The sequence below is a fragment of the Mirounga leonina genome, unplaced genomic scaffold (assembly GCF_011800145.1).
Source record: "Mirounga leonina isolate KUSES-001 unplaced genomic scaffold, KU_Mleo_1.0 Mir_366, whole genome shotgun sequence".
In the NCBI taxonomy this organism is placed as follows: domain Eukaryota; kingdom Metazoa; phylum Chordata; class Mammalia; order Carnivora; family Phocidae; genus Mirounga; species Mirounga leonina.
The window spans coordinates 239,824-384,002 of NW_023270709.1; the positions used below are offsets into that span (position 1 = coordinate 239,824).

Sequence of the window (144,179 nt, forward strand, 5' to 3'; positions counted from 1 at the left end):
TTCAAAACAGAAAATCTAGAATTTTAAAGTTGTAATACAAAATTACATTAAAATAGAACTAATATTTTTTTCTCACACACCAGTGGATTGCTTTGCATATCACTGAATCCCTCTAGCCTTTTGCCTGCAGAGAGTAAGGGATTCAATTGAGGAGGAAATCTGTCACATTTTCCACTCTAAATCAAGAGTGCACAGCAATTGAGGTTCTTAGTATCTGACCAAAAAGACCAACATAAAAAGTGGGCAGGGGAAGGAATGTGGGGACAATAAATGGAGAAAATAAAGGAAGAAAGGAGTTCAGGTAGCAGAAAAGGGGGCAGAGTAGATACATCTATTTGGTGAAAACAGAAAAGAGGTGACCAGAAGTTGTCTCTGATAATGGCCAGGTCTAAATAAGTAGGCCTACAGGTGAGGTTTTGTTGCAGAAATAACTTTGGCTGTCATCCTGACTCTACTGGGACTTGCCATTCTGGCTATTTTATTAACAAGATGGACACGGCGCAAGCAAAATGGTGAGTAACAAGTCAAAATGGAAATTCCCTGGAAAGTCATAGTGGAAGTGATGCCAAGATTTAGTTTCAGTTTGTTTCTACTTATTAGATAACTAGAGACTTTGCCAATATTCTGGGAATCCATTTCAACACATGAATCAAAGAATCTTTGACCTACTAGTGATTTCCCCTGCATTTTTAAACTCCCAAAGCTCACATTACCAATAATGTCAACCCCCCAAAAAAGCAGATTGAGTTTAAAAATAGTAATAACAAGAATACTCTAAAATTATCTGAGTTCCAAGGGAAATTATATAAGGAATAAAAATGGAAAAGAAAAGATACTGTGCTAGTAGACACCACTAGTTAGCATTATATCAAAAGAGTTCAAGAATTTTAGTGACTTAATACTACAGAGATCATAAGAAGAAACAAATATAGAATAGTATTTGTCAATGAAACAGAGATGGGGCTCTTGTAGGCAATGACTTATTTCCATGCCACAGGTCTCTCTTTCCAGGATTTTCCTCAGAATCTTCCCCACTCCCTTCTAGTCAGCTGCATCCCCCCCACCGACTGTCTTTCTCATCTCAGCACCTATGAGCCCTCAGAGAATAAGTGTGGAGGAACAGGTAGAACTGGGCTGGCTGCAGGTGCTGGAAAAAGGTAGGAACCATTAATACATCATATCAAGAGGGCCACTTTGGGAGCACAGAAGCACAGTTTAGAGTGAGGAGAGATGGGTTAGGAGGAAGAACATCTCTCACAAGTAACTAATAGTAATATTTTTGCTTGATTCTTCCACAGAAATTGATGTCTCAAGATACAGTTCAGAACAAAGTAAGTACTTAGACCCAGGAGGAAAGGAAAAATAGAAAGCATAATGGAATTTCTGTAAGTCAGGGACCAAGTCTGTCTTGTTTACCATTGTATTCCCAGCACCTTGCATAATGCATCATTCCATGAACAGAACTTCTAATTTACTGGGAGAAATCCACCGGAGATTTCTATGCAACACTGAGTGTCAAACTGAAATTGGGCAGAATAAATTAATAGGGGGTAGGTCTGCATGATTCTGAGGCTCTCTTCAGATGCCTCCTGTGGAGCAGCAACAGGAATACCAAGTCATGAAAACAGCGATTCCTCGGGCAGTGGAATAGAAGGTCTATTTCTGGTAGTGAAGAGGGCCTCAGCAAGGTGGCTGGGTAGAAGAATCGAATGTAGCAGGAATAATAAAAGAGTAAACACAACTAAGCTGATTATGATTGAGAAGAGCACCAAGTTCAAGATGTGAAGATGTGAAGCAGATTTTCCATGGCAATGTCTAGTGAGATGCCAGAATTGCTGAAAGATAGCCCAGGATTAATAAGAGAAGGAAAACAGGAGCTAAGTGCTGGAGCACCAAGAAGGAAAAGCAATTTGAGGCCCCTCCTGATTACTATTTAGTCTAGTGAAACTGGTGACTGGCACAGTCACTCATCATCTGCTCCAGCTATGCAGTCCCTAGTTCCTGCAAAGTAAATTAATTCCCATCATCATTCATTTTAGGGGTTTTATCTCTACTTTAGCTCTCAGAGTCTTAAAGTCCCACTCTTTTTCAAGAAGCAAAACCATGAAGCACTCTCTCTTTTTTACTCCAGGTGCTGGTCTTCTGGACTATGAGGATGGTAGAGGTAAATAGATTAGGAACTACTACAGAATTAATGGGGGGATGTGTTCTTTAGAGAACAAAATAAACTCATCTCCCTTTGAGCACAATTTGTTAGGTCAGCACATCTTTTACTTATAATATCCAACTGCCAATCCATCTTTATATATATATGTATGTGTGTGTGTGTGTGTATACACATGATTTTGCATTTTTCTCAGAAAAGGCAAGTATGTCCCCTTCCTAAGACATCAAAAAAATTATTTCCAACTCCTGTTTATACCAGGATCTTGGAAAGGCTAAGAAACCTCTCTGAACAACTTCCTAGATGTGTAAAATAGGGATAAAGAACATAATTCATGGGTTGTCATGAAGACTGCATAATATACATGAAAAGACACAGTAAGCTATAAAGCACAATAGGTGAGCACAACTTATATTATTATCTTCATTTTAGAAGATGAAATTGATGATATTCAAAAGTTTAAGAGACTTACCCAAATTCACCTAGCAAAAAAAGGAGTTGGATAGTAAATCCAGGTTCGTGGCCCCGAGTTCAGTACTTATATCCTCACATGACACTATCCCCACTTGGTTAAGACAAAAAAAGCTCATTTTAAACTGAATTTCAGTATTTGTTGTTAGTATTATTAATATTAATCTAATTAATTGATTAATATTAATCAAATCAGGACATGTAATCTGACAATGCAAAAATAATAATAAAGCTTATTTGAAATAAAACATCCAGAAATCTAATGGTTCTAAGTAGATTCCAAGACACCCTACTTTTTTATAAGGACACACACACACACATACACACCATACAAGCATAAAGATTCACATTTCCAAAAGGAGAGAGGAGACAGCTTGGTCAGTCTGCTTGCTGTCATGCCCCACACTTGGCCTCTTGGTCCATGCCTCCTCCTCTTACTTCTATGATTCATCTGTCATGAACAACAGAGTGAGGAACTATGGCATACTCTCTTCCTTTCCTGAAATGGAATCCAAAGGAAATGGGAACATCTAGGAAAGGAGAAAATTCCTACTATTTGGATTTAGACATATGATGAAATATTTCTTGATGAGCTGTTAGTAAACTTAATCTGTTTTTTTCCCCCAAAAGATGCTCCCTCTCGGAGATCTAAAAGAGGAAGAGGCAAACAGATTTTCACCTAGTAAGAAAATAATGTAGACATATTGTCAAGGTAGAATCTCATTATGTTTTCATCTTGTCTTTTAGGATTCCTGCATTTGTATTCAACAGAAAGTGGTAAATAAATTAGATATTGACTTGTTAAGAAATTAATACAGACATCTATTTATGAGAAATTAAGAATCTTATGTTTTTCCTTCAATCCTTTAGACACTTCATATGATGAACAAGGTAAGTATATTTAGAGATTATGGTAAAATTAAAGGAAAATCAATGTTTTCTTCCTGTTATAACATGAGGGGCTGTAAAACCTAGGTAAAAAGAGAGGAAACCAAAGTAATGTATAGAGGATTCTGAGAAGTATTCAGAAATGTTCACCTTCACACCATGAGGTATCTTCCCCCCACCCAGTACTACCCAATTCCTCTTTTATCCACCTCCTAATCAACTAAAAGTAATCTGAATACTCAAGAAAAATTTAATATCCCAGAACTCAGGAATATTAGCTACTCAGTGTGCCTTTTTTTTTTAAAGATTTTATTTATTTATTTGAGAGAGAATGAGATAGAGAGAGAGAGCACATGAGAGGGGGGAGGGTCAGAGGGAGAAGCAGACTCCCTGCTGAGCAGAGAGCCCGATGCAGGACTCGATCCAGGGACTCCAGGATCATGACCTGAGCCGAAGGCAGTCGCTTAACCAAATGAGCCACCCAGGTGCCCCTCAGTGTGCCTTTTTAATATAAATGTTAAGATATGGAAGAATAAATCCCCGAAAATTCATCACATTAAGGTTTGACTTGTGCACTGAAATTCCAGGAGCCCAAGGAAGGGCTCCTCTTGTCTACTGCTGTCATTTACATCTCATGTTTCTTGGGAAACAAACCTCCTCAGAATAGTTAATCATCACAACACTACATTAAATCAGTGCAAGAAGCTACCCAAATGTGAAAAATGTAAGGGTACACAGATAAGTAAAATGCAACTATAAACAAAGGGAGAGAATTAACATGCATTCAGTATCTCCTATGTGCTGGCCACTTTTGTGGACGTTTTTCATTTTATTTTAATATCTACAAATGACACTGTGAACCACAAAGAATGAAGGCCCTGTGGCTGCTCAAGGCCTCTACAGGTTGCTTTAGTACAAATTAGAGAGAATGTTCCTTTCTCTAGGCAGATGCAGCCTCACTCGAGGACACTGCTGGGATTTCAGTCCCCAAATCCCTCTGTGCAGTGAACAATCTATGCAACCATAATATAGTGTCCTGAAGATATAGGAGTGGTATCTCACTCTTAACATGTCCAAAACCCAAGTCCTGATCCTGTCACATACAGGTACCACACCGGCATTCCCTCAATTGCTCAGGCCATCAACGTCTTTAACTTCTTTCTCTCACTCTCCTCAGATAAGCCACCAGCAAATCCCATCCTCATTACTTTCTCATTATATTTCAAATTAGATCACTTTTCACCATGATGAAAATCTTAGCCCAAGCATCAACATCTCTTGCCTCAACTATTTCAGCTGACCCCTAACTGGTTTCTTTCTACTCTTGCCCTCTTATAGTCTATTTTCCTCATCAGAAAGGATACTCCTTAACAAGCAGTTCTTAAATCAATTAACTTACTATACATTGTTATCCCTAATTTGCTATCCCTAATAAGAGAAATGTAAACATGAAAAATGTTAATGACTCGCCCAAAGCCACAGGGCTTGCAAGTGACTCAACCTGATAGAAATATAGAATTGTCTGACTTTAGATTTCATGTACCTTATTTTTACACAATTTAGTAATATCTTACTAATTTCCTGCTATGGATCTTTAGTGTAGAGTCTGCAATCTTAGCTTCTTTCTATTCCAGTCTACCTTTGCATTCTTAGGGAAAACTTGGATCAGTAAGCATTTTATTGTGGTCTAAATAAACCATAATTTAAAATTCATAAAGCCAAATGACAACTTATTTCTTTGATTTCCCAGTCACTCTAAGGTGGCCCTATGAAGCTCAATCATCTTGTTTCTAAATTCCCAAGCTCTACCAGTCTGCCCTCTATCACTTCTGGACATGGAAATATAAATTTGCTGGTCAGCTAGAGACTACAAAAATCTTCTGACAGGAAAATATTGGGCAAAGTCATTATATCAGTTTAGGTGCATGAAATGTAGTACTTAAATTTTGATATTTAAATATATCACAAGTTATATTTTAAAGTTGTCATGATAATTCAAAATTTTGAAATGCACTGAATTTATTTTTAATGTTACTAAGTTTTACAGCAAATGTCAGTGAGGCACATGAAAATGTTCAGCACCCTTGGTATTTTTCTGTTTTCAAAATATCCACAGAACCAGGAGAAACAAGTAATAATAGTGTAAACCAGAAGGTTTCATGTGTCTTGGACTTAATCCCATCACAATAACACCCAAGTATGGCAGGAAAAATTCATTTTCAGAGAAAAAAAAAACACATTGTCATTACATTTCCAGGTAGATCTTTACTTATACTTTAGTAAAATACCAAATTAGACAATTATGCAACATAATTTGTCATTTCCATACTGTATTATTTATTTTTACACTTTCATGAAAACAAGAGTGATAGCATGAGGAGTTTTCATGTAATTTGCTTTGTCTGTCTCCAGATCTTTTAGACAATGTTTCCATGACATTACTAAGTGATAAGTTTTAGGTTATAGGATCCACATCCAATCACAATATATGTGTGTGTGTGTGTGTATTCATTATAATTTGCCATCTCTTCATTAAACTTGAACTCTCAATAAGTTGAGTAAATATTTTGCCATTTTTTCTCTTACTTGACCTCAACTTATTTTATAACTAGTATGTTCTTCTGTTTCAGTGTTTCTTTCCATGTATAGTTTATTATCTCTTCTCCCTACATATTTACCTTTATTAACCTTCACCTGCTTTTTCATGTCATTTGACTCATAAATTAAGTCATGAGAAGATTTTGCCTCTAGTTTCTTGCCTACTTGGATATTTGAGGGCATTGATTGGGTAATTCTCTGTAATGATATTGAAACTACAGAAATAGAAAATCCAAACTGATTTTTCTTGGTTTCATTTGTGTTTTTAGAGGGATCCAAAGGAGATTACAGTAAGTATTCTCTTGTTTTTCAACAAAAATTTGCTTCCCATTAGAAACATTTCCCTAGATTGTAAATGCTTTGAGAAAAGAGAAATGCCATCAGTTCATATGAATACTAAGTAATAAAGTCTCCTAGTGCTGATTTAGGATAGTCTGTCATTAACATACTGTCAGTTTCTAAACTTGGTCTGCTGGTTTCCAAACTGACTGAGAGGAAAGGAAAAAAAAAAGAGGAAATGATGAGTGATGGAAAAGGGAAGTGATAGAAATAAAGGAGGAGAAGAGGAAAGGAGAAGAAAGGAAAGAGGTGGGGAAGAGATGAGGACAAAGAAATGTAAGCCACAAATTTTCATAGGTATAGCATCTGTCTACTAAAAGCTGAAATCCTTTATAGAGTTGGAAGGGATGGAGTTGATGGGAGTGGCCTCCGATACCACCACCGGGTCAGTAAGTTTCCCAAGGCCAGGGCTGCAATTCCTGAGAGGAGGTCACAGTGATTGATATGAAAGGTCAATGATCCAAATTCTGATGATTCACCTCATGTTTCTGTGTGTGTGTTTTAGCACCATCAGCCAACTCCCTAGGTAAGTTCCTTGTGGCTTTTCTACTATCATCTGGTTTGTACGTCCTGTAGTTTGTGTATGTTTTTTTCTTTTTCTATATCTTAAAAGAAGTTTTTAAACTAAAGTACAAAAATAATTGACACTTGTAAATCCATACCCTAGATTTGACAACAGATATTTTGTAATATTTCTCAAATGACAGGTAATATAGAAATCCCTTTTATCCCCATCCCTACACACATTCCACTCTCCCCTTTCCACAAACTCTTATAAATATACCATAAATCTTTTAAGTTTATTTTTGTCTATTTATATAATCTTTATGCATCACTGAACAATAATATTGTTTTGTATATATTTAAAAACTTTACTAAAATGACATCATTCTGAAAGTATCATTACAACTTGCTTTTTTCCCCAAAAATATTGTAATATTGAAAACATACAGAAATCCAGGTTACACATTTTAATTGTTAAATAAATATCCCAACTTACGAACATATTTTTCCTATTCTTTCGCCTACTGATGTGTTCTCAATGTGTTCAATTTCTGCTATCATAAATAATGCTGCAAAATGTCCTTTAATAATTTGAAAAATAGTTTATCCCGGGTACACACCCTGAAATGGGATTAATGACTCTCAGTGTGCATGAACATTTATGTAACTTAAGCACATTTTTACTTTACTAGTTGTTGTTTAATTGAATTCCACATAGGAGGCACTCCAAAATCTGTAAAAGTTTCCCATTTCTCTGCATCAGTAACAACCCCAATTTTGTCATATTTTCACCTTATTGCCACTTGGATAAGTGTAAAATTTTTAATTTGCATTTTACTGCTAACTCCTGAAACTGAGTATCTTATATGTTTACTACCTACTTAGGCTTCACCTTATACGAATTGTTCATTTAGTTTACCCATTTACCCATTAGGTTATTGATTTGTAGAAATTCTTTGTAACTATGAAAGCTAATCTTTTATATTTTGTTAAATATTTGCAAATATCTTCTCCAATACTATCTCTTACTTTTTTTAAATTTTATTATGTTATGTTAGTCACCATACAATACATCATTAGTTTTTCATGTGATCATCCACGATTCATCGTTTTCATATAACACCCAATGTTCGATGCAATACGTGCCCTCCTTAATACCCATCACCAGGCTAACCAATCCACCCTCCCCCCTCCCCTCTAAAACCCTGTGTGTTTCTCAAAGTCCATAGTTGCTCATGGTTCATCTCTCCCTCCGATTTCCCTCTCTTCATTTTTCCCTTCCTTCCCCTAATGTCCTCCATGCTATTCCTTATGTTCCACAAATAAGTGAAACCATATGATAATTGACTTTCTCTGCTTGATTTATTTCATTTAGCATAATCTCCTCCAGTCCCAGCCATGTTGATGTAAAAGTTGGGTATTCATCCTTTCTGATGGCTGAGTAATATTCCATTGTATAAATGGACCACATCTTCTTTATCCATTCATCTGTTGAAGGGCATCTCGGCTCTTTTCACAGTTTGGCTATCGTGGACATTGCTGCTATGAACATTGGGGTGCATATGGCCCTTCTTTTCACTACATCTGTGTCTTTGGGGTAAATACCCAGAAGTGCAATTGCTGAGTCATAGGGTAGCTCTATTTTTAATTTTTTGAGGAACTTCCACACTGTTTTCCAAAGTGGCTGTACCAACTTGCATTCCCACCAACAGTGTAAGAGGTTCCCCTTTCTCCACAACCTCTCCAACATTTGTTGTTTCTTTCCCTGTCCATTTTTGCCATTCTAACTGGTGTAAGGTGGTATCTCAATGTGGTTTTCATTTGAATTTCCCTGATGGCTAATGACGATGAACATTTTTTCATGTGTCTGTTAGCCATTTGTATGTCTTCTTCAGAGAAGTGTCTTTTCATGTCTTCTGCCCACTTTTTGACTTGATTATATGTTTTTTGGGTGTTGAGTTTGAGAAGTTCTTTATAGATCGTGGCTACCAGCCCTTTATCTGTAGTGTCATTTGCAAATATCTTCTCCCATTCTGTGGGTTGTCTCTTTGTTTTGTTCACTGTTTCCTTTGCTGTGCAGAAGATTTTATCTTAATGAAGTCCCAAAAGTTCAGTTTTGCTTTTGTTTCACTAGCTTTTGGTGATGTATCTTGAAAGAAGTTGCTGTGGGCAATGTCAAAGAGGTTACTGCCTATGTTCTCCTCTAGGATTTTGATGGATTCCTGTCTCACATTGAGGTCTTTCATCCATTTTGAGTTTATCTTTGTGTATGGCATTTGAGAATGGCCGAGTTTCATTCCTCTGCATGTGGCTGTCCAATTTTCCCAGCGCCATTTTTTGAAGAGACCATCTGCTTTGTCAAAGATTATTTGACCATAGAGTTGAGGGTCCATATCTGGGTTCTCTATTCTGTTCCATTGGTCTATATGTCTGTCTTTATGCCAGTACCATGCTGTCTTGGTGATCACAGCTTTGTAATATAGCTTGAAATCGGGCAACGTGATGCCCCCAGCTTTGTTTTTCTTTTTCAACATTTCCTTGGTGATTCGGGGTCTTTTCTGATTCCATACAAATTTTAGGATTGTTTGTTCCAGCACTTTGAAAAATGTCATTGGAATTTTGATCGGGATGGCATTGAAGGTATAGATTGCTCTGGGTAGTGTAGACATCTTAACAATGTTTATTCTTCCGATCCATGAGCATGGAATGTTTTTCCATCTTATTGTGCCTTCTTCAATTTCTTTCATGAGTCTTCTATAGTTCCTAGAGTATAGATCCTTTACCTCTTTGGTTAGGTTTATTCCAAGGTATCTTATGGTTTTTGGTGCTATTGTAAATGGAATTGTTTCTCTAATTTCTCTTTCTACAGTTACATTGTTAGTGTATAAGAAAGCAACTGATTGGGCGCCTGGGTGGCTCAGTTGGTTAAGCGACTGCCTTCAGCTCAGGTCATGATCCCGGAGTCCTGGGATCGAGTCCCACATTGGGCTCCCAGCTCGGCGGAGAGCCTGCTTCTCCCTCTGACCCTATCCCCTCTCATGCTGTTTCTCTCTCTCTCTCAAGTAAATAAATAAATAAAATCTTTAAAAAAAAAAAAAGAAAGAAAGAAAGAAACTGATTTCTGTGCAATGATTTTGTATTCTGCCACATAAGTGAATTGCTGTATGACACATAGTAATTTGGGAGGGGAGTCTTTTGGGTTTTCCACATAAAGTATCATGTCGTCTGCAAAAAGAGAGAGTTTGACTTCTTTGAATACCTTTTATTTCTTTTCGGTGTCTGATTGCTGTTGCTAGGTCTTCTAGTTCTATATTGAACAATAGTGGCGAGAGTGGGCATCCTTGACGTGTTCCTGATCTTAAGGGAAAGGCTCTCAGCTTTTCCCCATTGAGGATGATATTCGCTGTGGATTTTTCATAGATGGATTTTATGAACTTGAGGAATGTTCCCTCTATCCCTATAGTCTGAAGTGTTTTAATCAGGAAAGGATGTTGTATTTTGTCAAATGCTTTTTCTGCATCAATTGAGAGGACCATATGGTTCCTCTCTCTCCTCTTATTAATGTGTTCTATCACATTGATTGATTTGCGAATGTTGAACCAGTCTTGCATCCCAGGGATAAATCCCATTTGGTCATGGTAGATGATCCTTTTAATGTATTGTTGGATCCTATTAGCTAGGATTTTGTTGAGGATTTTGGAATCCATATTCATCAGGGATATCAGCCTGATATCATTTGATATCAAGATATCAAAAAGGAAATTCTCCTTTTTGATGGGGTCTTTGCCTGGTTTGGGGATTAAGGTAATGCTGGCCTCATAGAATGAGTTTGGAAGTTTTCTTTCTGTTGCTATTTTTTGAAACAGCTTCAGTAGAATAGGTATTGTGTCTTCTTTGAATGTTTGGTAGAATTCCCCAGGGAATCCATCAGGCTCTAGACTCTTGTTTTTTGGGATGTTTTTGATCACTGCTTCAATCTTGTTACTGCTTATTGGTCTATTCAGGTTGTCAATTTCTTCCTGTTTCAGTCTTGGCAGCTTATAGGTTTCCAGGAAGGCCTCCATTTCACCAGATTGCTCAGTTTATTGGCATATAGTTGTTGATAATAATTTCTAATAATTGTTTCTATTTCCTTGGTGTTAGTCGTGATCTCTCCCCTTTCATTCATACTTTTATTAATTTGGGTCCTTTCTCTTTTCTTTTGGATAAGTCTGGCCAGTGGTTTATCAATCTTATTAATTCTTTCAAAGAACCAACTTCTAGTTTCGTTGATCTGATTTACTGTGTTTCTGGTTTCTAAGTCATTGATCTCTGCTCTAATTTTAATTATTTCTCTTCTAATGCGGGGCTTAGGCATCGTTTGTTGCTTTTTCTCCAGTTCTTTAAGGTGTAGAGTTAGTTGGTGAATTCGGAATTTTTCTATTTTTTTGAGTGAGGCTTGGATGGCTATATATTTCCCCCTTAGGACCGCCTTTGCAGTATCCCATAGGTTTTGGACCGATGTGTTTTCCTTCTCATTGATTTCCATGAATTGTTTAAGTTCTTCTTTGATTTCCTGGCTGACCCAAACATTCTTGAGCCGAGTGGTCTTTAGCTTCCAAGTGTTTGAATTTCTGCCAAATTTTTTCTTGTGATTGAGTTCCAGTTTTAGAGCATTGTGGTCTGAGAATATGCAGGGAATAATCTCAATCTTTTGGTATCGGTGAGACCTGATTTGTGACCCAGTATGTGGTCTATTCTGGAGAAAGTTCCATGTGCGCTCGAGAAGAATGAGTATTCTGTTGTTTTAGGGTGGAATGTTCTGTATATATCTATGAGGTCCATCTGGTCCAGTGTATCATTCAAAGCTCTTGTTTCCTTGTTGGTTGTCTGCTTAGATGATCTGTCCATCGCTGAGAGTGGAGTATTGAGGTCTCCTACAATTAATGTATTGTTATCAGTATGACTCATTATTTTGGTTAACAGTTGGCTTATGTAGTTTGCTGCTCTCATGTTGGGGGGCCTAGATATTTACAATTGTTGATCTTCTTGTTGAATAGACCCTTTAAGAATAATACAGTGTCCTTCTGTGTCTCTACCTACAGTCTTTAGCTTAAAATCTAATTTGTCTGACTGAGGGTTCTAGAGGGGAGGGGAGTGGGAGGATGGGTTAGCCTGGTGGTGGGTATTGAGGAGGGCACATTCTGCATGGAGCACTGGGTGTTATGCACAAACAATGAATCATGGAACACTACATCTAAAACTAATGATGTAATGTATGGGGATTAACATAAGAATTTTAAAAAAATCTAATTTGTCTGATTTAAGAATTGCTACCCCAGCTTTCTTTTGAGGTCCACTGGCATGGAAGATGGATCTCTATCCCTTCATTTTCAATCTCGATGTATCTTTAGTTTCAAAATGAGTCTCTTGTAGACAGCGTATAGAATGGTCCTGTCTTTTTATCCAATCTGCAACCCTGTGCCATTTTATGGGAGCACTTAGGCCATTCACGTTGAGAGTGATTAGTGAAAGATATGAATTAATTGTCATCATGTTGCCTGTGAAGACATTGTTTTTATAGATTGTCCCCATAAATTTCTGTTCTATATCCCTCTTGGGGTCTTTCTCCTTTTATAGAACCCCCCTTAATATTTCTTGCAGGGCCGGCTTAGTGGTCACATATTCTTTCAGTCTGCCGGTCATGGAAGCTCTGCATCTCTCCATCCATTCTAAATGAAAGCCTTGCCAAAAGTATTCTTGGCTGCATGTTCTTCTCATTTAGTACACTGAATATGTCTTGCCAGGCCTTTCTGGCTTGTTAGGTCTCTATGGATAGGTCTGACATTATTCTGATGTTCCTCCCTCTGTACGTAAGGAATCTCTTCCCCCTAACTGCCCTTAAGATGGTTTCCTTGGTTCTAAGATTTGCAAGTTTTACTATTACATGCCGGGGTGTTGGCCTGTTTTCCTTGATCTTGGGAGGGGTCCTCTCTGCCTCTAGGACTCAAATGTGTGTTTCATTCCCCAGATTAGGGAAGTTCTCAGCTATGATTTGCTCAAATACATCTTCTAGTCCTCTCTCTCTCTCCACTCCCTCCAGGATTCCAATTATTCTGACACTGGAACGCCTCATGGTGTCACTTATTTATCTGATTCTATTTTCATGGATTCTGAGTTGTTTTTCCCTGGCCTCCTCTTTTCCCTTTTTATCTATTATCATGTCTTCCAGGTCACTTATTCATTCTTCTGCCTCACTTACCCTAGCTGTTAGATTATCTAGATTGGATTGGATCTCATCGATAGCATTTTTAAATTCTGCCAATTCAGCTTTCATTTCTGCCCTTAGAGATTCTCTGTTGCCATTAATTGATTTCTCCATTCTAGCTATTGTCTTCACAATTGCTAGCCTGAATTCCATCTCCGACATCTTGGTTATATTTGCATCCATTTGTAAATCTGCAGCATAAGTCATAATCTCTGAGTCTTTTCTATTTTGGGGGCTCCTCCTCCTAGTCATTCTGTTGATGGGTGGTTGAGGGAATGTATAGAGTACAAATTATTGACCAGAACCCAAGCAAGATGCACCTGTTTTCTAGGGACCTTAGGGTTGCTGGCCTCTTATTTTCCCAGCCTGTCTTCTGGGGGAGGGGCCTGTTGCGCTGTTACTCAGGCAACCCTGTTTGGGCAGAGTTGCCCTGCGCCCCTGTGGTGGGGGATGGGCTCAGTGGGCATCAGTTTTGGGGGCTTTTGTTCTCTGGCGGCTTTTCCTGGCAGCTTTCTGTGTCTCTTCCGGGAGTCAGAGCAGAAGAGACCGTTTCCAACCTTCTGCCTCAGAACAGAGAGATCGCAGTCTGTTCTTCAGTGAGCTCTCCAGACCATATTGTCTCCGTTTCTGTTTGTGCTTCTATGAACTGCAGTGTCCTGGGTTGTGTGCCCCTCCACAGCACTCCCAGTCCTGCCTCCAGGTCGGGGCATGTCTCTGCCCTTTGTGCCTCTAAAACCGCCAGCCACTCCCAGTTCGCACGCATGACACTCCCGCTCCGGGTTCTGCCCTGGGGGCTGCCCTAAAGTCCTTTCCCTGCCACTACCAGTCTTTGAGTCGTGCCCTGTCCCCAGCGATCGAGGCTGTCACTCGCTGGCTGTGTAGGATCCCCATGGCCAGGCTCCCTCCCGCTGCCGTTTATCCTCCTATATCTGCCCGCAGAATCATGGCTCCCCGCTTCATACCTCGAAACCAACGTCTGCAATATTCTGTTTGTAGAGATCCAGATCTTCTTATGTCTCAGGCTGATTTCGTGGGTGCTCAGAGTGGTCTGGTAGAAATCCAGCTCAATTCCGGGGACCAGTTGAAATAGGGTCCCCTACTCCTCTGCCATCTTTCCTTCCCTCTCTCTACTATCTCTTACTTTTAAATTTTTAAAATTATGTTCAACTAGCCAACATACGGTACATCATTAGTTTTTGATGTAGTGTTCAGTGATTCATTAATTGCATATAACACCCAGTGCTCATCATATCATGTGCCCTCCTTAATACCCATCACCTGGTTACCCCATCCTCCCACCCCCTCCCTTCTGTAACCCTGAGTTTGTTTCCCGGGTCCATAGTCTCTCATGGTTTGTCTCCCTCACCAATTTCTTCCCATTCAGTTTTCCCTCCTTTCCCCTATGATCCTCTGTGCTATTCCTAATTTTTATGGTGTCTCTTGACATTTAGAAGGCCCCATTCTCCCTCCTCCCCACCAAACACACAATTAGTTGTAATAATACTTGTCAATCTCGTTTTCTTTTAGATTTTGTGGGTTTTGGGGTGTTTTTTTGGCCTTTCTGGTCTGGATATCACATAAATGTTATTCTACACCTTCTCTTAATAGTAATAATTTTCTCCTTCCACATATAGGATGTTAATCCAAATGGAGTTTTTTGTATTCGGGATTTTTTTTTTATCTCATGCTTAGTTTTTCTGTGGATTTTCTCTGTTTTAGTGAACCTTTGTCTTTTGTTCAACAGATACTAAATTGCTTCCATTACTAAAGGTTTATGACATATATTATGAGGAATGGCACATTTTTTTCTCTTTGTTGTTCTTTTCAGAAATGCTTTGCCTATTCTTGGACCTTTATTCTTACACAAATTTTAGAATCCATTTCTCAAGTATATGAGTCACAATAGGATTACACTGGAATTTCACTGAGTCTGTAGATTTATAAAATCAATTTTTCCTATGCATTAATATGATAATGTATCGTTACTCAAATCTTATTTTATGCCCTTCAATAATGTCCTATAATTTTCTCTAAAGGGTCTGGAGCATCTTTTGTTAGATTAATTACAAAGCACATATTTGTTTTTGTTTCTGTTGTGAATGATGTTTTTTTCCATTGGATTATACAGACAATTATTGCTGCTATATAAGTTGGATGTTGTATTGTTGAGAGTAGATTTTGTATCTAGCCACCCTGCTGAGCTCTAAGACTTCTAATAATTTAGAGTCTTGGATTTTGTATGTAGAAAATCCTATCTGTAAAAACTAACAATTCTGAGTCTTCTTTTCAGTTCTTAAACTTTTTCCTTATCTTATTGTTTTGTCCAAAATATCCGGCACTAATATCAGCAGTAATCACAGGCATCCTTCTTGGTAACTGACTTTAACAGGAATGCCTCTGGTTTCACCACTAAATGTGATGCTTGCCTCCATTTGGCAGCTCCCTTTTATCTGGCTAAGAAAACTCCTATTTCTAGTTTGCTAACAAAAATCTTCTTAAGTATTGAATGCATTTTAAGTAATGCTTTTTTTTGTACTTAATAGCATACTATTATTTTATGATTCTAAAATTCTAAAAACTGTTCACTCAATCTATGGATATGTCCTATTTTTTTTAAAGATTTTATTATTTATTTGAAAGAGAGATTATGAGAGAGAGAGCACGAGGGGGGAGGGTCAGAAGGAGAAGCTCCCTGCTGACTGGGGAGCCCAACGGGGGCTCGGTCCTGGGACTCCTGAGACTCTGGGATCATGACCAGAGCTGAGGGTAGACCCTTAACCAACTGAGCCACCCCAGGCGCCCCCTAGATATGTCCTATTTTTATTCCTAGTATCACTGGGCTTGTTCTTTCTTTCTTTGGTCATCCATGCCAAAGATAGTTATTATTTATTACTCTATTTGAAAATCAATTTTGGTTTTTTTGAACATCTACTAATTATTTTTTCCTATTTTATTAGTTTCTGTTTTATCTTTAGTATTTCCTTCTATTTTCGTTCCTTTTTCTAGTTTACTATGTGAAACACTTCATTAATTTCCAGACTTTCTTCTTTTCTTTTTTTAAAAATTTTTTATTGTTATGTTAATCACCATACATTACATCATTAGTTTTTGATGTAGTGTTCCATGATTCATTGTTTGTGCATAACATAGAGTGCTCCATGCAGAACGTGCCCTCTTTAATACCCATCACCAGGCTAACCCATCCCCCCACCCCCTTCCCCTCTAGAACCCTCAGATTGTTTTTCAGAGTCCATCGTCTCTCATGGTTCATCTCCCCCTCTGATTTCTCCCCTTCATTCTTCCCCTCCGGCTATCTTCTTCTTCTTTTTTTTCTTAACATATATTGCATTATTTGTTTCAGAGGTACAGATCTGTGATTCAACAGTCTTGCACAATTCACAGTGCTCACCATAGCACATACCCTCCCCAATGTCTATCACCCAGCCAACCCATCTCTCCCAAACCCCCCCACTCCAGCAACCCTCAGTTTGTTTCCTGAGATTAAGAATTCCTCGTATCAGTGAGGTCATATGATACATGTCTTTCTCTGATTGACTTATTTTGCTCAGCATAACACCCTCCAGTTCCATCCAGGTTGTTGCAAATGGCAAGATTTCATTCCTTTTGATGGCTGCATAATATTCCATTGTGTATATATACCACATCTTCTTTATCCATTCATCTGTCAGTGGACATCTTGGCTCTTTCCACAGTTTGGCTATTGTGGACATTGCTGCTATAAACATCGAGGTGCGTGTACCCCTTCAGATCCCTACATTTCTATCTTTGGGGTAAATACCCAGTAGTGCAATTGCTGGATCGTATGGTAGCTCTATTTTCAACTTTTTGAGAAACCTCGATACTGTTTTCCAGAGTGGATGCACCAGTTTGCATTCCCACTAACAGTGTAGGAGGGTTCCCCTTTCTCGGCATCCCTGCCAATATCTGTCATTTCCTGACTTGTTAATTTTAGCCATTCTGACTGGTGTGAAGTGGTATCTCATTGAGGTTTTCCTTCCAATTCTATTTTTTGGAACAGTTTCAGAAAAATGGGTATTAATTCTTCTTTAAATGTTTGGTAGAATTCCCCTGGGAAGCCATCTGGCCCTGGGCTCTTGTTTGTTGGGAGATTTTTGATGACTGATTCAATTTCCTTAGTGGTTATAGGTCTGTTCAGGTTTTCTATTTCTTCCTGGTTCAGTTTTGGTAGTTGATACATCTCTAGGAATGCTTCCATTTCTTCCAGACTATCTAATTTGCTGGCTAGAGTTGCTCATAATGTGTTCTTACAATTGTTTGTATTTCTTTGGTGTTGGTTGTGATAGCTCCTCTTTCATTCATGATTTTGTTGATTTGGGCCATTTCTCTTTTCTTTTGATAACTCTGGCCAGGGTTTATCAATCTTGTTAATTCTTTCAGAGAACCAGCTCCTAGTTTTGTTGATCTGTTCTACTGTTCTTTTGGTTTCTATTTCATTGATTTCTGCTCTGATCTTTATTATTTCTCTTCTCCTGCTGAGTTTAGGCTTTACTTGCTGTTGTTCTCCAGCTCCTTTAGGTGTAGGGTTAGCTTGTGTATTTGAGACCTTTCTTGTTTCTTGAGAAAGGCTTGTATTGCTATATACTTTCCTCTGAGGACTGCCTTTGCTGCATCCCGAAGATTTTGAACAGTTGTGTTTTCATTTTCATTGGTTTCCATGAATTTTTAAAATTCTTCTTTAATTTCCTGGTTGGCCCATTCATTCTTTAGTAGGATGCTCTTTAGCCTCCATGTATGTGAGTTCCTTCCGACTTTCCTCTTATGATTGATTTCTAGTTTCAAAGCATTGTGGTCTGAAAATATGCAGGGAATAATCCCAATCTTTTGGTACCAGTTGAGACCTGATTTGTGACCTAGGATGTGATCTCTTCTGGAGAATGTTCCATGGGCACTAAGGAAGAATATATATTCCGTTGCTTTGGGATGGAATGTTCTGAATATATCTGTGAAGTCCATTTGGTCCAGGGTGTCATTTAAAGTCTTTATTTCCTTGTTGATCTTTTGCTTAGATGATCTGTCCATTTCAGTGAGGGGGGTGTTAAAGTCCCCCACTATTTTTGTATTGTTGTTGATGTGTTTCTTTGCTTTTGTTATTAATTGCTTTTTATAATTGGCTGCTCCCATGTTAGGGGCATAAATGTTTACAATTGTTAGATCTTCTTGTTGGATAGACCCTTTAAGTAGGATATAGTGTCCTTCCTCATCTCTTATTACAGTCCTTGGTTCAAAATCTAATTTGTCTGATATAAGGATTGCCACCCCAGCTTTCTTTTGGTGTCCATTAGCATGGTAAATGGTTTTCCACCCCCTCACTTTCAATCTGGGGTGTCTTTGGGTCTAAAATGAGTCTCTTGAAGACAGCATACCGATGGATCTTGTTTTTTAATCCAATCTGATAGCCTGTGTCTTTTGATTGGGGCATTTAGCCCATTTACATTCAGGGTAACTATTGAAAGAGATGAATTTAGTTCCATTGTATTGCCTGTAAAGTGACTGTTACTGTATATTGTCTGTGTTCCTTTCTGGTCTATGTTGCTTTTAGGCTCTCTCTTTGCTTAGAGGACCCCTTTCAAGATTTCTTGTAGGGCTGGTTTCGTGTTTGCAAATTCCTTTAGTTTTTGTTTGTCCTGGAAGCTTTTTATTTCTCCTTCTATTTTCAATGACAGCCTAGCTGGATAGAGTATTCTTGGCTGCATATTTTTCTCATTTAGTGCTCTGAATATATCCTGCCAGTCCTTTCTGGCCTGCCAGGTCTCTGTGGATAGGTCTGTTGCCAATCTAATGTTTCTACCCTTGTAGGTTACATATCTCTTCTCCCGAGCTGCTTTCATGATTTTCTCTTTGTCTCTGAGACTTGTAAGTTTTACTATTAGATGTCGGGGTGTTGACCTATTTTTATTGATTTTGAGAGGGGTTCTCTGTGCTTCCTGGATTTTGATGCCTGTTTCCTTCCCCAAATTAGAGAAGTTCTCTGCTATAATTTGCTCCATTATATCTTCTGCCCCTCTCTCTCTTTCTTCTTCCTCTGGGATCCCAATTATTCTAATGTTGTTTCATCTTATGGTATCACTTATCTCTCGAATTCTGCCCTCGTGATCCAGTAGTTGTTTATCTCTCTTTTTCTCAGCTTCTTTATTTTCCATCATTTGGTCTTCTACATCACTGATTCTCTCTTCTGCCTCATTTATCCTAGCAGTTAGCGCCCCATATTTGATTGTACCTCATTAATAGCCTTTTTGATTTCGACTTTAGATTTTAGTTCTTTTATTTCTCCAGAAAGGGTTTCTCTAATAACTCCCATGCTTTTTTCAAGCCCAGCTAGTATCTTTAAAGTGATGATTCTGAATTCTAGATCCGACATCGTACTAATGTCTGTATTGAGTAGGTCCCTGGCAGTTGGTACTACCTCTTGTTCTTTTTGTTGAGGTGATATTTTCTGTCTTGTCATCTTGTCCAGAGGAGAATAGATGAATGAGAGAACAAAATGCTAACAGGGTAACAACATCCCCAGAAGATATACTCTAAACAAATCAGAAAAACCTGAAACCAGGGGAAAAGAAAGGGAAAGAAAGAAAAAAGAAAAAGAAAAAGAAAGAAAAAGAAAAAGATAAAAGCAAACAAAAACAGAACAAAATAAAAAAAAAACAATATGATCAAATATGATCAGGCTGGTGCATAGATCAGTGCCACACACTAGATTTTGGGTGTATTTTCGTCTGTTAAAAGAAAGTGCTTCCCAAATTTTAAAGAAAGAAAAATTTATATATGTACAAAAATAGGGGTTGATACAATGACGGGATGGAATATTATATAAAGATGAAAATTATAAAAAATTTTATAAAAGGAATTGATAAGATAAGAAGTTGTTTGAAAAAAGAAAGAAGAGGATTTAAAAAGAAAAAAAAAGGGAGAGAACATGATCAGGCAGGAGACTAGAACAAAGTCATACACTAGAGATTTAGGGTATATTTTGATCTGTTAGAAGAAACTATGTCTCATAATTTTAAAGAGAGAACAACTAATATATATGCCAAAAATAAGGGTAACTACTATGAAGGGATAGAATATGACTCTAAAAATGAAAAATAAAAATGTTTTTTAAAAAAGGGATTGATAAGATGTTGTTGAAAAGGGAAAAAGAAAAATTAAAAAAAAAAAAGACAGTTAAAAAAAATTAACTTTGAAAGACTAAAGAATCATGGTAAAAAAGCCATGGATGCTATGTGCAGTATTCCCCTAGCTCTGGAGATCTGCCGTTCTCATTGATGGGTAGACTTGGTCTTGGCTGGCTGTTCTCCCTGATCCTGTGGGGGAGGGGCCTTTTGCCGTGGTTCCCAAATGTCTTTCCCAGATGCGGAATTGTCCCGCCTTTGCCAGGTCCGGGCTAAGTAATCTGCTCGGGTTTGCTCTCAGGAGCTTTTGTTCCCTGCAAGCTTTCAGTACAGCTTTGGAGGACTAGAGTGAAAATGCCGGCTACCCAATCTCCACCCCAGAGAAGCCAAGAACTCGGGGCCCCGCTCCTTAGTGCACCCCCAGAGAAAAGCAGTCAATCACTCTCATCTCCCTGGTCTCCAGCCGCACTCCGTGCTCACCCGGGCTGTGACCAAGTGTTTCTATCTCTGGCTCCGACCCCATGTGGAGTCTTCAAACCCAGCAGATCCCAGTGGTGTGCTCCTGTGCCACTCCTCCCCGGGGAGGAAGGGGAGTCTCCCTGGATCTTCCACTTGTTGGGTCCCTGCTGGAGGAGCAGTGGCCTGACTGTGCCACAGATCATGGTTTATGGCAACCCCAAGCTGAGAGCCCATGCCTCGGCTCCGTCTCTGCAGCCAGCTTCCCCGCTCCGATACCTGGGAGCTCTGCCACACTTAGGCACCCCCAGTCTTCCTGTGACCCCGAGGGTCCTGAGACCACACTGTCCCATGAGGGTTCCACCCCCCTGCTTAGCCAGTGGAGCGACGTCCCTTAGCAGAGCAACTTCTAAAAGTTCCGATTTTGTGCTCCACTGCTCTATCACTTGCCAGAAGCGGCCAATGGAGGCCCCCTCCCCCGCTGTCTATCCTCCCAAATATCGCCTCGGATTCACTTCTCCTCAGTCCTACCTTCCAGAGAGTGGTCGCTTTTCTGTTCAGAAAGTTGTTGCTCTTCTTTTCTTTGATCTCCTGTTGTGTTTGTAGGTGTTCAGAATGGTTTGATCCCTATCCAGCTGAATTCCTGAGACCAGATGAAATCCAGGTCTCCTACTTCTCTGCCATCTTGCTCCCACCAAAATGGCTTCTCCAGACTTTCTTATTTTCTAATGTAAATATTTAAGTTTATTCTAAGTTCATTTGCTATTTTTATTGTTGATCATAAATTGTATTACGATTTACAAGTGAGATGTGTGTGATTTAGATTCTTTGAAATGTGTTAAGACTTTTGATGCTTTGTAAGTAAACTTACAAAGAATATTTTTTATTGGTTGGGTTCAAGATTTTACCCACAGATGTACTATCAGCCCAAGCTTATTAACTTTATTATTCAAATATTCTCTATCGTTATTCTTTTGCATGACATACTAGCTTCACACAGATATGTTTAAGTCTCCAAATATAATTGCCTCCTTTTGATGTCATTTTTCTTTTTAATACTTCCCATTTTTCTTTTGCATATTTTGGTTTTTATTAGATATATACAAGTTGTAATTGTTCTTTTTTTTAATTTTGCTTTTTTACAATGATATCATGTCCATCCATAGACTCATAGATTTTGGATAAATTTTACATTATCTGATACTAGTATTGCTCCAAAACCTTTGTTGTAATATGTATTTCCCTATTATTTATTTATCCTTTTATTATCAAACTTACAGCTTTTCTCTCATTTTTATCTTTTTAAAATAGCATATTGCTTGACTCTGTTCACATTAACAATTAAAAATTTGTCTCAGATAAATTTAGTCCATTTTACATTTATTGTATATTGCTGATATATTTTACCTAAGTTCTGCCAATTTGTGTTTTCTATTTACCATGTTTTATTCTTTTATTTTTTAAATCTTCTTTCTTACTTTCTATTGGATTGTTAGATTTTCTTGTTCCTTTTGTTTTGCTTTACCTGTTTTGGTAGCTTTTATTTTATTCATTCTTAGATTTATAACATCCATACTGCTTGACTTTTCTAAAAAAAACTAATCAGTATTTTTTTTCTTACTCTAAGACTAGACAATAACCTCTTTTGACTATCTACCCTTTCAACATCTTCCATGTTGTTTTATAATATGATTTTTAAAAACAAAATAATTGTTTACTTTTTTATAGCCAATTGATTTGTAAAAATATGTCACCATTTTCTCTGTTTATAATTATTTGACATATCCTGTGTCTTCTTCTAATTCTTACCCAAGTACAATCCTTTAGTTGTTTTTAAGGCTCCATATATATGTGAACATTTCTCTAACCTTGGTATGACTGAAAATAGCTTTACTTCATCCTCAGCCTTAAATGAGAGTTTAGCTGAGTGTATAATTAACACTTCTTTTCTCTCAAGACTTTGCAGATTTATTTCATTTTCTTCTGGTGTTTCTTATTGTTGATAATAATTTACTACTAGTTTGATGGTTCCTAAGCAAATATGGTTTTAAGATTTTCTCTTTATCCTTGTATTCTTCATTTTAATTATGATGTCTCTGGGTGTGAGATTAACTTCATTTATCTTGCTCAAGACTCAAGATTTTCCATTCTGTGGACTCCTATCTCTCTTTAATTATAGAAAATTCTTGACATTAACTGCTATGAATATATCCCATGTTTATACTTAGGTCTATATCTATCTATCTAACAAACTATAGTCTCTCCTTCTAAGATTGCTATCAAATATATGTAAAGATTCCTCTCTCCTCTTTCAGGTCTGGTAATTTCTCTTTTGTCTATCTCATCTTTATTAATTATGTTAGTCTGTGATCCTGTAATAGATACATCTTAAAATCTCAGTGGTTCTATTCATAAAATTCTATTATGTAAAATGAGGGATGCCTGATTGGTAATTGGCTCTCCTCTCAGCAATGACTTCAGCAAGCAAATTCATCTTATCCTATGTCTCCACCATCTTCAACTAATGGCTTCTGAGTTCATCACATTTGCCTTAAGTGCGTGCAGGAGAAGAAGCTTGGAGATCATGAGTGGGGGGCTTTTATGGGGAAACCTGAGTATTATTCCACATATCTCTTTCAACAACATTAGGCTGGCTAGAACTCAATCATATAGCCCCATCTAACTGAAAGGGAATCTGGGGGAAATAATCAAACCATATTGTATTAGTTTTGTATTGCTACTGTAACAAACCACTACAAACTTAATGGCTTAAAACATTACAAATTTATTATCTTAGTTCTATAAGTCAGAAATCTGACACATGTCTCACTGGGCTAAAATCAGGGTGGCAGTGGGGCTGCGTTCCTTCTGGAAGTTCTGGGAGCAAACCTGTTTCCTTGCTTTTTCAGTTTCTAGATATTCCTTGGCTCATGGTCTCCCATCTTCCATCTTCAAAACTAGCAAAAATTGACTAAGCCCCCCACACATCACTTTGGCCTTCTTCCATTGTCACACCTTTTTCTGTGACTCCTTTCAATCTCCTGCTTCCATTTTTAAAGACCCTTATGATTCCATTGGGCCCATGCACATAATCCAGGATAATATCTCTTTTTAAGGTCAGCTGGTTAACAACCTTAATTCCATCTACAACCTTAAATCCCTTCCCTCACGTAGCCTAACATATTCAGGTTCCAGGACCTAATGGACATGGACATCTCAGGGCGAGATTCTTCTATCATATATGTGCCTTGGAGAAAAAGGAAATTACTTTGGTGAATAGCAAGGCAATCTCTTGTCACACTCGATCCTTATTTCTTGATACTGGGTCCTGGATAATTTCCTTCAGATTTACCATTCATTAATTTTTTCTTCAGTTACATTTATTCTTTTTGTTTACCCCCCAATAATTTTTATAATTTAATGACTGTTTTCAATATCTGCTATTTTCATTTTGTTCTTTGTCAGATATAGTTGCTCCTGATTAATTCTGCTTTTGCTTTGTAGATTCTATTCCTTCTTTCATATCTTTGAATATATGAAACACATTTGTTTGAAAATTCCTTTTGATTTCCTCTTCTTATATATGTAGTCCCATTTGTTGTGGCATCTGTCACAGCAGTAGATTTCCTCAAATGTATTTTAATATTAGTCTGTGAGTTTATTAGTTATCATTTGTTTGAGTTCCTCATAAACTCCCTATTGTGCAATAATCCTATTAGTACATAGATTTCATAGGGCACTTTTTATAACCATTTCTGCACTCATAGTTTCTCCCTTATATGAGTGGTTCAAATGTGGGTCCTATACCTGAACTTGGCTTACACTGAGAGTTCTACCATTGCTGGAGGCTCAATCTCCAGCCATAGCCTGCTGCAAATAGATCACTTCTTGGCAAACCCTGACAAACAGATATGAATTAATGGTGTCCTTTTCACAGATAGTGCTTTTGTGAGCCTTAGATATACACAATGACTAGTCCCAAGTTTTTCCAGAGCATGAGGTCTGTGGCCTTAATTTTTACTCCTGATCATGTGCTGAAAAGCCAACCTCCCACTAAGATATATGGGTGATGAACCTTCTCACTTGCTATCAAAATTATGGGCTTCCTCTTGATATATGGCCCTTGGAGACTTCTCTTTCCAGTTTTCAAGTTCAGCTTTATGGTTTAAAACTTTAAAAATTATCATGCCCAACTTTTCCAAGTGATTAGAGGAGAGGGTGAAATATCCATCTTGACAACAAGTCCCTTTTTCCTGCCTTGACTCTTTATCTTTTAATATCTAGGGACATCCTGATTTTGTTTTCTTGTTATTGAACTTCCCCATAGGACTCAAATGATTTTTGAGAAGTATAAACCCCCTATTGAAACTGTTATGTAGTAATAGTTTGGTGCAAAAGATCTTTCAAACAAAGAGGAAAAAAGAGAAAGAAAAATGAGAGTGAAGAGGAGGAGGAGGAAGATAGGTAGAGAAGGAAAACAGAAAGAACAAAAGCAGCAGGATCGGGAAAGAAGAAAGTCACAGAGGCAGAAAAGTTTCCATGGACTAAGAAACTAGCAATCCTCACAAGCATTGTTATTCTCTTACTAAGAGAACTTAAAAGATAGGCTACAAAGGTGTTATAATCCTACCCTACCAGAAGAGTATTGCTAAGGAAATATACAAAAACCCAAAAAAACAATCCGTAAATGGATATCCATCTGCCCACCACACTGCATTGCACCTGATAACAGAAAATGGGATGTGACCCATTGCTGCCCTCTTTCCCACAACATTTTCCTCATATGTAATCTATGTAGTCTTAGATTCTCCCTGAAACACACAGATCTCATTCTTGTTTGTTTTCTTTTAGCACTGCCTCGATCAAGTATTGGTAAGTTCCTTTACTTTTCTCCAATTCAATTCAAGGTGTCCCCAGGTTTGAATGGCAACAATGGAGGAGATGTCTAATCCCTATCTCCCTGAGCCACGACTGACACTCAGGGGTTGGTGCTCGCAGGGGTTCCCTGTTCTGATACTCCCCAAAATGAAAAACAGCAATAAAAAGGTGCCAGACAACCACATAAATTTTTTTGTGTTTCTTTTTAGGAGAACAAAAGGGTAAGTTCCTTTTCTCTTTCTCAATTCTAATTCCCTCTGTATCACAGACCTGGAGGTCATGCCCTAACTCTGCCTAGCCTCGTCCCTCATCTTTTCTTCCTTCTCTATAATAGAGCATTTAACTGAAGTTAATGAGAGCTTTGGAAAATGAAAAGTCCACTGGTTATGAAGAAAGAGACGATTCAAGTGGTTTTAGCTGGCTGTGATGGTTTCAGCAAAACAAAATATCTTCTTTCACTCAGAAGCAGGAAGAAGGAAGGAAGAAGGTTGTGAAAAGGGCAGGAAATGAGAGTAAAGGGGAGAGTTGTAATTAAATAAGCCATGTTTGTTGAGTCCATATTTACAGATATTGTAGATAAGAAAAGTGAATTTAAGGATATTATCTAACTTACCCAAAGGCACATAGTTCATAGAAGGTAAAACTGAGGTTCTACACACTGAGCTTTTGACTAAATCTTGTGCTTGTCCAACTATCCCCAGGACACCATTAAAAATATTTATATTTAATTTTTCAATTTAAAGTATCTTCCTGAAATAAAAAGTTTCAAGAAATGTAGGACATTATGCATATGTAAAAAATATTACATCCATTTTAATATGTAATTTAACAATGCAAAAAATGTGAATTAATCTAAATCTCAAAATTATTTTGCTAGTCCAATACTGACATAACTGCATCTGATGACTAAGGCTGTTTTATTACATAGATACATAATATGTATATGTAAGAGATATATATGTAAGATATATATATCTTACATAATGACATATTACATATATATCTTACATATAATGACCTTAAAAAACTATCAAGCTCCACATTTTATTACTGTTATAATCAAAACAGATTTTATTTAGTTTTGCTTTGTTTTCATCCAATTAAGTCATAGAAAGGATAATTTACTATAGGAACAAAGTAAAATATCTTCAGGCTGACATGTGCTAAGTAATCAACACAGATCTTTAATTTCTCCTGCAATATTTCTAGGCTCTGTGGTACATGAGTATGGAATCAAAAAATAGTTATTGCTCAGAGGGCTGCAAGAGACAGTACTTTAAAGGACAATTGGGCTTGTCAAAACAAAATAATGAAGAGAACATTTGGAGGAGTTAAAAATATAGGGGAATCTGCTGATATGAATTCCAGACAGCATGGTGTTCTGGGATTTTAGAGAGTAAGAAAGAAAATCAGATTAGGAGTTATACTAATCATTATGATAATATGCTCCTTAAGATGAGAATTATCTTCTGATGGTGAATAAGGTAAATGGATATGTGACACATATTGGGATTGATCTCAGAGGAAAGTGAGTAATTAGTTATTATATATGGTATTTAGCTGAAAGATTCATGAAGCCATTCACCCCTGAAGTTCAATATACTGTGTGGTCCTAGGGGATGAATGAGGCCCTCTTGAGAGGTCATTCTCAGAGACATCTCAGTGGACTACGGTAACTTGGGGAAGGGCTCTCAAACCAGGAGCATAAAGGACTTGATTCTATTATTTCTTTGAAAATCTTAAACCAGCACAGTGCCTGAGGCAGAGGAGGCTACGGTCCATCTGTCCCACACAGGTATATATAGGGATACATAGATAAGGACTGCAATTTGAAACAATATTATAATAATATGTATGGAGTATATGTGTTATATCTTCATAGCAATCCTATGAAGTAGATACTATTATAAATCTTGTGTTTAAAATGAGTAACTTTTAGGCACAAAAAATTAAATAACTTATGCAAGGTCACACAGCTAGTAAGTAGAGGAACTAGGATTCAAATCCAAGCATTCTAGCATCTGATCGCTCTAAAAAGATTTCGATGAGAATCGTATGCTTTTTAGACCATTAATCCAGACTCCTGTGGATTTTTGCTATTATTCCTCAGTGTCAACTCCAGGAAGAGCATTTAAGTCTCTTTTCTATTTCTCAATTCAGGAAAGAGTCATGTGAGTAAGCAAGAGGTAAAAAGGAGTACACAGGACAACTAAAGAAAGTTTAACCAAGACTTAACGTCTTCCACGTTCCCTTATGAGAGTCAACCTTTACAAAGAAGATGTAAATGGCCTCCCTGTTCATCACCAGTCCTTCATGTCTTTCTGGGCCTCTGTCACAGCACCAAAGCACAATATCCTTCCACCATCTGTGACTAAATCACAGGGGAGGGGAGTGGAGAGCTTCTTCCTGAAGCATCTCTTCAAATGGGATTAACTCTGATGCCTTTAAACAGTTGACCTCATGAATTTATCTGTGTGTTCATTTAGCACAGTTTACAAGGGAATTGAGCACGTTTCTGGTTCTTTCTCTGCCATGAATCCTTGGTATCTGGGGACCTTGTTCTGCCTGTCTGCCCTTTTCCTGGGCAGGCCCTAAATTTAGAATGTCAGTCTTTTTGCTTCCCATTGTCCTAGATTTTATTAGCTAAGGCTAAAAGGCCCAGGAATACAGGACTTCAGTTTGTGGATTTAGACTAAAGGAATCATTAAAAGTTGAGCTGAACAGAGCATTGTTAAATCCTGTCTTTTTAGAGACTGGTTAAATAAGGCTCCAAATAGATGACAGAAATGATCTAAGATCAAACTTCACACAGGAATTTAACCTTCAACATAAGGCAAATAAGACAAATGCTCAGCCTTCTTCCACTGAATATAGTGGGGTTCATTCTATAGTAGTTTACATATTACTAATACTGTCATGATTTAATATTAAAATTTCCACAAACCTTCCCTATTATTTAGGTTATTTTATAAGAGGAACACTCCAGAGATTAATAAAAAGAACACACAAAAAAAAGAAAGAGTCTATATATAGGAAAGAAGTTAATTTACTTTTTAAAGGACTATTCCAGAAAGAACAGAAAGAGAAAACTGTATGCAGTACAGAGAAAAATGCATTGAACTTTGAGACAGAAAAATTGGAGGCGAAAACTGCATATATTTTTTAGCATACTCAGGCACAGACCTTCCCCTCTCTCCGCCTCAGTCTTCTTTTTTTTATAAAATTGGAACCTTTCTAAGATTGCCTTTCTTTGGTTCTTTAAGCTATTACTTTATGAAGAGAAGATTCTCCAAACTGAGAAAAGGAAAGAAAGAAAGAAGGCGGAGTAGAAAATAGGGGAAAGGAAAGGTGTTGAATGAAATCAGAATACTGAAACTACAGTAAACCTGGAGACTCTCCTGAGAATTTCACTCCTGGATAGTGTCCAAAGTGGGGGAAGATTCGAAATGCAAGTGTGGTAATCCATCTGCCTACTGGGGAATGGAGGGTACAGTTTCTGGAAAGACTCTTGGGAAATGGTGGATTATTTAAACCATTAACTCTAAACTGATTTGAATATTTGTTATTGTTCTTTAGCGTTACTGCAAGGATCCATGAGTAAGTTTTTCTTCTCCTTTCAAATTCTGGTATTGTAGGGCTCCCACACTAGGCAGAGGCCGTCTCCCTGTCTTATCTGGGGAGATATGCTACATCAGAATGAGAGTGCTTGAGGCTCCTCATTCTCCACCTTCTCCTTCATTAGTTATCGTACCTACACCATGCTCACCTGCCTCACCTTTCCCCTAAGACAATGACACACCCCTTCTTGCTTTTAAGCAAATTCCTGCACTCTTGTCATGTCTTGTCATGGGACCTCATCTCCCAGCCCCACCTTCTCTTCAGCTGTCATAGCTTCTCTCTTCTATATCTTCGTATTTTTCTCTTCCATTAACTCCCTCTTCTTATAGAGCAGGTTTGATTTTCTTCCATCCCAACAGGTCCTCCCTGGACTCTGTGTCCCTTTCTAACTACACGACTCCCCCACCCCCACAAAATGCTGTTTACTTTGGCCATGGACTTGGGAATAAGTTATTGTTTACCCCATTATTGAAAATATGCATTATTCCTCCATGGATTGAGAGTGGTATAATAAGAATTATTAAAAACCACCTTAAAAATGTTTGTTTATTAATTAATGTATTATAAATGTATAGGGAGTCTGCTACTCCAGATGCAGGCTCTGGAGCCAGGCTGCCTGAAGTTGTATGCCAGCTCCCTATTTACTGGTTCTTTGAACATAAGCAAGTTATTTAATTTCTCATTAAGCTTTTATAATTTCAACTACCAGTTGAAAAATTAACAGAAAAGAACAGAAAAGTGAGGGAATATAGAAGACATGAATGGAGAAAGAAGAAAAATTGAGGTGATAAGGCTTAAGTCAGTCTCCTGGAACTGATTTCCATTTATTTCCAAAGCAGAATGAACGCATTTTCTAAACAAAGGGAAGAATGAGAGAGGAATGAGGGGCAGAAAAGTAATGAATTAGGGAAAATGACACAAAAAATTTAAAAATTTAGAAAGAGATAATCCTGGTTGACAAATTTTTTTCTTCTGAGCTATGTGCTTTTGATAAAATTTTTCATATTGAATATTATATTTTTGGTCACACTTAAACCGAGTAAAATTACTTCTTGCTCAAAGATCAAGATCACAACTTCTGGGTGCTTCACAACCTGAACATGTTTGTAAATTACAGGTTTTAATTAAATGTGACCCAACCAATACCTATGATTAAATTAATGAAAAAAGGGAATTCATTTGGTTTATCTCAACTCAGGCCGCAGCCTCTGGTGATGTGGATCTCACACTGTACTGTTGTTGAAATGTGCAGGGTACTCACTTAAACCTTTTCCTTTTCCAAAGTAGAGCTCCCAAACTGGCAACCCACTAGCCCAGTGCCACCTGTACATGTGTTCTGGTTGACCAGCATTGCATTATTTTAAATTTTGAATGTGAATGCTTCTAGATAGAGTGTGCACTTTTCAAATGCCCAAATTCCCCACTATCCCCTAAAACTGACAGATTCACAATTCATGAGACTTGCTGAAGCAGTTGAGCATTTGACCCCCACAAAGTCAACCAGTATCTCTGTTTAGCGGGGAAAATTTGGCACTCTCTAAGAGAACTAATTCTAGTATTTTCATCAGACAGACTATCCACAGAAGCTGTGTCCTTAACCGAAACATACATAATACTTAGTATTTTGGCAGGATACTCAAGTCTTATAATTAAGCTTTTTATCTGCTTCTTCACTTTGAAAGTAAGTGGAAACCTTTCACTGTCACGCTTATTTGCCTTCAACTGGGCAAGACCACAAAACTCTCAGTTCAAAACTTTCCAAAAATATATATGTTCCACCTCTGCTTATACCTTTGCCTGTGGCAGATACCAATAGGTGATTATAGTTCTCTTTCCTGCTCAGCCCACGTACAATCTAAAATTTTTCTCTTGTCCAAGGAGTTGCTACTAATTGATCAGGATTAGCCCATTAACGCAAATATATTCATCATTCCTGATATGGGTCAATATTATTAAATCTTAAATATATGGGAGCTGTCTTTTATAAATTATCTTTATTTGGTAGTGGGATTGGCAGTATGTTACCTTAGTCTATAGCACACAGAAAAGGCAGTATCTCTTCCCAAGTGCTGAGATCTTATCATTTCTGTGAAAAGCTACTATTTCCCCCCAAACACAACAAACTAGCAAACAAAAACCAAGTCATAAATATACAAGTAAAAACTATAATTATTTTAAGAGAAATAAGTTGTAAATTTTTCAACTCACTAAAAGCTTTCTTACTAAATATAATTTTTTAAAATAATACTTCAGCACTTAAAGAATGTTCAACAGAAATAAAACTATGTAAGGTAAAAAGATTTGAACAGGTAAAAGAAGAAAGAGTGGGGAGGAAAGCAATAGGGAGGAAGAATTTCAGTGAAAATTTCCAGAAGAGGAAAACGGAAGTCCAAAGTAGGTTCTAAAACTTCAAACCATAATTTCACACACACACAAAAAACATTTGAAATTCCATGGGAAAATTAATTCATCTCATAAATAGACTTGTTTCAGTAAAGAGGTCTTGACATCTTAAAATAAGATTGGTTACTCTCAAGGAAGAAGCAATGGTTCTCCACTCCTGCCAATCTCACTGCAACATCAACCGGTATAACTAAGGTACTGTGGTAACTAAGGAATACAAAAAGATTTTTTTCTTAAAGAGTGAAATCACACAGATCAGCAAACCAAAACAACACAATGAAGTGCTCATGAAAATGCCCTGTCACCAGCATTCAGAACTTTCCAAATGACAGTAAGATATAAGAGGGAAAAGTAGTCATAATAAAATAAAATTTTAAAAAAGTATGGTGACTAATATAACACAATAAATTAAAATTTTAAAGAGGGAAAAATAGAGAAAGTAGAAAAAAAGTAAACTAAAGCCAAATACCTTAAACACAGCGAAAACTTCCTACTTTGCATGAGTTTCATTCCTTTGTAGTCACTGAATATTTCTTTCCATAACAATTCTGACAGAACTTATCAGCTTTCCCATCCGTTATTATTCTTGATTTTTCACTGTAGCCATGCCTCTAAGAAAGGAGGTATAATTTCCATTTTAAAGATGAGAAAAGTAATGTTTCAAAGGTTTAGTGACTTATGTAGTCATAAAACTAGAGAGTAGTGAAGCTGGGACTCTCTAGTCTTGGATAGATATTTATTTATATTTATTTGAGAGAGAGAGAGTGTGCAGGAGAGAGTGGGGAGGGGCAGAAGGAGAAGGAGAGAGAATCTTTTTTTTTTTCCATGAAACCAACTTTTATTATGTTATATTAATATATATTAATATATTATTATATTATATTAATTATATTATATTATATATTAATTATATTATATTAATATATTAACCATACATTACATCATTAGTTTTTGATGTAGTGATCCACAATTCATTGTTTGTGCATAACACCCAGTGCTCCATTCAGTACGTGCCCTCTTTAATACCCATCACCAGGCTAACCCATCCCTCTACCCCCCTCCCCTCTAGAACCCTCAGTTTGTTTCTCAGAGTCCATAGTCTCTCATGGTTCGTCTCCCCCTCCGATTTCCCCCCCCTTCATTTTTCCCTTCCTGCTATCTTCTTCTTCTTTTTTTTTTTTTAACATATAATGTATTATTTGTTTCAGAGATAGAGGTCTGTGATTCAACAGTCTTATACAATTCACAGTGCTCACCATAGCACATACCCTCCCCAATGTCTATCACCCAGCCACCCATCCCTCCCACCCCCACCACTCCAGCAACCCTCAGTTTGTTTCCTGAGATTAAGAATTCCTCTTACCAGTGAGATCATATGATACATATCTTTCTCTGATTGACTTATTTCGCTCAGCATAATACCCTCCAGTTCCATCCACGTCATTGCAAATGGCAAGATTTCATTCCTTTTGATGGCTGCATGATATTCCATTATATATATATATATATATATATATATATATATATATATATATATATACCACATCTTCTTTATCCATTCATCTGTTGATGGACATCTTGGCTCTTTCCATAGTTTGGCTATTGTGGACATTGCTGCTATAAACATCGAGGTGCACGTACCCCTTCAGATCACTACATTTGTATCTTTGGGGTAAATACCCAGTAGTGCAATTGCTGGGTCATAGGGTAGCTCTATTTTCAACTTTTTGAGGAACCTCCATACTGTTTAAGGAGAGAGAATCTTAAGCAGGCTCCAAACTCAGCCCAACATGAGGCTTGATCTCAGGATCCTAAGAACGTGACCTGAGCCAAAATTGAAGAGTTGGACACTTAACCATCTGAGCCACCCAGGTGCCCCTAGCCTTGGATCTTTAACCTCAAGACTATTTGTACCGCACATGTGGGGAGGAGGGAATGGGATTGCCTACACTTCTTGCTCTCTGAAAGTCTAAATCTAGATGAGATTATATTTGTCAATTTTTTTTGCTTAAACAACATTTATCTCTCATAGTTCTTGTCATTTTTCATCATAGGTGATGCAAAAGCCCTCAAAGGAACTTCAGAAACTTTATGTAAGTTTCTGCTACTTTTCAACTCAGTTTTGTTTTGTTTTTTAATCTTCTACGAAGTGCCTGCTTTGGGAGGGGGCCCTGGAGTGGGGGTTAAGTAGGCACATAAAGGAAGAGGAAAGGAGACAACTCACTGTTTTACTGTTCTCCTTTTCCTTTACCAGTGTGAGGAATTTGAGGCTGATTTCAGGATCCCTCTACGTGACAATTTTCTTAATTAGCAAAGTGGAAACTCTGCTATTAAAATTAATTCATAGGTGAAAGGAAAAATCCTTTGGTTGGATGAAGTTGTTTACCAAAAATAAACAGAAACTTTTAGAAGGATTTGACCATAGGAAGATAGTAAAAATTAAGAACAAGAAAAATAATTGCAGGAAATATGATCTTAAGAGTCTCCTAAGGAAAAAAGGGGGGGAATGAAGACTTACCTTCTTACTGCTTTCCATGTAAATGTAATAATGTAGTAAATGCTTGACCTGAAGCTCCCTGAAATGTACATCCTGCAGTCATACTCTCTCCAGACTTACCTGTTTGTGTTTATATTTTAGCTGGCACTGCAGGACCCATAAGTAAGTTTCTTTCTTGTTCTGTAATTCCCATGTGCTTTGCTTTACTACACTGTTAGAATATGTAAGACTCTCCTATTCGTGGATGTTTTTATTTCCTCCTGCACAAATTGTCAATTATTTTCTCCTTCTTTATTCCCTATTCTTATTTTAATAAGCTGGGAGCCTCCTGAGGAAGTACTATCACTTTTAAATTTCTCAAAGTCCTGAGATTCAATGGCCAAGGAAAAAGTGTTAAGAATAAAAGTGTTAAAAGATAAAAAAAAAGTTCCCTTACTAGAAATCCCAGTCACACTCAGCTCACTGATAGAGGGTCCCCTGCTATTAACAAAGAGTAAGTCTGCAAGAAGTGTCCAGATAGCATCTTAAATGACATTACAACGAACATGTCTGGCAGAAGCACTGGGAATGAGGGATGGGTGAGAGACAGTTGATACAGAAAAGAAAAAAAAGTGGTAAATGGAAACAGTGACCTATTCATGCTCTGAGATTTTACCAGTCTCTTAATGGCCTGCTGCTTAAAGTGGGTCCAGGGATCTGCATTAGCATCACCTTGGAGTTTCTTAGCAATGAAGAATCTCCACCTAAAACCAAAACAGAATCTGCATTTTTAAGAAAATCCCCAGGTGGCTTAGAACCATTACTTACAGGGTTTCAATCCTCTATAGCTAGAAAAGAAATAAAAAGTTGAATGCACTTGATCTAAGTTTAACCAGCTCCTCCATCCCTTCAGATTCTCCACAGCAAGAGTAGCCTTAAAGTCAATGACAAGAAAAATGAAACTCACCAAGGTTTCATTCATTTCTTAACGTATTTCTACCCATCACTGCTGAGGATGCTCAGAGCTTGAGCTCCTGGGGCAGGGCCAACACTGAAGAGGAAGAGTGATTTGCGGGTTAGAGCTGCTAACAAATCACATGCTGTATCTACTCTTCCTGGAGCATTTATACCCGTGAAACATGATTAAAATAATCAAAGTCAATCAAGAGTAAACACTGGGGAAGTGTCACTAAAGCACATGTAGCCCTAGAGGTAGAGAGAGGTGTCCGTGTGTATGGTGTTTGTAAAGGAGAAGGCTGTTATTGTTAAGCATGTGGGTCTAGTGCCTCAATCCCTTTACCAGTCAACTGCACTTAAAGTCTTGAGCCTTCTGAGAGTTCCTATTCCCTTTTATGCTAAGATATTGCAGGCCAAGTTACTCCAATGAGTAAGGGAGCTGAGGTCACCCACAGGAGACAGAAATTCCCACTGCCTCCTTCAGAAGATGAGGCCAGAGATTCTGGCTAAACAAGTTCCAATTAGCCCAGGTGGAAGAAAGGCAATGGCCTGTGGAATCTACTGAGTTACAATGACCCATCAGGGAAGGAACCCTGACCACTGCATCCCTGCAGCTCCAGCTGTCAGATCCCAGTAGTTACACGGGTCCTCCACGGTGGGGAATGAAGAATAAAATTTATTTACTCTTCTGATGAAGTAGAAATTTTGTTCCCTATGTCTGCATTTATGATGTTCTCCCAAAAATAATTTCAGTGCAAACTGTGTATTTTCTGTGCCAAAGAACCAATCTAATTAGTCTGTCTTGCTTTTCCCATATTTTAGCTGGAACCATTGGACCCATAAGTGAGTTCCTTTTCTGTTTCCTAATTCTGATACTCTTTGGTCTTCTGTGAGCTATGGGACCTCTCCTTACCCAAGTTCTTTCTATTTCCAGGCTTTCTCACCCACGCTTCTTGATTGCATGATTGCATTTGAATTACTGACACCTCCTGATGCTCAAGACATCAGAAAAAAAACACCCTGAACTGTCACTGAGTTTAAGACAAGGGAAAGCAAAATCATTCATATTTAAAATAATATGAAATATAAATAAATATTTAAAACCAGAAAAAAATTCTCTTTATTATGATAAAAATAATTAAAGTAACTACTGTGGACTTTTCCTAAACGGAGGGAAGCACTATAAGAACAGTTGGTTCTAGGAGAAGGGAAAAGAATAAGCATGATAAAGACAAAGGAGGAGGTGGTGATGAAAAAAAACCAACATAACTGATATCCCACCTACCCCTAGGAGTGTCAATCCTTTGAGAGAACTGAGTGTTGGGCAGGGCACAGAGGGAAAGAGATGAGGGATGAATGTGAAGGAAAGATTGACAACCTTCAGCCCCAGTTTTATACATTCCCCTCTGCCATAGATTTCTCATTTAAGATGAATACCAAATGACTTAATCTGGAGGGAGGGCTATTGGGCTTCTTTGCTAAAATTATCTACTGATATGCTTTAGTAATTCTCCCTCTGGTTGAGTTACTTCACAGTTTCTTTAAAAAGAATATTGGAGGCATAAGCATTCTGTTAATATCAAACCTGCTGATTTTCCTCTTCTCTGTATTTCAGTGCAATTCACAGCACCAATTCGTAAGTATCAAATTTGTTTCTCCACTCTGGTTCCTTTAATTTTTCACCCACAAGGTCTTAAGTACTGATCTGCCCTGTTTTCTTGACGCCATGTTTCTCAACTTCTCTAGCATTCCTATTACATAGTTTCCAAAGAAGCTGTGCATGAAGTAGAGAGACTGCAAAGCCCATGGGCTAACATAAGAAAATAGAAAAGGACCCTCTTAATAGCAGTCATAATGCCCTGTCAGCAAGGGAAATTCACTTTTCAAATAACAGTAAGTCCATAATGGAATCAGAGAAAAAAAAGAGAAAAAAAAATTTTTAAAGGAGACATTATGAATTAGTATGGAATGAGTCTATCCCAATCCTCTAAAGGTCACAAATATCACTGAAAAAAAGGGGGGGGAAGGCCCCCATTCCTGGAAGTCCCTATATTGTACAACACGGAGCCTGTCTGAGGATTGCCATGCAAGCAACCCTTGATGTTCCTAGGGTTTCTACTTATGACACTCCCTCTAGAGTGAGGGTTGAAGAATGGTTATTTCCCTCACAGTGATGAAGCCTACTGATTATCTCCCTCTCTCCCTCACCCCTCTCCCTCTTCCTCTCTTTTTCCCTCTCTGTTTCTCAGCAGGAGCTACGGGACCTATCAGTAAGTTTACTGCCTGATTCTCCACTGTAGAGAATTTTAATTTCCTGCAGTAATGTTGGGATTTCAGGGGTTTGGGGTGTTTTCTTGTACCTACCATTTCAGTAAGTCATTAATGATGTACATTCCAGTGCCAAACACAAACTATAAGGTTTTCAATCACATCACACAAAGGACTTTTAAAAACAGAATGTGATGGATAGAAGTGAAATTATAGGGGAAAGGAAGAAAATTAAGTTTAAATGGAAAAGGATTTTTCCAGTCCTCTACAGGGGTTTAAATGGGCCAAAAGGGTGACCTCTACTTAGTACCTTTGCTACTTAGCCTCTCAGTAGATCCATTAGATAAGGAGGCTCTTATATGGATTAGATTGTCTTAGCATCCATGAAGAAAGTCAACATCCTTGCTAACCCACTGTAGCTGAGCCCAAGTTTAGTGGCATAGATTACCAGGAAAAGCATGCAAATGAGAACTATGGGCTCCAGAGCCTGAGAGCAGCTACTGATTTCTTTTCTCTTTTCTTTTGTTTATTTTTCTAGCGCTCTCTCAAAAAACCATTGGTAAGTCACCTCTCAATTACAATGTCTTTTGGTCCTGTACAATGCTTAGAATGTCAGTTGATTTTTATTTCAAATGATTCATGCCCATAGACTCCAGGATCAAGTGTTTCTGCTGTCTCATTATTCCACTCAGAATTCCTAGAGGTTGGATTCACCCAGGTTCTGCAATAAAAAAGATATTAACTATGAAGCTGAAATACGAAGTGAAAAAATAACCCCCTAGGAGTGGTCTTTTCTAAGTTCTATAATCTAGCCTTTTAGAACCACCATGTAATAAAGATTTAGAACACAGCACCTAAACCTCTTGCTTTCCCTGCAAATAATTTTTTGTTATTGGGATTATGTTTGAAATAATGCAAATCCTGTTTTGTCTTCCAATCTAATTTCTCTGAAAAGTTCTCTCCAAGACAGTTAGGTTTTATTTTCATCAACTTTTAGCAACTTACCTTATTGCATTTTTCCATAGAAACATTATAAATAATGGTTAGGTTCAAGATACAGTTGTCCATAATTACATATTTACAAACTAAGAGCAAATAATTATAGCTTCACACACTGGGTTATAGGATTCCTAACAAAAATTAGGAATTTTTGAAATTAGAAACCTAAAAAAAATGATGTTTGAGGTTTCCCATATTTGCCTGACAGAATGAATGTAAGTTCTGTATCTGTACTTAGTCATTCTTTGTGTGATTCCTTCATAAATTTGCATGTCATCCTTGAGCACAGGCCATGCTAATCTTCTCTGTATTGTTCCAATTTTAGTATATGTGCTGCTGAAGTGAACATTCTTTGTATAATTCCTATAATGGCTTACAGTTTTTCTAACTCTCCCATGCATTATTTTGTTGGGCCTACACAACATTTCAATGGTGGTGGGTAAAGCAGATATTATACCCATCTTGAGAGATGAAAAAATTGAGGTTCAGAAGACATTCCTCAAAAAAATAAGGGAAGGAAGATAGTTAATGAAGTTAGAACTTTAGAAGTTGTGCTGACTCTTTTTTTTAAATGTGAGTTTCCACTACTATTTTGAGTGTTCTAAAAGGTTATTAGTTAGGAATACAATGAACTTAAAATATTAAAAATAGTGGACAAAAAGGCCTATGGGGAGAGGAAATGAGAGAAAATGAAATACAAAGAGTAACAGACAGAAATAAAGATACAGGTTAAAAAGAGAAAAATTGAGAGAAATTTAAATAGAACAAAAGTAGGAAGAAAGTTGAAGGCAAGAGACTGAGTTCAAGGCAGGAGAAGAAAAAAGAGTAAATGAATATAAATAAAGCTGAGAAAGAGAAGTAAAAGAAGTCTACAAAAGAGTCACAAATTAAAAAAGGAAAAAGAGTAAGAAAATATAGGAAAACTAAGAAAACAAAATAATACTTGAAATGATTATCTGTCTAAAGATTTAGTGGCTTACACCACAGGGCAGGTATCCTAGGAATTCTACTCCAGGATCAAGGGCATTTTTTTTAATAGATATAGTCAAAGCAAACATTAAATTACTTTTGCAAAATACCTAAATTTCTAGCTTGTCTACAACTCATGGCCCAGGATAGCCACAACTGGTAATCCATCTTCTAGCTTTTTTACACAGAAAAAAAAAATTCAGAGTTAAAGGTTTTGGGGCTTATGGGTTAGAACTGGGATATTTCTCATCATGAGTGCCATGAAGTAAGGAGCTATGGAGAAGAGAGACAACGCAATGCCCACTGAAAGGAAGGGTGGTCTTTTAAGATTCAATTAACTGTGCAGACTCAGATGATGATCCCAGCCTTCACCAGGCTACTCAGCGGGACGTAAGGCAGGAAGCACAGCTTGCCACTAGGGCAGCATCAACCATCCCTCTTCTGTGACAGTAGTCCTCGAAGTGGTCTATGCAGGTGTCTAAGGTGCCACCCAGGAACTATTCTCTTTGGCCTCCGATAGGCTACATACAGAAGCTGCTTGGAGTTAGAATCCCCAGGAGCCAAAATATCCTATAAGAACTCCACACACATAACCTGCAGGGATCCCATAAGGAACATGCCCAAATACATGGTCACTACATTCAGGGAAGCCCAAAGATAAGGCTTTCTAACAGGTATTTATAGTTCTCCCAGTTCACCAACCAAGAATCATTCTTCCTTTCATTTTCTTATTTTTTAATTAATTAATTAATTAATTAATTAATTATTTTAGAAAGAGAGGGAGTCCGTGGGGGAGGGGGAGAGGGAGAGAGTCTTAAGCAGACTCTGTTCTGAGCATGGAGCCCAATGCGGGGCTCGATTTCATGACCATGACATCATGACCAGAGCTAAAATCAAGAGTCAGACACAACTGACTGAACTATCCAGGCGCCCCAAGGATCATTCTTAAGTAAAAGGAATGTTGTCAAGTAAGATAGCAGGTTTAATCAGAACTAGAAAATCACCTGAAGGCCAAATTCTCATTAAAAACTGAAGGTTTTTTTTACTCTTTCCCAGAGACACTCAAGCTAATCAAAGTAGTAGTCAGTTAGCTGGAAACTGTAAGAAGACTATATCCTTACCTCCTACCTTCAAGCCTACCCTAGAGCATATTAGTTGGTCAGAAATATTTTAGTACAAGGGTGGGTCCTTTAAAAAAGCAGTATCTTCTGACAGGAAAGAAAAATATAAAGTTTAAACCTTTAATGTCTCTAACGTCTCCTAGGTTGACAATGATTCTAGAGAGATCCTCATCTCAGGCTGAATTGCAATATATGCTCAATATCTCTTTTGCTATACAGTTATCATACCTGGCTTAGTTCTCCCTAATGTTCTTATTACTGTTATCACTTCTTCTCCCTTACTCTACCTCCCAAAACCCCATCCCTATAATAAAATTAATGAAAAATGTATTCTTCATCCAAACACTCATACTAATATGCCAGTTTTGATTTCTTTTTAGTGCAAACTCCAGGACCTATTGGTAAGTTTCCTGTATATACACCAACTCATATATATTACTCAAATTCATAATAGGTAGCATAACATTTTTCTAATAATAATTATAGTAGTTTGTCAGTATACATTAGAAGACTGTTCCAAAGCAAAGATGCAATAGAGAGAATCTGGGGGAGGACATAAGAAATGAATGAGAAAGAAAACAAAAGAAGGATGGCCAAGAGAGTGAAAAAAACTGACATGAGAGAAAAAAAGATGGGGACAATGAAGGAAAGGAATACAATAAAGATTTCACTTCAAACACCTGTTGTAGTAAAAGGCAAGCATGAAATGATTCTCCCTCCAACTAAAACAGGGTTACAAGTCTCCTAGGGGAAGATCTGATTCTTATGGCGAGGATACAGTCCAATAAAAATATTTAATCTTGAAGATTGGGATTTAGTAATTCTGGGAAGTTATTTAACTGTTCTCCTTTGGAAAACATCAGTGGTATGTGTGTTTACCATATTCAACAACCACAGTAATTTATGTTTGTTTCTATTTTTAGTGCAATATACTGGGCCCAGTGGTAAGTCACTTATCTATCTTTTTCCTCTGGTGTTCTTTGATCTTCTACAGTGTATAAAGGGCCTGTCCCTTGTCCCAAATGTTACCTATTACCATAAGGACAGTGGTTTTAGACATGTTTTCATGCATCTCAGTTTCCACTTGTTGACAATTCTTTAAGGTTATTTCTTAAGAAAAAAGTAAGAAAATGTCCCTAGTAATGGTCATAATGGCTTCTATAATAATATAGAATTTTCTACAGTAACAGAGAAAGAATAAGTGTAGCTTTTCACTTCTGAAGTAATTTGTAGTTCATAAAGGGCCTACTCAAAGACAAGAGAGACAACGTAAAGAAAATGAAAAAAAAGGAAAGTAAATTTTAAAAATAAATGTAAAATAAGGAAAAAACAATCAAATTTAAATAGACTGAAGTCTTACCAGTTTTTTTTCCCCCAGTTTCCTGGGAAAAGTGTACTAGGGAATACTACTAAGGATCTAGTCTATACTGAGTTCCCCAATCTTTTCTCCCAATGCTTTCTCTTTCCTCATGCCCTATCCTGCCCACTTGCCCCAAACACCCAACACACACACAGCTTCAGGGAACAGGATGTGATGGTAGGTGGGCTGCAATTATAGGAACTGGCAAATGCATCAGGCAACTATGAACTATAAGTGAAAGAGAGTGAAGGGTAAGCTCATATTGTGACTAGCGAGGGCAAAACTATTGTCAAATTCTAGAGTGTCAAAACAAAACAAACCTCAGGTCATTGTAAATTCTGAGTCCGAAATTAAGTAATAGCATTCCAAAGTTTAAGCCAAACAAGAGGACATTATCAGAAGGCAAGTCAGATGTACTCAAACATTCCTTCAACTAGCTGAGCTCTTATATCAGAAACTGAGCTGAGGCTTGGGGATAAAGTCATGAACACTATATCAAAAAACTTATGATGTACTATAGGCTGGCTAACTGAACGTAATAAAAAATATACTTCCAAAATAAAGTCATGAATAAGGGAGAAAGATTTGGTTAATCTCTGATGCCATGGAGTTTATCATCCTACAAGATATCTTGGGGAAAGGAACTCAAAACATGGAGAGGGCAAGCAGTCTTCCACACAATCATACTATGATCACTAAAAGTGGATGCTGCCTGCCCTAAATGCTGGTTCTAAACACTTCCTTTGTGAATAAACATATGAGTCATCATTTGTAGACTGTTCTCCTAATTCAGGGCCTCCTTTCTCAGTACTCTTAATTATCACCAAGACTTACAGCTTGGAAGCTGTCATAATTCTTATAAGAGAGAAATCACAAACCAGCTCACCTCAGAGGATCTCACTGGGGCTAAAGGAAGGGTCTCATCTGGCCCAAAGTCCCCAAATAGCTACCATGTGCCTGAGAATCTATATGGGCACATGGATTCCCTTTCCCTTTCCTTTCCTGCTTAATTCCCTCTCCCCTATGTGTAAACACTTAAAACATACAGTAATGTATAAATGGAAATTATACTGCTACATTTATTCCTTCCTAGCTTTCCCCTAAATTACAGGTAATTTGAAGAAAATACAAAATGCACTGATTATTTTTTTTAATAAAAATGAGTGCTCCAAATAGGACTAGTTAAAAAAAAAAAAAAAGGAATGGGAAGAAAACTTTCCAAATCAACTAAAAGTTTAGGTAGGGAAAAGAAATAAATGAAAATGAGAATGACAAACGTACATAGAAGTACACATTTAAGATATTATGAACCTCTAGAAATTTCAAGCATTTACCACCAATGAAAGGAATGGAAAGGAGGACAGCCACGCTTCTGCCCCAGAGCAGCAGAAGCAGGCCTGAGGATGCAAAACACAGGGGTGGGAGCTTAAGTTCAGATGTTACACTGAGCTAAAAGGCAGGTTTTAGAGCTCCCTGCATCCTCCTTGTAGTTACCCTTTTCAAGCCCATCATGGGATAACTGAGTTCTCTTCGTTCTACATACTCTGATTTCTCCCTTTTCTTTCCCTTCCATTTTTCTGCCAGGTGAAACTTCAGAAATGACTAGTAAGTTCCATACTTGTTCTTACACAGTAGTTGCCTTTGGCTTCCTACAGGGTCTGCAATCTTTTGCTTCTGTCTTGTGGGTGTAGACATTCATGTTTCTCCATCTCTTGCTTATTCTACTACCAGACTGCACCCCCACCCAAGGAATGGATGAATTGAGGGGAATACAAACCCCACTTATTAACCAAAAAAACTTAATATGGATACATTACATAAAAATATCAGAGGAAACTACCTGAAATTTATTGTAATCTGTCAACAAGGGGGTGGGGGGACAGCTTGCTCAGAATAGCAGAAACAGGGAGTAGAAAAGTAAAAGCAGCACAGTTTAAATTACCCAATCTCCTGTAGGATTTTAAGCAGGAGGCAGAAGTGCACAACAGCTGTAAGGGTCCAGTGCTCGCTCCATGAACATTTCTGGTATTCCCTCAGAAAAAGAAAACTAACCCCCTTTTCACCAGTCTTTCCACACTGATTTCTCTCTTTGTTTTTCAGCTACAGGATCCTCTTGTAAGTATGACTATCTCCCTTCATGATGGAACTCAATTATCTCCAGCAGTGTCTAACAGATCTACTTAAAAAAATTTATCCATCCATATTGGGATAGCAATACTTAAAGCTCCTATTTCCCTGACCCTTTTTTTTCCATTACTCAGAATTCCACTAGGTTATTAGTAAGTTTCTAAAATGTTCACTGAGTCGCATAAAATCTAAAGAGCAGAGAAAAAATTTCTCCATGTTTCTAAAGATTGGCAGGGACTTTCCATACAGAAGGAGAAAAAATGAACAGGAAAAACAAAGATACAGATAATATTTCTGTTTTCCAGCTGGGTCATCTATATGAGCAATTAGTAAGTTGTTTATTTGTTTCTTTGCAGTGCACTTATCAAAGTCCAGCAATGTCTATTGGAATTTGAGTTCCAGTACATGAACTTGAAACTTATTTTCTTAGCTTTTCCTTCTCCATTAACCTGAATTCCACCAGCTGATTATAAGTTTCCTAGAAAGTTCAAATACTCCTGATCAGAAAAACTTTTTGAACAGTTATACCACTAGAAAATTTACCAATAGAAAAAAACGAATAGGAGAGTAAATGAGCAGGGAGCAGTAAGAAATCTCTCTGCTTATTTTTCAGTGGGATCAACTCCTCACACAAACAGTAAGTCTGCGTATTCATTTAACTCTCTGCCACGGGCTTGATTGGTTCTTAGTGGGGTCCAAGAGTCTTTATCTAGCCATGTTGGTATGCAAAGGGCTTGAGGTACCTCATGGCCCCTTGCTATTTCATTATCAAAGTCTCTCTGGGTGATTCATGATGCAGTAGAAAGTTCTAACACTACTGATTTACATAAACAGGGGAGAAAAAAGTTTTGCTTAGTTACAGAGACCACTAATGAGACTATCTACAGAAAAGGAAAAAATGATGGAAGAGAAAGGAGAGGATCAGAAGTTTCTAAAACAGTTTTTCATTTGGACCTCCTGCCCTACCCACTCTGTTTTTCCACATTTTGAATTCCAAGACACCTGAGGAAAATTTCCCTGGCCATTTGGGATTTTAGAGGCTTGAAGTTCCTATTTCATAGACATCCTGTATTCAAACTAACGATAATTCTCCTAGCTTTTAAATAATTTTATGGGAAAAATCAAATTCCATGATTTACATAAAAAATAAAGATCAGAGACAAAGGCTTTCCAGCAGTTGAAAATGACATGTTACAAGGGACAAAACAAACTGAATGGGGAAGAAAGGAAAAGGAGGTAACAATTTTCTCTGTTCTGTTTTCCAGCGGGATCAGTCCCACCTGCCCTCAGTAAGTCTTTCCATATTTCCTCCGCTGTGGAGTCCTATAACTTCTTTCCCTGGCTATGCTGGGATTTCTGGGCATGGGCACATACTTCCTTAACCACTTGCCTTCCCATGGCCAAATACCATGGGTATTCATGCTTTTTTGAAAGTTCAAATCCTGCTGATTTACACTGAAAGTAAATAAAGACCAAAGGGAACATTTTCCCTATTGTTACAATGACTTAATGAAAAAGAACTCTAAACTGAGAGGGGAAAAAAGAGTGGAAGAGAAAAGACTTGCAAAAATACTTTTCTGTCTTTCAGCTGGTCCACTACCTTCAATGCCCAGAGGTAAGTTCAGTCTGTTTTGTTTTTTGGGCTTTTTGTTTGTTTGTTTTTTACTGTTTTCTATTGTTGTTGTTCTCTACATGGCCTACAGAACTGTTTCTGCCCTGATCATTTCTAACTCCTGTGCAACAGCCTGAGACTCATAGCTCTTACCTTTCTTTGCCTTCTGCTCATCCTGTGAAGTAAACTTACATTTATTTAATTTCAAACATTTGTTTACTTTGCATCTCCTCAGTGATAAGAACTATACAGGTGCTTTAACTATGTTATATCCCATTTAATCCTTGGAGTAAATCAATTGACTTCTTTCAAGGGCTAAGAAACCAAGGGCACATACTTGCCCAGGAACACAGTTCACTGAACCATAGTTTGAACCAAGAGCCATGTGACTACCAAGCTTCTTCCTCACACCAATATGCTTCCCTAGAAGGAAAGTTGTTCCTTTCAAACAATTATTCACTGATATCTATTTTTTTTAAGGTGTGCCCCTGCCTCCCGTAAGTAAGTATTATATCTCTTTCTCTACTATGGTTCTCTGGTCTTCAAAGTCTAAGGGACTTCGTTCTGTTAAAGTGATTTGAGTTTCTCATTGCTCTCTTGCTTCCCCTACATTATAGATAATTTAGGAATATACTGATTAAAACAAAAGAAGTAAAGTAGCATTTGTCAACAACAACAAAAAACCCTGAAAAATATAAATAACAGAGGTAGGCAAAATTTTTGAGAGACAAACAGGAAGTCCAAAATAATGTTTAAATAGAGAATTTTGAGTGTTCCCTCAAAGTAAGCTTTCTTCTTATGTCTACCCAAGTCCTCCCCTCAGAGACACCAATGGAAAATGTTAGATAATACTATGTTTTTTCTACTTAAGAAAAATTACATGGATTTCTTTTTCTTATTTTTTAGTGATTTCACAGAGAACCTCAAGTAAGTTCTTTACTTCTCAGCCTGTCAAATGTGAGACTTTTCCCAAGAACAGATATTCTATTTCTAAAGTGTACAAAAGATTGAGATTCATGTTTCTCATATTTGTTTGCTTTCACATTACCCAAGTCCTCCAGATTAGAAGTGCCAGACAGTTCTTTTTGATTCATAACTGTAGGAGTTCCCATTACTTCTGTTCCTAACTCAATTTCCCAGGAAACAGACACAAAGAGTGACTCAATATTTAAATCAGATCAAGTACTGACAATAGTGATCTTTAACATAGAATTCATGAAACAACCTTTCACACTATGTCCAAATTTTCCATAATTCAAATCTGGTCCTCATACCTATGTTACAAATGATTTTTATGCAATACCAATATCCCTCGGGGTTCCTCAGATTGAAATTAAATTACATTACTATTAAAACCCAGAGTTCTTGTCAAGACTTTAAAAATTCAGATGCCAGTGGAGCCCAGGAAGATAATATAAATGAGTAGGTGAAGCACATCACCTAGTAATAGTGGAAAGATCATGTACAGTCTAAAGAAGGTAGCTGCTGCTCAGCTCTAGCCAATTTCTCCATGCAAAAATGCAGATCTAGAATTGCCAAAACATCTAACTTAATCCAGATTTTAGATAAAATTTCCCAATTTTTAAAACATGGATCACTCTAACAGATTGCAAACCTGCTTATATACCCCTCTGTTTCCATCTAAACACATTCTGATTGTATTTTTATAATAACTTTTGAACAATTGCAATAGTATTAGGACACAAGGATTGGTATCCGAGGAGGGAGAATTGGAACTGTTAACATAGACATTGTACATGTTCTTTCTGAATCCTGAACAAGGAGACTGACTAGCTAAATAGTCTCACCACCATATGAAAATACTGAGTCAAAAGGGTCAATGGTGCAGACCCAAGGATGAGGTTGGAAACCTCAGATGTCCATGATTGGGAAGAGGCCCTATAATTGGGAACACCTGAGTTTAGCAAAAGGCACTAATGGTTTTGCAAGTGGAAATTATAATCCAGAACCTAAAGTGAAGAATTTAGTATCCTTTTCAGTGGAGGCACCAGAAAGGGTGGGAGGAAAGATTTTAAAATCCAAAACTTAAGGGATTGGGAAGAGATAAAAACATATGCCAAAGGCACTAGAGAATACACCACCTTCTTTCTGGCTGGCTTGGTTTTGCCTGTTATGTTTATTATTATTATTATTATTATTATTATTTATTATTATTATTAAAACTACACAACTGAGCTTAAGCATAAATAAAGAGGGTCTGGAGGGTAGAATGATTTTAGAACCCAACATGGTGAGAAATGGAATTGAGACTCCCTGAGCAAAGCTGGGAGCAGAAAATACCCTACCTATCTGTCCTAGCCATGAAAACAGAGTCACCTGCACAGGCCCAGACCTAATCTGCTCAAGGCTCAAAGCCCTACTGGAAGTGTGCCATCCATGCCGTACAGGAATCCCAAGCCAAAACAGTTGAGATCTGGTTTGGTAATGCTGTACCCTGATAGCTAAGGCAATAAAAACCACAAAACTCCCCACAAGAAGGGAACTGCAGCAGAATAATCACAGGATAAAACAGCCACAAAGATAATTCTCAAGGAATAAGAGACACCAAAAAAATTATGAAAATGCATGAGGAAATCCAGCACCACAAGTGACACTTCATAAGCCCCAACAAATTGGAGAATTTCAACCCAAAGAAATACAGCTGCAGCAATCTGAAGAGAACTAAAATAATAAACTTTATTTTTTTTTCTTTTTTTTAGAAAGCTTTATTTTCTTCCCATTATGGATGTATTTTTATTGGCACATATTAAAGTTTTAGGATATTTTACATATGATTAACATATCATCAATCACACTAAAAGTCCAGTGACTAAATGCAAATTAAAGATTTATAGATTAGGATTCTATTTTTTTTATTTATTTTTATTCTTATGTTAATCCCCATACATTACATCATTAGTTTTAGATGTAGTGTTCCATGATTCATTGTTTGTGCATAACACCCAGTGCTCCATGCAGAATGTGCCCTCCTCAATACCCACCACCAGGCTAACCCATCCTCCCACCCCCCTCCCCTCTAGAACCTTCAGTTTGTTTTTCAGAGTCCATCGTCTCTCATGGTTTGTCTACCCCTCCGATTTCCCCCCCTTCATTCTTCCCCTCCTGCTACCTTCTTCTTCTTCTTTTTTTTTTTCTTAACATATATTGCATTATTTGTTTCAGAGGTACAGATCTGAGATTCAACAGTCTTGCACAATTCACAGCGCTTACCAGAGCACATACCCTCCCCAGTGTCTATCACCCAGTCACCCCATCCCTCCCACCCCACCCCCCACTCCAGCAACCCTCAGTTTGTTTCCTGCGATTAAGAATTCCTCATATCAGTGAGATCATATGATACATGTCTTTCTCTGTTTGACTTATTTCGCTCAACATAATACCCTCCAGTTCCATCCACGTCGTTGCAAATGGCAAGATCTCATTCCTTTTGATGGCTGCATAATATTCCAAGAACTAAAATAATAAACTTTAAATCTTCAAAGATACTAATGCATTTAACAAAAATATACTGGGTGCCTACTCTAAATACTGAGAATATAATAGGGGGGAAAAAGCCACTGCACTCCAATAGTTTACATTTTGAAATAAAAACAGGCAAATAATAACAAACTAACATATAATAACTTTCAGATAAATGCCATGAAGAAATTTAAGCAGAGTAACAGAAGAGACTAGAGAAAGATGGCATACAGAGGGGAGAAAGAGTGTTCCAGGCAAAACAACAAGGATGTAGGGTCTGCTGTAGGGATGCATATTCTAGCTTAGACAGATGAAAAGAAAGAGGGAGAATGGTAGAAGACTAGGTCAGAGAAACAGGGGCCACTTATGTGAGGCCTTTAAGTCCTTGGTAAAAACTGGCAGATTTTATTCTAACTATAATGAGGGTCCACTAGTAGGTTTGAACAAGGAGTCATAATGTCTGCTTTATAATTTTATAACATCTCTCTGACTACTGTATAGAAGATTAACTGCAGAGAGAGTGACAAGGGCAGGGAGCTCAAGAGGAAGGAAGACCAGTTAGGAGGACTGGGATTAAAGAACCACCAGTTACATGTGAGTGTGACAAGAATAGTGATCAGAGTGAGGGTGGGGAGAAGTCTTTTAGGGTAGAGCCAACAGATTCTGCTGTTACACTGAATGTGAGTTTAAATGGAAAAGAACTAAGGGTTATTCTCAGGTATGGGGCCAAAGCAACTGGGAGAATGGGGCTATTTACTGATCTAGGTAAGATGGGAAGACAGGCAGATTTAGAGGAGGCAATCTTGATTCAGTTTTGCACATGTTAAATTCAAGATGCCTTGGACATTTATGACTAGTTTATTAAAAAGTCTGCACTCAGTAGGCCACAGGCATGGTCTCGGACACATACCTCTTCCTTATCCATTAACATTTGGGGTAGAACCTATAATTTTCTAGTCATTTGAAATTATTAAAAACCCTCAGGCCACTCCTCGTGAAATACTCCATTTTAGCAGTCAATCTTAGGCCCACTGACTCAGAACAGGGAAGAAGTGCAGTCTCCTTCTCCTTCCTGTCCACCTCCTTTGATTATAGTTCCCACTGAACTGAGGCTAGAAAGATATATTTCACTTAATTAAGCATGCAATTTCCCTGTTAGTTGCAGTCCTTTTTTCTAAGGACATGAGACAGGCTGCCTTTCAACGTCATTTAGGGTAGGCACTCAGATGTCTTGTAGAATACATGTTGACTTCTTTGAAGGAACATGCAAGAACTTACCCAGTTCTGAGGACTCTACTTCACAGTCTCTAATGTGAGAGTATTGACTCCAGTATGGCCTATTCTAGAGCCCCACAGCTCCCTCCCCACAGTATACCTCATAGTCTGTTACTACCATCACCAAATAGGCATGAAGTTGAGTAAGATACCAACACAAAAGTTCAAGGTTAGATGTCTTCTTTTCTTTGTTATGTCTGCTTTGTTTTCTTTTCTTTTCTTTTCTTTCAAGATTTTATATAAATTCAAGTTAGTTAACACATAGTGTAGTATTAGTTTCAGGGGTAGAATTTAGTGATTCATCCATTGCATATAACACCCAGTGCTCATTATAACAAGTACACTCCTTAATGTCCATCACCCAGTTACCCCATTCCCCCCCCACATCCCCTCCAGCAACCCTCAGTTTGTTCCTTATTGTTAAGAGTCTCAGATATATATATCACGTCTTTTTTTTTATTTGAATTTTAGGTATTTAACATACAGTGCAATATTGATCTCTGGAATAGAATCCAGTGATTCATCACTTATAACACCCAGTGCTCATCATAACAAATGCCCTCCTTAATATCCATTACCCATCTACCCAATCTCCCATCCACCTCCCTCCATCAACCCTCACTTTGTTCTCTATCATTAAGAATCTCTTATGGCTTGTTTCCCTCTCTCCTTTTTTTTTCTTTTCCCCCTTCCCATATGTTCATCTGTTTTCTTTCTTAAATTCCACATAAGTGAGATCATATGGTATTTGTCTGACTGACTTAGTTCACTTAGCATAATACATTCTAGCTCAATCCATGTTGTTGTAAACAGCAAGATTTCATTCTTTTTGATGTCTGAGTAATACTCCTCTGTGTGTGTGTGTGTGTATCTCATATATTTTTTATCCATTCATCAGCTGATGGACATTAGGACTCTCTCCATAGTTTGACCTTTGTTGATAATGCTGCTAACATTAGGGTGCATGTATCCCTTCGAATCTGTGTTTTTCTATCCTTTGAGTAAATACCTAGTAGTGCAATTGCTGGATCATAGGATAGTTCTGTTTTTAACATTTTGAGGAACCTCCATACTGTTTTCCAGATTGGCTGTACCAGTTTGCATTTCCACCAACAGTGCAAGAGGGTTCTCCTTTCTCCACATCCTCATCAGTACATGTTGTTTCTTGTGTTGTTAATTACATCCATCTTGACAGGTGTGAGATGGTACCTCATTGTGGTTTTGACTTGTATTTCCCTGATGATGAGTGATGTTGAGCATCTTTTCATGTGTCTATTAGCCATCTGGATGTCTTCTTTGGAAAAGTGTCACCCATGTCTTATTCCCATTTATTAATTGGATTGTTTATTTTTGGGTGTTGAGTTTTATAAGTTCATTGTAGATTTTGGATACTAACCCTTTATCAGCTATGTCATTTGCAAATATTTTCTCCAATTCTGTAGGTTGCCTTTTAGTTTTGTTGATTGTTTCCTTTGCTGTGCAGAAGCTTTTTATCCTGAAGAAGTCCCAATATTCATTTTTGTTTTTGTTTCCCTTGCCTGTGGTGACGTGTCTGGTAAGAAGTTGCAATGGCTGAGGTCAAAGAGGTTTCTACCGGTGTTCTTCTCTATGATTTTGATGGTTTCTTGTCTCACATTTAGGTATTTCATCCATTTTGAACTTATTTTTGCGTATAGTGTCAGAAAGTGGTCCAGTTTCATTCTTCTGCATGTAGCTGTCCAGCTTTCTCAACACCATTTGTTGAAGAGACTGTCTTTTTTTCAATTGGATATTCTTTCTGGCTTTGTAGAAGATTAGTTGACCATATAGTTGTGGGTCCATTACTGGGTTCTCTATTCTGTTCCATTGACCTATGTGTCTGTTTTTGTGCCAGTATCATACTGTCTTGATGACTACAGCTTTGTAATATATCTTGAAGTCCAGAATTGTGATGCCTCCAGTTTTGTTTTCTTTTTCAGAATTGTTTTTGGCTATTCGAGGTGGTTTGCAGTTCCATACAAATTTAAGGATTGTTTGTGCTAACTCTGTGAAAAATGCTGGTGGTATTTTGATAGGGATTGCATTAAATGTATAGATTGCTTTGGGTAGTATAAACATTTTAACAATGTTTGTTCTTCCAGTCCATGAGCATGGAATGCTTTCCCATTTCTTTGTATCCTCTTCAATTTCTTTTCATAAGTGTTATATAGTTTTCAGAGTATAGATCTTTTACTTCTTTAGTTAAATTTATTCCTAGGTATCTTTGTTTTGATGCAATTACAAATGGAATCAATTCCTTGATTTCTTTTTCTGCTGCTTTGTTTGGTATATAGAAATGCAACAGATTTCTGCACATTCATTTTATATTCTGTGACTTTGCTGAATTTATGTATGAGTTTTAGCAATTCTTGGTGGAGTCTTTCAGGTTTTCTACATAGATTATCATGTTGTCTGCAAATAGTAAGTTTGACTTCTTCCTTGCCAATTTGGATGCGTTCTTTTCTTTTTGTTTTCTGATTGCTGAGGCTAGGACTTCCAGTACTATGTTGAACAACAATGGTGAGAGTGGACATCCCTGTCATGTTCCTAACCTGAGGGGAAAAGTTCTCAGTTTTTCCACATTGAGGATGATAGTAGCTGTGGGTCTTTTGTATATGGCCTTTATGATGTTGAGGTATGTCCCTTCTATCCCTCCTTTCTTGAGGGTTTTTATCAAGAAAGATGCTGTGCTTTGTCAAATGCTTTTTCTGCATCTATTGAGAGGATCATAAGGTGCTTATCCTTTCTTTCATTAATGTGGTGTATCATATTGATTGATTTGTGGTTGTTGAACCCCTCCTGCAGGCTAAGAATAAATCCCACTTGGTTGTGGTGAATAATCATCTTAATATGCAGTTGGATTCAATTAGCTAGCATCTTGTTGAGAATTTTTACATCCATGTTCATCAGGGATATTGGTCTATATTCTCCTTGTTAGTGGGGTCTTTGCCTGCTTTTGGAACCAAAGTAATGCTGGCCTTATAGAATGAGTTTGGAAATTTTCATTTCATTTCTATTTTTTGGAACAGTTTCACAAGAATAGGTATTAACTCTTCCTTAAATGTTTGGTAGAATTCTGCTGTGAAGCCATCCAGCACTGGACTCGTCTTTGTTGGGAGATTTTTGATTATTGCTTCAGTTTCTTTGCTAGTTATGGGTCTGTTAAGATTTTCTATTTCTTTCTGATTCAGTTTTGGTTATTTATATGTTTCTAGATGTATCCATTTCTTCCAGATTGCCTAATATGTTGACATAAAATTGCACATAATATTCTCTTCTACTTGCTTATATTTCTGTGGTGTTCGTTGAGATCTCTCCACTTTCATTTATGATTTTCCTTATTTGGGTCCTTTCTCTTTTCATTTTCATAAGTCTGGCTAGGGGGTTATCAATTTTGTCAATTCTTACAAAGACCCAACTCCTAGTTTCATTGATCTGTTCTACTGGGCTTTTTTATTTCTATATCATTAATTTCTGCTCTAACCTTTATTATTTCACTTCTCCTGCTAGATTTAGGCTTTATTTGCTGCTCTTTTTCCAGCTTCTTTAGATGTAAGGTAGGTTACATATTTAAGAGTTTTCTTCCTTCTTGAGAAAGGCCGGTATTACTATATAATTTCCTCTTAGGACTGCATTTGCTGCATCCCAGATGTTTTGGACTGTTGTGTTTTCTTTTTTTTAAATTTTATTTTATTATGTTATGTTAATCACCATACATTATATCATTAGTTTTTGACATAGTGTTCCATGATTCATTGTTTGTGTATAACACCCAGTGCTCCATTCAGTACGTGCCCTCTTTAATACCCATCACCAGGCTAACACATCCCCCAACCCCTGCCCCTCTAGAACCCTCAGTTTGTTTCTCAGAGTCCATAGTATCTCATGGTTCGTTTCCCACTCCGATTTTCCCACCTTCATTTTTCCTTTCCTAGTATCTTCTTTTTTTTTTAACATATAATATATTATTTGTTTCAGAAGTACAAGTCTGTGATTCAACAGTCTTACACAATTCACAGCGCTCACTATAGCACACACCCTCCCAATGTCTATCACCCAGCTCCCCATCCCTCCCACCCCCAGCCACACCAGCCACCCTCAGTTTGTTTCCTGAGATTAAGAATTCCTCATATCAGTGAGATCATATGATACATGTCTTTCTCTGATTGACTTATTTCACTCAGCATAATACCCTGCAGTTCCATCCACATCATTGCAAATGGCAAGATTTCATTCCTTTTGATGGCTACATAATATTCCTGTGTGTGTGTGTGTGTGTGTGTATACCACTTCTTCTTTATCCATTCATCTGTTGTTGGACATCTTGGCTCTTTCCATAGTTTGGCTCTTGTGGACATTCCTGCTATAAACATTGGGGTGCATGTACCCCTTCGGATCCCTACAGCTGTATCTTTGGGGTAAATACCCAGTAGTGCAAATGCTGGATTGTATGGTAGCTCTATTTTCAACTTTTTGAGGAACCTCCATACTGTTTTCTAGAGTGGTTGTACCAGCTTGCATTCCCACCAACAGTGTAAGAGGGTCCCCCTTTCTTTGCATCCCCGCCAACATCTGTCGTTTCCTGACTTGTTAATGTTAGCCATTCTGACTGGTGGGAGGTGGTATCTCATTGAGGTTTTCATTTGGATTTCCCTGATGCCGGGCAATGTTGAGCACTTTTTCATGTGTCTGTTGGCCATTTGAATGTCTTCTTTGGAAAAATGTCTGTTCATGTCTTCTGCCCATTTCTTGATTGGATCATTTGTTCTTTGGGTGTTAAATTTAATAAGTTCTTTATAGATTTTGGAAACTCGCCCTTTATCTGCTATGTTATTTGCAAATATCTTCTCCCATTCTGTCGGTTGTCTTTTGGTTTTGTTGACTGTTTCTTTTGCTGTGCAAAAGTTTTTTATCCTGATGAAGTCCCAATAGTTCATTTTTGCCCTTGCTTCCCTTGCCTTTGGCAATGTTTCTAGGAAGAAGTTGCTGCGGCTGAGGTCAAAGAGGTTGCTGCCTGTGTTCTCCTTTAGGATTTTGATGGACTCCTGTCTCACATTGAGGTCTTTCAACCATTTGGAGTCTATTTTTGTGTGTGGTGTAAGGAAATGGTCCAGTTTCATTCTTCTGCATGTGGCTGTCCAATTTTCCCAACACCATTTGTTGAAGACACTGTCTTTTTTCCATTGGACATTGTTTCTTGCTTTGTCGAAGATTAGTTGACCATAGAGTTGAGGGTCCATTTCTGGGCTCTCTATTCTGTTCTACTGATCTATGTGTCTGTTTCTGTGCCAGTACCATACTCTCTTGAGGATTACAGCTTTGTAATAGAGCTTGAAGTCCGGAATTGTGATGCCATCAGCTTTGCTTTTCTTTTTCAACATTCCCCTGGTGATACGGGGTCTTCTCTGGTTCCATACGATTTTTAGGATTATTTGTTCCATTTTGGTGAAAAAAGTGGATGGTATTTTGATAGGGATTGCATTGAATGTGTATATTGCTCTAGGTAGCATTGACATCTTCACAATATTTTTCTTCCAATTCATGAGCATGAAACGTTTTTCCATTTCTTTGTGTCTTTCTCAATTTCTTTCATGAGTATTTTATAGTTTTCTGAGTACAGATTCTTGCCTCTTTGGTTAGATTTATTCCTAGGTATCCTATGGTTTGGGTGCAATTGTAAATGGGATCAACTCCTTAATTTCTCTTTCTTCTGTCATGTTGTTGGTGTATAGGAATGCCACTGATTTCTGTGCACTGATTTTATATCCTGCCACTTTACTGAATGCCTGTATGAGTTCTAGCAGTTCTGGGGTGGAGTCTTTTGGGTTTTCCACATAAAGTATCATATCACCTGCAAAGAGTGAGAGTTTGACTTCTTTGCCGATTTGGATGCCTTTGATTTCTTTTTGTTGTCTGATTGCTGTGGCTAGGACTTCAAGTACTATGTTGAATAGCAGTGGTGATAGTGGACATTCCTGCCGCATTCCTGAACTTAGGGGGAAAGCTCTCAGTTTTTCCCCATTGAGAATGATATTGCTGTGGGTTTTTCATAGATGGCTTTTATGATATTGAGGTATGTACCCTCTATCCTATACTCTGAAGAGTTTTGATCAAGAAAGGATGCTGTACTTTGTCAAATGCTTTTTCTGCATCTATTGAGAGGACCATATGGTTCTTATTCTTTCTTTTATTAATGCATTCTATTACATTGATTGATTTGCAGATGTTGAACCAACCTTGCAGCCCAGGGATAAATCCCGCTTGGTTGTGATGGATAATCCTTTTAATGTACTGTTGGATCCTATTGGCTAGTATTTTGGTGAGAATTTTTGCATCCATGTTCATCAAGGATATTGGTCTGTCATTCTCCTTTTTGATAGGGTCTTTGTCTGGTTTGGGGATCAAGGTAATGCTGGCCTCATAAAATGAGTTTGGAAGTTTTCCTTCCATTTCTATTTTTTGGAACAGTTTCAGAAGAATAGGTATTAATTCTTCTTGAAATGTTTGGTAGAATTCCCCTGGGAAGCCATCTGGCCCTGGGCTTTTGTTTGTTGGGAGATTTTTGATGACTGTTTCAATTTCCTTAGTGGTTATACGTCTGTTCAGGTTTTCTATTTCTTCCTGGTTCAGTTTTGGTAGTTGATACATCTCTAGGAATGCATCCATTTCTTCCAGGTTATCTAATTTGCTGGCATAGAGTTGCTCATAATATCTTCTTATAATTGTTTGTATTTCTTTGGTGTTGGTTGTGATCTCTCCTCTTTCATTCATGATTTTGTTTATTTGGGTCCTTTCTCTTTTCTTTTTGATAAGTCTGGCCAGCGGTTTATCAATCTTGTTAATTCTTTCAAAGAACCAGGTCCTAGTTTCCTTGATGTGTTCTACTGTTCTTTTGGTTTCTTTTTCATTGATTTCTGCTCTGATCTTTATTATTTCTCTTCTCCTGCTGAGTTTAGGCTTTATCTGCTATTCTTTCTCCAGCTCCTTTAGGTGTAGTGTTAGGCTGTGTATTTGAGACCTTTATTGTAGCAAGGACACTATATCACACTTAAGTGGTCTATCCAACAAGAAGATCTAACAATTGTAAATATCTATGCCCCCACATGGGAGCAACCAATTATAGAAGCCAATTAATAACAAAAGCAAAGAAATACATCGACAATACAATTACAGTGGGGGACTTTAACACACCCCTCACTGAAATGGACAGATCATCTAAGCAAAAGATCAACAAGGAAATAATGACTTTAAATGACACCCTGGACCAAATGGACTTCACAGATATATTCAGAACATTCCATCCCAAAAGAACAGAATACACATTCTTCTCTAGTGCCCATGGAACATTCTCCAGAAGAGATCACATCCTAGGTCACAAATCAGGTCTCAACCGGTACCAAAAGATTGGGATCATTCCTGCCTATTTTCAGAGCACAATGCTTTGAAACTAGAACTCAATCAGAAGAGGAAAGTCAGAAAGAACTCAAATACATGGAGGCTAAAGAGCATCCTACTAAAGAATGAATGGGTCAACCAGGAAATTAAAGAAGAATTAAAATATTTCATGGAAACAAATAAAAATGAAAACACAACTGTTCAAAATCTTTGGGATGCAGCAAAGGCAATCCTAAGAGGAAAGTATATAGCAGTACAAGCCTTTCTCATGGACTGTTGTGTTTTCATTTTCATTTGTTTCCATGTATTTTTTAAATTCTTCTTTAATTTCCTGGTTAGCCCAGTCATTCTTTAGTAGGATTTTCTTTAACCTCCATGTATTTGTGGTTTATCCAAATTTTTTTTGTGGTTGGTTTCAAGTGCATAGCATTGTGGTCTGAAAATATGCATGGTATGATCTCAATGTTTTATACTGGTTGAGGCCTGATTTGTGACCCAGTGTGTGATCTATTCTAGAGAATGTTCCATGTGCACTTTAAAAGAATGTGTATTCTGTTGCTTTAAGATAAAATGTTCTGAATATATCTGTTAAGTCCATCCATCTGGTCTAATGTGTCATTCAAAGCCCTTTTTCCTTGTTCCTCTCCTGCTTAGATGATCTGTCCATTGTTTTGAGTGTGGTGGTAAAGTCCCCAACTAGTATTGTGTATTATCAATGAGTTTCTTTAAGTTTGTTATTAATTGATTTATATATCAATATATGCCCCAACTTAGGGATTATTTACAATTGTTAGATCTTCTTGTTGGATAGGGCTTCTTCATCTCTTATTTCAGTCTTTGGTTTAAAATCTAGTTTTTCTGATAAAAGTATGGCTACAATGCCCACTCAATCCTTGTGAAGCTCAAGCATCCTTGCTACAAGGAAAAGGAAGAGAAGACCTGTTGCTCCATTGCACCCTCATCACCGTGCACTATTCCCTCTCACCAATTTTCTTTTCCTAATGCTCAAATAGTAACAAAACAAACCAGCAAATCTATTATGAAGACATTTACCCAAAGGATAAGTTGCCACACATCCTTTCCCACAGACATCCCAATCATTGTAAGCAAGTCTCTTGAAGTCCCTCTCATTTGCTTTCAGAAAGGATATCACTATCTCTTCCTCCCCCACAACACTCTTCCTTAGTCAACTACTCACAACTCTGAAGACTGCTTTAAGTCTCCTTCCTCTTAAAGTTGTTTTCTTATTTGGACTTGAAAGGAAAGTGATATTTGGTACAGGAGAACTAATTTAGACACCATTTGTTAAGGCCTGAGAGAAGCACCTGTGTCTTGCAACAACTCCAGGAACCCCTTCCCATTGTGTCTGGGAACACAGATTTCACAACTACACCAGTCTCTTCATGAGGGCTTGTCTCACTTCAGCTGGGTCAGGAGGGAGATGGGAGGTCATAAACTCTTTTCCTCAAATTTTTGATACTAGTTGTCAATTTGGGGATAATAAGAAAAGTCCCCCTCAACATCCTGTTCCCCATCCAAGTGTATACTCTGTATCAAAAATCAATTGAATATTTGAATCTGAAGCTACCAGGAGAGGTCAGGTAAAGCATAAATTTGACAGAGATTAGCACATAGTTAGCATTTAAAACCACTGGACTAAATTAGATCACCAAAGGTAATCTAAGGACTGAGCTCAAGAACATCAATTTTAGAGGTTAGGAAGAAGAGAAATATCTGGCAAAGTATATCCCAAAAATATTGGCATAAAAATATCTGGTATATAAAGTAAGCAGGAAGAAAAAGAAAACAGGGTGGGTATGTCATAGAACTGAGTATTTCAAGATAGAAAGGATGAAATGAATGAATGATTACATCAAGAACTTCTGAGAAATAAAGTTTTGGACTGGGAATTGATCACTGAATTTTATAAAACAGAAGTCATCAGTAATCCTGATAGGGTAGATGGAAACAAAAGCCTAATTGGAGGGGTTAAGGAGAGAATTATCATTCTCATAGAGAATTTTCATTTTCAAAGAAAGACAAGGCAGATGATACAGCATATAGCATAGAGTGGAGCTAGTACAGAATCAAAGAGGAACCAAAAGCTAGAGTTCTGGTAAGTCTTGGCTTCCCCAGTGGAAAATAAAAGAAAAACTATCCACTAATAAAAAAGATAAAAGAAGGACATTTATATTTTAAAGATATTTTGGAAAAAGAAAAGGTAATAAACAACAAAGCCGAAATCTTAGAAATGAAAAACTGTTACTGAAGTTGAAGCAATAGATAATTAAATAATATATTAATATTTATAGTTATGCAAGTATATAGTTATTTCAGTAATAGTTAAGTATTATATTAATCACATATACAAAGAGTAAACTGGAAGATAGAACTGAGGAAATCTCTCAGAAGAGTACACAGGGATGAAGAGATTAAAAATATGAAAGAAGAGAACCATGCCTGGATAGAATGAGGAGGTCAAGTGTAACAAGAGTTCAGAAAATTCAGAGAACAAATACCAAGTAATATTTTTACGAAATAGTAATTAACAACATTCCAGAATAAAAGAGACTTAACTCCTCAGATCAAAAGGGGTTGCTGAGTGCTGGAAGTAGACAACTTTAAAATAGACACACACACACATGCACATACACACACAGGACTTATCATAGTAAACTGACAGAGATAAAAAAAATCATAAAAATGCCTGGAGAAGCCAAGATTCATCTACCAAAAATCATTTTAATGCTAACTTCTCATTAGCAATACTACATTCCAGAAGACAGCAAAACAATGTCATCAATGAACTGAAAGAAAATTATTGTAAACCCATATGATACAATGAGCCAAATTATCAGTTATGAGTGAAGATGAATTGAAATCATATATTTCTATATATTCAAGAAGCTCACTAATTTCAGTGAAAGATTTGCTGAGGAGACATACTTTAGTGAAAATAAAACTTTAAAAGGAGTTAGAAACAAAAAATATATATATAAGAAAATAAACTAACAAAACACAATGTTAAATCTAAAATGTTGACTATAAAAGAGAAAAAGAACAAAAAGAAAAAGAAGCAAGAAGAGGAGAAGGAATTGAAGGAGAAATTTATTAGTGTGTTTAAAATGAGTGGATCTCAAGCATCAGAAAAAATAACATAGAGGCAAGGCTGGTGATTATGTATGAAGATAATTTGACAGAAGGACAGAAGTACTGATTAACTTTAAACTTTGTTTAAATATAAATTTGAATATATAAGCTTAAAAAAGTCAACTCTTGGGGCGCCTGGGTGGCTCAGTCATTAAGTGTCTGCCTTTGGCTCAGGTCATGATCCCAAGGTCCTGGGATCGAGCTCTGCATCAGGCTCCCTGCTTGGCGGGAGGCCTGCTTCTCCCTTTCCCACTCCCCCTGCTTGTGTTCCCTCTCTCACTGTGTCTCTCTCTGTCAAATAAATAAAATCTTTAAAAAAAAAGTCAACTATTAATACAATAGAAATGCAACACACAGCTTCTGAACCTATAGGGAAAGATAAAAGGAATAAACAAAACCTGGTTAATCTCAAAAAATCAAAGCTCAAAAAGAAAAAACAAGTTTTTTTTAAATGAGGAGGCAGAAAAATATACATGTCCTTTAACACAATACAATAAATAAAACAAATGGGATAAACATTTAAAATGGCACCACAAGACCCTGAAGAGCCAAAGCAATCTTAGGAAAGAACAAAGCTGGAGGCATCACATTTCCTGATTTCAAACTATATTACAAAGCTATAGCAATCAAAACAGTATGGTATTGGGCGCCTGGGTGGCTCAGTCGGTTAAGCGACTGCCTTCGGCTCAGGTCATGATCCTGGAGTCCCGGGATCGAGTCCCACATCGGGCTCCCTGCTCAGTGGGGGGTCTGCTTCTCCCTCTGACCCTCCTCCCTCTCGTGCTCTCTGTCTCTCGTTCTCTCTCGCAAATAAATAAATAAAATCTTTAAAAAAAAAAAAACAGTATGGTATTGGTATAAAAACAGAAACACAGATCAGTGGAATAGAACAGAGAGCCCAAAAGTAAATCCATGTATATATGATCAATTTACAACAAAGGAGTCAAGAATATACAATAGGGAAAGGACAGTTTCTTTAATAAATGGTGTTGGGAAAACTGGATAAACATATGCAAAAGAATGAAACTGGACCACTACTTACAACCAAATGAAAATCAACTCAAATGGACTAAGGAATTAAATTTAAGACCCAAAACCATAAAACTCCTAAAAGAAAACATTGGTTTCTGACATTGGTCTTTGCAATGAATTTTTGGATTTGACACCAAAAGCCAAGGCAAGAAAAGCAAAAATAAACAAGTGAGATTACATAAAGCTAAAAAGCTTCTGCACACTAAAGGGAACCTTCAACAAAATAAAAAAATAACCTACCAAACTGGAGAAAATATTTGTAAATCATATATATGATAAGTGGTTAATATCCAAAATATATAAAGAATATAAACAACTCAATAACAAAAAAATAAAGTTTGATTTAAAAATGTACAGAGAAACTGAATAGCCTTTTTTTTTTTTTTTCCAAGAAAGACAAGGCATTCAACATAACTCATCAGGGAAATGCAAACCAAAACCACAATGAGATGTCACTTCACACTGGTTAGAAGGGCTACTATAAAAAAGACAAGAGATAACAAATGTTGGCAATGATGTGGAGAAAAGGATCCTATGTGTTGTTGGTGGCAATATAAATTGGTTGAGCCACTATGGAAAACAGTATAAAGGTTTCTGAAAAAATTAAAAATAGAACTACGGTATAATCTAGCAATCCCATCTAAGAATAACTTCAAAGGAAATGAAAACAGGATATCAAAGAGCTATCTGTACTCCCATGTTCATTGTAGCATTACTCACAATAGCCAAGATATAAGAGTCTATCAACAGATGAATAGATAAAGAAGACTGTGTGTGTGTATACACACACACACACACACAATGGAATATTATTCAGCCATGAGAAAGAAGGAAGTTCTGTTTGTGACAACATTAATGGATCTTGAGTACATTATACTAAGTGAAATAAGAATGAGAAAGACAAATACTGTGTGGTATAACTTATATCTAGAATCTTAAAAAGAAAAATCAAACTCATAGAAACAGCAGAAAAGTAGTTGCCAGGAGTTGAGGAGTGGGGAAAATATGGAAAGGTTGGTAAAAGGTATATACTTTTAGCTATGAAATGAATAAACTCTGAAGATCTAATGTAGAACATGATGACTATAGTTGATAATACTGCATTATATAATTGAAATTGTATAACTGAAATTTGCTGAGAATAGAACTTAAATATTCTTGCAAAAAATTATGTATATAATGAGGTGATAGATGTGTTAATTAACTAGATGGGAAGAAATCTTATACAACACATATGTATATCAAATCATTACAATGTACACTTTAAATATCTTACAGTTTTACTTGTCAATTATACCTCAAAAAGCTGAAAGAATAAAAAAGAAAAGAAAAAACACCAAAAGTAGAACAAAATAATAAAATTAAAATTAAACACCAAAAATAATCAATTTCTTTTTATTTTGTTGAAAAAATTTAAACAAAAAAAAGGAAGAACACAAGTGTAGGAATAAAAAAGGAACTTACCTATGGATACAATAAAAATTTTTAGAATCATAAAAGAATGCACTAAACTAAATGGGAATACATTAAAAACAAATACCAATTTTTTAAAAATATATATATATGAATTACCAAAACTGACTCAAAAAGAAATATGAAACCCAAATATTGTTGATAATTACAAAACAAAGTAAACAGTAAGTCAGAAAACCCTCTCACCTTAAAAGCCCCAGGGATGCCTGGGTGGCTCTGTTGGTTAAGTGTCCACCTTCGGCTCAGGTCATGATCTCAGGGTCCTGGGATCAAGCCCTGCATCAGGCTCCCTGCTCAGTGGGGAGTCTGCTTCTCCCTCTCCCTCTGCCCTTCTCTCCACTCATACTCTGTCTCTCTCTCAAATAAATAAATAAAATCTTAAAAAAAAAAAAAAAAGCTCCAGACAAGATGGTTTTGCAGGGAAGGGTTGCCAAATTTTCAAGAAACAGGTAATTCCTATAGTTGGAACTGTTCCAAAGAAACAGTTTCAAAGAAACAGAAATGAAATCTATTTCAACTCGGGGGGCGGAAATCGAAGGGGGAGACAAACCATGAGAGACTATGGACTCTGAGAAACAAACTGAGAGTTCTAGAGGGGAGGGGGGTGGGGGGATGAGTTAGCCTGGTGATGGGTATTAAAGAGGGCACATACTGCATGGAGCACTGGGTGTTATACGCAAACAATGAATCATGGAACACTACATCGAAAACTAATGATGTAACATATGGTGATTAACATAACATAATTAAATTAAATTAATTTAAAAAAAGATTAAAAAATCTACTTCAACTCATTTTAGGATGTTATGATTCTTTGATTTCAAGGCAAGGCAAAGATTGTATAAGAAAAAAATGCATAGGGTCACCTGGGGGAGGCTCAGTCGGTAAGCCTCTGCCTTCTGCTCCAGTCATGATCCCGGAGTTCCAGGATCGAGTCCTGTGTCAGGCTCCCTGCGCAGTGGGAAGCCTGCTTCTCCCTCTGCCCCTCACCAAGCCCGTGCTTTCTCTCTCTCACTCTTTCTCTCTCTCAAATAAAATCTTTTAAAAAATGCATAGACATATTTTACTTAGAAACACAGATACAAAATTCCTAAACACATAGTGCAATGATACACTGATCATAAACACAGTGATACTGTATTTATTTTTAATGCCTCATAACCATGATAGAAATTATAGAAAACCTATCAATAAATTCACTAAATTCATAGATAAAAGGAGAAAAATGTATGATCATTTATAAAGATAAAGAAAACTTATAAGATTCAACACAGAATTCTAACCAAAACTCCTATTAGCAAGAAATAAAAACTTTCTTAAAAGGGAATAAATAAGAACTTCCTTAATCTACTAAAAGAGATCTATTTCTTTATCATTCTTAAGAATTCTAAAAAACAAAATTTTAGAAGCATTGCCACTCAAGTCAAAATCAAGAACAATATTACTACTACCAATTTATACCAGCCTGTTCAATAAAGCAAAAACAAAAGATATAAAGACACAAAGAGAAGGGAGAATTTGTCATTATTTTCAGACTATGATTATGTGCATAAAAAACTACAAAACATGAATGAACTACTAATACTTAATACAAAGTCAGCAAAGTTGCTAGATACAAAAACAACAAACAAAACTTAAAACATCCTAATGCCAGCAATAACATTTTAGAAAATATAATTTGAAAACAAAATTTTAGTATTCACTAAAGGAACAAAATTTACAAATCTCCTAAGAATAAACCTCCAGAAAGTGTGTTGTGTTGTCTTATAGAGAGAGCATGATAAATATTAGAAATCCAATGGAACACCTTGTTTTTAACCTAGCCAGCTTAGCCATTTTGCCTTGATATTACAGGGGCACTTGATATTACAGGAGATGAAAAAATCTTGTATCCTGAAATAAACTGAGAGAGAATATGAGGAGATGAGGCAGGTAGGGGAAGGGAATGGAGAAGAAGTAAGGAGGAAGAAAGGGTGGGAAGGAGGGAAGACAGGCCAGCCATCTAACTGGTCTTGTCTACTCTTAAATTGATTAATAGTTCAGCTTAGCACCGGGCCCTAAAATAAAACCTTCAGCCCATTTGCTCTATATTGCTGACTCCCTAATGGAAATAATTTTAGTGTCAACTTTTACAATGTTGATATGGACACATGTAGTGACTGTTGTCAATATATAATTATAATGCAGAATTCATTTATTCACTAATGATAATAATGAGCAAACTGATTATAACTTTGTAGATTTTTCCCCTTATATTCCTGCTATGTCTTTTATTCTGTGAGCCAGTTCTTCTGAATCATGTCTCCATGCAAGCATGACAACTTAGAGAGAGAGAGAGGAAGAGAAAGAGAGCAAGAAAGAAAGAAAAATGTTTCTCAGTATTCACTTTGCCTCCAGTTTTTGGCAATACCTTTTAAAAACATAATATAAGACCTGAATAAATAGATAAACCATTTTCAAAGATGGGAAAATTCAACAACAATATAAATGTTTATCCTCCCCTCAACCAATTTACAATTCAATAAAATTCAAATAAAAATCCCCAACAGGATTTTTTGTGGATTTTGAAATCAATTCTATAACTTATATAAAAAAGAAAAAAAATCCAATAATAAATAACATATTTATAAACATCAAGGTCCCAAGAGGGAAGGCTCACCCTAGGTATTTCATTTGATTATCAGGTCCTTTTAAAAAGAATACTGATTGAACGCGTGTGGTCTTAGCACAGGAATAAACTAATCAGTGTGGGTATGCTAACCAGTGGGGGTAAAGAGGAGTGGCATCAGCAAAATGGCAACAACAAAATTTCTAGCACTTGTCTGATCCAGAAACATCAGTTTGAACAACTATCCATGTACGATAATACCTTCACAAGAGCCAAGGATTCCAGATGAGAAACTACAGAACCTGGGTAAAGCACAGAAATAAGAAAAGATCCACTGAGGAAGGTAGGAGATATAGATTCACATTACTCCTATCACCCCTCTTCCATGCACAAGTGGCCTAGCACAGGGGGAGACACCTATGGGAGGAGAGTCCTCAGCTCACTCTGGTATGCCCTGGCCAACTCCTATGGCATCAGGCTCCTGATGAACTCCCAACTTAGGCAAATGTGGACAGAGGATCTAGGTCTGCCTATGCTGACCCAGGTCTCAGTCCCTTCACCACAGACTCAAGGACCAGGCCTACCACAGTGAACCCAGGCTCCAGGCTTGCCCCCACAGACCCATGTACCAGGCTGGTCTCCATGTACCCCAAAACAGGCTTCCTTACCTCTGATCCAGGAACCAGACCTGCTTGCCCACCAAAACTCTAGCAGCAAGCCTGCACATGGCACCACAAGAGGGCCTACCCAGAATCTTTTAATGATCTGAATGGTAGAGTTTTGCCTGCCAAATCCAGTCTGAAAAGACTGGAAGTAGTGCCTACTCCCTCAAATGCAGAGACACCACCACAAGACCATAACCATCATGAATAATCAAGAAAATATGACTCCATCAAAGAAAACTAATAAAAAATCCAATGACTGACCCTAAAGAAATGAAGATCTAAGGACTATTTGACAAAATATTCAGAATAACTCACTACTCTTTTTTTCTATGTGGTTGAGTCTCTTATGGAACCTCTCTATTGAATTCTTCAGGTCAATGTTTTCTTCAGCTCTAAGATTTGTTTTTTTAATGGTTTCTATTTCTTTGTTGAATTTCCCATTCTGTTTATGCATTGTTTCCCTAATTTCTTTTAGTTGTCTACTTTATATAGTTCACTGAATAGTGACCTAGAAGACAAGTTATTTGAAATCATCTAATCAGAGGAGCAAAAAAAAAAAGAAAAAGAATGAAAAAGGGTAAAGGAAGCCCACATGAATTATGGGACACAATTAAAAGAAAAAATCTGCATATTCTTGAAGTCCCAGGAAAAGAGGGGGAAAGGAACAGAAAGCTTATTTAAAGTAATAGTGACAGAAAACTTCCCAATCTGGGAAGAAATTTGGAAATCCAAATTCTTGAAGTTAGTAAATCACCTCAAAATTTCAACCCAAGGACATTAATTACAACTACCTAAAATCAAAAACTAAGAATTGTAAAAGCAAGAGAAAAAAATAGTTACACATATAAGGGAACCTTCATAAGGCTTTAAGTTAATTTCTCAGCAGAAATCTTTCAGGCCAGGAGAGTAGATTGATATATTCAAAGTGCTGAAAGGAAAACACTGCAAACCAGAAAGACAACCAAGCAAAGTTGTCCTTCAGGAATGGAGGAAAGAGAAAGACTTCTCAAACAAACGAAAACTGAGGGAGTTCATCACCACTAGACCTGACTTACAAGAAATTCTGAAAGGAATCCTTTGAGGTGAAATGAAAAGCTGCTCATTAGTAATATGAAAATATATGACATACTGGTAAAGTTAAACATATAGCCAAATTCAGAATATTCTATTACTGATATATGGTGGTGTGTTAATCACTTAAATCTAGCATAAAGGTTTAAATGACAAAAGTATTAAAAATAACTATAGCTACAATAATTTGTTATGGATATGCAATATAAAGAAGTAAATTATGACATGAAAAACATAAAAATAGGGTGCCTGGGTGGCTCAGTCATTAAGTGTCTGCCTTTGCCTCAGGTCATGATCTCAGGGTCCTGGGATTGAGCCCCACATCAGGCTCCCTGCTCATCGGGAAGCCTACTTCTCCTTCTCCCACTCCCCCTGCTTGTGCTCCTGCTCTCGCTCTCTCTCTCTCTGTCAAATAAATAAATAAATAAATAAATAAATAAATAAATAAAATCTTTTAAAAAACACAAAAATATAGGAGAAGGAAATAAAAAGATAGAGTTTTTGTACAGGTTTGAAAATATCAGCTTAAAATAGACAGCTATAAAATGTTTTATGTAAGCCTCATGATAACCAACAAGGCAAAAACCTACAGGATATCCACAAAAGATAGGGAGAAGGGGGGTCAAATCACACCACTTGGGAAAATCATCAATTCACAAAGAATGACAGCAAAAGAGGAATACAAGAACAAGGGGCTAAAAAACATCCAAAAACCAATAAGATGGCACTAGTAAATCCTTACCTATCAATAATTACCTTAAAAATAAATGGATTAAATTCTTCAATCAAAAGGCAAAATGGATTAAAAAACAAGACGCAAGTATATGCTACCAACAAGAAACTCAATTCACCTTTAAGGACACACTTAGGCTTATAGTGAAGGGATGACAACAACATTACATGCATGAGGAAATCAAAAGCGAGCACAGAGGTAGCTGTACTTACATCAGACAAAATAGACTTTAAAGCAAAGACTGTAACAAGAGACAAAGAGGTTCATTATATAATTATAAAGTGATCAATTCTTCAAAAGGATATAACAATTGTAAATATATATGCACCCAACATTGGAGCAACTAAATATATTAATCAAATACTAACAAATATGAAGGGAAAAATAAACAAAATACAATAATAGTAGGGAACTTCAATACCTCACTTTCAACAATGGAAAGATCATATACAGACTGAAAATCAATAAGGAAACAATACCTTAGACCAATGAAGCTAAGAGACATATACAGAACATTCCACTCAGCAGCTGAATAAACATTCTTCTCAAGTGCACACACATATTCTCCAAAATGGATCATATTTTAAGTCACAACATAAGGCTTAGCAAATACAGAAGATTGAAATCATATCAAATACCTTTTCCAACCACAATGCTATGAAACTAGAAATCAATACTAAGAGGAAAACAAGAAAATTCACAAAAGTGTGGACATTAAACAACAGGCTGCTGAATGACCAATGGGTCACAGAAGAAATCAAAAGGCAAATAAAAAAATTTTTCAAAACAAAAAGTGGAAATACAACATACCAAAACTTATGACATACAGCAAAAGCAGTTCTCAGGGGAAGTTTTATAATGAAAAACACTTATATTAAGAAAACAACCCACAAACAACCTAACTTTATACCTCAAGGAATTACAAAAAGAACAAACTAAGCCAAACATAGCCGAAGGAAAGAAATAACAAAGATCAGATCAGAAATAAATGAAATAGAGACCAGAAAAACAACAGAAAAGATAATGAAACTAAGAGCTGGTTTTTTGAAAAGATAAAATTGACAAACTGTTTAAGTAAAAAAGAGAGAAGACTCAAAATCAGAAACGAAACAGAAGCCATTACAACTGAAACCAAAGAAACACAAAAGGTCATAAAAGACTACTATGAACACTTATATGTCAACAGCTAGATAACCTAGAAGAGATGGATAAATTACTAGAAACATACAACCTACCAAGACTGAATCAGGAAGTAATAAAATTTGAACAGACCAATAATGCGTAAGGAGATTGAAATAGTAATCAAAACCTCCCAACAAAGAAATGCCCAACACCAGATAATTTCACTGTGAATTACATCAAACACATAAAAAGCAGTGACGCTAATCTCTGTCAAACTCTTCCCCAAAAAATGAAGTGGAGGAACACTTTCAAATTTATGAGGCCAGCATCAACCTTGTGATAAAGCCAAATAAAGACACTATAATAAAAGAAAACTACAGGGGTGCCTGGATGGCTCAGTCAGTTAAGCATCTGCCTTTGGCTCAGGTCATGATCCCGGGGTCCTGGGATCAAGCCCCATGTAGGGCTCCCTGCTCAGTGGGGAGTCTGCTTCTCCCTCTGTCTCTGCCCCTCCCTTCATTCATGCTCACGTTCTCTCTCTATCTGAAATACATAAATAAAATCTTTAAAAAAGAAAACTACAAACCAATATTCCTGGTGAATAAAGATACAAAAAAATCTAAACAAAATACTAGTAAATATCATATTTACAAGATCATACACAATGATAAAGTGGGATTTACCCCTGGATGGCTCAATACATGCAAATCAATAAATGTGCTAGATCACATTAATAGAATGAAAGATAAAAATCATATGATCATCTCAATATATGCAAAAAAAAGCATCTGACAAAATTCATAATAAAAATTCTCAACAAATTAGATGTAGAAGGAATATACCTCAACATAATATAGCCCATATGTGAAAAACCCACAGCTAACATCATACTCTATAGCAAAAGGTTGAAAGCTTTCCCTTTAATATCAGGAACAAGGCAAGGGTGCACACTCTCACCACTCCTATTCAGTATGGTACTGGAAGTCCTGGCCAGAGTAATTAGCTAAGGATAAGAAATTAAAGGCATTCAGATTGGAAAGGAAGAAAGAAAACTCTCTCTGCATGCATGTGATATGATTTTATATATAGAAATCCTTAAAGATTCCACCAAAAATCTGTTAGAACTAATAAATTCAGTAGAGTTGCTGGATACGAAATACACAAAAAAAATAAATTGCATTTCTGTATACTAGCAATGAAACATCTGAAAAAAAATGAAGCAATCTCATTTACAATAGCATCAAAAACAATGAAATACTTAGGGATAAATTTAACCAAGAATGTGAAAGATCTGAACACTGAAAATTATAGGACATTGATGAAAAAAACTTAAAGAAGACACAAATAGGGGCACCTGGGAGGCTCAGTTGGTTAAGCATCTGCCTTTGGCTCACATCATGATCTCAGGGTCCTGGAATCTAGCCCTGTGTCAGGCTCCCTGCTCAGCGAAGAGTCTGCTTCTCCCTCTCCCTCTGCCATCCCCCCCACCCCTGATTGTGTTCTCTCTCTCTCAAATAAATACAATCTTTTTTTAAAAAAAATGAAGAAGACACAAGTAAATGGAAAGATATTCCATGGATTGGAAGAATTAACATTGTTAAAAGCCCATCTACCCAAAACTATCTATAGAGTTAGTGCAATTCCTATCAAATATCCAATGGTATTGTTCATAGAAACAGAAAACACAATTCTAAAATTTGTATGGTACCACAAAAGACTGAATAACCAAAGCCATCCTGAGGAAGAAAAACAAAGCTGGAGGCATCACATCTCATCCACTCTATTACAAAGCTATAGTAATCAAATAGTATGTTAGTGGCATAGAGACCAATGGAATAGATTTGAGAGCCCAAAAATAAACCCATTCATAGTCATGTAACATGACAAGGGAGCCAATGGGGAAAGGATAGTATCTTCAATACATGATGCTGGGAAAAAACATATTCACAAGCAAAAGAATGAAATTAGACTCCTATGTTACTCCACTCACAAAAATAAACTCAAAATGGATAAGACTGAAAACTGTAAAATTCTTAGGAAAAACTCCTTAACACTGGACAAAATAAAAAGGTGGAACTACACCAAACTAAAAGGCTACTGTAGAGCAAAAGAAATGATCTGCAAAATGAAAAGGCAACCTATGGAATTAGAAAAAATATCTGCAAAACCCCTATCTGATAAGGAGTTCATTTCATACATATATCCCATATATTATGTATATGAAACTCATCAACTCAATAGCAAAAAATCTGATTTAAAAGTGAGCAGCAGAACTGAATTGACATTTTTTCAGAGAAGACAATACAATGACCGACAGGTACATGAAAAAATGTTCAACATCACTGGGAAATGCAAATCAAAACTACAGTGAGATATTACCTCACATCTGTTATAAAGGCTATTACCGTAAAGAGAAGAAAAAAGTGTTGGTGAGGCTATGGAGAAAAGGGAACCATGTCCACTGTTGGTGAGTGCACACTATGAGGTTCCTCAAAAATTAAAAATAAAACTATGATATGATCCAGCAAACCTACATCTGAATATATATGTGAAGGAAATAAAATCACTGTCTCAAACAGAAATCTGTACCCCTATGCTCACTGTAGCATCATTTACAATAGCTAAGACATGGAAACAATCTCACTGTCCATCAATGGATGAATGGGTGTCTATACATATATATTCACACACACAATGAATGGGTACATATATAGATAACACAATGAAATATTATTCAGTCATAAAGAAAGGAAATCCTGCCTTTGGTGACATCCGTGGACCTTGAGAACATTATGCCAAATGAGATATGCAGACAGAGAAAGATAAATGTTCTCCCCTATATGTGGAATCAAAAAAAGCTGAATTCAGAACTAGAGAGTAGAATGGTGGTTGCCAAAGGCTGGGGTGGGGTGGGAGAAATAGGGAGATGTTGATCAGAGGGTACCTACTTCCAGCTACAAGATGAATAAGTTCCAGAGATCTAATGTATAGCATGGTGACTAAAATTAACATTACTGTACTGTATATTTGAAATTGTTGTAAGAAGATCTTAAATGTTATCACCCCACACACACACACACACACACACACACAATGGTAAATATGTGAGAGACTAGAGGTGTTAATTAACCTTATTGTGGTAATCATACTACAGTATATACATGTATTAAATCACCACATTGTATACCTTAAACTTACATGTTATATGTCAATAATATATAATATAAATGAAGTTTATATATTATAAAATCAGTGTGACAAAATCAAGAAGCCAGAGACAGATCCTTATATAGGAGAACAGATTTATGACTCAGAAAAGGAGGAGCCTTTCTTTTAAAATACCCAGAAAACAAGTAACATAAATGTTAACTAACAAAAATTCAAAACTTTTTATTGACCAAACACACTACAAATAAGGTTAAAAGAAAAGAGGCAGTCAGACTGAGAGAAAATATTTGCAGTGTGCATAACTATCAATGTTATCAGCATTAAGAATATAAATACAATCTCACAATCAGTAAGAAAAATAAATTAAATGATTTAAGGATAAAAATAAACAGTTCATGACGCCTGGGTGGCTCAGTTGGTTAAGCGACTGCCTTTGGCTCAGGTCATGATCCTGGAGTCCCAGGATCGAGTCCCGCATCAGGCTCCCTGCTCAGCAGGGGGTCTGCTTCTCCCTCTGACCCTCTGCCCTCTCGTGCTCTCTGTCTCTCATTCTCTCTCTCAAATAAATAAATAAAATCTTTAAAAAAATAAAAAATAAAAAAAACAGTTCACAAAATAGAGAAACTGAATGCTAATAAACATAAGTTGCCAAATCTCATTAATGATCCAAAAAACAACATAAAAATGAGATACTACTTTTCTCAAAATATATTGGCCAAAATTTTAAAGCTTGACAAGATCAAATATTTATTAAAATATGTGGTAAAGGGGCATCTGGGTGGCACAGTTGGTTGAGCATCAGACTCTTGGTTTCCATTCAGGTCATGATCTCAGGATTGTGACATAGAGCCCCAAGTCAGGCTCTGTGCCCAGTGTGGAGTCTGTTTAAGACTCTCTCTCCCTCTGCACTCTCTCTCTCTCGAATAAATAAATGAATCTTGAATTCTACTTCTGGGTATAAACATGAGTAAAGTCTTACATTGGTACATAAAATGTCATGTACAAAGATGTTTATCGTGACATTTAAAAATCAGAAATAAATTAACATACATAAACTCGTAAGATAGAATAATATACAGCAGTTTAAAGTGAACTAACTCGGGGCGCCTGGGTGGCTCAGTTGGTTAAGCGACTGCCTTCGGCTCAGGTCATGATCCTGGAGTCCCTGGATCGAGTCCCGCATCGGGCTCCCTGCTCAGCGGGAAGCCTGCTTCTCCCTCTCCCACTCCCCCTGCTTGTGTCCCCTCTCTCGCTGTGTCTTTCTCTGTCAAATAAATAAATAAAATCTTTAAAAAAAATAAAAAATAAAAAAAAATAAAGTGAACTAACTCTACATGTCTGTGTATATAATTGAAAAAAGATCTCCATAGTGTTGAATTAAACAAGCCAGATGCAAAATATTTCCTGATACAAACTGATATTAAAAGATGACACATAATAATAAAAAATAAGTATTTCAGATAATTGAATAGCAATTTATGTATCAATATTTTTAAAAAGATGATACTTATGCAAATTAAAGCAAAATATATTGGAACCCACCATATTGCTTAAAGATCCACATATATATCAAAGTACTTTTAAAAATTACTGGATACACGCTGAATGCTTAATTGAGGGAAGAAAATGAACCTGGGATTGGTGATTCAAAGGGATTTTAGACACCTCTTTATTATTTTTTTTCTTAGAAGAAAAATTGGGAATATGACAAACATTACATTATAGGTAGTATGATTATTGATTTCTGAGATATTATTATTTTTTACAATATCTCAAAAAGAAAGCAAATAAAACAATAATGCTGTGAAGCCCTAAGAATCCATAGCAACATTTGCTATGGTCACCAGTGTGTCCACCTGCAAAAGATCCAGCCTCTCTTACAATGCACCCTGTTCCTTCAAGCTCTGAGAATCTCTAAGGGAGTGATGACACATTCTCACCCACTAGTCTACCAGAACAAACATCTGGTTCCTCTTATTTTATTCACTGTCCATGAGGCTATTTGAAGGAACCCCACTTACTTCCATGAGTGATGCCCTTCTTTGTCAAGGCGCTGCTTCTGAAAAAAACCACTGATCTTCACAATGACTTGGGGTGCTGGGTTCCATGAAAAATGAAATTTTCATACTTTGCACTGATACTTATAATCTGAGCCCCAAATTAGCACAGCTTGAGTTCAGTCTCATAATACTACTTCAGTGAAATTGCTGCTTAGTCAACTGTGAACAAAAATACACACACACACACACACACACATTCTTCCACACTCAAGGAACAGTTTTCACCATTAATGCAACCGAAATTCATAATACTTAGAAAACAATAATTTTCTTCTTTGTGGGTTTTCTCATTCTTACATGTAGTTTGATTACTCAGAGTCATAGTGTATCAGACACCTCTTTTTCAAATCTTACTTTGTCATCTGATCTCTTCTTTGCTTTTTCACACCTGGCTTTTTCTAGTGATTCCCTAGAACAAAAGAACAAGCTGCCCCAAAAGTGTATTAATTATTTTACCTCTTGCTAGATTAAAAAAAAAGAAAAAACCTCCTTATAACTTTGAAATTATTTTTCCTAGCCTGATCAAGTTTTCAAAATCTTACAGCTAAAAATTTTCCAGGACTTAGGCACAAAATGTCATATGATCACCCCTCTCCCAGCAATCTCTTTTGCTCACCCTCATGCTCTTGTAGTAGAGATCATTGCATGCCTTCATATACCCCATACCTGTTTCACCTTTATATAAGGCACAAAATCTTCCTAATGGGTGCTTGAAGAGAACAGAGGGAAAGGAGGAGCACTCTGATGCTGGCTACATTAGGGAGAATTTTTTCCTTGATTCAGTAAACATTTGTTAAGTGCCTGCTCTTGCAGAGGCCATGCTAAGTGTGGGGTTCGATGAAGCTCTCACTGAAGGGAGTGACAGAGTAGGCAAATCAAGTAAGGAATCTTAGTGAGGACTGCAGAGATGGAGTTTGTGGGTGCAGACTGGAAAAGTAAAATGACAAAGGAGGACCAAGAAAGTAGCTCAACTAAAATAGGTTGGAATATAATACATTTCCTGACTTCACACAATCAGGGATCTAGAGGAAAAGGTAAAGTAAGCCCCATCACTAGCTCTGGATCCTTCCTTCCAGGACATTCCCAAGGCAAAGTGATCCCTGCTTAATCATCCTTTTCACTATTGTTCAGTGTGTGATGCTCATCCAGGAATGGCATCAGTGAAAATGTGTTTCTGTTTCATCAGACAATCACACTAATTTGTTTGTTTGTCTTTTTTACTAAAGCAAAACCTGAGAAATCTAAGAGTAAGTTCCATGTTTCTCTCAATTACATTGTTATCATGGGTTTTTTTATGGTATTAGTGGCCCTTTTGTGCTCTGTTTTAGTGTGAATATACCAAGACTTAAGATTTATATTTCTGACTCTGTAGTTTATTAATATTTTCAGCATTTCTCGCCTTTTAACTTCTTGTTTCTCTATTCCTAGCTCCAGTAGTTTGTTCCATTTTCAACTATCAGGGTCCACTTGGAGGTTATAATTGAAACTAACTGGTACTTAATGTGGTACTATAATAAAAAATAGTATTTATTCAGTAATTACAATGGCAGTTGTAATTACTCAGCACTTTATACATGCATATACATTATATCAGATGTTATTCCTATTACAAAGAGAATAAAAGAGTGAGACTAGGTAACTTGCCCATGATCCCACAATTATGAGCAGCAGAGATTGGGACTCAAATCCAGACTCTAAAGGTCCAGCAGTGCCTCCATCACAGTCAAATGGTGAGAAATATGGTCACCCAGCCCTAAGATATGTATGTTTATAGGGAAAAGAGAAAACTTTCTAAAATTAACATAATGAACAGTAATTAGCAAAACAAGAATCATAGTAATGATCATGATAAACCAATACAATCATTCCAAAGAAGTGATGGGAAGAGAGGACTAATAAGAAGAAAACAAAGTGTAAGTGACATAAAAATCTTACCAATGTTTGAATCAGCAGAGAGAAACCAGAAGGAAGAAATAGCATCTCCCAATGATTCCATTCTTAACCTTTCTTTCTAAAAAGGCATCCAAATTAAGAGGGACATTTGCAGAACAATCTGAAGATATTCATTCTCAAATCATATTGAACTGATTCTAAATACAGCTTTTGGTGGTCTCTCAAAGTCTTATTTCTGAAACTTCCAGCATAAAGTTTGAGAAGTAACTCTGCTGTTTATCCAGAAATCTTTCACTCACTTACTTATTTGATTTCTTTTTTGCAGCAAGACAAGAAGAACCAAGTAAGTTCTGTATCTATTCATCAATTCTGGGGTTGGTTCCCACACTAGTTATATCCTTTTCTGAACATGAAAGACCTTAACATTCAAATTTTTCAAGTTTGTGTCCCTTGTTTTTATATTAAATAACTTCCTCTAAAGTAACTGAGGAATTATTTTAGAAAGTAAAAAACCCACAAATGGCAAATCAAATACTGAGCTGGCTAAAGTTGACCTGGAATTAGAAATAATGCTTCTGAACATTTGTTGTAAATTGTCACCTAAGGGAAAATATGATAGTTGTAACTACTTTACTAGAGTTTATAAATGCTTTATAAGTTTAAAAAGTAGGAGATGTCAGAAATAAAATTCACTTGGCAAAGTTAAATTAATTGAGATGTTACTTATTCAAAATTTGTTTATTTATTTATTGAGGGCCTACCCTATGCCAAACACTGGGAATACAGCAGGGACCAAAAGTGAAGAAAATAACTGCCTTCCAGGAGTTTACATATGAATTTAAACATTCCTGACACATTTCTTATTCAGAGAAATTGGGGAGAATGCAAAGAAAAAGTAGTTCATTTCTCTCACTTCTAAAAATGGAGCTCTTGCATCTGACATATATGTTTTAGTAGTACTTGAGAGTATATTTGTCTTCAGTCATTGAACAGTATCAATGACAGTCATGTTCTTTGTATCCACTTTAAGACACCTGCAATTCTAAGAAACTCCCTTTCTGTTTGAGATTTCTGTTATGCACTCTCTGTGAGGTTTTTTTTTTTTTCTAAATGTAGCTGTTTCCATTTCAAAAGAAAAATAGACATTATATTTCTCATACCCTCTCTTCAGAATCCTACTAGAATATCTATGATTTTATACAAAACATAGACCATAAAGATTGGTGGAAAAAATAAACATGATTGATTTTTTTTCCTAGTAAGTTAAAATGTCCCACTTAAAACAAGACTTAAGGACATAATAGAGATCATATACTATTGCCTGAGGAGGGAAGCAGGAAAAATAAGATCTATCCTCGTTTCTAACTGGGCTGGAGCCACTCATGTGCACTGATCTTTGCTTACAGCATACCAACCAACTTCTTCCCTCTTGGATTACTAAATAATATCTGGAAAATGAAACTGAGAAAGAGAAATAATTAAGAGTGAGATGAAAATCTCTTCAGATTGCCCCCACTGACTTTTCAACAAAATACATTTTCAACTAAATATAAGGTAGAAATGACAGAGAACAAAGTGGGAAAACTCATGAAAGAGTAAGCAATGAGAGAAGAGAGTGGAATGAAAATGGAAGCAAAATTTATAGAAAATGAGGCTTTTCCAGCTCTGTGGTATTTCAATTTCTGAAAGAAACTGATGATAAAAGGAAAATAACACTTCTTTGCCCCTTTTTCAAAATGACTATGTTACTACTGGAAAAGAGAGACTAAAGTAACTCATGTCAAAGTTCTGGAGTTTGCTTTCCCTTTTCATTCTAGAAATTCCTATCTGGAAACAGTATCAGTAAGATTATTATCAATGTCAATTTCATTATCAGTGTCAACCTATACTAATAATTTGTGTTTGGATTTTAGCACATGTAGCAGTACCTATCAGTAAGTTCCTTTTCTTTTCATAAATCTGGCACAAGTTGGGATCCCTAAATAAGGAGAAAATTTTTTCTAACTCTGACCAATTACATTCAATGCTTGTCTTTATAAATATTTCCTCTCCATCTTGGCAACTTGCTGGGTAATTAGTTACTCAATAGAAAGAATAAACATTTGACTAAAAGACTAAGTATAAAAGAAATTTTTTATTTTATTTCCTAAAAACAATTTCAAAAAGCTTTTAATAACAAATAAAATTTACCATACCGCTAAAAGAAAAGATATATGCAGTGGGATACCACAAATGTGGAGATACCAACAAAGGGAGGAAAAATCAGGAAGATATCTCAGGTGTAAGGAGAGGAAAGAATAACTGCAATTAGCATTCAAATTTGCTATTGTTTAAAAGTTCTCTGCAGGATTTAAATCCTCCATACTAGATGAGAAAGAAAAGGAATGGCGTAAGCACATATGCTCTAGCCTACTCTGCCTTTCTACTAAATTGAAATATAAGGAAGCCAGTTAAATCAGATTGAAACTATTCTTGTACCACAAAAGAAATGCTAATCCCTCTTATTTCATTGTGGATGTTTTTACTGGGGGAGGTTTGGTGTCTTCCAAAGATCTCTTTGCTAATTACCTTGGAGAAAGAGAAGAAGGAAACTATATTTTTGATCCAGAAACTCTGTTAATATATTTTTATTTCATGTTATTCTGCCAGTTACTCCAGTACCTCTTGGTAAGTTATTATTCATCTATTTCTCTTTTCTTTATTCATCTATTTCTTAATTCCAGTGTCTTTTAGAAAATTTTCCCTGAAGTAAAGGGTTTCACATTCACGTTTTCAACCTCCTTTACCTCCCCATTATCTAGTACCTCTTTAAGTACAGATGAATTTAGAAACTATAATATGCTCAATGCCTAAGTAAATCGATAAATAAATGATAGAAAATTAAGGCCCTGAGGTAGTATTTTTCACATAATAAAAAGAAAATTTTAAATATGATAAGCAATGTCAGCAATGTTTCGGTAAAAATTATATATTTATACATCACCGATCCCATTCAAATTTATGTAACCCTTTTAGAAAGCAAACTTGCAGTGTGTTGCAAAATACAATGAAATACAGTATCTTTTAAACTCATAATTCCATTTCAAGAGATATGCTCTAAGGAATAATTCTAAATATGTAATAAAACCATGTGCATGATATTAATTTGTAAAAAAATGTGAGGGCAATATATTGCAGTGGTTAATAAAGGAATCAGATGGACCTAGGTTCAGTTCAGATCTCAACCAGAACACTTAACTAGATATCTGGCTTTGGGTAAAGTATTTAATTTCTCTAAAAATTTAATTTGTGTTATCTCTAATGTCTTCTCTAAATCTGATATTTTCAATGTCCTTATTCCGTATTACTGGAACAACTGATTTATTTATGTATAAGTCAGTGGAAAGCTTAAACCTCTACTGTTAAAAAAAATGATAATTAGGGAAAACAAGTACTGGTGGCAGTTTAAATATTTTACCAACAAATCAAGCCACAAGGGAAATCTAAAGAGAAAGAGCAACAGGAGCAAAGAAATCAGGACTCAGCCAAAAGAGAAAGGACATGAAAATTGTGAAAGCTAAGTTCAAATGTGGCAACACCTGATTCCTTCCTCCTACTAGGGCTTCAAAGGGTCTACCTTAGCGTACGTTAAGGTGAATGATTTCCAAGAGAAACACTTTTTCAAAAATTACCAATGAATGTGGACATTTTTCCCCAAATTTCCTAAGAATTGTATATATTTCCCTATCTTTATCTATTCCACCTGAAATCAAGACTTAAATTTTTCATGTCCTACTTAGTAAAGGATGATAAATTCACCAACTTAATTACTCAGAAAGACCATAGTAGTTACTCTTCCAAAGTAATCTTTCCAGAGAGGATCTATTTGTCTGTTTTTTATTGTTGTTGTTGTTGTTGTAGTATTAAAGTATAGTTGACACACAATGGTTTCTACAGGTATTTCTGGTACACAACAAAGTGACTGGACAACTCTGCACATTATGCTTTGCTCACAAGTGTAGCTACCATTTGTCACCATACAATACCATTGAATATATTCCCTATGCTGTATATTTTTGTTTTTGATACAGGATTCTGAAGTACCTCTAGTAGTTTAGTCCTTTCTTTGGCAGTCATAAAGAGCTTCAAAGTTGACATAAGCTAGTGTAATCACTTTAAGTGCTGTGAGAGAGCTGGGTATTTTTACCAGGTTATATAACATTTGTCCATTCTTACTGTAATTAAGAGCACTAGAATTAAGACAAATGAATTTGGTCAAGACCCTAGGTGGAGGTATGACTTTGACTTGGATGAGATTTTCTATATAAACTCACCAGTTGCCTTTCAGCAGCTCACCATATTCCCTCTACCTCATATACAAAGGGCAGCCATTTTCATCTAATGGCTGTATTTCAACTCTTCTAAATGACTGATGAGCAAAGAATGAATCTTTAATTTATTGTAATAACAGTCTTTATAGTCACTATTAGCTCAAAACTCATAAATAATGCTTATCAATAATGATTGTGAGAAATTAATATTTGATACTAACTGGAAACTAAAATCTAGACATTAATAACTCCTAACAACATAACAATAATAGTTTTTTTTTTTAAGATTTTATTTATTCATTTGACAGACAGAGACACAGCGAGAGAGGGAACACAAGCAGGGGGAGTGGGAGAGGGAGAAGCAGGCTCCCCGCTGAGCCGGGAGCCCGATGCGGGACTCGATCCCAGGACTCTGGGACCATGACCTGAGCTGAAGGCAGTCGCTTAACCAACTGAGCCACCCAGGCGCCCAACAATAATAGTTTTGCATGCCATCCCCCACCACTCTGTTGCCTGCTTGCATGCCATCCCCCACCACTCTGTTGCCTGCAGTTTATATAAAGTTGGGGGTATACTGATGCCTCCAGCATCCTTTGCCCTTTGCCCAAGGTTACTGGACAAAAGAATGGAGGAGTTAATTTATCCTATTTCTTTGCAGCTTCCTTCTTAGAAGGGAGGATAGTTTCAGGAAATATTTTCCATTTCTGCTATAAAGAGTATGATCAGTAACAGAATTTTGATGAGCTTAAATTTTGTGTTAGGTTGATTAAAGTTTGGTTTTGTTTTGTTTTTTCCCCCAAATCCATCAACACTGTTGCTTGGCAATTCTAGCATCCTTTTGACTCCCACAGGGTTCAGGTTTCATGCTCTCATGGGCTGTAATGACTTCTGTTAATGCAAACTTAAGTGGCAAATTTTCCCATCTCTTTGCTCTCAGATTTTTCGCATGTCCTAAAATTACTGATTTTAAGTGAGAAATCTATTGATGCAAAGGATAAAGAGGGCAGGCATAATACAGACTTTTCATTAAAAAATAGAATTTCCTGAAGTTATAAAGAATTTAGCTCAGATTAAAAAAAAAAACCTAAAACAATAATGTTATAGAGAATAAAGAATAGATCAAAGACATTATGAGGTAAGAGATTGAAATGGGAAGAAAAGTAAAATGAGTGATATCTAAATAATCATTGCGAGCTCCCAAAGAATTTTAAATTCTCATAAAAACTGATAAGAAAAGGAAGAGGAGCTAACCAAACTCCATTTTGCTTATTCTAAAGATAACTACCATGAAAGATTTAGGACTATTGGAGAGGATCAGGAGATTGAAGCTCTTGGGATTTCTCATTTGTTATTGTAACTGATCTTCATTCTACCCTATTCTCCACCCTTGAAAGATGTGCAAGAACCATCATCTTACATGGGTTACATGTCTTATTTGTGCTACTTCTTAAGCCAGATTTATAATCCTGATTAAACCCCAGAGATTACCAGAAAGAAAAAGAAACACACACAGAAAAATTATCATGACAAAAGTTTTTAAGTTGATAGTTATAAATAAACTTCCTGTACTGCAAAAAAGAACATGATGAGAGCTGACATGGTGATAGAGTTTTGAAAGGCAGAAAGAATGTTGAAATACAGAGAAGAAAATGAAGAAGGAATTTAAGTTACTAAGCTTTAACTGGTAGCCAGTTTCCTGCAAGATTGTGACCCTTGGACATGGTTAAGAATGTTAAAAAAATTATTTAATTAGAAAAAGTAACTTTACTCATATAACCCATCAGACAGGCCTTCCAAAATGACCTGGATATTTAGGTTATTAAAGTGCAGTTAATATTGAATTAATAAGGCATAGCATATTCATAGATTTAATGTTTCCCAAATCCCTTTTCCAATGTTCCAAGTAGATTTTCAATAGGAACTAAGTACATAATTTTTAAAAATAATAATATATTTTATCTTCTTTTTTAGTAATTGGTCCAGTAGCAGCTGGTAAGTTCTAATCACTTTCTCAGTTTCCTCTGGTCCTCTGTAACATCTGAGTTCCTTTATTTGCACTGATACTTTTGACACTTGGCCACTCTGAATCCTGAGAGTTAGATTATTTTCCATCTCTTCCTTTCCACATTTTCTAGTAATCCTTTAATTTACAAATAGTTTTGGGGTGAGGGGTATATCAAAGGTCCACAGAATGGCAAGGACAAAGAAAAAAAGTTGTTCATTTAGTTACAATATTGAATTACAGAAGAGAAACAAAGGGAAACAATGTTGATAAAATATGTTGGGGTCAGACCACAGGAAAAACCATGGAAATAACACACTAAGAAATTTATATTTCAATCCGAAGCTCTATGGTCACAAAGCAAAACTCCAAAAGATAAAAGGTGGAAAGCATATAATGAGAAGATATGAGTATAAATGAGAGTATTAGGAGGGACAGACTGCAAACGCAAACAAAGAAAACACCAACTTTAAAATAGAGTTGAAGACAAATAAGAAAGGCTGATCTTTGTCCTCTCCTTCATAAAGTTTATTATGTCTAAACCTGAACCAACACTGCTGGTCAGTGAAAAAGGGTTAGCAGCAGTACTTTGAAAGCCTTTTCTGACTTCTCCTCCTTGAAAGAATTGATTGAGACTTGCCTTTCATACCATTCAGGCAAACTACAAAAATGTGTGTTTCCATAAAAATAAACAAACAAAAAAACTGTTGTTTTTAATGCACCAATTAGAAAACAAGGATTAACAAAACTCATAAATGAAACCAAAGAACAAAAAAAATAGAAAGATGTTCCATGTTCATGAATACGAAGAATCAATATTGTCAAAACGTCAATTCTTCCCAAGTTAATCTATAGATTGAGTGCAATGCCTTCAAAATCCCAGCAAGATGTTTTTTTTGGATATTGACAAACTGATTCTAAAATTTATATGAAGAAGCCAAAGACCCAGAATAGCCAATACAATATTGAAGGAGAACAAAGTTGGAGGACTAACACTACTCACCCTCATGACTTACCTATAAAGCTACAGTAATCCAGATAGTGTGGTATTGGTAAGCAAATAGACAAATCAGTGGAACAGAATAGACAGCTCAGAAACAGTCCCACATAAGTACAGTCAATTGATCTTTGACAAAGGATCAAAGGCAGCACAATGGAACAAAGATATTCTTTTCAACAAATAATGTTAGGACAACTGGACATCCACTTACAAAAAAATAAATCTTCTTCCATATCTTATACTCTTCACAAAAATTAACTCAAAATGGATCACAGACCTAAATATAAAACTCAAAACTATAACACTCCTAGAAGATAACATCAGAGAAAAGCTAAATGACTTTGGGTATGGTAATGACTTTTTAGTATATGTGCTGCCAAAGTGAGCATTGGTAATGACTTTTTAGATGTAATAGGACATGATTCATGAAAGAAATAATTGATAAGCTGGACTTCACTAAAATTAAGAACTTCTGAAAACAAACAATCTGATTTTAAAATAGGCAGAGGATTTGACTAGATATTTTTCCAAAGAAGACATACAGATGACCAACAGACACATGAAAAGATGCTCAATGCTACTATTTATCAGGAGAACACAAATCAAAACCACAATGAGATATCACCTCACACTTGTCAGAATGGCTAAAATCAAAAACACAAGAAACAAGTGTTTAGGATGTGGGAAAAAAGGAACCCTGGTGCACTGTTGGTGGGAATGTAAATTGTTTTGCACAGTGGAAAACAGATGGAGGTTTCTCAAATTAAAAAAAGAAATACCATGTGATCCAATAATTTACCCAAAGAAAACAAAAACATTAATTTGAAAAGATATATGCACCCTTATGTTTATCACAGCATTATTCACAATAGTCAAGATATAGGAGCAACCTAAGTGACCATCAGTAGAGAAATAAATAAGAAAAATTCTATATTTTATATATATATAAAAAATTATATATAAATATATCCCCCTCATTATATTATATATATAATATATGTATAATAAAGAAAATTATATATTATATATATCCCTCTCATTTTTATATCAGAATCAGATATCAGGGATCAGAAACACAGTTCTTCTCTATTCCCACTTCCATAATTCTTCCTTCTAAGGTCCCATTCAAGATTTCTTGCAGGATACAGTGCTATATAGTAGGACAGCATATCCATCAGTATGAAATAAGAACCTGGTACTTCTCACTACCTTTATGACTCTCACTGTGATCCAAGTTACTTTCATCTCTCTGATTGCTCTGATTTCACCCTTGCCTTCTAGCCAGTACCAATACAACAGCCACAGGGATCCTTTTAAGATTCAGGTCACCCTTCTGCTTATGATCCACTAATAACTCTCCATCTTTCTTGATTCAAAGTCAAAGTCATTACAGCACCTCTCAAAAGAAGGTCCTGGAAGATCTGTCCCCTACAACTCTCTAATAGCTTTCTTTCATCTTATTTTTTTTTATTTTGTTCCAGCCACACTTGCCGTCTTTCTGTCCCTCAAATCGTCTAGAAACATTCCTACCCCAGACTGGTTTACTCATTGTCCTCTCTGCCTGAATTCTCCACTCAGACATCTGCATGGCTGATTCTCTCACCTCTTTCATGTTCTATCTAGTAGTTCTATCAATTGCTGAGAATGGAGTGTTGAATTTCCCAGGTATAACTATAAATTTTTATATCTCTCTTTTCAGTTTTATCATTTTTTCTCCCATGTATTTTGCAGTTCTTTTGTTTCATGCAACACTTGTAGTTTCTTGTATGTAGCTGTTCTGAAGAAATACAATGAGCTATGAGAAAACTCAGATAATTCAATAAATTTTGAAATAAAATTAATGAAGAGAATAAGTCTTTTACCTAAGAGATTGAAATTATTTAAAAAAATAAATTCTAGAATTGTAAAAGTCATAAATGAGATGAAGAATGCAATAGAGAACATAGGTAACAGGGCAGACCAGATGGAAGAAAGAATAAATGACTTGGAGAATAGGAATATAGAAATACTTCCAGTCACAAGAGGATAAAGGAGAAGAGAGGGAGAAGGATACGGAGAGTTTATTTAAAGAAATATTAGCTGAGAACTTCCCAAACCTTGAGAAGGAACGGAACATACAAGTCACAGGGAGAAGTCACTGTCATCTCCCAGGTGAGAAAGATAGTGACTTAGCCAAACTTGAGTAGCACAAGAGGTGAGAAGCCCCTCTTCAGAGGTCCTGCAGGGCTCTTCCTGCAAAAGTGTAGTGTTGTGACATGTCTTCTATGTCCCAGAAGACCAAGGTCTATGGGGGGGTGGTGAGAGTGAAGGAAATCTTCCATTGTAACAAGTAGTAATTTGGGTCCTGTGATTGATGGAGTGGGGGCAGGTTTTAACAGAGCTGTGGGCTCTAGTTTTTAGGACACGTGTAATTCAGCAGAGGACAAACACATAAGCAGAAATAATAAACTTAGGAACATGCATGGGGAAGTTCCTGGTGTGGCCCAATGAGCAGAGGGGTCCCACCTAGGCCACAGGTGTGCTCTTTAGTCAGTTTTCTGTCCCATCAACAGACCAGGTTAGAGCTGTGGATGTCAGAGTGTGGTCCCTGGAACATCAGCATCAGCATCCCTGACAACTCCTTAGAAATGTGCATTCTTGGGAAGCCTGTGTGGCTCAGTCAAGTTAAGCAATCCAGAGGAGTGGGAAAAAAAAGCTAGAGGTATCACACTTGCTGATTTTAAACTATACTATAAAGCTATAATAATAAAAACAGTATGGTACTGATATGAAAATAGACCCATGAACCAATAAAACAGAAGAACGAGGCCAGAATTAAACACCCACATATACAGTCAACTAATATTCAAGGAGGGAGCCAAAAACACTCAATGGAGAAAGGATAATCTTTTTAACAAATGGTGCTGGGAAAACAAGATACAAACGTGCAGAACAATAATAATAGTAGGGGATTTTAACACCCGCTTTTCAGCAAGTCAATAAGGAAACAATAACTTTGAATGACACACTGGAACTAATATATTTAACAGGTACATTCAAAAAGTTCCATCCTAAAACAGCAGAATACACATTCTTTTCAACTGCACATGGAATATTCTCCAGAATATATCACATATTAGTCCACAAAGCAACCGTCAACCAGTTCAAAAAGGTCAAAATCATCCATGAATCTTTTCTGACCACATGGCTAAGAAACTAGAACTCCACCATAAGAAAAAAATAGGGAAAGACCACAAATACATAGTGGTTAAATAATATGCTACTAAGCAATGAATGGGTCAGCCAGAAAACAAAAGAAAAAAATTTAAAAATACATGGAAACAAATGAAAGTGAAAATACAATGTTCAAAACCTTTGGGATGCAAGAAAAGTGGTTCTAAAAGGGAAGTTTATAGCAATACAGGCCTACCTCAAGAAGCAAGAAAATTCTCAACTAAACAACCTAACCTTACACCTAAAGGAAGTAGAAAAAGAACAACAAACAAAACCCAAAACCAGCAGAAGGAAGAAAATAATAAAGATTACAGCATAAATAAATTCTATAGAAACTAAAAAATGAAAAAAAAAAATAGACCCATGAAACCAGGAGCTGGTTCTTTGAAAAAAATCAATAAAATGGATAAACTTCTAGCCAAACTTATCAACAAAAAAGAGAAAAGACCAAAATAAATAAAATTACAAATAAGAGAGAAGAAATACCATAGAAATATAATCATAAGAGAATATTATGAAAAACTATATGCCAACAAATTGGACAACCTAGAAAAAAATGAATAAATTCCTACAAACAAATAACCTATCAAAACAGAAACAGGAAGAAATAGAATATTTGAACAGACTGATAACCAATAAAGAAAATGAATCAGTAATCAAAAAACTAGCAACAAACGAAAGGCCAGATGGCTTCTCAGGAAAGTTTTACCAAACATTTAAAGAAGAGTTAATACCTTTACTTCTCAAGCTATTCCAAAAAATAGAAAAGGAAGAAAAACTTCCACATTCATTCCATGAGGCCACTATTGCCCTGATACAAAAACCAAATAAAGACACCATGAAAGGGGTACCTGGGTGGCTCAGTCAGTTAAGTATCTGCCTTTGGCTCAGGTCATGATCTCAGGGTCCTGAGACAGAGCTCCGTGTCAAGCTCTCTGCTCAACGGGGAGTCTGCTTCTCCCTTTCCCTTTCCCTCTCCCTCTCTGATCTCTCTCGTTCTCACTCTGTCTCAAATAAAAAAAAAAAGACACCATAAAAAAAAAAGAGAGAACTACAGGCCAATATCTCTGATGAACATAGATGCAAAAGTCCTCAATAAAATACTAGCAAACAAAATCCAACAATACATTAAAAAAATTATTCACCATGATCAAGTGGGATTTATTCCTGGGTTGCAAGAGTGGTTCAATATTTGCAAATAAATCAGCATGACACATCACATTAGTAAGATAAAACATAAGAATGATCATTTCAATAGATGGAGAAAAAGCATCTGATGAAGTACAACATCCATTCATGATTAAAAACCCTCAACAAAGTAGGGTTAGAGGGAACATACCTCAACATAATAACATAATAAACTCAACATAATAAAGGCCATATGTGAAAAACTCACAGCTAACATCATCCTCAATGGGGAAAACCTGGGAGCTTTTCCCTTAAGGTCAGGAACAAGGCAACGATGTCTACTCTCACCACTTTCATTCAGCATAGCACTGGAAGGGGCGCCTGGGTGGCTCAAAAGGTTAAGCATCTGCCTTCGGCTTGGGTCATGATCCCAGGATCCTGGGATCGAGCCCCGCATTGGGCTTCCTGATGAGCAGGGAGCCTGCTTCTCCCTCTCCCTCTGCCTGCCACTCCCCCTTCCTGTACTCTCTCTCTGTCAAAATAAATAAAATCTTTAAAAAAAAATAGTACTGGAAGTCCTAGCTACAGCAATCAGAAAACAAAAAGGAATAAAAGACATCCAAATTGGTAAGGAAGAAGTAACACTTCCACTATTTGCAGATGACATGACAGTATATATGGAAAACCCAGAGGACTCCATGAAAAAATTGCTAGAACTGATAAATGAATTCAGTAAGGTCACAGTATACAAAATCAATATGCAAAAATCTGTTTTATTTCTATAGATCAATAATGAAGCAGCAGAAGGAGAAACTAAGAAAACAATCTCATTTACAATTGTACCCAAAATAATAAGATACCTAGGAATAAACCTAACCAAAGAGGTAAAAGACCTGTACTCTGAAAACTATAAAACACTGACAAAAGAAACTGAAGATGACAAAAAGAAATGGAAAGACATTCCATGCTCATGGATCGGAAGAAAAAATATTGTTAAATTGTCTATACTACCCAAAGCAATCTACACATTTAATGCAATTCTTATCAAAATAACAACAGCATTTTTCACAGAACTAGAACACACAATCCAAAAATTTGTATGGAACCATGAAAGACCCTGAATAGCCAAAACAATCTTCAAGAAGAAAAGTAAAGCTAGAGGCATCACGATTCTGGATTTTAAGTTATATTACAAAGCTCCAGTAATCAAAACAGTATGGTACTGGCACAAAAATAGACACATAGATCAATGGAACAGAATAGAAAACCCAGAAATAATAATATAATAATACTGTCAATTCAACTTTGACAAAGCAAAAGGAATATCCAGTAGAATAAAAACAGTCTCTTCAACACATGGTGTTGGGAAAACTGGACATTTGCATGCAAAAGAATGAAACTGGACCACTTTCTTATACCACACACAAAAATAAATTCAAAATAGTTTGAAGTCCTAAATGTGAGACCTGAAACCATAAAAATCGTAGAAGTGAACACAGGCAATAACTTCTTTGACATCAGCTGTAGCAACATTTTTCTAGATATGTCTCCTGAGGCAAGGGAAACAAAAGCAAACTATTGAGACTACATCAAAATAAAAATCTTCTGCACAGCAAAGGAAACAATCAACAAAACTAAAAGGCAACCTAAGGAATGGCAGAAGATATTTGCAAATGACATATCTGATAAAGAGTTAGTATCAAAAATATATAAAAAAAAACCTTATAAAACTCAACAACCAAAAAACAAATAATCCAATTAAAAATGGGCAGAAGACATGAAAAGACATTTTTCCAAAGAAGACATACAGATGGCCAACAGACACATGAAAAGTTGTTCATCATTAATCATCAGCAGGGAAATGCAAATCAAAACTACTGTGAGATATCACCTCACACCTGTCAGAATGGCTAAAATCAAAAAGACAAGAAATAGCAGGTATTGGTGAGACTGGAGAAAAAGGAGCACTGGTGCACTGTTGCTGGGAATGCAAACTTGTGCAATGACTGTGGAAAACAGTATGGAGATTCCTCAAAAAGTGAAAAATAGAAACTACCTTATGATCCAGCTATTACATTACTGGGTATTTACCCAAAGGATACTAAAATACTAATTCAAATGGATATGTGCACCCCTATGTTTATAGCAGCATTATTTACAATAGCCAAATTATGGAAGCAGCCCACATGTCCATCAACTGATGAATGATAAAGAAGTGGTATATATATATATATACAATGGAATGTTATTGAGCCATAAAAAAGAATGAGATATTGCCATTTGCAAGGACATAGATGGTGCTAGATTATATTATGCTAAGTGAAATAAGTCAGTAAGAGAAAGACAAATACCATATTATTTCATTCACATGTGGAATTTAAAAAACAAAACAAAAGAGGAAAGGGGGGAAAAGGAGAGAAAAGAGAGACAAACCAAGAAACAGACTTAATTATAGAGGGTAAACTGATGGTGGTGGGTGGGAGGGTGGGTAAAATAGGTGATGGGGATTAAGGAGTGCCCTTGCTGTCATGAGCACAAGGTGTTGTATGGAAGTATTGAATCAGTATGTTGTACACCAGGAACTAATATAACTCTGTATTTTAACTAACTGGAATTAAAATAAAACCTTAAAAAACATGAAGAACAATAAAATTATACCTCTATCTCACACAACTCACAAAAATTAACTTGAAATGGATCACAGATTTAAACATAAAACCTGATACCATAAAAGTCTTAGAAGAAAACGTAGAGAAGAAGCTCCTCAATGCTGGTCTTGGCATTGATTTTCTGGACATGACACCAAAAGCACAAATAACAAAAACAAAAATCAACAGGTTGGACTACATCAAATTTAAAGGCTTCTGCACATCAACAGAAACAGTTAACAAAGGGAAAAGACAACCCATGGAATGGGAAAAACTTTTTGCAAACCATATATTAGACAATGAGTTAATATCCAAAATATATAAAGAACTCATACAATTCCATAGCAAAAAAGAAGCTGAATACAAATTTGGCAGAGGAACTGAATAGATATTTTTCCAAAGAAGACATCCAAGTACTCACCAGGTACATGGGAAGTGGTCAACATCACTAATCATCAAGAGAAATGCAATCAAAACCACAATGAGATATCACCTCATACCTGCTAGAATGGCTATGATCAAGAACACAAAAGGTAAGTGTTGGCAAGGATATGGAGAAAAGGGAACCTCTGTACACTGTTAGTGGGAATGTAAATTGGCTCAACCACTATGGAAAACAATGTGGAGGTTCATCAAAAAATTAAAAACAGACCTACCATATGATGCAGCAATTCCATTCTGGGTATATATCCAAAGGAAATGAAAACAGGATATTAAAAAATACATATACGTTCATGTTTATTGCAACATTATTCACAACAGCCAAGGTACAGAAACAAACTAATTGCCCATACCAATGGATGACTGGATAAAGAGGATGTCTCACACACACACACACACACACACACACAGGATATATTCTTCGACAGTGAGAAAGGAAGACATCATGCCATTTGCAAAAACATGAGCATAATATGCTGAATGAGTAAGTCTGACAGAGGAAGACAAGTACTGTATGGTATCATTTATATGTGGAATCTGGAAAGCCAAATTTATTTAAAAAAGAAAGTAAAATGGGGGTTACTAGGGGACTGTGGGTGGGGGGATAGGACAGGTGCTATTCAAAGGTACAAATTTACAAGTAGTAAATAAGTCCTAGAGATCTAATGCATAGTATAGTGAATATAGACAACAATATTGTATGACAGTCACCAAACTTGCCAAGAGACTAGAACTTCATGGTTACAACCACAAGAAAGGATCATTATGTAATGTCATAGAGGTTCTAATTATTGCTACAATGGCAATCATATTATAATATACTAATGTACCAAATTAACATGTTGAACACCTTGAATTTGTACAATATGTAAATATATTTAATCAAAATATTTTCATAAAATAGCTAATCACAAGATCTTTCTAAACAGTAACAGGCCAAGAGGAAGGGGAGGGATAATGGAGGTTCCCTACATCTAAATAAAAGGAACTTAGTTGTTCATGACACAGATTCTGCCCATCCAGTGCAGAAGAGTGTGGCTTTGTGTAAGAAGGGAAAGCCCAACACCTACTGATGCTTTTTTCTTATCTCTTTCAGTGGACAGCTCTGGAAAAATCAGTAAGTTTGGATCATTTCTTTGCCTTACCTATTTCTGTGTCTAGGACCTTTGAGTTTTTGTTACCCAATTTTTTTGTATTTCATGTTCTTCTACCTTAGAGTAGTCAATATTTCTTAAATAAGTTATTTTCTCATACTTTTCTTCTTTTCTTTTGGAACAAAATATAATGGTCTTGTCTCATAATTCTGGTTATTTTCTACCAAAGATTATTGGTAGCATGTATTCCCAGCTAGTCTACCACAAGGGAGCCTGTTTTCCTTGTGCTATCATCTGACAATGGATAATTTTTACTAAAAAAAGAAAATCACCTAAAATTGACAAAAAGAGTAAGTGTCAGGACAAGGTGGTGATTTTGATAATTGGCCAACATTACATATTTTTCCAAATGATCTAAAGGGGAGTGGGTAAAAAACTGACTTATGAGAGAACAATGAAAGTAGGAAATGCTATAGTTTGAAATTTAGTAGAATAGATATTACCTACCCAAGGATTCTATCCCATACATTAACAAATGGCATCCTAAAGAAACCTGTGTCTGTGAAGTAGGATGTGGAGCGTTGGCCAGCAGCACTCCTGAGGATGAAACAGAGGGTTTTATAGTACTTGGTGGTGCTGTTTCTGCATTCACCTACAAAGGGTATTATTATTGGGAGTGGGATTTTCCTTGAGTTAGAAAATTCCCACTGATCGATCTTTTGTGTTTTATTTTTAGCACTATCTCCTATGGGTAAGTTATTCTCAACTGTGATATTTTACATTGTTTATATTTTCTGGATTTGCTGTTTCTACTCCCAAAACAGAGACTTGTGTTTCTAAGGACATTTTAAATTTTCCTATTCTCCAGACTCTTCTAATATTTTAAATAACTATTTTTGGAGAGACAGCTGTAGAGGAGATGAAGTTCATACAAAAGGATGCCATAATCTCTGGCCATCTTCTAGGCTCTGAAAAAGAATCTCCTTTCTAACTCCCAGCAAACTATAATGAAAGAAAGATTGGTTTCTAAATTTTGTGAGTTTTTTGCTGGTAATTTAGAACTCTTTTTGTGGTTATAAGTGAAGGTCCACTGAATCATATTACCAGAAAAAATAACTAGTTAAGAAAAAAACTTTATCTATTTTCTCTTGCCTTCTAAGTAACTTTACTTTTGAGGAATAGTAGGTATTGAGCCCTTCTATATACTGTGCACTGTGCTAGAAAAACCTTATCTCTTATTCTTAGCCTGTCTGCTAGCTATTGTTATTCCCCACTTTACAAATCAGTAAATTTGCTCACACTTGCCTAAGGTTAAAGAGTTGGTAAACAGCACTGTCAGGATCTAAATCCAGGACTTCTTATCTCCGAAGTACATACTCTTTCCATGCCAACACATTGCCTTCTATACTGAATCACAAAGGCCTTTTTTGTGATTAGTCCTGAAACCATATCTATAAATAAAATGTTTGTAAATACAAATACACATCCACTAGAGAAGATATATAATTAAATGTATGCAAAAGAATAGTTTTAAAAATAAAAGACATCCCATCTAGATTAATGTTTGGCTTTTAACTGCTTTCTAAATTCAGATTTCCCATCAGGATTATTTAATGCCTCAGCTCTTCAAGAAAATCATATGAAACAGAATAATAATTCTTAAAACTCTGTAAATATACAACCATAAGAAGCAAGTAAAACTTAAATTTAGTAAGCTATATTTCAGGCATCTCAAACTTTCCAAACACTAATAAACACAAAATATATCTTTATATTTAATTGTTCCTCTTTCTCAGTTCACCCTAGGAGAGTGGGTTTGTGAGTAGGAGGAGGTGAAGTTGAAAGGGATAATTGTTTTCTTTGCATTCACAGTACAAAAAATAATATACATTCAGAGCAATCATGATGTATCTGCCTCTCTCAAACGACCTCCCCACATGGGGAAGGTGATACGAGTGTGTATGTTTTCTTTACAAAAAGAAAGAGGGCTTTGGGAAGGAATCATAGGCTAAGGCCCTCCCTGGAAGTGAATTCATTTTTAATGACTATGGTTTTTTTAAATTGCCAGGAAAAAAATCAGTTCAACCTTTTAAAACTTTTTCTTGTAAAAGATATATTCTTGTTGACAATATTTTAAACATATTCTTCCCAGTTGATATTTTTAGCAAAAAGAGATTAAGGTTTAATTCATTGTTCAAAGAAAGATATAAGACAGATCAGCTCATCAAACTTCATCACCCTTTCAAGTTAAGTCTCTTAATTTCTCATCTCCATATATGATTTTTTTTTAAATGTTAATTCATGGACTGAGATCTACAATGAGTCATGCCCCTAATGCTTAACAGATCTTTATGGTCTAGATCTGAGTGTGCTCTCCCTGACAGCCACTGGGTAAAGAACTTCATAGGAATATTTTTCTAATAAGGCCCATAGTCTAGTTATTTTAAGTATCATATAATTAGAATTATTACTATGATAGCTAACTCATGATATCTTTTAGCTTTAACAAAAATTAATCCAGCTTAAAATCTTTAAGTAGCCTGCGTACATTATAATGATTGCCAAGGTCTTGATTAAATATTTCCCTTATAATTAGAATTTTGCCATATAGTCTACTGTGTGCAATAAATGGACTTTCAGCCAGCGCTTACAAATCTTTATATTATAGAGATTATGAGATCCCAGGGGAAAAAAAGATTTATGCAGTATCTAGAAATTTGAGAGAAAGGAGGGAAGAACTTAGGATTTGGTGGAATAATGATTTGTAGCTTACTTCTACAATGCAATTAAGTTCAAGATGGAAAATATACAGCAAAGATATTAAAACAACCAAAGATATGAAGATACTATTAGAAGTGACTAGAAGTATTTTTTAGTTTGGTGGGAAAAAGAATAAAATTCTTTAAAATCCTATAAAATTAGGAAAAGTGTAACTAGAATAAACATTGTTTCTTTAAATCCTAGAATACTTACCTTTGATTAACAAAAATCTATATAATTTAAGAGATAAAGTTAGCTTAAAAATGGGTCCTGCAGTAGTATACACAGTAGTAAATATGAAAAAAATTATTCCCAAGAGATGGTAAAACTAAAAATATTCATATATTATGAAAAGTCAGCTTGTTAAGGACCACATTCCACCAAATTTGTAAGGTTGGAAGCTTCAGTGGAAAAACATGCTCTTCTCCAGACCACACCACATCCTCCCAAAAAACAAGGGTCCACTGGTAGTACTGTCAGATTTCAAAATATTCTGAACTCTCTTTTTAAGTACAAAAATACTTAGGATATATTACTACTGATTTTCATTAGTAAATTGGAAGTGGGCTTATCTAGAATAAAATGTCAGTACCCATATCTTATTAAATAATCATTAGGGAGGAAAAAATACACAAAAGGTTCAGAAAGCATTATTGTAAGGTTCTTAACGTTATTCTTAAGATAACTACAGCATCTCTTTGGATTCATAGTTACCTTTACCTAATGCAGGTGTGTCTCATCTTTTGCAACTTGTAATTCGGTTGTGTGTGCATCAATATTTCAGACATCAAACCCTAAACATACCAAAAGGCTATTTCTATGAAAAAAAATGTTAATTTTTAAGCAAGAAATCTTCCTGTAAAGCAATTAAGTATTCCTCTAAAGAATTGGGTTGGAACTAAGAATGTCTTGTCTTGATAGATCAGAGTTTTTGCCTATATGATCTCATTTGGTAGTAGTAATAGCCAATATTTATTGGACTACTTACTATGCTCCATGTACTGCATTGAGTGCTTTACTTAGATAATATTATTTAATCCTCATAACACCTCTGTGAAGTAGCTACTACTATTGCACCCATTTTACAGATAACAAAGTAAGGTTTGCTAAGTAAGCTCACCTGACTAGTTACGTATGAAGCCAGGATTTGAACCAGTCTGTCTGTACAAGCGATGCTCCTTAAACATTTGTCTAGAATCCTTAAATAATTCTACAAAGTGGGCAGAGCAAACTAAATATAAGGAAGGTGAGTCTTTGGGATTTACCCAAATAAACCCAGCTAGCAAGAATACTAAACCCAGGTGTTCTGATTCAGCTTTTAAATTCAGTATTCTTTCTACTACATTAAATATTTAAATCGGTTTTCTTAAAGGAAGGTATGCCATTGCTCACAGCAAGAACCCACAGTAACATTTCCTGGTAACATTTTTTTTCTTAATCAGGGAGCCAAATCACTAAAATAAGAAAAAAGAAAGCAGAAGCTAAAAATTTCAGTTTGGGGGCACCTGGGTGGCTCAGTCGTTAAGTGTCTGTCTTTGGCTCAGGTCATAATCCCAGGGTCCTGGTATCAAGCCCCACATCAGGCTCCCTGCTTAGTGAGAAGCCTGCTTCTCCCTCTCCCACTCCCCCTGTTTGTGTTCCTTCTCTGGCTGTCTCTCTCTCTGTCAAATAAATAAATAAAATCTTTAAAAAATTAAATTAAATTAAATTAAAATTAAAAATTCAGGTTTTATTAGATCACACAGAAATTGAGACATAGTAGAGCTGACTTACCTAAACATGGGAAAAGGGACCAGAAATTTTTGCAAAGTGAGTTTGCAGGTATCATAAGGAGCAGTCTTAGGCATTGGTTAAGACTGAACTCTGAAGTCTGACTTTTCAGGTTCAAATCCCAGCTCCACCACTTACTGACTCCAAGGCATATTCACAGTCATTTAAACTTTCTGTACCTCAGTTTCTTCATCTGTAAAATGGGGATAATAATAGTACCTGCCCTATATGGTTGTTGTGGGGATTAAATGAGTTAATACTTTATATAAAATGCTCAGATCAGTGAGTGCCTGATATATGATAAGCACCCAATGATTACCAGCTAGTACTATTATTACTTGTGAATAATGAGACATTCTTATATTCAATATCCAAAGCATATTTTGAGTTTTTTCTATTTTAAGAAACAATTATTGCATTTTTGCACAATTTTTTCTAAAAATAAATTCCATTTCTTTTCAGAATACATCCTCCTTTAGCTATTAAGTATTATTCATCAGCCATAATGTACTGAATGTATGCCAACCAGTTCATTTGTAATACATTTTACCTCTTCTTTCAATAATCTTCCAATTTATTGAAGAGAGTCTGGAATATTATCAATACTTGTATAATTTTAAGTGTAGAGTTCCATCATTTTACATTTTCAGGAAATCTCAAGTTATCTCCAGCTTTTCAGTTTTAAGACAAAAAATAAACCAATATCAGGGGGAAAAGTAGGAATAAAGACAAAGTACTTGATATCTGAATTGTGCACTTTTGTTGTGTGCTCAGTTATATTTCCAGGTTACATGGATGCAGAACTTGCAAAAAAATCAGATTTCAAGGCCAAGATTCTAAAAAATGGAGCCACTATAAAGTCTGAGAGCAGCCAAGAAGAAAACAAGAAAACATTAAAGAAAGAAATCACAGATTCTGATGAATCCTTGACATCAAGGCACAAACCAGAGTCAAAAAGCAAAGCAAAAGGCACTGAGTTGGAGAAAGGCAAGATAGGAATGGAGGTCAAGGAAAAGGAGAGTGACACCAGGATACTAAAAGAGGAAGACCAAGTAAAGGTGAGTGACATGGGAATACCACAAGAACAGGAGGCCCAAGTAGAGATGAATGATACTGGAATACCACAAGAACAGGATGACCAAGTAAAGAAGAGTGAGTCTGGAATACCACAGGGACAGGGATCCCAAGTAAAGAAGAGTGAGTCTGGAATAAAACAAGGACAGGAATCTCAAGTAAAGAGTGACACCAGAATACCAGAAGGACAGGAGTCCCAGGTAGAGAATAGTGAAGCTGGAATACCACAAAGACAGGAGTCCTCAGTAGAGAATAATGAAGCTGGAATACCACAAGGACAGGAGTCCCAGGTAGAGAATAGTGAAGCTGGAATACTACAAGGACAGGAGTCCCAAGTAGAGAATAGTGAAGCTGGAATACCACAAGGACAGAAGTCCCAAGTAGAGAATAGTGAAGCTGGAATACCCCAAGGACAGAAGTCCCCAGTAGACAATAGTGAGTCTGGAATACCACAAGTTCAGGGGCCTCGAGTAAAGAGAGAGAGCTCTGAGGATCAAGGAAAGCAGGGAGATGCAAGGAAGAAGACAGATACAGAAGAAAATGATGCTATGAAGAAAAGTGATGAAGGAAAGCACAAAGTTAAAGGAAAGAAAGAATCAGAACTTAAGAGAAAAAAAAAAGTTCAGTAAGAAGCAAAGATAAGTAAGGGAAGAAAGTACAACAAAAAGATGGAAAGAGTAAGGGCAAATAAAATGAAAGGTCATAAGTCAACTGATTATTATGATTCCCATCCTCCAGATGCAAGTCACAACCCAGTTATTGCTTAAATGGATCATAATTATAGAATCCCTTTAATTTATACATCTACAGAATGTCTACTATAAACGTTTCACCATTTTTAGTCCTCTCGGCCACAAATCTCAGCTTCCAATTCTTTGTTTTCTAAGTTGATACTTTTATGACTTAGTGAAGAAACTGGATACTTTCTGAAATAAAACATTTTGACTAAAGAAATGTATAATTTCCTTCTACAACTATTCTATTAACTCAGTGACAGCCTAACCAATCAACCAATCAAAGCTCCTCATGGTAGGCTAAATGTTCATAAGGCACTGTTCTAGCAATAAGGGGTACAGAAAAATATATTTTTCTGCAATAAAGATAGCTCCCTGCAATAAAATAGCTTTTAATACATATAGTGATATGTGTACAAAGAACAATTTTTTAAAAGAAAAATCTGTCAGAATGTAGTTTAGATGGATGGTATGATTTAACAACCTCTTGGGATGAGAATATAAAGGGGATAGCTTCCTGGGAAAGGGAATGGTGGTATATGTGTCTCAAAAGATGGATAAGATGTTCATACACTGAGCAAGGTAGCAAGAGCACAAAAAAGGCAAAGGAATTCAAGACTGCCACACCATGCTTTAGGAGAAGTAAGCAATTTTACTGTTGCAGTAGGCTCATGAGTGCACTTGAGTATAATTTTGAAAAGGAGGGTTAGAAGAAGATTCTGAAGGAATATGAAAAACAAACCAGGAATTTATATTTTATTCAGGCAACTGGGAAGCCTTCTAGGGTATTTGGGAAGGAGAGTTAGGTGCATAAGTTTGCAGTACCAAAGTGTTAATCTTGTGATTGTACAAAATAGACTGAAGAGGAGAAACATCGTAAGTAGTAAATCTAGTGAAGAGGTGTTGGAGTTGGAGTATAAGTGATGGAAAGAGAATAAATAGAAGGGATAGATATAAGGTATTTTTTCAAAGAAGAAATCACTACTTCATGATGACTACATATGAGTAAGGAAAAGAAAAAAAAATTGATGACTCCATAACTTTTGAAACTGGGTGACAGAAAATCCATAACAAACTGGGAGCTAGTTTGTGGGACAGGGAGGGAATAACCAATTGCTGAGTTCAAGGAAACAAACACTTGTCATTCGAGAGGGGTCTGAAGTCAGACCAGTAGAGATAATTGAAGACATAAAGTAAATGAGTTCCCCAAAGAGCAAAGTACAGACCTAGCAAAGGCACAGGCCTGAGAACTGAGCCTGTTAGATGTAATAGGTCAAAGAAAAAAATTAAGGTGTGAGAAGATGTAAGGAAAACCTGTACAACAAATGTTCTGATAATGAAGGAAGAAGAGAATTTAAAGAAAGGATGGCTAAAGGAGTACATTCCACAGAATGTAAGTCAAAACATTTTCATTCCCACTAGGTCCAGCAGGCAAATAAGTCATACAATAGGAAATTACAACTATGAAAACCATGTGTGCCATTCTCTAAAGGCCACCAAAAAGGCAGGCAAGTTAAAAACAATTGCTAATCTTCCCTTAAAGGTACAGGCATGGAAGTTTTAAAGGACCCCAGAAAAAGAAGGGGGAAGGAGTAAGCTATCAAAATAACACCATGTTTAGCAAAATGATGCAAATACTAGGAAAATGAATAAGTACATGAAATTTCAAGATAATTTAGATATAAAGATAGCAAAGTGGGACTTTAAAAATCAACAGTGGTAAATTTTGTTTCACAAATAAGCTAATGCATATGTCAAATGCCCTGTTCAAAAATGCCCAGTTTATATGGAAAGAGCCAAGATGTCCATCGACAGATGAATGGATAAAGAAGATGTGGTATATATATACAATGGAATATTATGCAGCCATCAAAAGGAATGAAATCTTGCCATTTGCAATGATGTGGATGGAACTGGAGGGTATTATGCTGAGTGAAATAAGTCAATTAGAGAAAGACATGTATCATATGATCTCACTGATATGAGGAATTCTTAATCTCAGGAAACAAACTGAAGGTTGCTGGAGTGGTGGGGGGTGGGAGGGATGGGTGGCTGGGTGATAGACATCAGGGAGGGTATGTACTATGGTGAGTGCTGTGAATTGTGTAAGACTGTTGAATCACAGACCTGTACCTCTGAAACAAATAATACATTATATGTTTTAAAAAAAGAAGAAGATAGTAGGAAGGGTAAAATGAAGGGGGGGAAATCGGAGGGGGAGACAAACCATGAGATACTATGGACTCTGAGAAACAAACTGAGGGTTCTAGAGGGGTGGGGGTGGGGGGATGGGTTAGCCTGGTGATGGGTATTAAAGAGGGCACGTATTGAACGGAGCACTGGCTGTTATATGCAAACAATGAATCATGGAACACTACATCAAAAACTAATGATGTAATGTATGGTGATTAACATAACATAATAAAATTTTTTAAAAATGCCCAGTTTAGATCTTAAAAGTTCTTATCACAAGGAAAAAAAAATTTGTAACTATGGAGGTGACGGATGTTAACTAAACTTATTGTGGTAATCATTTTATAACATATACATATATCATTAGGTTGTATACCTTAAACTTACACAATGCTGTATGTCAATTATACCTCAACAAAACTGGGCGGGGGGGAATAAAGTCTTATACCTTAAATATGTACAATTTTTGTCAGTTTTACCTCAATAAAGACAGAAAAAAGAATGAGTAGAAGTCATATTATGTGTAGGAAAAAAGCAGGAAATTGAGTTTAGAGATAACAAAGCTGAATAAGAAGTGCAAAGATATTGGGAAGTAAACAATTTATGTAAAATCAGACAGTGTGGCTCCTACCTCAATTAAAGATTTCCTGGGTTAGAACTGCACTAAAAATGCAATTTACCATTGCCCACAAATATCTCCCACCCTAGGTTATAACTGGCATATCTAAGAAATTAATACAGAGAGCTGATGAAAGAGAAAAAGCATAGAATTTAAAACAGGATCCAAAGGGATAAAATATGTTAAACTGAAAAATTGATCAGAACACTCAGTTTTACATTTAATGAAATTTCATTACCCCCCTTTTAAAACACTTAAGAATAGGAAAAACAACCAATGTCACTACTCTGTACCTGGGAGGTCCCAATTAGGTTTTGAAGAAATAGAAGCCTGTTTTTCTAGTGTTTGAGAACTAAAGATGCTCTCATCTATCATCATCCAGAATCTTGAGCATCTGCCAAGGCAGGGAAGTAAAATCTAAGATATACCACACTACAGATTATATACATTGTAACCCAGCTCTCAAAAATATTTTATTTAAATCTTCATTAAATTTCTCTGCAAAAATTAAAAACTCATGTTATCAGTGTTAACTTCCTATGAATCTCTCCATATCTTAATTCATGTTCATATAAACATATATGCAAATGGAGTCAACCTACACACATTATTCTGCAACTTGATTTCTTCACCTAACATTGTATCATGCGCATCACTCCAGGTCAAAGGACATCATTCTAATGCATTATCATCACAGTAGAGTGGATGTATTACTACATATTCAACCAATTCCTTAACGATGGATATTTGGCTTGTTTCCAGCTTTTTGCCATTAGCTGAATGGTGCTATAATAAATATCTTTGTACATGATGAGGATTTTATTTCTCTAGGATAGATGTCCAAAAGTGAAACTGGCAAGTCAAGAGAAAAAGAAAATATGTATTTTTAATGTTAATGAAAATATGTGATCTCTTTCCCCGAAATTTGTAATCAGTCACATTCTGACCAGGGATGTTTGAGTTCTATTTTCCCCACACTCTCATTGGTGCTACAAACAGTAGCTACTGAGAAAAACAGTAATGAGAAAAGTAGTAGCTAACTCTTTTTGGTCTGTATAATGGGAAAAGTAATATCTAAGTCTGGCTTTGATTGCATTTCCCCAACACCTAGTGAGACTGAGCATTTCCTATAGGTTTCTTGGTCTTTTGGACTTACTCTTCTGTGAATTACTCATTTTCCATACTGGTGGTTTGTCCTTTTCTTATTCAATTTCAATTCAAGTAGGTGCTTTTTGTCTATTAATGTTTTTAACCTGCCATTTGTGTTGAAAAAAAAAATGTTTTCTCAATCTACTTGTTCTTGCTAACACCCAATTCATTCATCCTGTCCCCTAAAATTATATCCTGAATCTGACCACTTCTCACTTCATCAGGTAATCCAAGCCTTCACCATAGCTCACCTGTACTGCCTCCAAAGAGAGCTTCTTGATCTCATTCCCCACTGTCAGCCCACTAAGTCAGAATCATACTTTTTTCTCTCTAATTATTTTTTTTTATTTTATTTTTAGAGAGAGCACACAAGCACAGTGGTTGGGGCAGAGGGGAGAGAGAGAGAATATCAAACAGGCCCAATGCCCAGTGCAGAGCCCAATTCAGGCTCAGTCTCACCACCCTGAGATCATGACCTAAGCTGAAACCAAGAGTCAGACGCTTAACCAACCCAGCCACCCAGGTGACCCAGAATCATACTTTTACATCATGTTACTTCTCTGCTCAAGACCCTCCAAAGGTCTTCCAGTCATTTCAGTGTAAAAGTCCAAAGCTCTCAGGACCTCAAGGCCTCATAGTGTGCAGCTTCTGGCTTCTCCTCTAGCCTCATTTCCCACACTCATTGCTGCATCCACACCATGGCTTCATTGTTCCTCAAGCCCACCAAGTATGTTCCCACTTCAGGGTCTGCCTGGAACACTCTCCCTGAAACATTTGCACAACTCACTTCCTCAATTCTTTAAGACGTCCACTAAAATAGAACTACCCTAACTAAAACAGTATTTCTCCATTCTCTATCCCTTTGTCCTGATTTATTTTTCTTCATACCATTTATTTCCTACCTCACATTACATATTTATGACTTTCTGTTCCCATAGATGTAAACTCTCAGGACAGGAACTATGTTTTGTTCACTGCTGAATCTCTAGTGCTTAAAAAAGTATCTCACACATAGTAGATGCTAAAAAATTTTTGTTAAATGAAATGAAATAAAATAAATAAACGTATCTTTTACTATCCAAAATTTATTGCGTTTAGTCAAATGTGTCTACCTTAACCCTGATAGTTTCTAGGCTTTCAAATGTGTTTCCCCTACTACTTGTGGTCCACATTACTCATTTTTTTTCTAAAAATTTCCTCTTTCATACTTATTAAATCCATTTGTTTATGGTGTGAAATTGGTGTTTAGTTTTCTTCTCTTCCAGATGAAGATCAAATTTGTCAGCAGCATTTGTAAAATAAACTTTTTCCTACTAAATCATGCATTTTAAATGGCAGTAATATTGTCCTCCAGGAAGCAAAAATTGGTTCTTGAGGGTCAAAAAATTGTATTCTATTAATGTATAAATCACAGATATTCATAAAGTACATAGGCAGATATATAGTATATTCATGAAATATATAAGCAAATATATAGTATATTTGTAATATGGAAATCTTATGAGGGGGATGATTAGAATAAAAATGTCTTAAGAAGTCTCCTTATGAGGCTATAATAAAAAATATATGTCAATGTCATACTGCTTTCATTACGCAAGCTGTAGGAAAGTTTGAATGTCTATGAGGCATGTCCTGATCTACTCTTCTTTTTTTTATTGTTTTCTTGGCTCTTTTAGACATACATTCTGCCATGTAAACTATATATATTTTTCAGTTCTCCATCTAATTTTCTTTGTTTTTTTTAAGTTCTTATTTAAATTCCAGTTAGTTTTCATACCTTGTAATATTAGTTTCAGATGTACAGTTTAGTCATTCAATAATTCTATACAACACTTGGTGCTCATCACAACAAGTGCATTTCTTAATCCCCATCAGCCTACTCCCACACCCACCTCCCCTCTGATAACCATCAGTTTGTTCTCTATAGTTAAGAGTGTTTCTTGGTGTGCCTTTTTAGAATCTTTTTAGAAAACTTTTTAAGTCACACACACACACACCAGAAAACTTTTTAAGTCACACACACACATACACACACACACCAAAAAAGAAAAGGAAAGGAAAACCTGCATGCATTTTGTTTGGAATTGCATTGAATCTATAATTTATTTGGGGATAATTTACATCTTTATAATTGTGAGTCTTCCAATCCATTAAGATTTTTCTTTCCATGTAACAGTCTTTTTTAACTTTTCTGAGTATATTTTTATTGTATTTTATATTTATTGTTGTTGAAGCCTTGAATATTTTTCAATATCTTTATCCTGAAATTTAATAAACTTTGACATTATTATAAATGATATCTTTTTAAAATTCCATTTAATTTTTTTGTTTTTAATGGATAAAATAAAATTGAATTTTTATATTGACTTTATATTCAGCAATTTTGATGATTTAATCTATTATTCTTGTAGTCTATATTATTATGGATGTTCTATATTCACAACCAGGTCATATGCAAATACCAAGTTTCATTTCTTTTTTTGGAGTGTCAGTGTTTAGCATTTTATTTCTTTTTATTGTCTTCTGCAATAGCTAGGAACTCTATTTTGAATAGAAGTTGCAATTGCAAGCTTCATTTTCCTGTTACTTCAGAGGAAAAACTGTCAACACTTTCAGAACTATTGTATTTGCTGTAGGTATTCTAGCCTTGCTTCTCTTCTACTTTTTGTTTTCTAAGAGTTTTTATTATGAATAAATTTGATGCTTATCAAATGCCTTTTTCTACCTCTATCGAGATGATCACATGATTATTCTTTATTCCATTATTATGATGAACTACAGCAATTGAGCCTTTTGAGTGTTAAACTAATCTTGCATATCTGAAATAAACCAAACTTGGTCATGATATATATATCTATGTGAAGAGGAGGGCTGAACTTAGTTTACTAATAATTTGTTTAGGATTTTTTGCATTTTCATGAGAAATATTCACCTATATCTTTCCTTTTGAAAAATGTCCTTATTGGGTTTTGGTATCAAGGATATGCTGGCTTCATAAAATGGATAGGGAATTATGTCTTTTCTATTACATGGAAGAGTTCTATCTTAAACATGTGGTAGATTCACTAATGCGATCACCTGGGTGTGGAGTATTTTCTATGAGATTTTTAATTAAGATCCAATTGCTTTAAATCTTGTAGGATTATTCAGATTTTGCATTTCTTCTTATATCATTTCTTTTTACCTTTTTCATCTTCCCTACTTTGTTTTCCATTTAATTAATTTCTGCTCTTACCTTTACTACTCCTTTACTCCTACTTGCTTTGGTTCCATTTGCTTTTTTTTTTTTTTATTTAGTTACTTGAGTTGAATGTTGATATCATTGATTTTTAACAATTTTCTTTTCTAATATTTGCATTTAAAGTTCTAAATTTACTTTAAGTCTTTAACTGGATCCCACAAGTTTTGAAATATAGTATTTTCAATATCCCTCATTAAAAACATATCTATTTCCATTCTAGTTTCTTTTAACCTATCAGTTATTTTTAAGATGTAATTCTTAATTTCTGAATATATAGGAATTCTCTAATTATCTTTCTTTTTTATTAAATTCCAGCTTAATTCCACTGTGGGAAAATAAAACCTTTAATTTTACTTTTAATGTACTTGATAAAAAAGTGTATTTTTCTCTTGCTGGGTATAGTACCTTGTACATATAAAATAACAAGTTAATTATATTGTTCACATCATCTATATCAAACTATTTTTTTTCGTGCTTCATCTTTTACTAGGATGTAATCATCCATTCTGTTGCAGATTGTAGGTCAGTCAATTTATGCTTTATGTATTTTAAGGCAATGCGACTTCATGCATACAAATTTAGACTTGTATAATCTTCATGAACTGATTATTTTATCATTATGAAAGGATCATCTTTATATCTAGTAATGTTTTTTTACTTAAAGTTTACTTTGTAGGAAATTAATATATTTATTCCAGCTTCCTTTTGAATAGTGTTTGCATTGCTTCTTTTTGATTCTTTTACTTACAACTTTTCTATATTTTAATGTTTTGGATGTGTCCCCTGTAATACAGATGTGTTATTAATCTAATCTAATAATCATATTTTAAATGAAACATTTAATCTATTTAAACTCAATGTTATCGTAGATATACTTGGATTTAAATATATTCTACTACTTCTATTTTTGCTTTACACATCCTTTTCAACTTCTCTATTAGCTGGTTATGCATTACTTTACCATTCTTCTAATGAACACCTTAAAAGATACATGATGTGTCCCTTACTTGATCCAATTTTATACAAATTAGAATATTTACCTCTTCTACATAATGCAAGGACATTAAAACTTTTAACTTCATTAATTCCAACTTAAATCTTAATTTTGTTATGGATTTTAATTCTGTATAAACTTTAACTCTCACGAAATTTTATTGTTTCATAAGTCAATATTTATTTAGATAGACCCACATATTTACCTTCCCTGTATCTGCTAGCATATATACAGAGTAATAGTTTTCTTTCTGCCTGAAGAATACCTTTCAGTTTTTCCCTAGTGAACTATACGTGACAAGTTCCCCCTCTCCTTTTTTCTCAATCTGAAAATATCTTTATTTCACCTCCATTTTTGTAGAATATTGTTACTGGACACAGAATTCTTGATGGATAATTATTTTCCAAATTCATTTTTATAGAAATAACACCTAGCACTGGGTGTTATATACAACTAATGAATCATTGAACACTACATCAAAAACTAATGATGTACTATACAGTGGCTAACTGAATAAAAAAATAAATAAAAAATAAAAATAAATAAAATAAAATATTCTGGAGCTACTAAAAAAAGAAATAACTCCTGTTTTGCAGTACAATGCATTGGTTCGCTTAAACTGCATAATGTATGGGGACTAACATAACATAATAAAATAAAATAAAATATAAAAAACAAAAAAAAGACCATGCGTACATGCTTTGAGTACAAACACAACTCTCATGGTGAGCATATAACTTAAGTAGCAAGAGTTGCAGTTAATGGATACAGTACAGAGCAGCCTACTAGTCACATGAGCACTGCTCAATATATTACATTGAGGAATGAAAATTTGAGAATTTGATTAAATGAAGGTTGATGAAGAGAGTATCCAATTCATTGATTAAACTATTCCCTCTTTCCCATCCTGAAAACTTTATTACAGTAGTCAGTTTACCTCAGAGAGCACATAAAAAAATCATACTCTTGAAATAGTGCCTGTTGTTTCCTGCGATTAAGAATTCCTCATTGGAGTGGGGGGTGGGGTGGGAGGGATGGGGTGACTGGGTGATAGACACTGGGGAGGGTATGTGCTCTGGTAAGCGCTGTGAATTGTGCAAGACTGTTGAATCTCAGATCTGTACCTCTGAAACAAATAATGCAATATATGTTAAGAAAAGAAGAAGAAGAAGAAGAAGAAGGTAGCGGGAGGGGAAGAATGAAGCGGGGGAAATCGGAGGGGTGGACGAACCATGAGAGACGATGGACTCTGAAAAACAAACAGGGTTCTAGAGGGGAGGGGGGTGGGAGGATGGGTTAGCCTGGTGGTGGGTATTGAGGAGGGCACATTCTGCATGGAGCACTGGGTGTTATGCACAAACAATGAATCATGGAACACTACATCTAAAACTAATGATGTAATGTATGGGGATTAACATAAGAATATAAATAAATAAATAAATAAATAAATAAATAAATAAATAAATAAATAAATAAAAAGAAATAGTGCCTGTTGGAACAGGTTTTTCTTTGATCTGACAAATGAATTTTTACCATGGCTGGGTATAGATAAACTGGATTGTAAACCTATTTTCTCAATTACCAATAGAGATATTATTTTATTACATTCTTACATCTAGTACCGCTGATGAGAAATCACATGCTTCTTTGACTCTTTCCATCATACATAGCCTATTAGTTTTGACTGGAAGCCTTTAAAAATTGTACTTTTATCCTTCAAGAATTTTACCAAGTTATGCCTGTCATTCAGTCAACCCTTTCAATTTATAATCTTGTGGCTGTCCTCAACTCAGGAAACGCTAATTTATTACTTCATCTGTTCTAGCACATCCTTCTGGGTCTGCTAATATTCTCTTGTTAGATTAATTGGATCTGACCTCATTTTCCCTTGTGTTTCTATTTCTTACTGTTTTATCTCTCTATTGGGAGGTACTTCTTCCATTCAATCTTCCAAAGCACTAATTCACTTCTCAGTAAGAAACATTCTCTTTTCCAATTTTCTCATTGATTTTTTTTAAATAGATTTTATTTTTTATAGCAGTTTTAGGTTCACAGCAAAACTGAGTGTAAAGTATTGAGTTCTCATGTATCCTCTGTTCCCATACATGCAGAGCCTCCCCCACTATCAATATCCTGCATCAGAGTGGTGCCTCTTCAGTCAATGAACCTACACTGCGTTATCATTATTACAAAAGTCCATAGTTTACATTACAGTTCACTCTTGATGCAGTACAATCTTTGACAAATGTATGACATGTATTCATTAATACAGTATCACACAAAATAGTTGGTTGCCTGGAAATCCTCTGTGCTCTGCCTATTTATTCTTACCACCCACCAACCAACCCCTGACAAACACTGATATTTTTACCATGACTACAGGTTTGCTTCTCCAAGAACATCAAATACTTAGAATCACATAGTATGTAGGTTTGTCAGATTAGCTTCCTTTATTTAGTAATATGCATTTAAGTTTTCTCCCTGTCTTTTTATCACTGGGTAGCTCATTTTTCCCATTTTATTAACACATAATTTATATACAGCACTGTATGCGTTTAAGGTGTACAGCATAATGATTTGACATATATATTGTGAAAAGATTAGCACAATAAGTTTAGTTAATATCCATCATCACATATACATACCTCCCAAAATGAAAGTGTTTTTCTTTGTGATGAGAACTCTTAGGATCTGCTTTCTAAACAACTTTCAAATATACCATACAATGGTGTTAATTATAGTCATCATGTTGTACATTACATATACATCCAGTATTTAGTTCTCTTATAATTAGAAGTTTGGACCTTTTGACCACTTTCAATCCAATCTTCCCCAATCTCCCCTCCCACCTCTAGTAACCACAAATCTGGTCATTTTTCTATGAATTTGCTTTGTTTTGTTTAAGGTTCCACATATAAGTGAGATCATACAGTATTTGTCTTTCTCTGTCTGACTTCCTTCACTAAGCACAATGCCCTCAAGAGCCATCCACACTGCTGAAAATGGCAACATTTCATTCTATTTTATGACTAAATAATATTCCAGTGTGTGTGTGTGTGTCTGTGTGTGTCTGTATGTGTCCATACCTACCACAACTTCTTTATCTGTTCATCCACTAATGGACATTTAAACTGTTTCCATATCTTGGTTACTGTAGAAAATGCTGCTATGAAACACAAGGTGCAGATATATCGTCAACATAGTGTTTTCATTTCCTTTGGATATATTCCCAGAAATAGAATTGCTAGATCTTATGATCATTCTATTTTTTTTGAGGAATTTCCATACTGTTTCCATAGTGGCTGTACCAATTTATAATCCCACCAACGGTACATAAGGGTTCCCTTTTCTCCACATCTTCACCAACATTTATTACGTCTTGTCTTTTTTATTATAGCTACTCTAACAGGCATGAGAACTCACTGTGGGCTTGATTTGCATTTTCCTAGTGATTGATGATGCTGAACACCTTTTCATGTACCCATTGGCCATTCATATATCTTCTTTGGAACTTCTATTCAGGTTCTTTGCCTGTTAATTGGATTATTTGATTATTTGGAATTGCATTGTATGAATTCTTTTTATATTTTTGATATTATCCTCTTATCAGATATATGGTTTGCAAATATTTTCTCCAATTCAGTAAGTTATCTTTTCTTTTTGGTGACTGCTTCTTTTGCTGTGCACAAGATTTTTAGTTTGATGTATACCATTAATTTATTTTTTCATAGCCAAAATATTATTGCCAAGACCCATGTCAAGGAACTTTTTCCCTATGTTTTCTTCTAGAAGTTTTATGGTTTCCGACCTTCCATTTAAATCTTTAATCCATTTCAAGTTAATTTTTATGACTGGCATATGATAAGGGTCTTGTCTCATTTTTTTACATGTGAATATCCAATTTTCCCAGCACCATTTATTGTAGAGACTATCTTTTCTCCATTGAGTATTCTTGGCTTGTCAAATAATAGTTGACTATATATGCATAAATTTATTTCTGAGCAGGCGCCTGGGTGGCTCAGTCGTTAAGCGTCTGCCTTCGGCTCAGGTCATGATCCCAGGGTCCTGGGATCGAGCCCCACATCAGGTCCCTGCTCAGCGGGGAGTCTGCTTCTCCCTCTCCCACTCCCCCCTGTTTGTGTTTCCTCTCTCGCTGTATCTCTGTCAAATAAATAAAAATAAAATCTTTTTAAAAAAAGTTTATTTCTGAGCTCTTTATTTTGTTCCATTAGTCTATGTGTCTGTTTTTATACCAGTATAATACTGTTTTGATTTCTGTAACTTTATAATATAGCTTGAAATCAGGAAGTATGAGGCCTCCCACTTTTTTCTTCTTTCCCAGGATTGATTTGGCAATTCAGGGTCTTTTGTGGTTCTATATGAATTTTAGAATTGTTTTCTCTACTTCTGTAAAAACTGCCACTGAATCGTCATAGGGATTGTGCTGAATCTATAGATGGCCTTTGGCAATGTGTACATTTTAACAATACTCTTCCGATCTATGAACACAAGATAACTTTCCACTTTATTTGCATCTTCTTTAATGTCTTTCATTAACATCTTTAGTTTTCAGTGTACAGATCTTTTCACATCCTTGGTTAAATTTATTCCTAAGTAATTTATTGTTTTTGATGCTATTGTAAATGAGATTGTCTCCTTTCTTTCTTTTTCAGATAATTTATTAGGGTAAAGGAACACTACTGATTTTTGTATGTGAATTTTGTATCCTGCAACTTTACTAAATTTGTTGATTAGATCTAACAGTTTTTTGGCTGAGTCTTCAGGATTTTATATATATAAAATCATGTCACCTGCAAAATATAGATAATTTTATTTCTTCCTTTCCAATTCTGATGCCTTTTATTTCTTTTTCTTGCCTGATTGCTCTGACAAAGACAACCAGTACTATGTTGAGTAAGAATGGTGACAATGGGCACGGTCGTCTTGTTCCTAATTTTAGAGGAAAAGCTTTTAACCTTTCACCATTGAGTATAATGTTAGCTGTGGGCTTATCATACATGGCCTTAATGAGGTTGAGTTATGTTCCCTCTATGCCTAACTTTGAGGTTTTATCATGAATTGATGTTGAATTTTGTCAAATATTTTTTCTGCACCTATAGAAATGATCACATGATTTTTTTTCATTCTATTAATTTGATATATCATATTTATTGATTTGAATACATTGAACCATCCTTGCATCCCAGGAATAAATTCCACCCAACCATGGTGAATGCTGCTTTTAATGTGCTGCTGAATTTTTTTTGCTAGTATTTTATTGACAATTTTTGCATCCATATTCATCAGGGACATGGGCCTGTAGTTTCTTATCTCATAGTGTCATTTTCTGGGCTTGTTATCAGAATAATGCTGGCCTCATAAAATTATTTTGATAGTGTTCCTTCATTTTTTTTGGAAGAGTTTGAGAAGTATTGGCATTAATTCTTCTTTAAGTGTTTAGTAAAATTCACCAGTGAAGTCATCTGGTTTTAGGATTTTCTTTGCTGGGAGATTTTTTATTTGATTCAATCACCTTATTAGTAATAAGTCTGTTCAGATTTTCTATTTCTCCTTAATTTAATCTTGGTAGGTTGCATGTTTCTAAGTATTTTCCCATTTCTTCTAGGCTGTCCAGTTTGTTGGCATATAGTTGTTCATAATAGCTTCTTATAATCCTTTGTATTTCTGTGGTACCAGATATAATGACTCTGCTTTCATTTACAATCTTGTTGATTTCGGTCCTCCTTCTTTTTTCCTAGGTTAGCCTAGCTTAAAGTTTGTCAATTTTATATTTTCAAAGAACCAACGCTTAGTTTAATACCTTCTATTGTTTTCCTCTTCTCCATTTCATTTATTTCTGATCTAATCTTTATTGTTTCCTTCCTTCTGCTAATTTTGGGCTCAGTTTGTTTTTTTTATTCATGAGAGAATTGAGGTCATAGCTCATATCTTTTAGCACTGAATAATATTCTAATGTCTGTGTGTACCACACTTCATTTATCCATTCACTTACTGAAGGACATCTTAGTTGCTTCAAGTTTTGTCAATTATGAATAGAGCTGCTATACATATTCGTGTGCAGATTTCTGTGTGGATATAAGTTTCCAACTCCTTGGGGAATACCAAAGGGCAGTACTGCCTGATCATATGGTAAGGTTTGCACGAAATCATCAAACTATACCAAAGTAGCTGTACCATCTGCATTCCCACCAACAAGGGATTAGAGTTCCTGTTGCTCCACCTCCTTGCCAGCATTTGATGATGTAAGTTTTTGCCCATTCTAATAGGTATGCAGTGGTTTCTCATTGTTTTTTAATTTACATTTCCCTGATGACACAGGACATGGAGCACCTATTCATATGCTTATTTGCCATCTGTGTATCTTCTTGGTGAGGTGTCTGTTCAGATTTTTTGTGCATTTTTTAACCAAGGTGTTCCTTTTTTTATTATTAAGTTTCAAGAGTTCTTTCTTTATTTTGGATAACAGGCATGTGTCAGAAACATCTTTTGCAAATACTTTCTCCCAATCTGTGGCCTATCATTTTTTTGACAGTGTCTTTCACAAAACAGAAATTTTTAATTTTAATAAAGTACAGCTTATCAATTATTTCTTTCATGGATGTTATGTGTTATATCCAAAAACTCATCACCAAACCCACGCTAAGTTCAACTAACCTTTTTGTTAGGTTGATTTTGATTCCCTTTAAAAATTTTTATCTTAATGTTCTTTTTTTGAGCTTTCATTAGTTCTACTTCACTAGAAGACATGTTTTAGACATCCAACTTAGTTTCCCTCCCTCCAGCTTTTGAGTGACATATATTCTTTGCTTGTTCAGGACACTTTGCTCTTAGCCATCAGATTAACTAAACAACTCTTAGGATTTCTCACTCACTGACAATCACTATGCCATAGAAGTCATGGCTGGATGTGCTTATATTGGTTTTCTGTGTACAAAATGGTTAATCCCTGTTCTTATATTGAGACACAGAAAGGAAGATTTCTTATTCCCATGGCCCTCCTTAGCTAACTCTTCCTTAAAGACAAGAACTGGGAGCAATTTGGCCCAGCACGATGGACAGGATCAAGGATACTCTCCCAGGAACATGAATGAGTGGAAAAGAACAGCCTTTCCCAATGGGCTTCATAGGTTTTCATATGCTACCCTCTCTCAATGAACCAGAAAATCTTGATATTTTCCCCAGGCCACAAGAAAAGTCCCCAATTCTAGTACTAACACCTCAGCTCTACCAGTGCCTCAGGGAAAAGTTTTTCCTACTCTTTCTCCCTGAAGATCTCTATAGAACCAAGCAGCTTCAAATAGATCCTCTGGGTTCTATCAGCTGGCCTTCCTATGCCTGTTGTATTGTTTCTTAGAGTGTAAACTGAAAGGATTAGGGGGTCGCGATGTACTCACATCACTACATGTCACCATTCTACATATTATATAAGATAAATATTTACTAAATATTGCTGAAGAGCAACAGAAAAGAGCCCACTGATTATAATCCAGCACATCAAGTCCTTTAGAATGAAATAGGTATCATGCATAGGGAACAATGACCCATACTAAGACTATAAAGCGATTGAAAGTGAATGCCCTACACATTTTACATTTCTTTTTTCTAACTAAACAAATAATTGACAGTCTTGAATTCTATGAATTCAATTCCTTGAATTCTTGAATTTCCAGAGTTCCTTTTCTGAATTCTTCCCCTCAGATAGACAGACCCATGAAGTAAAAGGAAATAGACTTCCTTTTGGATAAAATTGTGCTTTAAATAATGGTCACTCCAGAGAATGAGACAGAAAGAAAAGGCTCTGTGACAGTCTGAGGACTCACTCAAAATATCTATAAGCAGGGGACCTGACATGATCATGTGGGAAGAACTGAATTTAAAATCAACAGACTTGTTTCTTGTCTGGCTCTGGATCCTTTTTAGGTTCATTATTTGGGAATGTCAGTTAACTTCTCTGGGCCTTAATTTCCTAGTCTGTAAAATCTAAAGTATCTTGTATTAGAAAATAGATGATTGATACCTATGCTCTGAAACTTTCTGTTTATACTTTTATTACTTTTGTCAGAAACTAAGATTTAAAAAAAAAACAGTTTTCTTTGTAAATAGAAGATGTCATTATCTGTGGATGGACAAAGGGGAGAACGTTTTGGTCCATTTTATAAGCAAGAAAAGAGTGAAACTGCTACCACACTGTGTAGGATTGTGGCAGCCTGGAGCCCACTTAGCAGCTAGAGTGATGACAGAGGAGGAAGAAGGGCAGAGCCCATGCAAGTAAATGTGTCTCTACCCTTCCCCTTTCCATGAAGATCTTCCACATTGTCAAGCAGGCCTGACATGGGTGACTAAACAATAGTAACAATAACAACAAAAAATACAATAGGAAAATGAACAATTGAGCCACTGGCCTCACCAGAGCACAAACAACCTGGGTAAACAAAGGAGATTATCCCTCAGTATTACTAAAGAGACCAGGCAAAATTTATAATGCAAGCACTACAATTTCTTGATTTGACTCTCCACTGGGATATGATAACCATTTCTTCTAAATAGTGATGACCCAGTAATCAGACACCCAGAAAATTAATAGTCCCTTGATAAACTAGCACTCTTTAGTTTCTGCAAAAGTTATGGTGAATCTGGATTTCTTTGGACTTTCCTAATTAGGGATTTGTGATAATTCTGATGACTGGGAAGTTCTCTAGTTTTGTATTTTCTACAAAGAAAGGATTCTGTTTTGGAAATGAGGCATATTTTAAAGTATAATTTTCCAGTATATATTCAACAAATATTAATTTATATCTACTATGCCAAGTTGTTAACATCAGTTAAGGAACTCAGAAGTCATTTGAAGAAAACCACACATGTAACCATAAACTCAGTGTAACCAACTAATAACTTCATCACATCTCTTCATTAAAGCAAATAACCTGTGGAGAACAATTAGACTACACTTGATTATTAAACAAATTCTAAGACAGAAGAGTTAGAAGAGGTAGAAGTGGAAATATAATATATGTAGCGTTTGAACATCTTCAAGGCTGGATTCAAATACCAATTTCTTTTTAAAGAGATTGGGGGCATCTCTTTTAAAGAGATGTGGGGGCACCTGAGTGGCTCAGTTGGTTAAGCTTCTGTCTTCAGCTTGGGTCATGATCTTAGGGTCCTGGGATCAAGCCCAGCAACCAGTTTCCCTACTCTTCAGGGAGACTGAGGCTCTCTCTCCCTCTGCCCCTCCTCCCTGCTCATGCTTTCTGTCTTTCTCTCAAATAAATAAAATCTTAAACAAAAATAAAGAGAATTGTGGGCTTGAAAAGAATTGTAGGCAAAATAATAATAATAATAATAACTTTATACCCAAAGCAAATCATGGTCATTTATTTATTTTGATAGGCGTTTTAAGAGGGGAAAATGCAGAAATTATTAGCAATTCCTTATCTTAACATTTCTACTTTTCTTTGTCCATGATATATACAGAAGGTAGTATTAATAACTATGGATATTATAAAAATCTCCACGTTCCTATATTCCATTCCTTAGTAGCATGCCATTCCTACTAGCTTACCAACAATGAGAGGAGCATTTAAGAAAAGTGATCAATAAAATCTATTCTTCGACTATCCATAATGTAGTCAAGATGTTCTGATGTGGGCTGCCTAACAAATTGGGAAAAAGTAAGAATATAATGAAAATGTGAATAAAGCAAGATTTCTAAATTCTAATGCCTTATACTTATAATGAAAAGTTTCAAACAAAGGCACAGAAAAATATTCATGGCTGTTGTTGCCCTGAATCTTCCAAACTCAGGAAATCTGAAAATCATCAGATTGGCACTGTTCTTAAATTACAGCAAAAGATGTACAAGATGATTAATTCCACTGAAGCTGACTTTTCTGATGCAATACTATAGGTTCATTTTCTCATGTTCCCCACTAAAAAATAAAAATAGAATCCTTTTTCTTAATTAAAAACAAACAAATCAAAAGATTTGATATTTTGTGGTAAAACGTTCTGAATAAAAATAGAAGTTACTTCCCTATTTCTCAACAAATTTACAGAAACCTTGATAGCCCCTGAAATAAAAAGAGATGAAAAAGAGGACAGAATGGATGCACACATTCCAAACCTATGACATATCTACTATAAAGACCAAGAAGAGCAGATAAAGATGACAAAGGACTCTAAAATGGTCTAACTTTAAAATGAATCTCCCCAAAAGAAGTATCAAGGGAAAATGTCACATTGGGCTTCTTCTCTGAAGAAAACCACACTCATATATTTACATTTGTATTCTGTGGAAGACTCAGAACCCTCAGCAATTCCCTGAACTCTTCCTTAACTCTGCTGGACTTTAGTTTATAACTTCTTTGAAAAGCTTTTGATCTCTCTACTTACTATAATTTTCAACCCTACTAGTCATATATAAAAATAGTATTAGAGAAAGCTAGAGTTTCCTTCCCTTAGGCAAATGATACTTATATATTTATTTGTGTTTATATTTCAGAAAAGACAACAGAACCCTGCAGTAAGTTTCTTTTTTGTTTGTTTATTTCCTATTTGTGATTTTAATGGTCTAGAAGATCTTAGACTCCTATGGATATTACCAGTTTCATGTCTATCATGTTTAAATATAAGCCCCAAAATGAGTTCAGGGTGGGGGGGGAGGGGTGAGTTTTAGTTTAACAAGGCATTTACCTCAACTCCTTGCCTAAAATCCCACTGGAATGAAATAAAAAAATGGAAAAAGCATATACACAAAACACAAGGAACATGAGGAAAGGAAATGAGATCAATTTGTAAGTGTTGAGATATTTTTGAAAGCAGATTACTGACCGAAGAGATAGAAGAAACCTGAGTACAAGCGTAGAGAAAGGTAAGAAGAATGTCAATTCAAAATTCAGGAAAGGCTCACAAATTGAAGGTAGAAATACAGGGTGGGATGGTCTTTATCTGACTAGTTCCCATTCAAGATGGCAACATAGGAAGATCCTAAACTCACCTTCTCCGAGAGTCACACTAAATTTATGGCTATATATATGTGTGGAATGATTTCCTTTGGCGGGGGGAAAGGACTGGTGAAGTAACTCCCTCACCAGGGGTAAACAAGAGGGAAACCACATCGAAGTGGGTAGGAAAGGTTAAGACAAAATCCTGCCATATTTCTCATGCATTGAGCAGCAATCCATAATTGGGGAAGAACTCACAACATGGAGCTTCTCCTTGAGGGGCAAAGGATTCATACCCCACACCAGCCCCACCCACCCAACTTTTAAGACCACCACTTGAGAGATGAGCCCCCAAAATATCTGGTTTTGAAGACCAATGGAGCTCATGCCCACAAAAACCAGAGAGATGTGGCCAACTGAAGATGGCCTTTAAAGGGCACCCAGACTCACTGCTCCTCCACCAGGACCCAAGACAGAAGCAGCCCTTTGAAGTGTGCCCAGAAATTATGTGAAAGAGATGCATTTCCTAGTTTTAAAGTGTTGATCTGAGGTGCATGGGCCTGCTAGATACTCTCTGGAAATGGAGGCTGGTGACCACCATCTTCCTCTTCTCCTTCCATCTTACTAGAGTCAAAGGTTACCATCTTCTTCTCCCCCTTTTTTTCCTTTCCTTTTCTTTTTTCTTTTCTTTTATTTATTTATTTTTTTGACCATCCTTCGGTCTCACTCCAGCCAACAGGCACCACGTTTACATGCTCCCTCTGCCACACGACAGTGACAGCATCTCTCATAGGAGAGCTTCTACACAAAACTGGTACCTCAGTTTTTTTTATCTACTGACTCAGGTTTTGTTGCTGCTACCCAGAGGATGCCCCATGCTTGCCTGGCTCTGGAGATCATGGAGGCTTGCTTCCTTGGGTTCCATGAGACTTTAATAATCAGAGAAACAGCTCTAGGCAGACCACTGCTCCCAAGGCACTGCACAGACAGCAGAATGAAATAATACCCCCGTCTTTCTGAGAAAAAGACCGCTTTGCTTGTCCAGGAACTTTGGCCTGAGGGACAGGCTTCTGGTTTGACACACTTTAGGGGCCTACAGAGGTGCTCTCAGGAATGGAAGCCAGTGGATAGATCTTCGTGCTTTCCCTCTGCCTCACTCCAGCTCGTTGCAATCTTACAGAAGGGAGCCTATACCCTTCTCTGGTATCCAGATTTTGGGGGCTGCCAGGGAACTCCTCTACATCACCTGGCTTTGGGGGCCAGCAGGGCTTATGTGCACAGGTTCCGCAGGGTTATAACCAATGGGGAAAGAGCTCCTAAACAGCTAGTACCTCCAGAGCAGAGCAAGAGGGAACAGGCTCAGGAGCTCAGTCATTCTGTGAAAGAAGTCTATTGTTTATCATCATAGCCACAGCCGGAGAGGCAGACTTCTAGTTAAAGAGACTGTAAACTTCTCCTGAGACTTCAGAGGGCAAGAACAATCTTCAGAGTAGCAGTGGCTCTCAGTGGGGAGCTCTTATATATGTCTAGTGCCCCCGTTTTTATATCTGGTGCACTGGGTTTTGCAGCGGCTGACCAGGGTATACCTGTTGATCACCTGGCTTTAACGGGCAAAGGAGCTCGCCTGCCTGGGCCCCACGGGACTGTAAGAATCCCAGCAGCTCTTGGAAGGCTATAATCTCCAGCATGCTGCATAGACAGCAGGCTGAAACTTTCTGTGAAAGAGGCCTGTTTCCAAGCCCTGGAGCCTCAGACTTAGGGGCAGACACCAGCTTTGGCACACATCCAGAGGCTCCAGCAGCACTCTCAGGAACACGGGCCAAAGAACACCATCTCTACAATCTCCTTCTGCCTCATGGCACCTCACCATTATCTCCCACAAGGGAGCTTATACACTCCTCTAGACTACTGATTTTTTACAACTGCTGCCCAGGGGACACCTCCAGATCGCCTGGCTCTGGGGGCCAGGAGAGTTTATACTCGTAGTCCCACCAGACTGTATATCTATGCATTCATTCAAAGCTCTGTGGGAGGATCTGGCTTCGGATTAGCCTGAATCTAGGTGGGCTGTCCTCCCCTTTGGGACACTGACTGGTCTTGGCACACCCTCAAATACCGGGAGCTATTAAAAGTCAAATAGGCTGCTTGCACAAGCATAAAGGTTTGAAAGACAACCAAGGGCTAAAGCAGGGTTGAGTGATAAAGTTCATTTCCTGCACAAGAGGACAACATTTCAAGATGGTGAGAAGTGGCCAGTGAATAGAAACCAACACAGAGAGTCAAAGCAAAATGAAGAAAATGAGGACTATGTTCCAAATGAAAGAAAATGATAAAACCTCGGAGGAAAAAAAAAACAATGAAACAGAGATAGGTAATTTACCTGATAAAGAGTTCAAAGCAATGGTCATACAGATACTCACCAAACTTGGGAGAATTAATGAATACAGTGAAAACTTCAGAGAGATGAAAATATAAGAAAGTTACAAAAAGAAGTGACAGAACTGAAAAATACAATACCTGAACTGAAAAATACACTAGAGGGGTTCAAAAGCAGACTAGGTGAAGCAGAATAAAAGATCAGTTGTCTCAAAGACAGGGCAGTGGAATTCATCCCATCACAGCATTAAAAAGAAAAGAAGAATGAAAAAAATATATATATATATATTTGGATTTTATTTCTTAATCTAGTCTGAAAATACTTTCATTTAATAGGAATATTTAGACCATTTGCATCCACTGTAATTGCTCATATATTTGTATTTTTAAAAATAATGTTACTAATCAGTTTGCTAATTCTCATCTTTTTTTGTCTTTTTTTTTCTTTTTTGCCTTCTTTTGAAATAATTTGGTTTTTATAGTTCTGTTTTCCTGATCTCATAGCCCATTAGCTACACATTATTTTACTATTCTTTTATGAATTAGCATAGAGATGACAACATTCATCCTTGGCTTATAAAACTTTAATATAAATTACTACATTTTTTAAGGAGAGTTTATTTATTTATTTGAGAGAGAGAGAGTGAGCAGGAGGGAGAAGGAGAGAGAATCTGAAGCAGACTCCATGCTGAGCACAGAGCCCAAGGCAGGGCTCAATCCCACAACTGCAAGATCATGACCTGAGTGGAAACCAAGAGTCAGATGCTTAATGGACTGAGCCACCCAGACGCCCCTAAATTACTACATTTAACATTGCAAATTAATAAGATAATTTAAGAGGTATAAGAACACTTGAACACTCTATTCCTTTACTATTTATGCTTCCATTGTCATGTTCATTAAAAGTGCATTTACTTTAATCCCTCAATATATCATCACCATCATCATCATCATCATTTTTATTCAGTCAATATTTGCTTACGTTCACCCTCATATTTACGTTTTTCTGTTATCTTCATTCCATTCTATATCCATCCTTTTATCAGACATCTTTAACTTTTATTCCCTAAACATTTCCTTTAGCATTTTCCCTACTCTCTCCCATCCTTCTATGACTAAAATTTCATACTTGTTACATGATTTTGTCATACTGAATGTGACTCCAGTACTCTTCTCTGAGGTTTGCTGTGTCTTACAGTTGTCACCTGGGGACCCTCGGGTCCCAGTGACCCTGAGGTTCCCTGCCCCACTGCACTCTCACAGGGGGTCTCACAATCAGGCAGCTTCTTCAAAGCCAGCAGCAAAATCTCCCAGTCCAGTCAGTCAACAAGGAGTCTTAACAATGTAACTTTATTACAGGAGCGAGTACACTGTTGTCTTGCTCATGTTCTTTAGCCAGAAGCAAATTACAGGTTCTTCCTTTACTGAAAGGAGCACACTTAACAATGGGTGACCCATTAGGGGTCATCATAGAATTCCATCCACCACAGGAAGGAAGAGGGGGTGGAGTGTTGAGTGGAGGAACAGGAAGGTTTCTTCTAAAGAGTAAAAAGTCAGTAGATAACTATTTAAAATTTAAAGTCAAGAAACCACATTTTTAGAAAGCTATTTCCAGGGCGCCTGGGTGGCTCAGTTGGTTAAGCAACTGCCTTCGGCTCAGGTCACGATCCTGGAGTCCCATGTAGGGCTCCCTGCTCAGCGGAGAGTCTGCTTCTCCCTCTGATCCTCCCCCTCTCATGCTCTCTCTCTCGCTCATTCTCTCTCTCTCTCAAATAAATAAAATCTTTAAAAAAAAAAACAGTAAGAATATTTTAAAAAAAGAAAGTTATTTCCAAATACTTAAATTTCAGAAGAAAAAAACTTACATTTAAATGTGGAATGTCATTGTGGGGAGAAAATATGATTGTGAATAGATAGCCTAGGGGTCTAGTGTTTTTTATTATAAGGCTTCAACATTAACCTTTTAACATTATTTAACATATATTGTCTTTATAAAAGTAACTAAATTTTAATAATACATCTGAATGCGTCAATTTTGCATTGTGTTCAAAATCAAAAGATTATGAGAAAAAAGTAGTCTCCTTTGTTCTACAGACAAATAATAATTTTGTATCTGTTTTATGTGTAAGCTGAAACTCCAGAACCCATCTGTAACTTGATTTTCAATTTTCAAAACTTCTTTGGTCTCCTAGTTGCAAGGAAGACTTTTGCATTTCTAAGCTGTTATAACTTCAAGCTTTTCCATCACTCTAAACTAGATTAGGAAGAGAAAATACTAATCTCCTTCTCTCAGGAAAACCAAACTGATGGATTTCTTTGTATTGTATGAAGGATCCTAGAATGCATCAGTACCCTCCCTTTCTATTTCTAATCTGGGGCTGGTCTGGCTTGCTCAAGTGAGGCATTTGAGATTTCTGGATATTACTAGATCTGATTATAAAACCACCCATAAAGAGAGTATAAACACCCACCTTAGGCAAGTTGGAAATGAGCATTTTCTTCTTTTCCCTTCAGAACTCAATAAAATCATGAGAAAGAAAAACAAAAGGCATAAGCCTAAAAAACACTCTTAAAAATCACCAAAAGAGTCAAGAATAAACTGGAGGGAAAAAAGTTTGCACAGGAAAGCTGGAATAATACATCAGCTATGAACATTATTTATATACATGATATTGCTAACATGATATATTGATTTACTGTTAATAAGTGTGGGATAGGTTTGTTGAAAAACCAGGGAAAGGTAAGTGAATTGGGGAAGAATAGAAAAGAGGTAAAGCACCTTGCCCACAGTAGAAGCCAACATACATTTTCCAAATTTGAGAAATCATGAACTAGATAAGAATTCTATGAGAAAATATTAATTACATAGCCCACCTCCAATAAAAGCATAAGTGAAAACAAAAATTGGAAATGAAAAGGAACAGGTCAGAGAACCAGTGTGTTTACGTACATAAAATAATTTTATTTTTAAAATAAAGACATACTTTGATATAAGAAAAATTAATATTAAATAATTCATGTAAAATTTGCATTTTATATATTTATTTTAGAAAGATATTTTTAAAAAGTAATCTTCAAATGTCACCTGACCCTGTAATTTTTTTTCCTATTTCAGTATGACTTCAAAACCTGTCAATAAGTTTTTCTTCTGAATCTAAAATCTTGTGTGCTTTCATTACCAACTTATGTGGGACTTTTGCATTCTTTGGCCACCATTATTTCCAGCTTTGTAAATTTATCCTTTACAGAATTAGAGAAAAGTCTCTCACCTCTTTAAGTTAGCTTATATATTTATTTGTATTTGTTTTTGCAGAAACTATCTCAAGACAATCCAGTAAATTCCTTTCCTGCAGTACCTTCTTTCTGTTTCTAATCTGTGGGTCGTTTGGTGTGATCATTGTGAGGGTTTTGAACTTTCTACATATTACCATTTCTGACTGTACAAACTCCCATGAAGAGAGCATCAGAGTACAAATATGTACTGAAAGTACAGATCAACTGAAAAGGGTAGCTTCCTCTCTTCCATGCTAAAGTTCACTAAAATGACAGAAAAATGATAAAAGGCACAAACCCACAAAATATTCTAAGAAAACATAAAAGTGCAAAAATTAACTGCAGTAAATATTTGATTATGTTTATCCACATATTTACTTTTGGTTTTTTTTATTCCTTCCTGCATTTCCATGCTTCCTTCAAAGAACTTTCTTTTTCTTTTTATTCCTTTTAATATTTCCTTTTATAGTTTAGCCCTACTCTCTTCCCCATCCTTCTGTGACTAAAATTCAATTTTGTTAGACACAGCCCATGTGTGTCTATACTCTTTTCTGAGGCCCTTATGTCTTACAAGTTGTCACTTGGGGACACTCAGATCCCAGAGGCCCTGAGGTTCCCTGCCCCACAGCCCTCTTACAGGTAGTCTCAAAGTAGGCAGTTTACTCGAGGAAGCCCGCAGCAGAATCTGCTAATGAGTCTTAACAATGTAACATTATCACAGGATTGACTATACTGTTTCCTTGCCCTTGTTCTTCAGCCAGAAGCAAGTTCCAAGTTCCTCCCTCACTCAAAGGGAGGGCACTTAACAAGGGGTGACTGATTAGGGGTCATCATAGAATTCTGCCTGCCACAGGAAGGTAAAGGAGGTGAGGTATTAAGTGGAAGAATAGGAAGCCCTCATCTTTGAGAATAGAAAGTCAGTAAATACTATATAAAACTAAAGCCAAGAAATCACATTTTCAGAAAGCTATTTCCAGCAGAAAGAGCCTACATTTAAATATGAAGTGGATATAATTTAGGAGAACAAATCCAATTGCAAATAGCTGGGGTAAGGAACTGATGCTTTTTGCTATAAGCATACCACATTAGTGTTTTAAAATGTAGGTTTTATTATTTTTCATGTATGGTAATGCCAATAGTAAAGAACAGAGGTGACTGCATTGAAAACATAAAGTGTTGCTCAGAGTTCCCAAGAGGACAGGGCACACCATACCAGGCAGGGCCACATGGGGAAGCACTGGGGTCAGTCAGGAGACAGAAGGAGTGAGGGGGAAAAGTGGGCAAGACTCTTTACCATGATTTTCAGGGGAGGAAATAAGCAGGATGTGGTAAGCAAGCTAAGCAGGTTTAAAAAAATAATAAAAGGTACAAACCTACAAGAAATTGTGTAGGTTTGTTTGAATGATTTCAGCAGGCTCCAGGGTATAGTAGTTGCCACTGATTGTCTGATACTTGGTCCCAGGGAGATTAGGGCAGCAAACAGTGGCCCAGAGCGCAAGGGCCCAACAAGGGAATAGTCTCTGGATTTGTTAGTTTGCATATGAAATTGTTCTGGCAGAAGAATTATTTTAAGATCCCTAGGAATTAGCTAGACACAGGAGGGGCAGTTTTTCCAGAGTCAGCAAGGCTCCAGATGTCAAAGCATCAGAAATACAGAAAATAGAGAAGCATGATTAGTACAATTAATTGACTTTTTAAAATATATTTGAAAATATATGACTTTGATTACAACATTTAAATTTTAATAATATATCTGATTACATCAATGTTGCATTGTACTCACAATGAAAAGCTTATTGGAAAAACTCGTCTTTTTAGCAGGGTCGGATAACAATTTTGTGTTTGTTTTGTTTGTGTTTCAGTTAAGACTCCAGAATCCGTTGGTAAGCCCATTTTCAATCTCTCACATATACTTTAGTCTCCCAGATAGAAAAAAGTCTTTCACCTTCAGAGGCTATGATAATTTACATTTTTTAACTCTCCCTAGATAAGATTAGGGAATGAAAATATTAATCTCCTCTCAGACAAATTACACTTATGTTATTATTTGTATTCTAGGAAAGAGCCTAGACCTATCAGTACCCTCCCTTCCTATTTCTAATCTGTGGGTTCCCTTCTGAAGTTTCATTTAATGGCTAAGAAAATTATAAGCACAAACCTATAAAACATTCTAAAAAAACAGGAAAGATAGAAAAATTAACTGCAGAGAAAAGTTTACACAGGAAATCTGGTATGTAAGTCAGCTATGAAGATTGCTTACACATCATGATACTACTAACATAACATATTAATATATGTTTAAAATGTGACTTGACTTTGTGGGAGAAATAGGAAGAGGAGAAGTACAGGGAGAAAAGGTAGAAAAAGAGGTAAAACCTTGGTTTCCACAAGAGGAAGCTAGTGTACATTGTCCAAATTGGAGAACTCATAAAATATTATGTAGGTGTTCTAGAATTGCATATTGATCAATAGCTTCCTCCCCTGAACAAAGGTAATGTGAAAAAGAAACTGAGGGTAAGATCTGGTGGGCCAGAGGTCTAGTGTTTTAATTTAGACAAATAATTTGACTTTTAAAGTAAGTACATATACTTTAATATATTAAAAATTAAACTTAAATATAACTCATATAAATTTTGTATTCTAGTGCATAATTTTATAAAGGTTTAAAGCAAAACTAATCTCCTTCTAATGAGCAAACAACACCTACATTTTTATTTGCCTTCCTACTTTAGTTGTGGCTTCCAAATGTGTCAGTAAGTTGATTTTTCAGGAGTGCTTGGATGGCTCAGTTGGTTAAACGTCTGCCTTCAGCTCAGGTCATGATCCCAGGGTCCTGTAGGGCTCCCTGCCCCTCTGCCCCTCCCCCTGCTTGTGCTCACTTGCTCTCTCTGTCTCTCTCTCAAATAAATAAATAAAATCTTTTAAAAAAAGCTGATTTTTCAATACTATGTGTATTCATTACCAACTTACATGGGAGTTTTGCATTCTCTGGCTCTCATCATTTCTACTTTTGTAAATTCTTACTGTAGAGAAATAAAGAAAATGGCAATCTCATCTCCAATTTAGCTAAATGTTTGTTTGTGTTTGTTTTTCAGGGAATAGCTCAGAACAAACCAGTAAGCACCTTTTCTATCCCTTATCTCTAGTATGCTTGGTTTCTTCATAAGAGATGATTTTTTTCCCTTAGGAATTACAAGTAACAGTCCTATAAAGCCCTTCATTAAAAAATATAATTGTGAGCTTGAAGTTAAATATAAAAATTTGAAAAACTTAATTTTCCTTCAAGAAGTTTGAAATCACACTACATTCTTTCAATGTATTTTTTTAAAAGGCCAAACCTAAAAGTCTAAAAAAAGTGACAGAAACCATAAGTAGATGAAAATTTAAAACAGAAATGTTAAAGTTTAAAAAGCACAGTTAAGCACACTAAAAGCTAAGTTATACATATGATATACAAAAAACTTCTATATAATATACAAAATACCAATCTTCAGTAAATTCAAGAGACCTAATCCTAAACTGTAGAAACCAGATTGACTCAGGATATGTGGTACCAGCTAACATTTCAATCAGATATGTAAAGATGTGGCTGAGGAAAAGATAATTTCTAAAAACACTGTTTAAATAAGTCCATATACATTGTCTCCTCCGTTCCCTTCCATCAGGCTTCCATGCTGGTACACACAACGTACCAGAGTAGAAGAAAAGAACTTTATCCTCGGGACAGGTTGAATCAAAGGAACCCTGAAAACACGGGCTCCATGTACAGGAAAAAGAGAGAAGCATCCTGATGATAGGGAGCAAAATAAGAGTCTACAACCTATATTCTTTCCCCAATGTACTCAAAGAACTCTGACAGTCCGTTTTATTATCCATACGTGAGGAGAGTACACGACCCTGCAAGGGAGGAAATGAACTACCCTAGAAGAAAGACCTACAGATTCTGATATTGAGGGTTATCCAGAGAAAGCCAACCTACCTGGATGACAATCACTATCCATGCACACATGATCAGCTATTTAGAATTAAATTCTTCAGTATGAATGGACTTCCAATGATCACTAGATATTGCAGAACAGATTCTACCTTGAAAATGAAGAACCAGTTATGCAGAAAATTAGGTAACTGCAAAAAAAACAGGAAAATTCAGAAAAACAGTGAAAAGGTTTTTTTGTTTTTTGTTTTCTTATGTGTTTAAGATACCTAAGAAGATACTGATCTCTTGAAAAAAGGACACGGTGATATAAAAAAGTGACATTCAGAGAACAAAAATGAGCTACAGAATAGTAAAAATATGAGCAAGTGACATTAATATTCTGGGAAATGGTTGGAAGATGATGTCAAAAGAAACTCTCAGAAAATAAAATGAAGCAAAAAATAAAAAACAAAAAGCAGAAAATGGAAATAAAAAGAAAATTAAAATAACAGTTCAAGGGGATGTACTGTGCCGTAATAGGAGTACCAGAAAAGAGATTATTTTTTAATGGTGGGAGGAAAAAAGGAGAGAGAGAGGCATGAGACATCAAAATTGAAAAAGCCCAGAGTGCCTTTAAAAAAATAATAAAGAAATAGAAAAAGCCCTCTGCACAATGAACAGTGAAAAAAGGCACACATCAAATCACAACATCATATGTTTTCAAAATATGCTAGGAATGAAGAAAAATTGATACATATAAATGATCAGATTGGCATCATATTTCTCAACAATGGACCTAGAAAACATTGGAGCAAATGCTTCTCAATTCTAAAAGACTTCCAATGGATTAGTCTGAACCCCCAACGAAATCTATCAAGCAAATAAAAACATCATATGATTTTAAGTCTCAACATTTTCATCTTCCATGCATTCCTTCTCCAGGAAAAACTGGAGCATATACTCCATCAAAACAAGAAATATAAACCAAGGAAGAGGAAATCAAGAAATCCTCAAAACATGCAATTTAGTACAGAAGGTCAAAATGTGGATTCCCAATTGGAATGGTCTTTTGGTATGTCAGATAGGCTAGGCACAGTACCAGTTATTCAATCAAACACTAATCTAGGTGTTGCTGTGAAGGCACTTTTTGCATGTGATTAAAATCTGTAACAGGTTGGCATTAGGTAAGAGAGACTATCCTAGACAATCTGATGGCCCTGATTCAATACCCTGGATAGCCCTTAAGAGCAGAGGTGAATGACAGCCAAAGCAGGAATCAGAAGAATCTGATTCACAGAGATCTAAGACAGTTGATAATGGTGTCCCTAGAGAAGAAACAGATAGACAGTTTTTTAAATTCATACTTTATCTATATTAATGGAAGGATCTTAGGTATAGTGAACAGAAGTCACTTGAATCACTAGAGACAAGCTCCTCAATCAATTCTCTGATGGGAGCCGGTTTACAGATCCAGAAATCATGGAATGAAGTGGAGGCCAGATCCTCTTCAAGACAGCCCTTGCTATATTGCCAACAATGTATAATATTAATTTTTCTCCAAGCCTTTCACAAAGGGACCTAGGACCAATTACCAGAAAAAGTATAAATTGGGGAAAGGGAAATAATCACTTTTCAGGGATTATTGTCCACTGGCTCTAAACTGACACTAATTCTTGAAGACCCAAAATGTCCTTATGGTCCATCAGTCAGAGTAGGGTCCTATAAAGATAAGGGATTGATGGATTCTAGCTCAGGTCTATCTGACCCAGTGGGTCCCCAAATCCATCCGACAGCTATTTATCCAGTTTCAGAAGGCATCATTAGAATAGATATACTCAAAACCGGGCAGGATTATAACATTGGTTCCCTGATCTGTGGAGTAAGGGCTATTATGCTAGTAATGACCAAGTGGAACCCACAAAAACTGCTTTACCTGGGAAAATGGTAAACCAAAAGTAATACCACTTTCCCAGAGGATTGCAGACATTTGTGGCACTACCAAAGACTTGATCCTCATTTAACACACCTATTGGGCCTATGCAGAAAATAAATGGATCTTGGAGAATGGCAGTAGATTATCATAAATTTAATCAAATAATGACTCAAATTACAATGCTGTTCCAGTCGTGGTTTCCTTGCTTGAACAAATTAACACATCCCCTGTTGCCATGCAATTATCAATCTGCCAAGTGATTTTTTTCTCTATACTCAGTAAAGACCACCAGAAGCAACTTGCTTTCAGTTGACAAGATAATCAATATGCCTACACCATCCTACTTCAGGTCATATCAACTCTACATCTGTGTCATAATTTAATCTGCAGGAACTTAGTCACTTTTCCCTTATATAATACTATGGTGATACTATGCTGATTAGCCTTGGCAAAAAGGAGAAGCAACTGCTATAGATATTTAGATAAAACTTCAGTATATCAGAAGTAGAAAATAAATCCAACAAGAATGCAGGGGCCTTTCACCTCAGCAAAATTTCATGGGGAGCAGCAGTGTGAGCACATCAAGATAGATCTTTGATGGTGAGGGCTGTTGTTGGCTCTAGCCCCTCCTACCAGTGAAAAATGCTCAATTCCTAGTGGACCTCTTTGTATTTCCAAGGCAACATGATACCCATTTGGGTGTGCTACTTCAGCTCACTTACAGAATGACTTGAAAAGCTGCTAGTTTTGAGTGGGACCCAGTACAAGAAAAGGCTAGGCAGTAGATCCAGGTTGCCAGGCAAGTTTCTCAGCCACTTAGCCTTTATGATCCAGCAGACACGATGTGCTTGAAGTGTTAGTGGCAGATATAAATGCTGTGTGGAGTCTTTGGTAGGCCCTTAAGTTTCTGCCATCCTCTGCAAATAACTATTCTCATTTTGAGAACAAGCTTTTGGATTGTTGCCGAGTCTTAGTAGAGACTGAATGCTTAACTGAGGGCTACCAGGTTGCCATGATGCCCATCATGAACTGGCTGTTGTCTGAAACACCAATCCATAAAGTTGGACATGCACAATGGCCCTATAGCCTCTTTCTGAGACATCCTGGAAGGAACGTGAAGGGAAGTCCTTCCAGTGGGCAGAGCTTCAAGCAGCATACCTGATTGTTCATTTTGTCTGCAAGGGGCAATAGCCAGATATAAGAGTCTATGTAAATTCATAAGCCATGGCCAGTGGTTTGGCTGGATGGTCAGGGACTTGGAAGGAACACTGGAAAATTGGTAACAAAGAGGTCTGAGAAAGAAGTATGTGTTCATAGACATCTCTGAATAGGAAAATAACATAAAGATATTTGTGCCCTACATGAATGATCACCAGAGTAACCTCATCAGACACGGATTTTAATAAAATGGAGAGTGAGCCATTCTGTGGATACCAGTTACCCTTTTTCACCCAGTGAGATCATGAACAAAGTGATCATGGTGGCGGGTTATGCATGTGCTCAGCAACATGGACCTTTACTCACCAAGGCCAACTAGTTACAGCCACTGCCAGCTGCTGAGTTTGTCAGTAGGAGAGAACAGCATTGAGTCTATAATATGGCACCATGCTCCGGGGCGGTTGGCCAGATACCTGCTGGCATGTTAAATGCATTGGACTACTTACATCCTGGAAGGAGTAGCACTTTGTTCTTACTGGAATAGTTAACTACTCTGGATATGGTTTGTCTTCCCTGTATGCAGTAATACCGTCAGTGGATTTATAAAATATCTTATCCAACACCATTACCACACAGCATTGCTTCTGATCAAGAAACTCACTTCACAGCATATGAAGTCTAGTAATGGGCCCGTCCTGATGGAATTCATCTTGATAGAGGAGTATAAGGCATTAAAAGACTCAGTTACAGTGCCAACTAGATGACAACGCCTGGTCTGGCTGAGGCAATATCGTGTAGGATGTTATATATACTCTAAATCACAGTCCAATATATAGCCAAGAATTAAATGGAATTGGCTGCATTCACTACTACTCCTAGAGATCCCTAAATAAAAAGTTTGCCTTCTATCACCATGAACTTAGGCTTTGCTAATTTAGAGGTCATAGATCCAAGAGGAAGAATGCTTCCACAAAGACACAACAATTCCACTCACCTGGAGTAGAGAATGACAACCGGCTCCTTTGGGTTCTTCATGCATTTGAATCAAAAAACAAACAAAAGGGTTACTGTACAGGTTGGGGTGACTGATCCCAATTACCAAGGGGAAATTGGGCTGCTACAATGCAATGGAGGTAAGAAGATCTCTTAAGTGTCTACTTACTATTACCATATCTTGTGATTTAACTCAGTAGAAAACTAAAACAACCCCATTCAAGCAGGACTGATAATGGCCCAGATCTCTCAAAAATAAAAGTTTGGACTACACGGCCAGGTAAAGAGCAAAGACCAGTTGAAGTGCTTACTGAAGGCACAGGAAATATGGAATGAGTAGTGGAATACGGTGGTTATCAATACCTACAATAGCTACAACCACATGACCAGTTGCAGAAACAAGGATTATAATTATTTCTGCCTTATTTTTAATATTTATTTATATACACATTAACGAAATATTTTTATTTTTTCTCTCTTACCAACTTATCATCTAACACAAGATGGATTAATAATAGCGACTTAATCTCACAGAATTTAACTCACAGAATGGCAAAGAAGAAGAGTGAACCTCATCCAAGGACTTTGCATACTCTTCTGGGAAATCTGAACGTGTTTTTGGTTATATGCATATTATATCATGTGAATTGGAAGTATAACCTTGTTATTCTCTTCAGTTGGAGATTAAGTGTGGTTTAAGGAAATGTACATCAGTGCTAAAATGACAAAGAGTGGACTGAAATGGTCTTTTGATGTATCACCTTAGTTAGGCTACAATCCAAAATTATTCAAACATGAATCTAAACATTGCTGGGAAATTATTTTGTAGATGTAATTCAAGCTCATAATTTAATTCTAAGGGAGATTATACTAGATAATCTGAGTGGACCTGTTTCAATCAGCTGAAAGTCTGTTAGAGTACAGCTGAGGCTTCCCTAATGAAGAAGAAATTCCCCTATGGACCAACAATCTCAGACTGAACCTGAGTATTCCAGCTAGCCCCAACAGATGGCCTACCTTTAAATTTTCAGAATTGTCAAGTCAGCCCACACAATCACATAATCCAATTGCTTACAATAAAGTTCTAGTACATATATACACATACACATATACACACAGTGGGATATTACTCAGCCATGAAAATAATGAAATCTTGCCATTTGCAACAAAATGGATGAATCTAGAGGGTATAATGCTACGCGAAATAAGTTAATCAGAGAAAGGCAAATATGATTTCACTCATATGTGGAATTTAAGAAGCAAAACAAACAAGTAAACAAACAAACAAAAAACCCAGAGAGACAAACAAACAAACTCTTAAATACAGGAAACAAACTGGTAGTTACCAGAAGGGAGGTGGGTGTTTGGGTGGATGGGTGAAAAAGATAAGGAGGATTAAAAGTACACTTACCAGCACTGAGAAATATATAGAATTGTTGAATCATTACACTGTCCCCTGAAACCAATATAACACTGTATGTTAACTATATGTCACTAAAAGAAGAAAGAAAATGGACACTTTATTCTCTTCCCTTCAGAAATCCACTAAAATGACTGACAAAAAATAATAAAAGGCATAAACTTGAAAAAACATTCAGTGAAATCTCCCAAAAATGTCAAGAATCAACTAGAGAGAAAAGAAAACTTCAAATAGGAAAGCTGACATAATACATCACTCAACAATGAACATTTTTACATTGTCAGGCTATTGCTAACATAATATGCTGATTTACCATAAAAAATGCGAGCTGGAGGGCACCTGGGTGGCTCAGTCGATTAAGCACCTGCCTTCGGCTCAGGTCAAGATCCCAGGGTCCTGGGATGGAGCCTGGTGTCAGGCTCTCTGCTCCACAGGGAGTCTGCTTCTCCCTCTCCCTCTGCTTGTGCTCTCTCTCTCTCTGTCAAATAAATAAATAAAATCTTTTAAGAAAATGTGAGCTGGGTTTATTGGAAAAATAGAGAGAGGGGAAGTGAACTGAAGAAAGGGATAAAAAGAGGTACAGGAAGTGAATTGTAAAAAGGGATAAAAAGAGGTACATACTTGTTGCTCATAGGTGGAAGCCAATGGGCATTATCCAAATTTAGGAAATCATGAAATATCACATGGACATTTTATAACTAAATATTAGTTCTAGAGCCCCCACCCGCAAAAAGTGTAAGTTAAAAGGAAATAGGAGGTAAGAAGGGGTGGGTCAGAGAACTTTTGGTTTTATTTACATTAAATAATTTGACTTTTAAAATAAACACATGTACTTTGATATGAGAAATTAAATTTAAATAATTCGTGTAAACTCTGCATTCTACAGATTGATTTTAGGAGATAATTAAGGAAAGCTAATCTTCTTCTAATAGACAATCAATGCCTATTTTCTTTTCTTTTTCAGTTGGGACTTCAAAACCTGTCAGTAAGTTCCTCTTTTGAATCTGAACTATTCTGTGTTATCATAACATCCCACAAGAGATTCTTGCATACTTTCACTTTCATCATTTGTAGCTTTATAAATTTTCTGTTTAGAGAATTGAGAAAAATATTAATAACTTCTTTAAGTTAGCTTGCATGTTTATTTCTGTTTGTTTATACAGAAACTATCTCAGGACAAACTGGTAAGTTCCTTTTCTCTCTCTTATCGCTAGTATACTTCGGTATCTAAAGAATGGAAAAAGATTTTGCTCCAATAGTGATTGTCATAATAGTTTAAATCCCATCATTATGAGAGTATTACTGGGGTACTGAAAAACTTTATTCTCCTCCATGTACCCTTGGAAACACACCAAAGTAAAAGAAAAGATTTTTTCTTAAAGGCAAAACTATGATATCTCAGAAATAAGCAGATGAAAATTTGAAACAAAATTATTAAAGCTGAAAAGCCGATGGATGAATGATGATTAATTTAGCTATCCACAAAACATGAATCCTAAGGAAATTCAAGAGGGCTAATTGTAAAGACTAGAACCAGAGGGCTCAGGATTTCCAGGGACCAAGTAACATTTTAGTCAAAGCATGTGAAGGTGGACATGAAGACAGGATGAGTAGCTGAAAGTTTGTTAAAACAACTTCATATAAATCATCTCTCCCACTCCTCTCAATCAACCTTCTACTTTGGTCCCACACAGGAGAGGAGAAGAAAAATGGTTTATGCTCAGGAGAGGTTAGATCAAAGGAACCCTGGATACAGGGACTTCCTATACAGGCAAAATCAGGGTGACATCTGGCAACAGAGGTACAATGTAAGAGTCTAGATCCTACCTTTTTCCCCAATGCACTCAGAAAACTCAGAAAGATTAGATAACCCATGATTGGAGAAAATGAACTACCCCAGGAAAAAGACAGACTGATTCTTTTTTTTTTTAAATGACTTGAAAATATATTTTGAAATTACTGCAAAATATACATGGTTTCATTGTTATAATCTTGATTTACTCTAATGCATCCTAATTTTTTTTTATTCTTATGTTAATCCCCATACATTACATCATTAGTTTTAGATGTAGTGTTCCATGATTCATTGTTTGTGCATAACACCCAGTGCTCCATGCAGAATGTGCCCTCCTCAATACCCATTACCAGGCTAACCCATCCTCCCACCCCCCTCCCCTCTAGAACCCTCAGTTTGTTTTCCAGAGTCCATAGTCTCTCATGGTTCGTCTACCCCTCCGATTTCCCCTGCTTCATTCTTCCCCTCCTGCTACCTTCTTCTTCTGTTTTTTTCTTAACATATATTGCATTATTTGTTTCAGAGGTAGAGATCTGAGATTCAACAGTCTTGCACAATTCACAGCGCTTACCAGAGCACATACCCTCCCCAGTTATATGAAGGGTCATTCAAGGAAATCTGACTAGCCCGGATGGTAATTTGTAGCCAGACACACAAGATCAACTATTTAGTTTCATTTTTCAATATAAATGGACTTCCAAGGATCATAAGATGTTGTAAGACAGACTTCAAACCAAAAGACCAAAACTAAACCATCTTAGAGGAAATAGGAAATTAAGGAAACCAAGAAAGTTTGGAGAAAAATGTAAAACTAAAAAAATGTATTTTAGATACATGAGATAATTCACTCATAAATCAACACTAAGGTGATATAAAGTACATTCAAGGAAAAAGAGAGGTAGGATATTAAAAATATGTTAGAAATGACATACTAATAATCTGTAAGATAATATACATTTTTTTTTTTTTAAAAAAGAGCTTCCTTGGGGCAGAATCCCAGATGGGACAGTGTGGCCTCAGGATCCCTAGGGTCACAAAAAGACTCAGGGTGCCTCAGTGTGGCAGAGTTTCCAAACATCTGAGCAGGGAAGCAGCTGAAAAGAGCGAATCTAGGTGCTGGTTTTCTGCTTGCATAAACCCCCAACAGCTGCATGGTCAGGTGATAGCTCGCCAAACAGGGGCCCAGCAAAAGGCAGAAACCTGGAGAAACCACCTCACCCTCCTCTGGGAACCACAGGAGTCTGTAAAGTTTGGAGGCTGGAAACTGGGTCGCATGCCTGAGATAAAAACGCTGGGTCAGAGGCTGGGTGAACACAGAGTTAGGACAGAAACCAAGGAGACAAGAGTGATTGACTGCTTTTCTGTGAAGGCTCACTGAAGAGTGGGGGGCATTAAATTTCTGCTCCGAGGCTATAGATGGGGAACCACCATTTGTATCCCCCCCATCGGTGCTGAAAGCCTTCAGGGAGCAAAACAGAGCCACCTAGTGCAATCTGGAGCTGCTTACACTGAGCCTGGCCACCTGGGAAGGGAGGTGCAATTCCACCAGGGCAAGGACACCTGAGTATCAACACAACAGACCCCTCCCCCAAAGACCAGCAGGAACAACCCACTAACACAAAGTTTACAGATCATAGAGAACTGCAAAACCTCAGCTCTAAAGGAAAACCGTATATAGCATTCATGGGTTTTTTTTATTATTATTATTTAGTCTTTCAGTTTTATTTTTTGTCAGCTATTTTCTTATTTTATCAGTTTTTTTAACTCTCTTTTAACTTTCATTTATATATTTATGATATATTTTTTTATTTATTTTTAGTTTATTGTTTTGTTCTGTTTTACTTCTTGTTTGCTTTTTTCTTAATTTATTTTATTTCTATTTTCTTCTGGTTTGTTTTGTTTGTATTTTTCTGGTGTTTTTGCTATTTTTGTCTTTTCTCTCTCTTTCATCTATTCTTTTCTGGACATAATAACAAGACAGAGAAACTCACACCAAAAGAAAGAAAAGGAGGCAGTACTCACTACCAGGGATTTAATCAAGATGGATATAAGTAAGATGTTGGAACTAGAATTCAAAACAATGATTATAAAGATACTAGCTGGGCTTGAAAAAAGCATAGAAGACAGTAGAGAATGCCTTACTGTAGAAATAAAAGAACTAAAACTTATCAGACTGAAATTAAAAATGTTATTACTGAGCTGAAGTCAAAAATAGATGCTCTAACTGCTAGGGTGAATGAGGCAGAAGGGGGAGTCAGTGATATACAAGACAAAATGATGGAAAAGAAGGAAGCTGAGAAAAAGAGAGGAAAACAACTGCTGATTCACAAAGGGAGAATCTGAGAAATCAGCAATACCATAAAGCAAAATAATATTAGAATAATTGGGGTCCCAGAGGAAGAGGAAGGGGGGTGGAAGGTTTATTTGAACAAATTATAGCTGAGAACTTTCCTAATCTGGGGAAGGAAACAGGCACTCAAGTCCAGGAGGCACAGAGAACTCTCCCAAAATCAATAAAAATAGGTCAACACCTCAACATATGATAGTGAAGCTTGCATTTCCACAGATAAAGAGAAAATCCTGAAAGTAGCTTGGGACAGGAGGTCTTAACCTACAAGGGTAGACACATAAGGCTGGCAGCAGACCTGACCACAGAGACTTGGGAAGCCAGAAAGGACTGGCATAATATATTCAATGTGCTAAGTGGGAAAAATATGGAGCCAAGAATACTTTATCTAGCAAGGCTGCCATTCAGAATAGAAGGAGAGATAGGAGTTTTCAGAACAAAAATTAAAGGACTTAGTGAACATTAAACCAGCCCTGAAAGAAACATTAAAAAGGATCCTTTGAGGAAGAGAGAGCCCAAAAGTAACAAAGACCAGAAAGGAACAGAGACAATCTACAGGAACAGTGACTTTACAGGTAATACAGTGGCACTAAATTCATATCTTTCAATAATTACTCTGAATGTAAATGGACTAAATGTTGCAATCAAAAGACACAGCATATCAGATTGGATAAAAAAAAAACACAAGACCCCTCAATATGTCTCTAAGAGATACATTTTAGAGCCCAAGACACGTCCAGATTGAAAGTAAGGGGGTGGATGGGGCACCTGGGTGGCTCAGTCGGTTAAGCGTCTGCCTTCAGCTCAGGTCATGATCTCAGGGTCCTGAGAACGAGCCCCGCATTGGACTTTCTGCTCAGTGGGGAGTCTGCTTCTCTCTCTCACTCTCCCTCTGTGCTCTCTCTCTCTCTCAAATAAATAAATAAAATCTTTTTAAAAAAAGGGGGTAGACATGTTAATTGACATCACAAGAAAGATGGAGTAGCAATCCTTATATAAGACAAACTAGATTTTAAACCAAAGACTGTAATAAGAGATGAAGAAAGACACTATATCACAATAAAAGGATCTATCCAACAAGAAGTTCTAACAATTATAATATTTATGCTCCTAATTTGGGAGCAGCCAATTCTATAAACCAATTAATAACAAAATTAAAGAAACACATTAATAATAATACAATAATAGTAGGAGACTTTAACACCCCACTCACAGCAATAGATATATCATCTAAGCAGAAGATCAATAAGGAAAGAAGGCTTGGAATTCCACTGAACCGGATGGACCTCACAGATGTATACAGAGCATTTCACCCTAAAGCAACAGAATACACATTATTTTTGAGTGCATATGGAACATTCTTCAGAATAGATCACATACTGGGTCACAAATCAGGTCTCAACCTGTACCAAAGATTGAGAATATACCATGCATATTTTCAGACCACAGTGTTTTAAAACTTGAACTCAACACAGGAGAAAATTTGGAAGGAACACAAATACATGGAGGTTAAAGAACATCCTACTAAAGGATGAATGAGTCAACCAGGAGATTAAAGAAGAATTAAAAAAAATTCATGGAAAAAAATGAAAATGAAAATATGCCAGTTCAGAACTTTTGGAATGCAGCAAAGGTGGTCCTAAGAGGGAAGTATATAGCAATACAGGCCTTCCTCAAGAAACAAGAAAAGTCTCAAATACATAACCTAACCTTACACCTAAAGGAGCTGGAAAGAACAGCAAATAAAGCCTAAACCCAGAAGGATAAGAGAAATAATAAAGATTAGAGCAGAAACCAATTACCTGAAGGAAAAAAAACAGTAGAACAGATCAACGAAACTAGGAGCTGGTTCTTTGAAAGAATTAACAAGACTGATAAACCCCTAGCCAGGCTTATGAAAAAGAAAACAGAAAGGACACAAATGCATAAAATCATGAATGAAAGAGGAGAGATCACAATCAACACCAAATAAATACAAACAATTATAAGAGAATATTATAAGCAATTATATGCCAACAAATGAAGCAATCTGGAAGAAATGGGTCGATTCCTAGAAACATATAAACTACCAAAACTGAAGCAGGAAGAAAAAGAAAATCTGAACAGACCCATAAGCAGCAAAGAAATTAAAGCAGTAATCAAAAATCTCCCAGCAAACAAGAGTCCAGGGCCAGATGGCTTCCCAGTGGAATTCTACCAAACATTTAAAGAAGAATTAACACCTATTCTTCTGAAACTGTTCCGAAAAAATTGAAATGGAAGGAAAACTTCCAAACTCATTCTACGAGGCCAGCATTACCTTGATTCAGAACCCACTAAAATGGAGAATTACAGACCAATATCCCTCATGAACATGGATGCAAAAATTCTCACCAAGATACCAGCTAATAGGATCCAACAGTACATTAAAGGGATTAATCACCACAACTAAGTAGATTTTATTCCTGGGCTGCAAGGATGGTTCAACATCTGCAAATCAATCAATGTGATACAATACATTAATAATGGAAAGGACAGGAACCATATGATCCTCTCAATAGATGCAAAAAAGCATTTGACAAAATACAGCATCCTTTCTTGATAAAAACTCTCTGCAGTGTAGGGATAGAGGGAATATACCTCAATATCATAAAAGCCATATCTGAAAACCCACAGTGAATATCATTCTCAATGAGGAAAACCTGAGAACTTTTCCCCTAAGGTTAGAAATATGACAGGGATGTCCACTCTCACCAGTGTTGTTCAACTAGACATGTTTCCAAAGGCAAGGAAAATAAAAGCCAAATTGAACTATTGGGACTTCAAGATAAAAAGTTTTTTCACAGCAAAGAAAAGAGTTGACAAAACTAAAACAACCTACAGAATGGGAGAAGATATTTGCAAATGTTTTATCAGATAAAGGGCTAATATCCAAAATCTATAAAGAACTTAAAAAACAAAAAATCATCAAGAAATGGGCAGAAGACATAAACAGACATTTCTCCAAAGAAGACAGCCAGATGGCCAACAGACACATGATAAAATGCTCAACATCACTTGGCATCAGTGAAATACAAATCAAAACCACAATGAGATACCACCTCACACCTATCAGAATGGCCAAAATTAACAAGTCAGGAAATGACAGATGTTGGTGAGGATGCAGAGAAAGGGGAACCCTCTTTCACTGTTGGGGGGAATGCAAAGTGGTGCAGCCACTCTGGAAAACAGTATGAAGTTTCCTCAAAAAGTTAAAAATAGAGCTACCCTATGACTCAGCAATTACACTACTAGGTATTTACCCAATGTATACAAACATAGTGATTTGAAGGGGCACATGCATCTCAATGTTTATAACAACAATGTCCACAATAGCCAAACTATGGAAAGAGCCCAGATGTCCATCAACAGATGAATGGATAAAAAAGTAATATTCCATTGTGTGTGTGTGTGTGTGTGTGTGTAGTAGAGGGTATTATACTAAGTGAAATAAGTCAGAGAAAGACAAATATAATATCATTTCACTCATATGTCAAATTTAAGGAACAAAACAGATGAACATAGGGAAAGGGAATGAAAAGTAAAGAAAGATGAAATCAGAGAGGGAGACAAACCATAAGAAACTCTTAACTCTAGGAAACAAACTGATAGTTACTGGAGGGGAGGTGGGTGGAGGGATGGGGTAACTGGGTGATGGGCACTAAGGAGGGCATGTGATGGAATGAGCACTGGGTATGAAATGCAACTGATGAATCTCTAAACTCTACTTCTGAAACTAATAATACACTATATGTTAATTAATTGATTTTAGTAAATAAATAAATAAATAGCTTCCAGAGGCTTGGTCAACACAAGTAAGAAGCGCTGGAAGAGCAGTGTGCCCCTTCCAACATTCCTTGCCCTATACATTTCTTCCGGCCGGATGTTCATCTCCATTCATTGAAGAAATACACCAGCAGATATAATTGCATAAAAAGAGTACTAGAAGACTGATAACTTCTTCAGGGAAAAGATTTTTCTTCAGTTCCAAGTGACTAGAAAGGAGGAGAGCAGTGTGGATAAGGAACAGATTTCTTAACGTATATACCTGAAAAATCCTCATAGCCAGCATTGTTGTCAACAGAAAAAGCAATCCAAAATTAATGTTTCTTCTGCAAATCTGTGACCTAACAAATAAACAGTCTCTAATAACAAAACAAAATAAAACAAAACTTCCAGAGAGGCAAATGAAATAAAACAGAGAAGATGGGAATTAAACAAAGTAATGGCTCCAAAAGATCTGCTCCTCTTTAACAGGAGAGCAGGACACTTATGAATCAACAACAGGGTGATATGAAAAGCATACTATGGGAAAAAAGAGCTGTAGTTTATTAAAAATATGAAGGACTTAAATAGTAATATTCTGTACAATAGTTGGAAAATGAGGTCAATAAAATTCCTAGAAAGTCAACTGAATCAAACAAAACAAAGACAGAAAATAGGAATTAAGAGAAAAGAAAAGAACAACTCGGGAATATTTATTCCACATTAACAAGAGTAACAGTCAGGGTCCTGGGATCGAGCCCCACATCTGGCTCCCTGCTCGGCAGGAAGCCTGCTTCTCCCTTCCCACTCCCCCTGCTTGTGTTCCTGCTCTCGCTGTCTCTCTCTCTGTCAAATAAATAAATAAAATCTTAAAAAAAAAAAAAAAACAAGAGTACCAGTCATAGATCAAACATTTTTTTATCAAACCCAACAATTTTTGTTGGGGGTGGGGAGTGAACAGTGACCCAGATTTTCATACCATAAAAAGTTAAAATTGAGAGTCCACCAGGTCTCTTCATAATAAGTGGGAAAAGGCACACACTAAGACATAGCCACATGCATTTTCAGAACATAAGAAAAAAAGAAAAGTTGACAAATACCAGGTTCAGGATTCAGAATAGCATAAGATTTCTCAATAACAACAGTTAAAATTAGAAAACAATGGACCACTGCTTTCAAATTCTAATGGAAATAATTTCAGTGGAGAATTCCGTATTCCCCAAAATCTTATCAAACAAATGTGAAGGTCAAATGACGCTATCTTCATGAATGCAAAGTGATAAAATTTCCATCTTCCATGTCCTCTTTATTCAGAAGAAACATGTGAGTGTACTCCACAAACGCAAAGATGTAACCCAAGGAAGAGAAACTCAAGGGATCCAAAAGGGATTGCAAAAACATGCAATTCAATCAAAAGGTCAAACTGCATCTTCCCAGCTTGTTAGTGACAAAAATCCCAAAATGACCACCAGTCCGCAAAAAATCATCTAGTCCAGTTGAAATACTGAGGGATTTGTGGCAGATGTCTTTGAAAGACAAGAAACTGGACAGATGCCCAGGTATGTTTCAACAAACTAAACGACTATACATTTCAGGCATTAATTTTGGAGATACGTTAGTGATTACTGCAAAAAAAAATTAAATGAAAAAATAAAAGCAATATAAATTCCAGGTAATAGTAAAAATTTGTAAAGGACTGAAGTAAAACCACACTGATAAACTGGTTGCACTTTAATAGTATTTATCTGGTCACAATAATGTAAACACAGAATAATGATTTTTAGCAGAAGTTGTGATATACAAAATGAGGATAGTGAAGTGTATAGTGTAGTAGGCTCAAAATAGAGAGCTCCACCTCATCTTACAGAAGCTATTGAGACGTCTCATTCTTCATTCCTAATATTGGGAAATGTGTGTTCTCTCTCTTTTTAGCATTCTTGTCAGTGGGTTAGTACCTTCTTCAGTCATTTTTCAAAGAATGAATTTTGGGCCAAAAGAAAATATTTAGAATGAAGCATGGAAACAAAAGGATGCAGAATAAAGGAAAGCATATCAGAGTAATACCAGTTACAGAGAAAAAGTCAAACATCTGCATGATTAATATGCCAGAAGGAGAAAAGAGAAAGAACGAGAAACAAGGAATATTGCAACAAGGAATTTCCCAATACCAGGAAGATATGATACCACAGATTTAAAAATCACTATTGGGGCGCTTGGGTGGCTCAGTTGATTAAGCAGCCAACTCTTGATTCCAGCTCAGGTCATGATCTTGGGATCCTGGATAGAACCCCAAGTTGGGCTTCCCGCTTGGAGCAGAGTCCGCTTGAGATTCTTTCTCTCCCTCTCCCTCTGCCCCTCCCACCACTCACATGCACGCTCTCTCTCTAGAATAAATATATAAATCTTTTAAGAAAATAAAATAAATAAAATAAAAATCACTATCAACTCCAAACTAGATAAGTTTAAAAACAAAGTAAGATCTAGAATACCAGAATAATACTCCTAAGAAACTCAAAAAGCTGATGGACATTGGGGAGGGTACGTGTAGTGGTGAGTGCTGTGTATTGTGTAAGACTGATGGATCACAGACCTGTACCCCTGAAACAAATAACACATTATATGTTAATAAAAAAAAAAGAAATTCAAAAAGCAAGTCTTAAAAGCAGAGAAAAGAAATAGTGTACCTTCAGAGGTAAACTGTAAGATTAAGATTTCCTCAATACAAACAACAGTAGTCAGGATAAAAGAAAATGAAACCTTCAATGTACTGAAAGAAAATAACTGCCAACATTTAATTCCATACAAAACCAAAATATTGTTAATTTGAAGGTGAAATAAAAGCAATTCTAGACCAAGAAAAAGTAAAATTAATTAGAATATTCCTACTAAATATCCTAGATGAAAATTCCAAAAATGCTGTGAGGAATATCAAACCTGAAAAGGTAAATACACAGGTAATCTTAATAGCTACTGACCACAAAACAATAACATCCTGAGGGTTTTTAACATCAATGCTGATGTCCACATGTGTGTATAATTAAAATAAATGAGACTAATAACATATAAGTAGAGACAGGGATAATAAAGTATGCTTGCTTTATACAC

At 36.3% G+C, this 144,179-nt stretch overlaps 1 protein-coding gene, 1 non-coding gene and 1 pseudogene across 2 annotated transcripts; 2 read left to right on the plus strand and 1 right to left on the minus strand.

Annotated features, from left to right (window-relative positions):
• The first annotated feature begins 1,090 nt into the window (after nt 1–1,090).
• Nucleotides 1,091–98,956, plus strand: TSBP1 (testis expressed basic protein 1). Its single transcript, XM_035030414.1, is given in 4 exon segments — nt 1,091–1,157; nt 1,299–1,331; nt 3,506–3,526; nt 97,902–98,956. Coding segments are annotated over 4 exon segments (1,176 nt in total).
• Nucleotides 38,660–38,764, minus strand: LOC117997553. The gene has a single exon (XR_004675852.1). It is a non-coding gene; the product is annotated as a U6 spliceosomal RNA (small nuclear RNA).
• A 43,640-nt stretch (nt 98,957–142,596) lies between the features above and the next one.
• Nucleotides 142,597–144,179, plus strand: part of LOC118027190 — a 3,165-nt pseudogene continuing 1,582 nt past the window's right edge.